The sequence below is a fragment of the Serinus canaria genome, chromosome Z (assembly GCF_022539315.1).
Source record: "Serinus canaria isolate serCan28SL12 chromosome Z, serCan2020, whole genome shotgun sequence".
Lineage (NCBI taxonomy): Eukaryota > Metazoa > Chordata > Aves > Passeriformes > Fringillidae > Serinus > Serinus canaria.
The window spans coordinates 25,810,151-25,954,329 of record NC_066343.1 but is presented as its reverse complement, the minus strand read 5'-3'; the positions used below and the strand labels follow the sequence as shown (position 1 = coordinate 25,954,329).

Below are 144,179 nucleotides of genomic sequence, written 5' to 3'. Positions count from 1 at the left end.
TGGAAAAGGGCAACATAATTTCCCCCTCTCTGGGTTTTAGTTAGTTCATTGGATGGGTGGTTGGGGTTTATGATGATTTATTTTTTCTGTAAGAAAGCCAGTCACCACTGGCTTTCATTAATGATCCCCACCCCTTTTTCTACACCTTCTTGTTCCCTTTGTTAGTGTACAGTGCCCCTCCTCAGAGTTCTGGCCTGGGCATCCTAAAGTACCTGTATCCATTCAGGGAAGTTCCCCACTTGCACAAGCTATCCCACAATACCTCCATGGGCCCAATGGGTTCATAGGGCTGCAGCTGTGTGCAGTGTTCTAATTCCTCCTGCCTTTTTCCTGCGCTGCATACATTAAAAAAGGCACTTCAGACAGGGACACAAACACGCTGCTTCCTCGGAAAAAGCATACATATTTTCCACATGAGGCAACCCCTTGGGCACTTCCCTATTTATATATCTCTGCTGAAACTAACCTGAGCTCACTCCCACTGATTGCCAAGTCTTTTCCCATGACTGCGTCTCACCTTTCTCATCCTTTACTTTTTTTTTTTTTTTGTTAAAGAATCTCTGCCTTTTCCATCATTCTCAGTATAAAGACTTTTCTATGAGATTAGGGTATGGGAATTTTCTCATTCCAACTTCATAATCAGAGATTTTTCCTTCTCTTCCACTATAACTAGAAAGCTGGACTAGTCAAATTACAGGAACCTGGGGGAGACGCACTCAATGTCTTCCTCATTTTCTCTGATACTCTGCAAGCTGTGGATCTCCTTCCACAGTTCTTTCACTTGGTGCAGCTCCTCAGCAGCTGCACACCCCTGCAGGCCAGAGGATCATGTGTCCTAGCCTTAGCAGGAGGTTTGACCCTCACGCTGCAAGTATTCTTTGCCGCAGGCAGCTGGCATGTCTCATGGGAAAACTTTAGCTCTGTTCTTACCTGAGCCTTATCTCTGCCTTTTTCTGGCTGCAGTTGGAGCCCTCCAGCTCCTCAGAGGGATCCCAAGAATGCTCAAATCATCCTAAAAAAATTGCCAAGAAGCTGAAGATCTGAAGAGGGTCTCAAAGAAGAAGAGTATTGAAGCTGCAGTGCAAACTGCTGTAACTGTCTGGGCCATTTGGTCTGTAGCCAAGAGTTGTGATCACTGGAGTAGGTGAAAACACCTCACAACCAAGAAATACTCTCCTTAGATCTAGCTGATAGGCTTGGTTAGGATGCCTGAAACCATGTCTCTATGTGCCTGGCTCACTCATTCATTTCCTTTATGTGTGAAGCACTCTCTTTAAACACCTTAAAAAATACATTTTCTACATTCAAAGCAAGGTAAGCAATGCATTTACAATAATAAGGATACAAGGGTAAAGCTGACATGGAAAAGAGGGGTGAGGATACAGCCTGGATATAGACAATGTATTGACCACAGCTTGAAAGATATGCATCATATCAATGTGAAAACTAGCAGCATTGCCAGGTGTCACCTCTCTGCTCCTTAAATACAAGGCTCTCTGACATTCAGAAGTAGAATATGTTCCTAATACATTCTACTTCTGAATGTCAGAAGAAAAGGGGCTATTTTGATTTTGGCATATGAAAAAATGGAAGTTAATGTACACTCACAACCTTGTGTGTAGATTTATAAGGATTACTTGGAACTAGACAATTACTTGGAAATAGACAATTCTGTAATTTACCCTGGTTACCCTTCAGTAGGCAATGACAAATAGCAGTTTATACAAAGACCAAAATAACCTCAAACGTAAAACCCAAAGCAAACAAACAACAAACAAAAAAATCATTAACTTTATTCTGATTCTATTTCTCTCTTCCTTCTTTGATACATGTAGCCTTAATTTCACTCTTTTTGTAGATTACAAGGACTGGTGTTACACTCTTTGAACAGAAGACTCAGCCCTACAACAACACAAAGCAGAAGTTCACTGTCTTTGTAATCCCAGCCAAGCCAACTCACTGGGATGGACCATGGTCATAAACACTGCTACACCTTGCTTGCATAGATCCAATTACAAGACCTAACCCTGAGTGTTTGCATGGTAAGAATGATATCCTTTATTTTCACCAACTGCTCTATTTTCCATGCTACATCTAGTAAGAAAAGGTTCATGGCAAGGCTGTGGCTCTGTCTTCTACATTGTCACTATGAATTCAGCAGGAATCACGGATCCCAAGCACAGAATGGTAGACAGGGTACCCACGTGGAGACAGCACATTAGGTTTTGATCATCTTTTTATTCACTTCCAATACTTGCCAAGTTTAATTTATTTACATTCATATATTTGTGGGAATAGATACTTTTTGAAAAAAGCTTCCAGTTTTTCCATGGCTTCACAAGCAGATGCAGTATGTAAGTGTTTCATGGAGTTGTATTTTTTTAGTTGTGCTTTTTTTGTCTCAGTTTCATGGTGCCACTCCTGAACTGGCTGAGATCAGCCAGAGGTCCTGCACCTCCACCTCTCAAATCATTCAACTCTATCACACAAAATGGACAACAGATTTCAAAAGATTTTCTTTAGCTGCTGTGACTTCAGTGGCTTAGAAGTACAGCAGTTAAAAACCTCAGAAAAAGGCAGACTGCAAGTTTTTGAGTGCAAGATCAAAGTGTATGCAGAAAGATTACGTGTCCTATTGCAAAAACCTGGAGTTTCTTATAAAGCATTTCTGTAATTTGCATCTACTGTTTGAAATACTAATGGGAAACTGAATGGAAAACTTTGGAGCGCAGCTCACTAGACACAAAGAAACACGGAATTATGTTCTATTGGGTTTGGACATGATCTATATCCAATGAATAGTCTGAAGCTGTTGAAAATTTCTAACCATGCAATGTGGCCAAAAATTACTCCTAAAAATCTGAATTAAGGCAGGTTCTGAACAAATAAGATATATGAACAACCATATTCTGTACAAGAGCTATGCACCAGTAAAGGTATTGCTACACTAAACATTAAATTAAATAAAGCTATCTGTCAAATACAATGGACTACTACAAGCAAGAGCTTATTCCTCAACTAGACAAGAAGAAACATTTAAAATTTAATTGTTACTTATTAGAAATACACATTTACTTTATTATGGGAATATTTATTTGTTTTTATAACTGAGATTAAAGTAATCATCACTATTAGTTTGATGAAATCCATCAGGTCTTCTGAAATGTGTCCAGAATGACTTCATAGATTTGGGATGGATGAATAGAATTGATTATAAATTTTTCATTGTGAAGTGAGAAGTTAATTCATGACAGAAGTGTTCAATCTCCGTTGGAAGATCCTTGGACATTTTTCATGTCTACATTGGAATCCCAGTAGTTCTGGTCTAGACCTTTGATTTTCTACAAACATGGACTCCTGCAAACCTTCATACTTCTACCTTAACTTCCCTCTGAAATCTGTGAAGAATGATAATGGTCTCTTCTATGCACATAATTTTAGTGAGAAAAGGAATTAAAGGTGTTATTACTTATGTAATGCCACTGACAACATACACTGTGCCAAGAAAATATACTCCCATGACTTTCTTGATTTATTTCTCAGGAAGACATTGGGAAAGCAAACATGAGGTTAAAGACACTTTATACTGAAAATAGCACAGCTTCCCTTTTGCAGTCTATTTTAGCCTATTCTTTTCTCTTTTTTAATAGTAAGTTCATTTCTATATTAAGATTGATGTTTAGAATTAGAAGATTGGGAGATTTTTACTCTATCAGAAAAATTAAGTGGTTGACTATCTCAACATTTTCATTTTACAAATGCAAAATGTAGATTTCACAGTTAAGCACTAAAAGCACTGTTGAATCTAAGTAACATTTTTTTCCACATTTTTAAAAGAGGAAGGAAAATTAACAGCAGGTTTGTGTGGCATACAAGTGAGCACAAATAAGGAATATGCATTGTTGTCTCCTGAATAGATATGTCACATTACTATCTAGAGCTTTTATCTAGTGACAGTGGAATATCAAAAAGATACTGAATAAAATACCAAAAATTTATTGTGCCATGAGATCTAATCTTTGCATGTAATTCCCTTATTAAAAGATTTGCAAGCTTATTCCTTTTGCAATATTGAAATAAGCCAAAAAAAATTTTTTTAAGAAACTCTAATCCTTGTGATATGACAATGGTGTGTATCTTAAACTGGAAATTAAACCCACAGCCCTCTGGTACTGTAGCAATCGTAAAGATGCATTGAGTGCTGTCACTGAGGCTGTGAACGGCACTTTGGAGGAGACTTCTTCCCCCTCCACCCCACCTGCTCAGTGAGTCTCAAGGGCAGTGCCACAGGAGTTGTGTATACAAAGATGGGAATCCTATTTATTCTGTAATATTATCTGGTACCTCATATTCTGTCTGCTGCTTTGTACCTGTCTGCAACAACCTCCAGAGCATGAATAGGACAGGATGCCCCAGATCCCCCAACTTCTCTGATCCCTGGCTCCCAGCAATGTCACAAGCCAGCAGCAGGAGAGAAGTAATTGCACCCTTCTAGTGCCAACACCCATCACAAATTGTCAGCTTTCATAAACAGTATGGCTGGATGAAACATTTCTTTCTGCCGTTCAAATAATTTCCTTTTATTTATTGTGATGGTTTAATTTTTGATTATACGGAAGGCATGGGACTACTACCCTTAGCAACCAAAATGATTACTTTTTTATCTGCAGATAAGGCAGCAAAGCTTCCCTACACAGACCTGTGTTAATTCAACTCATGCTTGGCCTCAGTACACCATTCCTTTTAGCCCAGAGAATAAAAGCCAGTTTTGTTGCTCTCTCTGTCCTGCGTGCTATTTCAGAAACATCAGTTGTTTTACAGCTTTGGTTTCTGCTTTCACCTTCAGAACTTAAAAGCATTGTTTTGGCAGCAGTCACATGAAAATTTTGGTATTATGGAATATAGCCTAAGAACAATTTACTTCTTGATTATTACATTTTCCCTTCAAGCTAATCAAGACAAACTAAACAAATACTTGTGAATACTGCATCCAGTGCTTTAACAGTACAGTGAAAATCTATTTCCAGAATCACAAATATGACTCAAGCACAATGAAATCTGAAAATCAGGCATAAATATATGAGGTTGTTAATTTAAACTTTTTGCCATCCCACACAAACTAAAATGATACAGGTATTTTTTATTCCAATTATTTTTCCCTTTATTTGTCATATAACCAAATTCAAATTGAGCCAAATGCCTAATTCACACAATGAGAATAAGATAAATATGAGAGATTAAATGCAGATGCAATGACATATTATTGCATATAGATGGCATATGAAGATTGAAGTGCCTTAATATATAGCTGATAATCTTATGGTAAATTGGAGACTTACAATGTACTTTTAATTAGCATCATCAAGACAAAGCTCAATAACTCTTAGAAGTTATTTACAAGTAATGTAATCTACGCTTACAAAGGTGCCTTTTTCTGGCAAGAAATTGAATAAACTGTAAAGAAAAGTTCATAAATATATTTTATTTATTTGTATTTTATGCAATTATGTGCTAGCCATAGAATACCAAGATGCATAAAAGTTTACAAACAGTAATCAGCTGCCATGTAAGGTACACAGAGAACCAGTCCTTTAAAGCAAAATTTTCATGTCCATGGCAATTTCTTAAGTCAAGTTATGGGTATAAAGTAAAAAATATTTGTGGAAAAGTGAGTCTTTTTGCTCCAAAGCTGTCTGGACATGATTTTTCTATGTTGTTTTGAAATAACTAATACTGGTTGTTGTGAGAAAAGTGTGAATACTCTGCCTCTCAGCCCAGGTCTTTGATATTGAAGAATAAGAAACTTCTTCATTAAGAGTTATTTTCTATGTAAAACTGGTATGAATTTTACAAAACTAAAAGAATAAAACAAAATTTCTCTCTTGCATTCTATTCATACTCATTCCCACCACACGCTTCTCTGACAGAAGTATCAGGTTCTGCATCAGAATCATCATCACTCAGGTGTTTTTAAACAGAAAGAAGAAAACTCTAGTTACAAAAAAATTTAGAAATTATCAATTTTGCCTTGCAGCAGTTTGGTATTATAGTGTTGTTATCTCTGTTCAATGAAAGACTGGGCTCTAGTGTATACAATGAAGTGCAGAGTAAGTGAAACCTGCAGAATCTGTCTTTCTGTCTCCAAAAATCCATCAGTCACAGTGATAAAAATCAATTACAAATCATTTTTCCCCAGATTATTTACACATATGCAGAAACAAAAATATTTGTTGTGATCATAACAAAAGAATTACCAAAATTCTATTGAAAAATCACAGTGATCTCATACTGCAACATACTTCCTGTGAGACTGGGAGAACCAGAGAGTCTCAAAAAATGAAAAGTTCCCAGGTGATTAGACTGATTGTTTTCAGGGTGTCCCCAAGACAGGAACAGATATTGGGATTTCAAAATCTTGGATTTTTCTTCCAAATGGAATACAAACCTCTTTCTCTCTCTCTCTTTTTTGAGTGCACAGCCAAAAATCAAAGTCCCAAAACTGTCAGTGGAACAGTGCCAGTGAACAGCAAAATTGCCAAGAACTTTGTCTGAGAAAAGTAGCCACAACATACAAGCAGTCTGGGCAATAAACCCCAGATTTTGCAGTGCAGTGTGGTAAAGCAATAAGGAGAAAAACAAACAAACCCGGAACTCCAGAGTGCAGATGTCCTGAATTCTTATAATGATTCTGCTCTGCTTTATTGTGACTAAGGACAAATATTCATGGCACTGTCATGGTAATTTTCAAGTTTCATCAAAGGATTGCCCAAAATTTAAGCTGAGAGTCTTAGCTGCTAGACCAAGAAAATTTAATACCAGGAAGCAAATGATTGAATGAAATAGTTGAAAAATTCTAACTATGTAATGTGGCAAAACACTAGCCCTAAAAATCTGAATTAAATCATGTTCTGAATAAACAGTAAATGTCAACAACAGTATTCTGCACAAGAGCTGTGAAACAAAAAAATGAATTGCTACACTAAATCTTTTAAATGTTATTTTATTCATTTAATTTCATTTCATCATATTAATTTAGCAGCTACTTCTTCAACAATTACAATTATTACCAAGGCAGATATGATATGCTTGGGGATAAATAATTGACATTTAAATATTTGATCCTCTCATCAAAATCCTGCTGACATTGATTTCCATTAAAAAATAGTAATAAAAAGCATTGGCCTTTAGCTCTAAAATTTAACATTTTAGAGACTACTTCCCCCATTTATAAAATTATGTTGCTAAATACTCCTTATGTACTTTTGAAAGATTATCCTATTTTTCCTACACCATGTTTACACAGCCTTTTTTTTTCTCCATGGAAGAATTAGATTGGAACAAGACTGAAGTCCTTTTGTTTACATTCATTTAATCCAACGCACAGAAATACATAACTGTAGAAAAGCAAATGAACAGACTGCCTTAACAACTAACATGACCAGGAAAGCAGTTTTAAGATTCGCTATGCCAAAATCCTGAACAGCAACCACCATAGAAAGGGAGTTCTTTTTGAAGTGGTAAATAACTACTTTTATGCTGAAAAGGTGATTTCTGAGGGCTTGGGGATTTGACCCTCAGCTGGCATAAACCAGATAACCAAGACAGGGAAAAGCCAAGTTCTGATGCAGAGGGAAGGGCTGGAGGTAAGAAGAGGTGAAAGTGATGGAGTACAGCAGCTGTTACCGTGCAAGGCAGCCACTGGTAACTGGGAACATTTGAGACAGCTTCTACATTGCCATTTGTTGGTGGCTTTTGAAAAGGAACTTTGGCATGAGTGCCCCTAGATTTTCCTGGTCACAGAGCTGTGATTTCTGCAGTCTCAACCTACTGATGTGAGCAGGTGGGTGCCCATGTGCAAAGATGAAATATTAAAATATGAAAAAATACATGATTCTTCTATATTTTTCCCTTTGTATGGGAAAGCATGCACAATGGCAATTGCTTGAAGTAATATACTTGGATAAAAGTATTTTTGAAAAGTAAAAATGCTTATTTGGTTCTTATTTGTAAAAAAATCTTATTTGTATCAGAAAATTAGGAACAGTGGATCATATTGCAGCACTGGGGAAAGCAATGGCAATTCAATCCCTGGAATTTTACATCCATCACCTTGTTATCCTGTCAGTTCCAAATTTTATTATCTTCCACATATCGTTTTCATGTGACCCCATCTTACAGTTTGATGAAACATAGTTTGACTTTCAAAGGACTAGAAGCTTTTCAGAGCAGGCATAATGTGTTCTTCTGTGCATAATGTATCTAGCTGACCAGTGCTCCAGCTTCAATTACAAATGTGAACACAATGTAAGAGGCAGAGCAGATCATGTGTTTAAGATGAGTACACCTGGCAGACTTGTGCCCCTATTCTCATTGTACCACTTGCTTTAGCAATTTCAAATGATGTTCACTAGTACTACAATGGCAGAAACAAACTTTGGTTACTGAAGATTCAGCTTTGAAATCCCTCTTTTAATGACTCTAGGTCATATAGACCTAGAGAGTTTGCAGGTATTCACTGCTTTCAAAAGAAAAGGACCTATAAGCTTCAAGTCAGAAATAACCATAGGAAAGAGGACGAACACTAAGTGACAGATCAAAAGTGTGGGCATACTAGGTATTTCACAGCTTTAAAGCTAACAAAATACTAGGTCTTTCTGGTACACAGCAATGCTTGATTTCCACAAAAGGGAAAATTAGGACCCTCTGAGAAATAAGTAGAACTAATAAATAACGTTGGAGAGATTTCCATAAAATTAAATTTTGGTGTTTCATAATACGATGATACGTAAAGGATATTTTCAAAGTCAGCAAAGGTTTTTGGCATCTATTCAGCTGTGTAAAGGGAAATTGTGGGTTTGTTTTATTATTCACACTTACATTGTTGATCTGTTATTCTAAGGTGTAATGTCTGTCTTGTTATATGAGTTTGAAGCAAGCACATATTACCAGAAGTATTTTATTAGTATAATACATGTTTAGTTTTAATACTTGCTTTTTTTCTAGGCCAATGATTTTTATGTTAAATATAATTGAAATGATATTTATTCATTTATTTGTCAAACTATATTTATTCATTTATTATAACCTATTGGTATACTTCATGTTTTACCTGCTTATGAAGCTGTAACTAAGACAAGAGTTACGCATCATATGTAGAAAATAGTATAGAAATTCTTCTCTCTCTAATGAGTGCACTTCTAAAATACAAGCATGGCGATTTGAATTGACAGACAGGTTGCTCACCACCTCTAAATATGGCACAATTAACAATTTAACATGCTTTAAAAAGCATGTTAAATAAACATGCTTTTTAGTGTCTGTTTTGACTTACCACAACCAGTTTGGATGTCAGCAACAATGTATGAGCCAAAATAAAAACAGTGGGTAGAACAAAACTGGTGCAAACAGATTGGCATCTACCAGCCTGCAGATGCTGTAGTTTGCTATCTGATTATTTTGGTAGAATATGGTATGTATCCAATGCAAACTTCTTTTTTTAAACAAACAAACAAACAAAACGCAGAGCATAAGGAGATACAAGTTCATATGCCTGTTACTGTTCAGAACTCGGTTTCTTTTATAGAAATATCAAGACATTTACATTCTAGAGATATTAAAAACTCTTCATTTTTATGTGCACTTTAGGTTGCTCTGCAAAAGACCAGATGCTTTAAAGATACTGCTGATTAGATCATTACAATTAGCATTACAACAATACTAAGAGTGGAGAAACAGGAATTTCCAAAGGCAGAATGCTTTTTGATTATTTGTAAACTGAGCTATAGCCTTTAATTAAGCCATTTTGATTTGTTTAGATCTGTCCATTACAGAGGATCTGAATGTTTTTGGTAGATTAAGCTACTTCATATAGGAGCAGTCATAAATCTACAAAAGTACACAATCAACACAGCAAATAAAGTGGGTCCACACTGCTCTTTAGTCCTTCTATCCTTAACCTCACAATCTCTGGTGAATTATGACCAAACCCCCACTGAGGAATTTTCCTAGGAATTACTATACTCAAGCAAGCCAGAAAAAGCAGCAGCTGATTCATTCCTATCATTGTGCACACCACCCATTCTGGAGCATTGAATGACAGAAGTTAAAGTGAACCACTGAACTGAAATTGCATGTCTGCATTCGCAAGGTTGACATATCCACAGGGATAAATCTAAATTTACACTGGACACTCTGTATAAAGCTGAATTAAGTTTCATTGCCCCAGGGAAAAAAGTACCACTATAGAAATTGGAACAACAGTTGCCCAGTGTACTTGCTCGAATCTTAAGAAAAATAAGATTTCAACTGACTAGTATTATTTCATCTTCAAAATACATAAAGTATTGTATTCCTGCACAACTTTATTGAAAAGTAGATGGACTAGGATTATTGTGCTGCTTCAACCTCTATTTCAATAAAGGAGAAAGCATAAAACATATCAGCTGAAGCAATGGAACGCTAAAGACAACAGAAGAAAAATAAACATTTCATGCTGCATCAACAAACAAATGAACAAAATGTTTTCTTCTTTCTCTTGATCAGGATGCTCTGACATTTGATCATCACTTATAAAACACATGCATATAAGGAAACTGAGTAGGATGCTGGAAGTCATCTTTAGTGTAATTATCTAGAACCCTTCACAGTGACAAAGATAAATCTTGAACAACACATTCAAAACCATTGCCTGAAACTCTGTGAGGATAGGTGTTCTCTGCTGTATCCTTTGAACAAGAATTGGGGCTCTATTGAGGAACAGAGAAGGAAACTCTGAGGAAGTGACCCCTTGCACAACTTGTCCTGTACCTGAGTATTCCACACCAAACAGAAACAGCAATTCTGCAATGTGCTCCTTACTCATACAGAGCTCAGGCATTTGGTCCTTTTTTGTTTCATAAATCTCCTAAAAGGTGTGTAAGTTGTGAAAGTGGGGACACCCACCACAGAGAAACCAGGAATGAATGACCACTAGGACATCACTGGATCTACCAGTGGGGATATTTTCTTCTTGATCTCTCCCTCCTGTCCCCTTCCCCTCCTTCTCGTCTCCCACAGCCTCCCCCATTTCTTTCTGCCTCTGTCTCTTACATTCCTTGTTAAACAAAATCTGTATTAGTGACTTTGGCACATGGTTTCAGTCACACCTTATTTTGCACAGAGGCGTCCCTCACTAGTCAGATCTTAAAAAGGGGGACAGCCTGCTTCACCCTGGCCTTCATCACAGACTGCAGGATAATCTCTGCTCCACTGCCTGAAATTCCTCCTCCCCCTTATTCGTTACTTTGCCTTAGGGTCTGCTCTCCTCTGGCTGCAATGTTTTTCTTCAGAGTAACGTTTTTTTCCTTCTTAACTATGTTATCCCAAAGGTCACACCACTGTCACAGATGGGCTGAGCCTTGGGTACACATTGGAGCCTACTGGCTTTGGCTGCACTGGACATAGGAGAAGCTTCTAGCAGTTTCTCACAGAAGCCACCCCTACAACCCTCCCTCTGAAAACATTACCACAATGTTTTCCATACTGAAAAATTCAAGAATGCATCATTTACCTGTTAAAATTATATAACCTTCCCAGGTGAAATTAACTATTGTTTGATAGTTACTGTTTTTACTTTTTACCTCTTCTTTCCTTTTACTTATCATTAGTCCCAGAACAACATTCAATATTTAAACCCTGGTATAATGATCATTTTTTTCTATTTCAGCATTGGTTCAGTTGTCACTGCCCTGTTTGGTGGGGCATTTTGAATAACCAGAAGGTTTTCAACACACCCTTCATCCTACATATTTGTATAGTGCTACCCACGCACAAGGCAACCTTATGTACTACTACTAATAATAATTGCAATTAAATGGGGAGAGAGGGGTATGAAAACCAGGAAACACAAGGAATGAACACAGCTGCTGACCTGATGACCAATGCCCAGCTCACTCCTGAGTAGAGATAAGCTGTTCCTGGTCAACTCCCCCATCTGAGACCAGGACAGATACATTGGACACCTCTGAGGAAATGCTGCTTTCAGTTAAACACCTGTGGACTTTACAAGGACAGGAGCAGCTTGGGGAATGTGGTTATAATAAACCAGTAGTAGCTTAAAAAAAGGTAGTAGAAAAATCCAAGGAGAATAGTAGTGAAAACTACATTTCAATGCCTTTTACAAAGTTTGGGGCTTATAATAAAATCTCACTAAAATGGTTTTTTAATGGAAATCTAATTGTGTTTTGAACTTGTGTGTTACCAGTTCCATTGCAATTCCTCAACCTAAATCATTCAGAGCATTCATTAATTATTAATAAAAGGTCTGTTAGTTGTAAGAAGGAAGAGATTCTAGATGGAGAAAATGTCCTTACTTTAGGAATTTGCAACTACACAGCTAGACTGCTGAAGTATCTTTAGGCTGTTGATCTGAATCAAAAAAGAAAAATTTGGTCTTAAGGGAACACTTGAGTGTTTTTGTGAACACAAAACCACAACAAGTCAGGGAATGGGACTTTTCACGTATGTGTGCCAAGCTCATTGTCCTCTAAATTAAGCTACTTTTCCAACACACTGTGAAGAGTGCTTTCTGAGTTTTGTTAAGCTTAGGAAAAGAAATCTTGTGGTCTACAGAGAAAAAAAATTGATTTTCCCTCCTTTCTGCTTTACCTGTGAATATGATTTCTGAATTAAATATTATCACAGATGTGGGGTCTGAGGTGAGGATGGAAATTAATAGCTCTTCTTATTGATCCTTCACACTTTGTAACCACTCACTAAATTACTCACAACATCATCACGTGTCTATGAAGTCCTGCTGCAGCCAGACTCTCACACTAAACCCAGCACTGCCTGCAGCATGCTGCTTTTCAGCTGCAATTCACTTTCACTCACAAACCAATTTTATGGTGGCCTGAAACGCAAAGGGAAATTTGTCCTTGTGACAGTCAGCCAGCATTATCCCAACAGATTGTTAGGCTATGGGTTCCTGCCACCAGCTCTCTTATATCAAGATGCAGCGAAACTAAAGCTGAAGGGACAATGAACCAGATTTTCATGTGGCATATGACCAATGCATATTTCATGCACTTTTCAACTCCTTCTGGATGGCTACTCTAACATCAAAACATCCTGCAAAGAAATTAACCTTGTGTGCTCATACAATCTGTTTACACACTTCTTAGTTTCCCCCTCCTCAATCAGTTCAGAGTATGGTCAAAAGCCTGACTCCAGCAAAGTGCCTCAGATTTGTCAGAACAAATGACCAAATTAAGTCACATCACTAGTTAGTCACAGGACTTTAAAAAACATTTAATTTAAAAGTAGTGGGTTTTTTTCTGAAGAACATTAGGTGCTTCTAATTCTAGTGGTAATCTTTTGTGATGCTACATCAAAGACTCTGACACAGAGTAGAACTTTATTACTAATATACACAGAAAAAAACACATTTGAGATAGAAAGATTTGCATACATACACTTTTGCAAATAGAGGCTGGAACTCACCTTTAGTAGGAACTTCTGTCATTCAATTAATTAGCTAAATTGAGAAATACATCAATAGTAAGCTTTGTGTGTAATGCGGGGTGTTTTTTTTTTTTTCTTTTTCTTTATTTTCTCTGCATATTCCTGAAGCCTTTAAGTATGTCCAACACCTATTTAAATAAGTGATGGGAACTGGCATGGAGGTAAGAAAGAATTAATTTTTAAATGAAGAACAGCTTCAAAGACCTGCGTTGTTTTTTTTTCTTTTTCACATATTTCAAGTATATAGTAAGATCACCTGGAGGTCTTTTTCAGATTTTCATGTTTTGATCAGAATTCTAGTGATGATGGAAATAGATTTTCTCATTGATTTTGCCTTTGTTTACCCATTTACAAAATGCGTGATAAAAATACACTCATCTCACAAGACCAAGACTTAAATTAATTCTAAGATTAAGTTCGAGGGAAAGGCACTTTGAAAGTAAAAGATAGTTTTACATTAGAAACAAATCACTTGAACTGTGTAACCAAAATAAAATAAATATATCAGTCTATTTATCTGTCCTGAAATCTTTCCTTGTCAAAAGGCAAGGACTTTTGTTCCAAAAATTTATCTTTCATCAAAATGTTTTTAAGTTTTCTAAAGGAAATAATGTAAGTCCATATTACCTCTAAGATTACAGGTTAATGTGAAAAACAGGGTTAATTTCCTTCAGCACCAGAGTCTCATGGTGAAGACTGTATATGTACTAATGCACATTTCTAGCTCTAGTTCTTCTAATGACCCTGCTTCCTCTTCTGTTCAGCAAACAGCCTCCAGAGCGGCTTAAGCAATTCCTGAAAGCGAAAAGGCTCTTTGCCATGCAAGCAGATAGAAAGGAGTGAACCACATACAGATATCTCTCACTATGATGAAAAGCATTCCCATAAGGTCTTTTTTTTCTAATGGATGGGGTATGGCAGGAGAGGAAAAATAAAGGCAAAATTATTGCTCAAATGTACTGGTATGATTCACATGCTTCTTGATAATTGTTGCAATGAATAAATAATGCAATCCTTCAAATTGTTGACAATTTCGTTGTCTGATTTTATCAGCCACCAGCTACATGTTCTCACATCACAACTCTCATCTATTTACTTTCTGAGTGAAAATTCTTTTCTAGTCTTCTGACTTTTAAACTACATTTTGTGTTTTCACAATTAGTGAGGTTCTTTTGTTAACTAAAGACTGATGGTTATAGAGGACTGACATGGGACAGCAGCTGGAAAAAGTTAGCAAACTGAGTTAGCACACTTCTTACTCAGGTGTTCCCAAGTGAATATAGGTACAACCTGCTCTAAGGGAGTCGCTGGCATTTTCTCCCCCCCACTACATTTCTTTGAATACCCTCTTTGCAGGAGTGGATGTTCACAACAGTAGCAGTTGTAACATCTCAGAACACAGAGAAATCAAATATCTTTGCTAGGGGGAGGGAGCAGAAAAATGGCATCTCCCTGACTTCCGTAAGGGGGCAAAGTGGGGTGACTATCTCACTGCATTTTAACAACTGGACATGGTGTAAAAGGAGCAGAAACTAAATTATATGGCATGGGTATCATTAAGCTGAGTAAGGGTATTACAGAATCATCAGGTCATACTGTTATACCATTAGATATTGTCAAAAAAGATACCACAATGCAATGGTGTTTTAGCTCTCTGGACTACTGTTTGATGACATGCTGTATTTCTTAATGCTAAAGGTTGAGTATCTCTGTATTTACAATAGAAATTTGCTAATATTAAAAAAAACTCCATATTTTACTCTGACTCCATTTTCCAGATCGTACCTAAGGATGTCATGGCCTCAAGGCAGAAGAGAAAATTTGAAACTGCCTACATAGATCCCAAAATAAAAGACAGAAAGAAACACAACCCCTGCTATTTTAGTTAGGAAAACAGACATCCTTTTCTGCCACAGGTGTGTCAATTGCTCGAGCGAGCAATTCAGCTACACTGGGGATGGTAAATCAACATCACATGAATTACTGAGAGATATACAAAGCAAAAAGCCTAAGTCATCTCATCTTGGCAGAAAGCCAAGAGCAAAAATTTATAAATTACTACTATTCACTTTCCAGACTTCAGAATGAAGACATATTTCTACCCAAATCCAGACTGAACAATAATGCTTATATAGATATTTATTTGTTTTAATTGTATTAATAAAATAAAACATTTGCATATCTATGGAAACAATAGATTCTCAGCAAGTTAGATCTAAAAATAAGTTAATATACAGGAACTGAAATAAAAACATTAGCCTTTTTCTTAGAGGATATAATAAGAAAAACATAGCAAATGGATTATATTCAGATGATATTTGCATTGGCTGATTAAAATCTGAAGGCATGACATTTGCCTAGCAGCTAATGAGAAACTAATTGTTCTTTGTTTGTCTTATGTTACATAAATAACATCGACCCAAAACCACAGACTGTGAGAGAACAAAATCTGTTGAAACCATGAAGACAGATATGCAAATAAGAGGTACATCTTTTAGAAGAATTTTGGTTTTGAAATATCTCATAGTCAGACGTTGTAATCACTCAAGAGATGAAACCTTATATCCATACTTTTCTCAGGTTCAGCTACATGTGAACTGGTATAAAGACCAGAAAAGGAGATGGACAAGAGAAAGCTCCAATAAGAAGAAAAAAAGCTCTGTCAGAAATTTAGCTAATCCACAGTAATAAACATGCTGCTATATTATTATTATTTTTATTCTGAAACAAATTTATCAATATATCAGTAGGACAAGTAAAGAGAAATATTTACCATCTACTATAATGTTCTACATTAACTATTTTTTTTTCACCCTCTACATTTTTGTGGGACAGAAATCTTATCAGTGTGAAGGTTTCCTTTTTTAAAAGATGCGGTCATCCTGGTCTCCTCAAATTCCAGCCATTATTGAGGAAATTCACTAGATTTCCAACTTTTCCTGCTGTCTTCAATACTTAAAACTGAGCGAACATAGAAGTAGGATAGGAAGGCACACAGGAATCTAAGAACAAACTAAAGAAAAGTAACTTTCAATTCAACCCCCACTACAGGGTACACTGAAGTCTCCCTGGATTTCACCAGCTAACAGCACATAACATTAATGAAGAAAAGCTCTTGTAAAAGCTGAAGAGAGATCAGGGACAATATGAAATAGGCAGAGAAGGGCATGGCTTTCAAAATTTTCAGAAAGTATTTGCCCTTGCTAGTACTACAGGACCTTTGCTTAGATGGTCTTTTGGAGCAAATACCCAAAAGGGTATACCCAGTATACACTGTCTACGTAAAAAAATAAAAAGTATAGTATTGCTCAAAAATAATTTCATTTTTTAATGTTTTTATAATTTCTCTATCATGAACTGTTCTCTTCTTTCCAATGTCCCTCTACAAACACTGAACACAACTTTGTGATCCCCAAAAGTCTTAGGGACTTTGTTGAGGCCTTTTTTCCTCCTGACATTTAATGGCAAGCTGTCATTCCCTGTTATTTTGCCTTCAAAAATTAGCCTTTGTGCAAGAGCAGACCATCATTTCCATGTGCTATGGGTGGAATGAGCCTTCCTCCAAACATTAACATCCACCTCTCTGTCCATAGAGACCAGCACAATGACTTTCTTGCAAAACAATAGACCTAACTTTCATCTCTCAGGTTCTCCAGAAAAACTGGGGTAAAAAACCTGAGTTCTCCGTCATGGTTTTCATACAGCTTGTGCATTGTATATATCTTTATGCATGAGAATAATTCTATTTTTTAAGTATTCATTGCGTGCATAAAATTTTTAGAAATAAAATGTTTAGGGTATTTTTTTATGCTTCTCTTCAGCTCAGACATAAAGAAATGCAAATAATAAAGGCAAACTGTAATTTCTCATTTTTCCATAGATTCAAGGATCTTAGCAAGGTCAATAACAGTGTATTCGTGGTGCCTATCATAGGTGGGAAAACAACAGACAGAAGACAAGCTAGGATAAATAAAGGACTTCCAAGAATTTAAACTCCTTTTGATTTATCTAAAGTCACACCACAAACCAAAGGAGTGAAATGTGCCCTTGTGCCAGGACAGGGATTTATGACCACAGAGGAGCTCAGCTCTTCAGCTGGACAGCCCAGGAGACTGAGGTGATGCTGTTGGGCAAAGGAAGAGGAGGCAGTATCATGAGTTCGTGATGTGCAGGGAAGACAGAGGAGGAGGAAAAATTTTCCGGCCAAAGATGCCTACAGCCATGGGCTTCATGGTTCAATGTCATCTGAGCTAATATACTGAATCAGAGTGAAATCAGAGTGAAATCAGATTCAGTCAGGCTGAATCAGTGATGGCAGTCTCTGGAAAGGAAAAAACACCCTCTCACCTAGGGGAATGGGGGAGGCAGAGAAGGGTGTTCTGCAGATACAACAGCTCACGGTAAGGATGTGCACTTGACTGTCAAAACTCACAGTGAGAAACCTCTCTTGCCAAACATGCGCAAGCAGCATCCTCCCGGAGAGACATCTCTGACTCCATTGACTCCCCGCCTCCCCAGCTACACGGACTGGCGCAGGGGAGCAGTTTCGGGCAAAGGGCCGGGAAGGTGCCAGGAGGATGGCACGGGTTGCCAAGGTCAGGGGACGCGGTGCGGGACGGCGGCTGGCTGCACTCTGGGCGGGGGGGACGCTGCGTGCCGACGGCGGTGCTGCGGGCTCCGACAGCATCATCTGCAGGGCTGCACCCCCGCCCCTTACCCAGCACGCCGGCCAGCTTTTTTTTTTTTTTTTTTTTTTTTTTTTTTTTTTTTTTTTTTTTTTTTTTTAAGGCGGGTGTTTCCCGCAGGCGGACGGGAGCGTGGGTTACTCCCCTCTATCCACGCTTCTCCACCCACCTCTCCTGCTGTTCCTGCGTGGTCTGGAGGGGCGGTGGGGTGGGGCGGGAGCGTTTGGTCCCGGCTGCATGGCTCGCCCTCCTTTTGTGCGCTGATTTCTAGGTGTACTCCGCAGCGCAGGCAGTTCTCCCCACCTCCTAGGTGACCCTGGCAAAAATGTTTAGAAAACGCATTAATACGTGCGTGTGTTTGTGTGTCTGTATCTGTCTGTGGGGTTTTTCTTAAGCCCATGACAAAGCACTATGAGGTCTGAATGGTAAGTGTTTTGGGGTTTTGTGGTTTTTGGGGTTTTTTTTAATTATTGCAATTTCTTATGGAATCGGGGTTTTAAAAAAAAAAAAAAAAAAAAAAAAGGAGGCAGCAGGCATTATTGGTGGGGGCGGGCGGAGGAGAAAATTCTCGCACGTAACATAAGCGCCATGTCTAGCGGAGGTGAAGGCGGGGGAGGCGCGGGAGGGCGGCGGGCGCGGTCCCCGGCGGCGGGCAGGGCAGGGCGGGGCAGAGAACCCCGCCTCCCTCCTGGGTAGCATTCCGAAAAGGAGCCGGGCATTGCAGTGAGAGGGCTCGTTTTCGTATTTATTTATTTAATCTATCAAATTGATCTAATTTTCTTAAGGGATGGATGCCTAGAGCTGCTTGAGCCATCTAAAGAAATAGCAAGTGTCCTCGTTTCATGATTACCTAAGGTAATCATGCTCATTGCGACGTTTAGCAATAGGTGAGAATTTACGTCCCCTGGTAGACAGTAATAGTTACCTTGCACCGACCTCATTCTGTGGATATCAGAATAATAGAATGTGGGAAGTAGCAGTAAGTATTACTTAACTTCAGCATTACTTAGAGCAATACAGATAATTTTCAGCAGTTTTAAATCTAGTCACTATTCTGATGACACTTTCAGGCTATGTTGCTGAAAGGACCAGAATTTACCTGTAGACTAAAGTGATGCACTCTAAAGTGAGTCTAACAGAGTAAATGAAAGAGGGAAAAAATGAAGTCTGCCCTGGCTGAGAAGACTTCAAACTACAGACTTCATAGCTGCAGCTAAAGTCAGGGTTGTTTTTTTCCTGTAATCATTAATACTTATTAAACAAGGTTTTGGTTTATTTTATATTTTAATGTTGTCTATCCAAAGGCAGTAATGTTCAGATGGATATTTTCCACAAAAACATTGATGTATTGCAGAACTAGTTTGCAGTGTCTTCTGTTCAAAAATACTTTTCTTCCTCTGAAAAAGTCAATAATCCATAAAATATATGAGTACATTCGGTTTAATATTCTTTAAGGTTAGTAACTTCTGCACAGTTTTATCCTGGACTGGCTGCAGTTAACTGAACCATTCTAAGAAACTGCAGGTGGTAAACCACACATGTATTTCTGTAGCCAGAAACTTGGGTTTCTTTTCTTCCTATCATAATTGCTGTTTTTCCTCTCACATGTAGTAATATTCTCCTTTTATAGCAATGACACAGAATTAAATGCTGTAAATATTTATAACTTTTATGCACTAATGGCTGACCTTTTTTTTTTTGTCATTTTAAGCAGGAGAAAAGTGATGAGCATTGGCAGGAAAGGATGCTGCATTTGTCAGGGAACTCAAATAACTAGAAGGGGACTCACTTTTCTGGCATATATTCTCCAGAAATATGGCTAGGGAGTAGATAGGTTTACCTGTGCCCGTGGTTAGTTTGTTTTTGCATCACCTCTCCCACAGATGCTCTCAGACACGGCGGCAGCAGTCGCCCTTGGTGCTCTCTGCCCAGAGCTCACCCATTCCCTCGTAGTGTAGAGGCATAAGCAGTACCTTCATTTCCCCTCATCTGCATCTGGTGTGCAGGTTATGCATTAGTGACCCTTGGTGTAAAAAATAAAAACCAAATCTCCAAACCACCACCAAACAAACAAACAATACAAAACAAACAAAAAAAAAATCATCCAAGAAATCTAAGAATGCTGTAGATCAAATTTAATCAAAACTTTTGAAAAAGATTGGCAATCAATAAAACTGGAAAACTCATAGATGTAATATTTGATAGATTTATGTTGCTTGACAGTGGCTAAGAATGTGTTTCTCTGAGTAGATGATTGTAGAAGAAAGGCTTTATTTTCCTCGATAATTAGAAATTCCTAGGGAAAAAAAGTCTGCTTGCTTGTGCAAACACATTGTGTATGCTACCTTCCTGAAGAATGTGTGGACGGATGTTCTGATGAAAGTATAACTGAAAATTAGAGCAGTGACTGTGAGCAAAATATACACAGAGACTTCCTGTGTGAAATTACTAAGGGTGGGGTGGGAAGCCCATGTACACACCTTAGAGCAGACAAGTAGGAAATGAGTTTAAATTCTTCTGATATCACACTTCCTAACTTCAAAGTCCAGCCTTAGTGTGAAAAATGAGAGTTAAAATTGAAGGGCAACAGCAAAAGTACCAGAACTACATCAAATAGGAAAGAATTTCTTGAAAATTTATGGTAAAGTTGATTTTCTGGAGCTTCCTGGTTATCCTCTTCTGCTTCCTCAGGACTTTCTAAATAATTCTTTGGGATTATTTCCGTCCCAAACCACCTATAATTTCTGAAAGCCTCTGGTAGTTGCTAGATGCCAAGTACCAAAAGTGCACAGAAGGCATTGATACTTATCCTGTTAGAATAATTAATTACAGCAATAGTTTTATGTTGGAAACTTAACAAAACAAGGTAGCAAGAACCTCTTGGTTTAGTACCTTAATATAATTAAAAAATAAAAACAAGATCAGTTCAAATTCTTTCCTTTCTGCTGAAGTATTTGTATAACTTCATGAAGTCTTGATCTGTAATACTTTGAAAGTTTTGCAGATTATACATAATCAAAGCATGAGTTCATATTGAACTACTTGCTAGTTCAAGCACTAATTTTCAGTAATGATTTTCCTCAGAAGAGAATTTGAAATTTTGGGAGTCAAAGTTCTGAATGGCATTGCTTTGTCTATTTTTACAGAAGGGATTGAAAGTAATAGAAAAATAAGATTGCAGTTGTTTGGGGGGTTTCCATCTTCAAATAGTGCAGATGTCTTTAGTTAGAGATGTGAGAATCATTTAAAATTTATCTTAGCTTCAGTGATGAAGTCACTGCAGCACCTTACATATTTTAAGCTTAGTTAATGGCATTCTCAAGTCTACCACATTCTAAGACTTCATGTGCAGGAAAATAAAAAAAAGTTTAAAAGAAATCACATTGCTTTGTTTAGGAGGTATCTGGGTCTTCTTACACAAATAGTATTAGAGCCTAATTTTCTTAACCTAAATGTTTGGTCAATCATATAAGGAAAGCTGTTGACCCAAATCCTGAAAACAATTTTGCATGCCTGTAAAGTAAGAAGAAAAAAAGAAAAAACCCACCCAACATAAGACATGGTCTTAGAGAAATGCATATATCTTTGATTCTCTTAAAAGTACTAGAGGTGCATCATGAATGTGCTCCCATTCTCTGTTTATATCAGGGTATTGGGGAATACTCTTGCAGAGATATTTACTACAGAGAACTAAACATTTTAATTTTGCCTAGTCCTTGAAATTAAGATCTTTAAGCATCATGGGAGTGCAAAACACATCATAATATACACTTCAGGGCTTCAAGCCACCAAGCCTTTTAAAACCTCAATGCTTGAAACTTTTCGTTTTTGATGTTTTGGTGACGTGATCATTACTTCAAATGTCAGGCATTCAGAAACCTCTGGCAATAAAAGACAATGTACTTAAGTATCTGTGAAGGAGAATCTGAATTGAAATTAAACCATTTAGGTGGTGGAGAGTGGGATTCATGAAAGCTGTGTTTTTCTTGAAGTTCACTTCACAATTTTTATTACTGGCACTGGGTGTTGTTGAGTGCCATGGTGACAAAAATGTCAGCCTAGTCTAGCTCAGCAGAAATAGAGCTGTATGGATTGGGAATTGGAGATATAAAAATCAGGGTGAGCGTCACCAGGGTTATACTCTAGTCACCAAGTCACTGACTAGAGTAAGCAGTTATTGTGGCTTGACAAGTTTCTGTGAAATGCAGAAGGTATTGACCAGTCTGTTGGGAGTGTTGTGATGCTGTGCTTGTCTTGGAATCCCTTCCCTGTTCACTTAATGCTTACGTTTAGTCAGACAGTTAAGACTGACTTCTGTTCTAGAAATTAAATCCTCATGCTCAGCTGTATCTGTGGCCACAGAAGTGCAAAATTGGCACATTTCTGAGAACTGCGTTTTTTTAAAGTATGAGATCTAAATACTTTATTTCATTATCAGTACCAAGAGGTAATGGCCACATATGCCCTCAGCATAAGAACAAATCTACAAATATTACCATTTCAAGCACTTTTATTTTTCCCCAAGAGCAAAACTTAATGTGTATGAAGTGCTTGCTGCTTCAGTGACTACTTTTTCTACAATGTGTCGTAGCTGCTGGGGTCAGCACGGTCTAAAGTAAAGCTGGTTATTCCCTCTAGGCATGACTTTACACTTTCTTGTTCCTGTAGCCCTACTGACCAATCGTACAATCTGCAGAAGTGATAAACAAAGTGGCAGGAGTGGGCATTGAGACATGTGGAGTACAGGCTGTTATTTCTATGTCAGTGAATCAAGGTTTTGGTTCTGAGTGATAAGATTTTAATGCTTGTTAAGTTCACTGTCTTTCTAGTTCTGAAGTGTTCATTAAATCAGGTTGGGATATTTAATCCAGACGATGTAATTTTTTTAATATAGGTATTGAAATATAACAATAAAATATCTTAACATATTAATAAATATATTAAAAATTTAAATATAGAAAAAATTAGAAGGCAAATTTGGGAGGGGAAAGGGGGACACAGAAACAAAATAAACTCCCTGATTAGTGCCCCACTGTCAGTTATGACTTCTTTAAAAGTGAATGACCACTGGATTTCACATTAAACTGAATATGCTGTGATGAGTTTTTACATCCCATGGCACACTATGTTGTTTAAAACATGCAGCATATGAAACAGATGGCTTGGGAAGACTATCAAAAAAAACCTGCTGGGCCTTCTCTGGTATTACCTTAAAGCAAAAGAGAGGATGAGTAAGTGCGCTGTAATTTTTGGCCTTAACACAGCGTTCAGTGTCTGAAGGCATGCTTACTCAATCACAGTAACACATATAAAAACAGATACCTATTTGAGGGTAATAGAACAATAAAAATATTTTAAATTGTGAAAGGAAGAATGGAAAATTGCTGTGGGAAACGGGGCAGACTTTTTTCAAGATGATTATCACAGGACTAAGAAATGCAGAAAAAATAAACTTAATCAGGACTTTCACATGACATCTTTAAATATTTTTGTGTACAATATAGTAGAAGTTAAGTCCTGCAACCTCTAATTTAATTTTTTTTAATTATGATTTCAGAGACCTCCTTGTGAAATTAGCAGTTGTGTCTCCAATACCTGCTTGGTTATGGTTTCAAAATTTCTAAGCAAATAGAATATTCTAATCTTCTTCAAGGGCAAGCAATGTATTTTGTACTAGAGGCATGAATGAATATGAGTCTGCAAGACAGTATCTTTTTAGAAGATATTTCATGTACTGGTAGTATTATAAGTAGGAAGCCATCCAAATTCCTCATATTCATGTTCACAATAAATTTTTAGAAGTAGCTATTCTGTTTTGTTTCTTTTCTTTTTTTTTAATCCCATTTCTTCAGCTGCATACTGTCTTATTTAACCTTGACTGAGAATAACTAGGTCTGGTATTTCAAGTCAAAATTACTAAATCTATTAAATATTCAGTAGTATTAAAAAAGCAATTCCATCTTTGAGTTCACAGTTTACTGAAAGGAAGATTTATTTCCAGAAGCTAATATTACTAGGTAACTGTTCAAAATGTGAACATTGCAGCATAAGGAAAATAATTTTCTTACTCATTGCTGAATTTCTGGTAACTATAAAAATGACCATACAAAAAGATCACTGAAAGCTTCACAGACAGTGTAAATTTTTGCTACTTCTTTATCTCATTTGTTGTTAGTTGCTTTTAAGTATTATCATTGGTCAGTTTTCAGATAAAGCTGAGATGTTTAACTGGCTCTCTCAGCTATATTTTTATTTTTCAGCTCTCTGCACATGACTTTGAAATACAGTTATATCAGAACTTTGGGAGACAAATACCGCTGAAATTAAGTTATAATGCTTAAGTTTATCTATTATTTTAAAAATGCACCTTTAGCCTGTTTTTACTTGCTCTCTTTCTTGGCAATGGGTTTTCACTTCATGTTTTAGGAATTTCCTATAAGTGTTGTTATGTTACTACTTCAAAATGGGAAAGAAAGGAAGAAACATGTGAAATACTCTTGTACTCATTTAGTTTGTGATTTTGAATAGCTTTCAAATTAGAATGATTTTCCCAGATTTTTATAGGCTTGCCCAAACCAGCTGTATATTTTATATGCTAATTTAAGTTCTATTTTTGCTCCCCTTGGGATTTTGAGTGATTATAATTGTTGCTCTTCAAAAGCCAAACAGATGATGATTGCTGCTTCAGGAATGTACCAAAAGAAACCAGCTTTCATTAAACCTGCTCATCCACTTCATAATTATCTCCATTTTTTCTCACTAAGAAGCAGAAAAAGGCAACTGCGGTTTGTTGAAGCCAGTTCAGTTATTTAAACATCACTTTACTGAGATAACAGGAGGTGTTAAAGGAGAAGGCTTTTCAAACACTAAGATGTAGCCAGTACTGCAATAGGGGTGCCAACTGGAAGACCAGACCCTTCATGTCAGCTTGAAATGGAGTGCTAGAGGCCAGAGACAGCAGAAGTTGCTGCGAGCTCTGCTGGGCCTGGGACAATTTCTGGAGGACAAAACATAGATTGACAGTGATTTTGTAAGGTATTTTCTTGTCTGTCTGCTCTGCAAGAAGTGAGAAGTAAGAGAAAGCAGGAACATGGGAGAGGAAGAACGGAAGTTGGAGCAGGCACTTGCACAGACAGTAATGAAGTTAATAAATAGGCAAGCGGTACAAGCTTTGATCATAGGTTCACTCTTTGTATCTGTCACCCCTAGTGACAGGTACAAAGGTTTGGAATGAGCTAGGCTAGACCAGAAGGCTTCTCTAGAATTTGTTTCAGCAATGAATTTTAGTTTTAGTTCCAGTTTAAGAACATTCATGGAGAAGTTGTGCAGTGAAGATCAATGCTGGAGAGAAATGAATCCCCGTGAATTGCAACAGGATGCTGCAATACCTGTCAGTTCATGAGCACTGGCATAAACAGGGATAAAAAGACTCAGAGGCTTCTCAAGATCCAGAAATATGTAGACAGTTTCTTAGTTCACATAATTGGTTGAAAACCTTGCATATTTATATTTTTGCAGGTATTTTGTGATGTTTTCTTATCTTACAAATGTAAGTAGTATTGTTGGGGTTTTTTTCCCTACCTGCTCTCTAAAGTTTGATTCCTGCAGGAAGAAGTCTGGCCATATGTGTTGCCATTTGTCCTCTCTGCTTTGTTTATGCAGGCAATCAGTGACAATGTCTCTGTATAAATCACAGTTTACCACTCAAAGGGGGGGGTGATACAAAAACAGTTCCATCATCAGTTTCTTCTTTGAAGACAGACTGCAGCAGCTGTCTTAAAACACGGATCTTTCATCAAAGAAAGCAAGAATCTTTCACAATTCTGATCTCCTGCAGGTGACATTTATGCAAAGGAGATGACCAGGAAAAAAAAAAGTAGAAACTCACAAAAGGATTAATTTGAGTTTTTATTTCTTAAGTTTAAAAACCTATTTGAGAACAGAGGTTAAACTCAGCCAGTCATCAGAAAGTCCTTTTTATCAGTTATGGAAGCAAAACTTCTGTCAACCCATGCCTTTCTAGATTATCCAGAATGTTACAGAGTTTTGGCTATAAGCTGAGATAAATTGCATGGCCTGGAGACTGGAGGGAAAAAAAAAATCCCTTTCAAATAGAACAGAGCTGAATCATCCACTGATTGCATTTTTGTTGGTACAGCATGGGGAGTCATGAAGTCTTGTAAACTCAAAATTCTTGTTAGCATCAGCAGTGTAATTCACATCTCCTTGAGACCAAAAGGCAGAGGTTACAATCCAAGAGCCCAGGCAGCAGACTGCCAGAAACAGAGCTTTTCCTTTTGATCCCAAGTATCTGTATTCAGTATGGCCAGCAGTGCTGGGGCATTTTCATTCCAGCTTAAGTGTCTTAGAACCAGATCAAGCTTCCCATCTAATCCAGGAGCCACAACAGTGAGGTCTGCTCTGGAAGGATCATTGTGCCCCTGTCACATGCAGACCCAGACTGGGTTTCATAAAACTACATATTCAAACACTGGCTGAGTGATAGCAGAGGTGTATTTCCTTCTGAAAACTGCTTTCAAATGAAAACATTATTTACTTTCCCCAAGGTTTGATACTGCATCTACATTTGTCTGCATTTCTGTTGTCTAAGGACAAGTTTTGTTTGACCTGAGCTCTTTTCCTCCCTTCCTCACGCTCTGGCAGGAGGATTCCAGACGCTGCAGCAGTGTACTTCCCTGTGCAGGAAAATGAAAAAGGTTGCTGAAAGAGAAACAGTGACACTGAGATCAGTCCTATCCATAAGGCAAATAAAGAATAGGCAACTGAAAAGCAGTAAGAGTTTATCAGAGATACCACCTACCTCTCATTCATTTTCAAGAAATGTTTCTTCATGTCACCACTGCCTAAAAATCAGAGCTCAGCCCAGAATAACACAGGTCAGGAAATCCTGAGCTGTGAATCCTGTCTTCATGTTTTAACTGTTTTGCTTTGCTCTTTATACTCTCTTGCTTAATATGCATTTATATTAAATAAAACTAAAAGTGTATTTAGGACTTAGTTTTCCAGTTGCTGGTAATTCAAATTTGTATTTGCAAAATGTCATGCACTTAATGAGGAAAGGAGCAGGAGGTTGCAGGTTGTAGATTGTAGAGAATATTGCATTAATTATTTTTATAAACGGTTTATTAAACAAAGTACTACATCTAGGTCCTAAATTTATAACCTTTCCTAAGGTAGCTTAATTGTATGTCTACTTCCTAAACTAATCAAGATGTGTTTCTGCAGTAGTGATTTTGCAGTGTAACAATGTGCATTCTGCCATATCACTCTGATCAAACACCAAGCTCATTGCAGACAGTGCATTTTCACAATGGCAAATGGTACTTCAGAGTCCTCCTTGCAAGCTGGCCACACTACATACTTCTAGTAGCAAAGTGCTCTTATACTTTGCAGCTGAAGAAGTATTTAGGCATCTTCTTTTAATACTTTCTTATGTTTCCTTCTTGTTATGTTATCATTCAGGCTAAGCATTTTTAGCCAAATTAACATGGAAGGTATTGAAAGTATATGCAAATTAAGCATGAAATGAAACTCTTCAAAAGCAGAATATTTCATAATTAACTGAAAACTACAATTTTGCATGTTAGAATTACCTCAATAGGATGGAAAATAACTGTAATTTGTATTTGGCTTTTTTTTAATAGTTTTTCAGGGTTTTGTTTTGTCAGTGGTAGATATTTGATTTTTATCCCCACACACTTCTGGTGTGATTTCCTTGTTTAATTTAGAACCAAAATTTGCAGAACTGCAGAACATTCTTACAGAAGCAGTAAACATTAATAAATTATCTGTGAAGTTATAAGAAATTGCGAAAATGATCCCTCAGTACTTAAAGGCTATGAATATAAATTGACTAGGTATGTTAAGAAGGAAGGTTTATTATAAAAATATGGTATCTTTATTCCCAGGAATTTTTCGCACAGTTCTGTGAATTGAAAAAAAAACCCAACAAAACAGAGAAAATGAAAGTCTACTCTAAATAATAACATGAAACCAAAGAAGGAAAGATGAAAAGGCTTCACTGAAAATTCCTGGCATAATAGGAGTTAAACAATGTAATACTAGAAGAATTCTTCTTTCCTCTGTAACCTAAAGGCAGCATAGTAAGAATAAAAGAGATGTTCCATGGTACATAATGTCAGAATAATTAATGAAAATAATTGTTGCTACTCTAACAATTCAAAACCAGCTTTATTACATTTTACATTAGGGCAATTGACTTATGATTACTAAAGCACTTCCTAAAGCAACAACAATATTTATTTCTCATAGGAAGCTGCAGAATTAAGAAGGTGGTACATTTGATGTATATTGCCAATCCATTTGAGAACAGTTCTTGCATACAGTACAAAAATTAACTCAGGCACAATGATACATGTATAAAAGGTACATGTGTTAAGCAATAGAAGTTCTTCGCAGTTAAATAGATGATAATTGTTCTACACGTTTGACTCCACCTGCCATTAAAATTTCCATTTATCTCAGTAAGATTACCATAACAAGGAGAGCAAACTATATGTTGAAGTTTCCACAGTGTTACAGCTCTACATCACTACTCCTACATCTTACCCAAATGGAAATTTAAAAAGCCATTTTGCACAACAGCAGCAAAACTAAAGGCAAGGAAGAACACATTCTGTCCACCCATTTAGTCTATACAAACATCTTCTGCAAATGTAACTTGGTTTTTAAAGAAAAAGTTTAAAAGCATAAAAATTCTGTAGTTAAGAATTTAAATTTTCTTTCTGTCCAAAAGCATTTGACTACTCAAGACAGTACTGGGCTATGGCTGAATCAGCACTTTACAATCAGAGCTGAGAGAAGCAACAATTATATAAAGACTAGACCCAGCTCTGTAATTTTTAATAACCTTGTTTCTCCTTGTGTCAATCTTACCAGGAATGAGGAAAGATATAACCTTGCGGACTGAACAGAGATGTAGAGGTGATGTCTCCAAACAGCAGCTGTTCAATTATTCTTAATGTGCTGTGGAGATGCAAGAAGAGCATCCCTGTGGAAGCATTAAGTTCTAGGAGAAAATACTGGTTTTGGAGAGTGAAAAGGATATGTTTTGAATTAATTTGTTGTTTCCCCACCTCCTCTCCCAAGCTTAAATGGGGTAATGATTTTTTTTTTTTAATTTGCTATGTGTGTCCTTATATGTCCAGAGTCTCTGTTTCTTTCTTTCTTGTATATTAAAAAGGCAGCTTTCCCAATTTGAATAACTATAGCCTAAAATACTTTGTTGACTCCTTTTCTTATTTTTTAATACCTCCATTTTCTCTGACTTACTGTTGCTTGTTTTCTGCCCACACCTTCCAGGCACTGGGTGGTACAGCATTGCCACAATTTAGCACCAATTTATGGCAAACTAGGTGGTGGTGCTGTAGAACAGGCTCTAATGAGAAACTTTTTAATGCTTATGACTTTACTAGCCCTTTTATCCCGTGTTGTGGAAATGGGCAGTACTTCAGTAAACCATCTTCATCAAAGTATGCGATTAAATATTGATTTTCTTAAGATACACTATATATCTTACCACATACTATATAGAAACCATGGTGATTCTATAGGCACAAGCAGTAAATAGTTGATCCCTCTGTCTCAGCTGTCTGTCTTCCATGGAAAATGCAGTTATTCCAAGCAGAAAAGGCTGCAGAATAAGTGACTATCTGAACATCATATTACACAGTCTATCTGCGTAATATACTCTTTTGCATAGTTACTGCATAGTAGGCTTTTAGGACCTCAAGCACCCAGTCAAAATAGAAAACACCAAAAAATATATTAGCATGTTTGAGCATGCTAAAGAAACATGGGGGTTCTGAATACATAAAACAAAGACTGGGAGAACTAATAAGATCCTGTTTGAAGGCACAGAAATGCCACATATCTGACTGTTAGAAAGTGAGAAGATGGCTATTTCATGATTCAGTTATTTTACTCTGGCTCTGAATGCTCACTGACTGTTAGAGGGATGGTTTAAAAGGATTAAGGAGGAACTATAGCAAAAAATATTAAAATAATTGGAGTGCAACTTTATATTTGCCTTTTGTCTTAGTGCAGCAGCTAGGAGCACTGATTATATGGTAGGTAGAATAAATACATCTGGTATAAATCCAAGATTTTTCCATGCAGGGGAAAGGAGGAAAAAGAAGGTGGATGGAACAGCTAAGTAAGCCTTTTTACAGCATTTTTAATAATTGTGGCTTAATTGCATTTGTTGCTTACATCCTCTTTCATGCAGATTGGAAATGTTGATCTCATATCTTTGTGAAGAGCAGTAGGTTTCCATAATCAAAAAGCAATATGCAGTCATCCTCTTAGTACAGGATTTCTCCCTGTCCCCACATAAAAAAAACCAAAAAAACAACAACAACAAAAACCACAAAAAAAAAAAAAGAAAAAAGAAAAACAAAACCAGAAGAAAAGTTAAGTTCCACTTAAAAGTGGTTAAAGGTGAGTTGATGGACGCAGGAAAATCTTAAGTCTGCAAAGCAAATTTGAGTAGCAAAAAGAGACTTTACATCTTCTTGACCCACTACATGATTATTACCAGTTTTGTGTAAATATCCCATTATTTAAATCAGCTTTAAGTCTCACAGTGTAGCTTCCATTTCCTGTAAGGGATGAAGTAAATAACATAGACATGATAGGGGAAAGATTACGGAAATCATGCTATCATGAAAATACTGTTTCAAACACATCATTAGGAACCATTACAAGACCATGAAAATTTAATCCTGGTCCTTAATCACATATGTTTCAGTATTTTGCTATTTGAACATAAAAAGCAGATTCTTCACTGTAGTTTCATATTCTGCAGTTTACAGGTGAATCTTTAGGTTCATTGATTACGTCTGATAATGATGCCTAAAGTGTAGAATTCTTTTCCTTCTTGTCCAGGACGAATTTGGTAGGTGTGTATTTATGTGACTGATGCAGGTTTTTTGTCGCCCAAAGTCATCATCAGTAAGTTAATATTTCACCATTTTAAGTGGCCAAATGAGAATTATGAAAGGATGCATGATTTTTCAGAATGCAGGTTGTATCTAGGTAAATTCTGGATTACCATGTCTCATGTGGACCAAATAAAAGCAAATTGAAAATCAATAGCCATATGCTGAAAGGCACTTTGAAGTTAGAGGTCTGGAAGATCAAAACCAAAACAAAACCAACGAGTTCTTGAATTCATCTGAAAAAAATGCTAGAATGCAAATAGCTTTGCTCATCAGACTTGTATTTCCTTGTTTCTGTGCTTACTGACAACAGGAGAAAAATGTGTAGACAACTTGTCTAGTACTTTACAGATGTTTTTAGCCTATGAGATCAATTTCTGTCTTGGCATGGTTTTTTGGTGGCGTTCTTTGGGGTGTTTTTTCTGTGATTTTGATGTTTTGGGTGTTTTATGTGATTTTGGGTTTTTTTCTTAGACATTCAACTGATTTTAAATGACAAAAAGGGAAAAAAACTGTTTAGGACTAGTAATTTTGATGGTGGGAAATGATATAAAAATCTTATTTTTTGAGAGAAAATAAACTTTATATCTAACATTGAATCTCAGCAACTTCCTTAAGCAATATCATCAAGTACTTCACTATTCTTAAAATACTACGTAAAAGTAGTATTCTTTACTACTGCACTTAAAAATGCCTTAATTTTGGGGGCTTCTTTTGAACTAAGAAACATTATTCTCTCTTTTTCCCGAATGTATGTTAAAATAACAACAAAAAGAAATATAGGACCTTCATGTCTGTTCCGCAGGGCATATATCTATTACTTAGTGACCAAACACAGAGAAGAACTTTCAGGAGAGAGTATGTCCATGACAATATCAGAATAATTTGCTGTAGTTTTGTGACATTTTTTGTTCCACAAGTTGTACGATACTGCAGTATGCTACTATTAGTTTGAACAACCTTTTAGATATTTAAAGCTACACAATCATTTATGATTTGGATTTGCTGATGACTCATCTCCAGCAGAATCAAAGTAGTACAGAGCTATGCATAGTACTTCTGAAGAAAAAACTGAGTTGTATAACAGAGGAAATAAAACCTCCAGCACTTAAAGACAAGAAAACTAGGCCAGCACGAGTGAAAGACCATTGTGTCATCCACAGTTGAGTAATTCTGATATAAAAAAGAATAAAAAGTAGTTATTTAAATACTTATAAGCTTGATAGTTCAAAGAAAGATCTTGATGATATAAGTAACATAAGGGAAGTCCTTTTTGAAAGTGTGATTTGGTCTTTGTATCTAGTAATTGCAAGAAATAATTGGCAAATTCTAATTGCACATCTTTTGAATATTAAGCCACTTCTTTATTAAAAAATTGTAACATGTAACATATAAATGTAATGGAGAAGAATGAAGAACTGTGTAAAGTTATGTGGCAAGCATGGAGTACACATAAAAAATAGATAACTGCCTTTAACATATTGCTATGAAAAAAGCATTTTTAATATTCCTTTCTCAAGAGCGTGCTGACAGTTGTTCACTCCCCACATTTGAGCAATCATAGCAGGTGTGTGTTATAAAAAGATGAACTTTATTTGGAGAAGGAGGGAGATAAACTAGTTTCACACACTATCTAAAATCATGCCCTTATATGTTAGCACAGAACACAATGTGTACCTTTACTGAATCATTATCACTGGCTGGAGTCATATTCTCTTAATTGAATAAAACAAAAAATTGAAGTTGATACTTAAAATTACATGGAATATATTTAAGTACTTGCTTTACAAGGTTGAAAAAATTCTATCTATTATGTGATCTGATTATCTGAAAGTGATCTAATCACATATTATAGAAACACTTCGGAATTTACAAGGACTTTTTCAGTAAAATAATGGCAGCAACTTCCACTATATTGCTTCACTGTGCTGTCAGCAGGAAATATGCTGGCATACTAAAAAAGCTGTCTTTGAGTAATACATGCCTTCCACCTCAACAAATGAAAACATACACAGGCTCTTGAAAAAAAGTAAAATTCATCTTTAAAGTCAGTATTCCTGTAGCTTTAATACCATGAGAGGATATGCTCATTACAATTTCTTTATAACCATATATCTGTCCTAGGTTGACTATATGATGCTTTTATCCCCAATCGTCTTGTTCCATTTATGCTGAATAGTAAGTTTTGCACCTTTAAGACTTGCTCCAAGGATTGAGGGGGAGAGAGGAGGCGCACAGTTTGTGCTCAGACACTGAACTCACTCCTACACATTCCTGCGCCTGGACTGCGTTGTCTGCGGATGGACAGACGGCGGGACAGGGCTCTCTTTTTTTGCTTTTAGTTAGTTTAGCTAGCTGAGGCAAAGAAGTTCCCTGGACTGTGTTTTTTTTTCCCTTCTTTCCCCTTTCTTTGGACCTGTTCACATCTGCTCTGGACTGAGCAACCATAAGAGCACCAGCAGCTCGCATCGGTGGCCACCGGGCCGGGCTTGGGTCACGGCATTTCCAGCGTCGGAGGGACTGATAAGGGACTGAGTGAGCTGAACTGGAATCTGGGGTGGGGACCTTCTGGGTTTGTCATCTCTTTTGGAGCAGCAAGGGGTTTTATTGTTTAATATTGTTTAGGTTTTCTTGTTTAATAAACAGTTTTTTTCCACTTTTATCCACTGAGGTATTTTCTCTTGGACTGGTTGGGGGGAGGGGTGGTAGAATCCGATTTCCTAGAGGAGCCCTTTGGGGGTTCTCTCCCAAATTTGCCCTGAACCAGGACAGTATCTTTTTCTTGGAGAAACTTATTGTTATGGTGGAACTCTAATCTAACTGAATTGACAGTATTTGGGATGATTCACTGGAGAACTTAAAAAGAACTTGTTATTTTGGGATAAGAAGCAGCATTAAAAATATTGATTGTGTTCTTGCTTTTCATTGTCTCTTTGACACAAGGTTATTTCTCCTCACATTTACACAGTGTTTTGCTGGCAAGGGTATCAATCACTTCAGGCTCTGTTTATGTATTCCCCACAAATTAGAAGGCACAAGGGCAAATTGTTATAGTTAAGTTCTCCGGCTTGTGAATTTTATCAAAACAACCTGCCTTCTTGTGAACTCTGAAGTGCATCTCGAAAACCAAGTGTTTTTCTGATTCAGGGATAGCCACTTGCCAGTAATTTGCGTGTGCTAAAGCTGCATGGTGGACCTAAGTTGCTGAACAGGTTTGACCTTATCCACATGTGCCTTATGCTTTCTCACATCCCATTTGCTCTCTGCCACATCATTAGAAAAGCCACCAGATCTCAGGGACCAGCATAACGGTGTACCCAACAAAGTGCATGTGCCAAAGATTAATCCCTTCTCTCCTGATTCTGCCTTTCCTCTTGGCTCTGTCTTAATATATGAAATGACTCATTTTCTGGGTCCTTGTAACTGATAGCTCCTGCTAGCAGATGAGTTTAAGTGACAGGCTAAGGCCAAATACATGTGGTTAGATTATCAGAGGATAGAAGTAGTCTCGCTTCTGTGCCCTCCATTTAACAAGACTGAGCAGTAAATCTTTAGGTTTCCCTTTAGGTTTAGGTTTCTCTTGGCCTAAGTACCTTGTATTTCATTAAGAAATAGTTAATCTTGTCTTAATTTATTATTTAAAGAAGATGGAAAGGTAGCCTTAGTGGCTAAAATTGGGTAACTTAATGGTTTACAAGTCTATACAGTTACTCTGGCTCTTCAAGAACCAATCACAAGGAATTAAGTGCATGCAGCAAACCCTTCTTTAGAAAATAATGCTCTGAGACCTTAGGTTATACGCTCCTTTTAATTGCATTTTCTACAAAGCTTTTTTTTCAAAAAAACACAGATCAAAGGTAAGCTGAACTCAGTATTTCTGCTGGAAAAAGGTGGACCTATAACATTTTAATCTGATAATAATTTAATCAAACTAAAAATACAGTTTAAAACAGGATTTTTTTTTCCTATAGAATATATTAGTGTGTGTACTATGGCTCATATTTTTTCAAGTGAATAATTGCAAAGGTCATTACAGATTCTTTTCACAGCAGCAATTAATTTTTGTTTAGCTGTGCTCACAAACACATGCTTGTATTGTCTGCTAGAGAATTGAGCTTGTGTGCTTTCATGTGAGCTTGACTGTTGTGTATTAAAAATCACAATGCAGTTCCTTCTCCCGCAGAGGAAATGGGAATTGAAAATAAGCTGCTGCAGTTTCAAAGTGAAGGTGTTTTGTCCTTTGTAAAGAATTTGACAGAGAAATGGATGGTTTGTTCTGGGACTCAAAGATATGTCACAACAGTGGAACAGACAAGGAGCCCCCATCCCAGTTCAGATACTGCTGGGACAGCGATTTGAGATAGGGATTTTTTAAGGTATTTTTATTAAATCAGCATCAAGTAAGAGAAACCTATTTCTCTTTGCTGAAAAGATCCTAATGACAGTTTACTTCACTGGATTATCAGCAACATGCTGGCCGTTCTGCCACCTGAATTTCAATTTCTTAATTTACAGCACAGATAAAATAAAATAGAGCTCGATCTCTGCTGCTCTTTACACTGGGCTTGTCTTATCAAGCATGAAGTTTGGCGCATTGCAAAGCTATTCAAGTCATTATCTGTTGAGGACCTCTTGAGCCATCTCTATCTCTGCAGTGTGCTGATAAGACAGCTGTTTCTGTAGCTACAGAGTCTCTCTGGGCCTCGGTCTTCTTTCCGTGCAAACTACAGCTTTGTCACTGTGCCCTGATGCTGTCACTTTCTCTGCTGTGCAGTAATTCGATCCAAGCACAAAAGAGGTTGATGGCAGCAACTGACTGGCAGGTGACACAGTCTTATTTTACAATTAGATGTACATTTCACACTGCTGGAAATACAAATCCTCAATAAAAGAAACTACCTCAGTTGTGGTGCAGCAGCAATCTGCCTTTTCCTGGTCACAGTAGAAAACAAGTAAATATATAATAGTTTAGATAAATAGACAGCTTCTTTCAGGTATTAATTTTTTTTTTCCAGACAAAGGTTTCACAGTTGTCAGTAAAAAATCTGAGTTGTGGTTACCTTTTGTGGAGATATCTTTTTAGTCTCAATTGGAAAAAAATAAAAAGTGAAACATCCCCCTTTCCTTTCCCCACCTAAATGCTAACCTCTTTTTGACAACAACAGTTTCTATTAAAATTCAGAATTTGTTGTGTACTAGAATAGAAAATGATATAGTAGCCTCAGCTGCAGTGTTCATGCTTCTGTAGTTTTGCACAATGCCTGTATCTTATGACAAAAGAGACTCAGAGAAGAAGGTAGGACAATCCCACACCCATACTGAAGGCCATGCAGGTATGTTTTGTCCTGGGAAGTGTGTGTATCAAGACCTTGTCTGATACTCTCAAGCGTGTCACCGTTTGTATGTGAAAGTAATGGGAACAAACATAAGTTAGCCCTAGGAAAAGAACCCGCAGAGTCCCTGGGGTTCAGCAACACACAGGCACAACACACGCACTCATTCATATGACGGCATCCGAACACCAGGAGTCAAGAACCATTTGTCCGAAGTGCTCGAGTGGGAGTGCCAAGCCCACACTGATATCACGCACAGTATCGAGGGGCTTTCCGGAGGCAGGGAGGGGACATTGATTGCCCTTCCCCGGGAGCGGCCCTTCCGCAGACGCGGCGGGGCCGCGCCGCTGTCCGTGGTGCTGAGGCGGTGGCCGCACGGTTCGCTGCCGTGCCAGCCACCCCGTGGGCAGCAGCCGCTTCTTCGCTTCCTGTATTTCTTACTTTTTCACTTTCATTTAAAAAAAAAAAACAAAACAAAACAAAACAAAATTTAAAAATCCCCCTCTGTGCTAGCGGTAAACATTTTCCTTCCAGCGCAATTTGCTTGCCATTCCCACACCACTCGGTTCCAGCCAGAGGATTCAACAGGGTTCAGCACGCCTGAACAGCCAGCGCTCTTCTCTCCTCCTACTTCTCTCCTTCCATGTCCAACGCCTATTTAATAACCCATACACGTTTTAGCTAAAGGCTATGTCCAGACAGCCAGCTACTGCTAATCATAAAGACTTCTTCTCAGATGTATTTCTTAAGCAAAGGGGAATTTCACAGGAAAGTGTTTTTCCAGGGAGAACAGAAAATTTAGCTTTCCTTCTGACATTGCCAGAATCAAGGGCCTCAGAATACAGATCAGAGATGAGAAAGGCCAATGACAAGGCAATTTGCTAAAACAGCTATTTTCGGCCTAATTTCCCTTTAGCACTGTGTATTGACAAACATGACAGATGTGAGTACATTATTGGTAGAGATACTAAGCCTCGAAAGAAAATACATAAAGTTTGGATTTTGTCTCTAAAGACTGTCATTAATTATAGCTGGAAAATTGTTCCTTTTGGGTGGGAAGATGGAATCAGGAGTACTGAATATCAAACCTGACAGGGAAGCTGCTGAGAGAAGAGTCCTTTAATTTGCTAAAAGTTGAAGAAGACACTCTTTTTGTTTTTAAAAGCATCCACTTTAAACAGAGTTTCTTTAGTTCTAAAACCAGATGTGTATTTACACCATTTTAAAATTAGGGAGGTGGGGGAGGGAAGGGCCTGACATGTTTGGGGGTATTTACTGAATGCATCAGACTGCTTAAGAAATCATCTAAATAATTTTTTTTCTTTTCTTCCTTTCTCTCTTTTTGTACATTAATGATGTTCTCCTAAGGAACACTTTTTTTGCTTAAATACATGAAGCAAGAAAGTAATAAACAACTAAATCTAGTAATCCTGAAGACAGAAACAGTTTTTATAGATGTTTCCTACTTGGTAGAACAAGCAACACTTTCAGTACTTTATTTCAGAGATATACATAAAAATACATATAAGATTTGTTGATAAATGCTCCTATAGAATAAAGAACTTGAGTGGCTTAATTTTGGTATTATTAGGAGACTTTCAAAAGCAGTTCTGCGGTATCAAAGGGTAAAATTTGCCATAATTAAACAAGTCTGAGCCTCAGACATAACCTGAGAAAGTGTAGACTTTTCTGAATACTTACACTACTAAGAGCACAATTTATACATACATCCACAAACTGTGTGTTAATAGACATCACTTCATGTAGGACCTTTGTATAAACAGCTCTGAGAAAGTAGGCGCCCCCACCCCACTCTTTTTTCAGTCCCTGGAGCCAGTAGTTTGCTACTTGTTCCACCAGGCAGTTCATGACCTTTTTGGAATTCTGCTGATTTAAAAAAATTGGTGATACATTGTTAATGATCAGATTGTGTGTTCTAGAAAAACATCGAATGCATTAAGCATTGAACAAATTATGTAAAATGTAAAATCAATCCCTGTACAACTCTCAGTTGTTGTCACAGTAGTAGGATAGGGAAACAGGATATAAGTAGGATATAAGAAACAGATGATACACAATTCATTGTATATAATTTATAAACACACTGGGACACTCTCATTGAAATGCTATGTCTCCATTTGAAATCACATGCCTCTATTTTTGTACCTTGCTACACACAAATGCCAGAATGGTCTAAATAAGCACTTGCTTTCTGCAGGATGTAAGTGCTTTGCTATTGGAAATACATGACACACACTTGTGTTACAGAAGAAAAGCCACATTTAGGAAGCACTTCTGATTCTGAGAAGAAATGATCAAGTGCAGTGAAGGTCAAACAGTATGGAGAGTAAAAGGCATGCTACAGAATACCATGCAGGACTGTTTCTTCTGAACAACACCTCTTTCTTTGCAAACATGTTTGCTCTGCAAGACAGGAATTGACTAGGTCATGAATAAAAGCTTCCTTCCTTCATTCCTTCCTTCCTTTCTTTCCTTCCTTCCGTCACTTCCTTCCTTCTGCCACTTCCTTCCTTCCTGTTTGTTAGAAGTATTATTAATATATTATTATTTAACTCTCATAAATATATCCACTCCCAGAAGAGTTAGAAGAGGCCCTGGCCGGTAATAACAAACTTGGCACACGTGCGGACAGAACCGGGCGGAGTGGGGGCATAAAAAAAAAAAAGAACAAAACCAAAAAAGCCAAACAAAAACAAGCGGACAAACAACAAAAAACCAAACAACAACAACAAGAACAAAAAGAGGCTGCCTTCTCGGCGGCACTTTTTGCGAAGGAATGCTGGCACAGCGCCGGCCACACCGGCGTACCGTGACGCACCGCCGCGCGCCCACGTGGCTGAGGGAGCGGGCAGCAGGGGTTGCGCCCCCGGAGCAGCCCCGGAGAAGCCCCGCAGCAGCGCCCGGCCCAGCGCGGGCCGTGCCGGGAGCGGCCGCAGCGCCGGGGCCGCGCCGGGCCCGCCCGCGCTCGCGGAGGCGGCCCCGCGCGACGCGGCGTACACTGAAGAGCGGCGCCATGCGCCCTGCCGGAGTGGCGGCCCGCGCGGCCAATGGGCGGCCGCTGCCTCGCCGGGGGCGGGGCGAGTAGGCGGCGGCCGGGCCAATGTGGGCGCGCGGCGCCGCCGGCAGCCTGCGTTGCGCCGGGGTGCGGGGACGCTTCCGCGCGTGGCGCCGGGGTAGGCGTGGGGCGGCTGCCTTGCGGGGGGGCGGGCGCGGACGGACGGACGCGGGACGGGACGCGGCCGCCTCTGGACGGACACACGCCCTTCGCTGCGTCCCCACGGCCGCGCCGCCGGGGGCGGCGCGCAGACGCACGCACCGCGGCGCGGCGGCGGGCAGGAGCCGGGCGGCGGAGCTGCTATAAATGTGCGGAGCGGTCCGCCTCCCTGCGAGGCACGGCGCGGCACCGCACGGCGTCGTTCCCCCCCTCCCCCCACCCCCCTCGCACTCAGCGATGCTGCAGTTGGCTCGGGTGGCGAGCCGCTAGGGAGCCGCTAGGAAGTGACCAGCAGGGAGGAAGGGAGAGAGAGAGAGAGAGAGAGAGCGTCTTTAAAATCGCCCTTCCATCCTTCTTTTCTTTGTTCCTTCATTTCTCCCTCCCCTCGTTTTGTTCCATTGGGTTGCGAAAGGAGGGTCGCCCTGTCACTCTCCCCCTTTTGAGTTCTCCCGTTTTCATTTTTTAATTTTCTAAATTTTTTTAATTTGATTTTTCCTCCCTAGAGTTGGACTGTTGGGGGTGGGGGAGGGAAAGGAATTTTTTTTGTTTTGGTTTGGTTTTTATTTGCTTCCTTTTACAACTGTCAGCAATTTAGCTCCTGTCTCTTGTCTTGAGAACTATCCATCTGCCTCTTACTCCTGATCGGGAGAACTGCACCGTTACTTTTTTTTTTTTTTTTTTTTTTTTTAATCCGAGGACTGGAAGGTAAGTTATGGCTTGATTCTTTCCGTTATTGTACGTGTCCGATGGGTCCACGCGACCCATTCCAGGGTTGAATGCTTTGTAGAATTATGCTGATCACCTGCTGTGTTTGCTCCGTATTGACACGGTTAGTGTCGGCGGCGCTGAGTGAGGCTCTTCATGGCTATGGCAGCATGCCCACGGAGCTGAATTGCTGAAAGTGTTTGCAGCGTGGGGAGGGCAGCCGCTGAAAGTGGGGGACCGCATCGCGCTCACGCAGGATGGCATGCGCATCCCTACCTGGGCTGGCCCAGCCGCAAAGTTCCCAGTGTGACCGCGCCCGTCCAGCTTCGGATACGTCTCCTTGCGGGGAGTATCCGACGGGACGCCGCTCCGCGCTGGTGAAGGGAGACGGTATCACTTTGAGGAGATAAACTCTCGTTTTCAGATTAGCCGGATAAAGCTCTCCGCGCCTAACTGCATTAGCCGCACGGCGGGTTTTTTTGGCTTCCTGCGGGGCTGGGAGGCGACTGCGTGCCACGGCGCACAAAGACGTGGTCGGCAGTATTGTCAGCGGGTCCGGAGGGCGGGCGGTGGGCTGAGGAGGGCCGCTGAGCTTTCCCGGAGAGAAGTCTATTGCCGTTGGGTGGGGCGGGCCCGTGTCTTTTCGTGGGGATGAATAACCCGCCGCGGGAGGGCACGCGTCCCTTTGTTCCGGGCGTCGGGGTACTGCGCGGCGGTGCATGGGCAGCGTGGGCGGGGCGGCCCCGATCTCTGTCCGTGGTCCTAGCGGGGTGGCGGAGGACGCGGACAGCGGTCGCCGGTGTGCGCGAGGAAAGTTTGCGTCCGGCAGCAGCGGCAGGGATGCCGGCGAGGCTCCTGGCAAAGGGACGGACGGGGCGTCCCGTCCTCGGGCGCGTCCCCCGCCCCCGTCCTCTCGCCCTTCGTCCCCGCGGCGGTGGGAGAGTCTGGACAGGAGGAGAAGGCGGCGGTGGCGCTGGCGCTGCAGCTTGTGCTACCGGCAAAGACCGGCCCCGAGCACTGCCTTTGTTGTTTAATTTATGCTGCTGGCAGTACGCTACACCGTACCCATCTATTTCACATGCGAAAATAACTAATGTGATATCTATATGAGCGAGGCAAACCTCAAGTCGTTTTCCAGAACCGGCTGTGAGCCTGTGTGTTTTGACTAGTCTTGGGAGCGCTGGGAGGGCGGGGGACATGCACTCCTGCGGGGACGGGACCTTCCCTCGCCGGCAATGACAGCCGTTTGGGCTCTCGCTGGAGCGCTCCCCCTGCGGAGCGAGCCGCCCGCAGGCGCGCAGCTGCGGTGCTCGGCAGCCCAACCTTGCGGGGGCTGAAGAGGGGTCCCCTCGCTGCTAGGCGGTCCAGGAAACGGGACGGCGCTGTCAGAGTGGCTAATGCGCGTCGCAGGTCACGGAGCGCTTGCTGCTGCTGCGCCCCTTCAGGCGGGCGGCTTGGGGGCTCGTTCGCCCCACCGAGCCGTTTCAGGAGGGGAGGCAGCGTGGACCCTCCGGGGCTCGACACTGTACAGGGAAAGACGGTCATTCGGGGAGCCGTAAGGAGATGGGCAAGCGCTGTGGGTATCCCTGTCTCTGACCCTACTGGGGACGGGGAAGGCAAACTTTCGCCCCATCCTGATCAGCAGACTCCGCTACTAGGTCTCCCCGCCTCCCCAAGGCGCTCGGCAGCAGTGGCGGAGCAGGACCCGCCTGGCCTTGGCGCCGGGAAGCGCCCGCATTGCCCGGGGGCGCGGCCCCGTGGGCGCGGGCTTCTTGAGTGGCCGCCGGCAGCGTCACTCAGGCGGTGGCCGGGGGCGGGCTGTGGGGGCCTTTATCTGCCCGTCACGGGGCTGCTCCTCCCTGTTGGCAGCCGGGCGAGTGCGGGACAGTGGGCTGGCGGGAGCACCAGAGCCATCAGGTGAGGCGGGGCGCTGCGCCGCTCCCTCGGGTTGCAGACACCTTTTCCCCACTCTGCTCCCAGCCTCGGACGGCAGCAGCGGTAACCAGGCTCCGCAAAACTCGCCGTTCCTGCAAGACAGCGAGCAGAGGACTGTCGGTCCCGGGCTGCTGAAAGAAGGGCGGGTCGAGGGGCTGGGAACGGAGACAGGGTTTACGGGGAGCCATGCGGTCTTGGCAGAGTCGCGCCGGGCCGCCGGATTCGCCCCGGAGGAGGAGTGGAGGAGAGCTGGAGCCAGAGCGGGACTGTAGCCCGCGCTGGGAGCCTGGCGGGAAGGCAGGGCGGCCTGGGCTACGGGCCGTCGGCGCATGGCCAGGGTACCCCCCAGCAAAGGGTAAAGGTAAATCAAGGCGTGTGCGGAGACCTTCACCGTCCCCTACTACTGTAAGTGACTGGTGGCTTTCCACCAGTACCGGCTTGTTGCGGTATGGGTTCCAAACTCCAAGATACTGGTGGTGTTAGATTAAGAGGGGCTTCTTGACAGTTGCGGACAGTGTTGTTTTTTTTTTCTGCAAACGGTTACTTCATCCCCTTCCCCCTGACCTGTACTAGATGAGTTTAATCGCTTTTTGCTTTAACCTTCGGGCTTTTCTGACTGCTTCCTTTGTCCCACCCCCCTCCCCCCCCCCTTTTTTAGTGTGGTAATAATTGAGTGCTTAGACACTTGTCCCCCTGACAAAACATTGTTCAATAAACCCTTTGTTTACTCAGCAGCATCTCTCTGAATGACTTTCACCCCATCTCTTTCTCTAATGTGGCCCTGCCACTCTAGCGTCTCTCCCATTCTCCCCGCAAACTGCACCTTCCTTTCCGCCTTGTTCGCGTCTGACTTTGCTCTAACCGGAGCGTTTATGTCCACCCTAGTTCTTCTGCCGCCTTCTGAGCGTGCCCCCCGGCTCGGCGGAGCCGTGGGGCAGCAGAGGGCCGCGGCTGCAGGCGCGGGGCTGTGTCTGGCTGCCGAGGGGCCGCAGGGCTGCCCGCCGCACCTGCGGGGCGCGGAGGGAGCTGAGCCGTGCCCGCGGGCGGGGCTGCGTGGCCTGCGGCAGCGTTCCCTCCGATGGAGAAGGCGCGGCGGCCCCGGCGGACCACCCGCTCCTGCCTAGTGCCGGCCGTCTGCCGCCCTCGCCCCGGGGGAGGCGGTGCGGAGGGTCCCGCCCTGCGAGCGGGCCCTGCTGGGCTGGGGAGTTCCCGCGCTGGAGAGGGGAGCCGGGGGTGGGGGGATGGGACGAGAGGGTGCCCGGCTAAAATGCCTTTTTTACATCGGGGTTACGTCGAGCTGAGGAGTCAAGTGTCGCACCGGCGTGGCGCGTCCGAGCTTGGTCAGGCTGAGGGGTCGTCACCCCGTCGTTTCTGCTTTTCCACTCAGCATTACCAGGTTCGGTGTATTGGCTGCCTTTTCAGGTTGCTCTGCCCCGGAAAAAAAAAAAAAAAACAAAAACTTCCCATTCTTGCCTTGAGTGCGTGGAGAGTGAGTTGATTTTGCTTCAACTGCATAACGCTGATCGTGAGAACTCTTGGAGCAGCCAGGCAGCTCGGTACTCCTTTAAGCTCCTTACCCGTAACCTCGGTAGCATCCGTTTAAATTCAGGTGTTGCTTGTTAGAACTGGAAAGCTGATAGTTACTGGAAAAAAAAATCCAGAAACCATGCAAAACGCACAAGAAAATGTGTGTTTATAAGATAGTCTTTGATGATAGTTTATTAAGTTGAAGTCTCTGAGACTAAAAGTCGTTGCCGTATTATTTAAGTTTTGAAGACAGCCTTGGTTTATCGAGTTTAGTAGCTACTTAGAACGTCAGTGTCTTGTGTTCTTACAAATGATACTGGCTAAAGCACCTAATGAATTGAGTATTTCAGGATGTGTGTATTTTCCTGAAAAGTAAGAGGTTCCCGATTTTTTTTATGCTGAAAAACTCCTTGCCATTTGACTTTGTCTTTACTTTGATAGCAAATTTTATATTAAACTGGGGGGGTGGTGGGGGTGGTGGCCTAGAAGGTGTTCCACTATTTGAGGGCATTTAGTTAAGGAAGCACAATGGTATTAGTTTTAGCTCAGTTTTCCTTTTTCAGTTCCATGAATTCTGAATCCTGAAGTTACATTCAGGTTTTTTCATCTCTTTTCTCTGACATTTCAGAAATGTTATATTAGGGGTGATGGTGATGTTCAAAGTCCACTGCTAGAACTATCTTTTCTAGCGATTATGCATAAATAGTTATGTTTTCAAATATAAAATTGGCAATTCTATGTACATGATGTACAATGGAATATTACTTAATTGGAGAGAAATGTAGATATTTGAAGTTTTTACCATGATATATTATTGAGCATTTGTAACTTTGAACACATACTAATCACCTTGAAACTACTAAGGAATTTTATCGGATATAATCAAATCTGATGAAGCACGTCTTTAGTGCCCCTTTCAAATGTCTTCTGGTTGTACCCACACTGATATTTCTGCTTCAGCAATAGATATCTTTATTTTATGTGTTTTTATTCTGGTGGAGTGGTTGGTCTTTTCCATGTTCAGTGGAGATTTTTAATTGATTTAGTCTTTGCAGTAGATATGTCTTAAATATACTCATATTCCCAAAAATGACTTTCTTTTATTAGGGTAATCATGCTAGTGTATTATTCCTGCAAGTAAATTTATTGTGATTTTACCATAATAATGTGACATTGATTTTATTCTTTTTCATGGATTCCTTTTAATTACTGTTTTTTAAATGGGAGGGCAAGATTTACCTACTGCGTTTCCAAAAATTGTGAGCTGGGTGATCTAGGTTAAAAAAAAAAAAAAAAGACAGAAGAATCTTGCAGAGTATGTTCCAGGTATGTTTCTAGATGACAGTATTCAACCTGCAGTGAAGGCTCAAGCTGAATTCTCTGAAAGTCCTTGTAATACTAAGATAGAATTTTTGAGAGACAGAGCTAAGCATCCCCTAGTTGGGGACTAGGCAGGAAATAGATGACATATGATCTCATGTTCTAAAAGCCCAAGGAATAGTTCCACTTTCTTGTGTTTCATAAAAAAAGTCAATGCTCCTGCAGATTTAGACTTTGCAGTTAAAAATAGTACAAGGATGCAAGCACAAGCTCCTATCTTGTAACATCAATGCAGAAATGCTGCTTTTATAGGTAAAACTCTTCATCTTACAACATAATGGCTTTTGATTGTATTTGTGGCCAATTATATTCTTCATAGCAATAAAGCCGATTGTGAGCTAATGGATAAGGTCAATTTGTGATGAATATACATTTCAGTATTGCTTTAATACCATCTTCACTTTTGCTGAAATGCTTCTCTAATAGATGCTAGTGTCTGCAGAGGACAGTGAGTGTTACCAGCTGTTGCTAACGTTTGAAAAGTGTGAGAATGTTGCTTTAGTGCACAGATTTCTTTTTCTGACATCCCCAAATCGATTGAAAAATCATGACACTGTCCAGCAGGATTAGCTGGTGGTGTTTTGGGTTTTGACATCTTTAGTTCCATTTCTGAAGGAAGCTACTGTATGTTTTTTTTTTTTTTTTTTAATTTTGTCTGTGTAAAATCTACCTAATTTGATTCACTCAGAAGGATTAGTTCTGGAGAAGCTGGCATAAGACAATTTTTAAGTTTTATCTAGTACAGCTGGTGGGCCAGATCAAGATGTTTTGTTGCCTAATCCATATTGACATTCTGAAAGTCATACTGCGAGTCTCTGGTGGCTAAATAACATAAGTAGGCTTCTTGAATGATTCCCACTGAAGCTCAGACAAACTACCAATTCTGAACAAGCTGCTTTTGCTCAGTAAGAGTTGTTTTTTATTTGTAGGTCTCCTTGCATCTAATGCTTACAGAACAACTAAATGCAATGCTAAATCTTAACAAAATCTGTGATAAGAGCCCTAATTGCTGGTTGTTCTTCGGTGTATTTGGAAGAAGAGCATGTGTTTCACACAGACTTTCTGACCTACAGCTCTGCAATTAGTAGATCTTGGAAAGATGACCTCAGTGAAACACTTGGCTTTAGAAGTCTGTGTTTTTATATGGAGTGCAAGTTTTCAGCTTTAAAATGAAGCAAAAGAGAAACAGCTCAAGGCAGAAATCTGAAGTATGCTTTCTCAAAAACTTACTTAAAAATTCTAATGCCATGTTAAGTTTGTGAAGTAGCTCACAGTCTAAATTCGACTTGGCTGGCAAAATATGTGGAGTTTTAAGAGCAGTAATTACATAATGTGGAAAGTTGTAATGGGAAAAATCTTACTTTCATATGTTTGAAAATTGTGAATTGGGAACAAATTTTAAAGTTTTCTATATGGAGATTAAACTAGTGTCCCACTGGTTTTTATTCTGTCTGAGCTCTGTGGTACTCCTGTACTTCAGCAACAGGGGTTCTTATTTGTTTTGGTAGTCATAGTAAGCCCCCATGTAATGAACATTTGAAAAAAGCTGTGGTTTCTTGATGAAAAGGGGGATGAGAGTTAGATGTTTAAATGTGTGAGTGTGCCAGCCAAGGATCAGAATGAGAATAATTTTAGGCACGTAAGTTCACATGAAACATTGGTGATACTGATTATTCATTCCCTCACACAGTCGTGATACTGCTGATGGCTCAAATAGCGCAGCTGCTGATCAGAAAATGCAGAGATTCTTAATCTAGATGAAGCTGTAAGATGTTTTAAGAATGAGAAGCTTGATTTGCTGCAGTTAGCAAAGAAACGGGTGTATTCATGTAAAGCCACTGTGGCTGCCCAAATGATGCAGAAGCTAGAAAATACTGAGGTAGTGAAACAGATTTTTTTTAAAGGATGTTAGACTCTACTTCTACAAGTGAGTGTGGAGTAGAGTAGAAGGAAAGCATTATGCAATGGAAGGTAACTGAATTGCTGTAACATACTGAAAAACGTGCATATGCAGTCTTGTGAGTACTTAGTACCTAAGTAATGGCAAAAGAGGGAACGCTCTAACATTCAAATACATTGTGAGAGTCTACACAGAGGTAGGAAGGAGTAATCAGGGTTGGAATATTCACTGTGATGGGTTGAGCAGCCTTTCTGTAGGTCTGTGCTGGCTACATTTGCTTACAGGCTGTTCTGGATGAGTTTATTTAGCTAAGTCCTTATCCGATTTAGCTGAATAAGCTTTATGTATTTTTATGGAATGAAACTGCTATTGAATGATCACTAGAGTACTGATGTTCTTCTGTGCCTTAAATCTTGATGCCAGAAAAGGAGTTAGTAGGATTTGTTTTACAGAATGGATGAACAGAATTTTTCTTGGAAATTCAAATAAGTATTTAGAGGCAAATGCCTTTGTCACTTCCTTTTATAAGCGCTGAGAGAAGGAGATTCAGCCATGGAAAGGGAAAGGTAATGTAAATTGAACTTCTCTACCAGTAGTGTTCCTGCTGATTGTGTTTTGCAATACTGTTCTTATGTATTTTTTCAGAAGTAGAATTGCATACTAGAAGGGTTGGTTTAAGCCATCTTTTCTGTATTTTTTTTTAATTGCCTGTTGTTTATTATTTATAATGATGAAAATTTATGCAATATTACCTGGAAGGAGTAATATTAACCTGATTCTTTCAATATTACCTGGAAGGAGGTAGAGGAAGAGTCAGGTTGGAAGATAGTTTGGATATTCTATGCCATTTCCCCCTAGCTGCATTGCCATGATGAGGTAGCAATTTCAGTGGGTTTTGCAATTATTCAGACTGTACCTGCATGTCATGGGGAATAAACATTTGAAATGGGCTTCTAAGGCTGGCTTTGTCTCTAATTCCTAAATGAGTAGATACATTCCAAACATTCACATTCATGGTACCTGAGTTTTTTTAGGGAACAATCTGCTTCTGAGAGTCTTGAGCTTAGACTTGTCTCACCATATAGTGGGATTTGAACACTCAGCTTTGGTGTCCAAGAGACTGTTTCTCGGTAATGTTATGGAAATCTTGCTGTTAAAATACCTTAATGTAAATAAAATTGGCTAAGGATGTATGTCATGGTAGTGTCTGATGTTAATAATATAACTATAAAGTGCCTTCAAGAAATGGTTCCCTGGGTTAGACTTGGTGTGGTAGATACCAAAATTTATGAATTAAATATCTAATGAACAGAAAAAGGATGAGGGTTTGTCTGCCTACTCTTCAAACTTTGCCTTATAAGCTTTCTGCTTCTAGTTTTATGTTTGTGGCATGTGATTTTTAGTTTCAGTACCAAAGTGGAGAACTTCTCCAAATCTTACTTGTGATTAACTTACTTTCTGAATGCATTCTTGAAGTTATGGTCTTATCCCTTACATGCTGCAGGAACAGCTATGCCTGGACTTGAGCAGCATCTTTGGAGAAAGGTGTGATGAATGGTGAGATTGTTTTTGATAGCTCATGGAACCAGTGAGGTGAAAATGTGCTTGTATACCTACAGAAGTAGTTAAGGCTCCTTGCACCACTGCTCCAGGTGGCCTTGTGAGAAATATGTGCAAGGTGGTGAGGAGGAGAAGAGGAAGGTGGTCCCTTATATCTTTGGTCTAGTAAAGAGTATGTCTCTTAAATAGAGGAAGGAGAATGGCTGCAGGAGAGACTCGATATTGTGGCCATCTGTTTTGGCAAAGGAGGAGATTGTTAATGGGTATTTCGATTTCTGAAGCTGCTTTGAAGGTACGTGTACCTAGCCATTGCACTGAAGTGGGTAATATATTGCAGGAATGGTAGCATTCGAACTTTGTTTCTATTTTATTTTTGTAATGAAGTCGTTGTTTTAGTGCCATCCATTTTGTTTGTCTTCTTGAAATGCTGGAAAATTAATACTTTGACCTCTGTTTTTATTATCCATTAGCACTAAATTTCTTATGCATCAACCCAGCCTGGATTAAAGGTGGAGCAAGATCTTGGGATTTATTTAAATTTTCTGTGTCTGCTGTTCATCTCCAGTCTTGATCCAGCAATCATAACTAGAGGTGAACACTTACTGGTTTCATATCACAGTTGATTTAAGAAAGGCTTTTAAATCTTTTTAATTTAAATCTTAAAATCCTAGTACGTGCTATAATTGTAAGTAAGAGTATTATTTTTACCTCTACTAACACGTGTAGAAATCTCATCAGACATCCTGGTGTGGTTCATTTCCACCCAAATAAGCGTTAGAAGCTGCTTTCTGTTTCCAAAAGAGGGACAACTAAAGTCATAACTCTAAAACACCATATGCTGCTTGTAACAGACTATGCGTGTACTGCATGCATGCAGTAGAGAAGAAATTAGTGTATTAATGAGTTTGACTTTTTAATTTTTATGTGCTTGTACCTTGAGCCACAAGCCCAAATTGAGGTCCTGACCTAAAACTGCTATTGCTAATCTGGCCAGAGCATCCATTCTGAAGGGAACTGGAAAAGTGCTGACAAAGTGAACTGCATAAAGTGAAGAAGACTGTAGAAGCTGCTTTTGCATTCAGATAGCTAAACTGTGAAACTTGGCATAGCTCTAGCACTTGCCTTGGACTGTATTCCATGGTTGAGCTGTTGGTAGGCAAGATGAGAATTACAGCCTCATTAACCAACTGAGTAGCTGAATTTTTTCTGCAACAGTTAAGCAAACAAAGAAAATTAAATGGAGTCATGCTTGTCTTTTGCTAAAGGCTATTTTTATTAGAAAATTGGTTCTTGTAGTGAAATTCCCCTGAACCAGTGCAGCTGAATGGTGTAAAACTAGCCATCGGCTGAAATTATAACTGGGCTGTAGGTTTTCTTTTTATGTGTGGAAGGTTTCATGTGCAGCTCAGATGTTTGTCATGATGACTGTTTCTACGTTGAATGATATAACACAGATGACACATTCAGAGCTTTGAGCGACCTAATCTAGTGGAAGATACTGCTGCTGATGGCACAGGTGTTGGAATTAGATGATTGGAAGATTGCTTCCAACCCAGACCACTCTGTGAATCTACAGCAATTTTCTATGCAAGTTTGGTAGTGTTAGAAGTGTAGAACTAGCTGTTAGAAAAGGAGTAGATACTGCAGACTTTTGCTGTGGCAAAAATAAAACCTGTTTTTCTTTTGTGGATACAGTTTTCTTGATCTTTACAAATACTGTGTCTTGTGAAACCCAGTGGAATTACCAAGGATTACTTGTTTTGAACATATTTAGGTGTTCTGAAATGAGGAATGTCAATGTTCTTGAAGAAGTGCTAAGACAAATTGCCTGTCTTTGGAGTTAATTGCATAGAATAATTGCATGCATCAGGTTTTTTGCTTGAAGCAATGCATGAGAACAGAAAATGAGTTGTTACAGTTTTTGTGGGAGAAATTTGTTTTGTTTTTTTAACTTAAGTGTGCAGTATCAGATTTAGCTTATGTTTCTGCATATCAATCTTGAGTAATCTTTGTGTGTTCTGAAAGAGTGTCCAAGATCAGAGACCTAATTTTTGTGGCTGCTGCTACTACTTGCTCAATTATTAAAATACTGAAAATTAATGACCATCTAATTGTAGCTGTCCTCCTGTTTTATAAATGGGGTTGACTTGCCCTTTTAAAATTTGATTTATGTATCTTTTTGTAATTTGCTTGACCTAAGATGGCTGTGTTGTTTTTGTGCGCACATATCTCAAAAACTCTGCTAGTCAGGGTATTAGGAAGAGCTGTAGACATGTGGTTATTCATATGTTCAGTCCAAATTAGGATAACTGTGAGTAAGCTGCTATCAAATGCAGTACATGCAGGCAGGATTTCATGTTTACCTATACAAAAGGATGTGAAATGGTACACTCAGGAGCAGCGTGATACTGGCTGGGCAGCTTCTAACATTTGATTGTGAGTGGTACATGCTTGCCATGTTTGATGTGTGTGGACTGAAGAGTTAGTTAATGCTCCTTAGGAAAATATGGAAATTGTACAGCACAATTAATAAATGGGAATAAGAGCCTCGGTTTCCTGAAACATGAAAAGTTGTGGATGTAGCAAAGAGATGGAGATACCTTTCATATCTGAATGTAGTATGAGTAGTTTGTGTGGTTATAGCAGTTGTAACACTGCTTTGACACTCTTCAAGTCCTTCAGTCTAGGTATTTGGGATAGTAATTTGACAGATAATATTGCTAGCTACTATATGTTGCCCTTATAAGTCTACTTTACACTTAGAGCATATAATCAGTCAGCACTTTTTCAACAAACTTTTTTATCAATGGTTGTAGACCTAAATGTTTACTAATTCTTAGGGGTTTTATGAAGCTGTTCTTCTGAGAGAAAATAGTTTAGTTGTCTTTTTCTCTGTGCAAGTTGGCTTATTAAAAGCATAAACAGTGATGTGTCCGAACTTGTTTTCCTGGTGGGGATCAGTTAGAGGCACACATGTTTTGATTTTAAAGTAGTCTCAAGAGTCCTCTGGGAGTTAAAAGTACATACCTTTGCATGAAACACTTGAGAGAAGTGGGTGTCAGAAGGCTTTTCTGAAAATCCTTAAGGGCAGTTCTGGGCCAAATGACAGTCATTTGACAACTGGAATGATTAGTATGATTATGTAAGTGATGGCCTCTCTGTATAAGAGTGAGACATAGCAAGCAAGCTACTGGCCAGCAGTGGCCCAATCTGTGTCAAATAGAAGATATTCAAAGTTGTTGCTTAGATAACAGTTTACATGTGAGGTTTACTGCCTTTTGTTTGATTGTTTTGGTTTTGGGGTTTGTTTGTTTGTGAGGTTTTTTGTTGTTGGGGGGGGTTTGTTTGTTTCTGTTGGTTTGGGGTTTTTTTAATGTGAATATTGGTTCAGATGTCAAAGGGCATTTTGGGCACACCTCTAAGAGAGCATGTCTGAGTTTTGGCCTTGTTTAGACTTTTCAGAGACAGGCTGTATGATGCCCTGTGGGTCAGGGTATCTCGGTGTGGGTAATACCTTTCTTTGCTTGTTAGGACACCTTTTGGTAGAGTAGGACAGAAAATGTGGCTTAAAAGGAGATGAAAAATTGGAAGATGTGGTTTATGAGTCAGGAGATAGAGAATGGCTCTAAAGATTGAAGTAAGCCTGTCCATGGAGCAGTATCAGTCTGATATATTTTATGGTGTGTTGGACTTTAATATCCCTGTTTATCCACATAACTTCTGCATTTCTAGCTTCCTGGTTTCTGGAAGTGACTGTGGCATTCGATAGTTAAATGCTAACTTAAAGAGGGAAGGCAAAGGACTAGGTACATATATGTGATTTTACTCAAAAGGGACTTCTGTATGGCAACTAAAAACTATAATGCCTTTGTCTAAAACTACTTTTGGCAATAATGCTTCTTTCACACACTTCTGCATGCAGTTATGAGCTGTTAACGTGTGAAAGGCATGCATTTTTGCCAATTAGCAATATGCAACCAATTGATCACAACTTGTTTTTGTCAACAGTACCTTATTTGCTGTCCATTGTTCTGTGTTATATTATACTGGGTGATCTCAGGAGGATTAGGAGGGAACTCCTGGCCATGAAAGGAAGTGATAGCAGAAAGGGTGAGGATTGTAAATAGCGAAGGTATTGCTTCTGGCTCATGTATTTTAATATTAGCTAACTGCCCTTTTTCTGTGTGTACTCCACTTTGCTTCAAAATTATTTTATTTGAAATATGATATGGATAATTCTCTTAGACCTTGGACAGAGGAAGGAATGGAATGTGTGTTTAAGCAGCTTATGCCTTCTGTGGGATTAATAGTAGTGGTCATGAAAACCAGGTAACTATCTGAAGGGTTATGGAGGATAGGAAAACATGACTGAACATGAAGTTGTTCTTCAACTTCACCTTTGTACTTACCTGTTCTTCTCTGCCTGCTGTCCTTGGAGTGAAGTAATGTGAATGGCTTCTAAAGGCACTGAAAAATAAGTATCATAGAATGGTTTGGGTTTGAAGGGACCTTTAATGGTCATGTAGTCCAACTCCCCTGCAAAGACGAGGGGCAACTTCAGTTTGCCCTGAGTCCCATCTAATCTGACCTTGAATATTTCCAGGAATGGGGTATTTCTCATCTTTGCAGGCGTCCTGTTGCGGTGTTCTGTCCACCCCTACGTGTCAGCCACACCATACAGCTTGGTGTTGACAATCCTGACTTGCGCTTCTAGGGTATTCTGACTCATGACAATTTTTGAACACATAGAAGTTTGGACTGTCTGCAGATCAAACCCATAATGGTTGCTGTCTAATGTAGTCAGGGTACATTCTTAAAATGTATGTTAAGATGAACAAGAAATTTTTCTCCTCAAATTGGAGTAGTTAGGTCGATCTAAAATTGCCAGTGTGGGACTGCTAGTAATTAGCCATTGTAGTGTTATCCTAGAGGATTGTAACCAGTGGCACAGGCTCTGTTTGGAGGCCTGTCCCTAGTTGTGTCTCCCAAGGTCCAGTAGTGGGCCCAGTCTTGTTTAATTTATCCATCAATGACTTGCTGAGGAGGCCTCTGCCCCTTCATCCACTTTCACTGACACACAAAGCTGGGAGGAGCGGCCAATAGCCCAGAGGGCTGTGCAGCCCTTCAGAAGGACCTCAGCAGCCTGGAGAGATGGGCACTGAGGAACCTCCTGAAATTCAGCAAAGGCAAGTGCAGGGTCCTGCACCTGGGCAGGAACAAGCCCAGGCACCAGCACAGCCTGGGAGTGACCTGCTGGGAAGCAGCTCTGTGGAGAAGGAGCTGCGGGTCCTGCTGGACAACAAGCTCTCCATGAGCCAGCAGTGCCCTGGTGGCCAGGGCCAGTGACATCCTGGGCTGCAATATGAACACAGTGCCAGCAGGCTGAGGCAGGTGACCCTGCCCCTCTGCTCAGCCCTGGAGAGGCCTCACCTGGAATGCTGTGTCCAGTTCTGGGCTCCTCAGTACAAGAGAGACATGGAACTCCTGGAGAAGGTCCAGCAGAGGGTGACAAAGATGATTTAGGGACTGGAGCATCTTTCTTATGGGGACATGCTGATGGAGCTGGGCCTCTTCAGCCTAAAGAAGAGACAGCTGAGGGGGGACTCCATCATTGTCTATGAGTACCTGAAGGGAGGGTGTCAAGAGATCAGAGCCAGGATGTGGTGCAAAGCCATAGGACGAGAGGCAGTGTGCAGAAATGAATGCACAGCCAGTTCCACCTGAGTAAGAACTTCTTCACTGAGCACTGGAACAGGCTGTCCAGAGAAGTTACAGTCTCTCTCACAGATATTCTCAAGAACTGTCTGTATGCAATCCCGTGCAGCAGTGCTCTAGGATGAAGTTACCAGAGCAGGGGGGTAGGGCAAGGTGACCCACTGTGGTCCAGCCTTGTGTCTTTGATGACTAACTTCAGTTAATGGTTTGGGCATAACAGAATTAGCAGCAAAGTCCTGCTTTCTCTCCCTTTCTGGTTCCCACTTTTCTCAGGAGAAGCTTATTGCTCAGGATTTAATCCTATGAGTCATTTTGATGCATTGGAGTCACCAGACAGCTAGTGGTGGGGCTAGCAAGCATCCAACTATGCAAATAAAATGTGTGAGTGATGTAATGAAGACTGCTCTGTCTGTGCAAGCTGCTGAATCCATTATTCGTAAACAAGTACAAAAGAAACTTGAGAAGCCTGAATAGAGACTGATATTGTAGGAAGAATAAAACCTCCAGTTGTTGGTAGTCAGATGAAACTCTAGCATGTCCTTAGTTAATGCTTCTTCTGTGACTAAATGCTGAGACTGTTCTGCCACAGAGACTCCTCACTAATACCTAGGAGAGGTCTCCAATCTCATCCTTTCCAAGTAACATCAAGAAGGAATTGTAAAAAACAAGTACTTGACCACCCTCTTCTAAACAATCTGGCATGAATTTTTAAACACCTTTTCAGTCCAGTGAGTTGTAGTAACTCAAGGTCCATTTCTTTAGTGAACCAGGATAGTGGCATCATGCATTAAGGAGTGTGTCTTGGCATGCTTTTGATGGCAAGCAGCTGGCAGTCTCTGTAGCTCTTTCTCTAAAAGCACACTTCATGACAGTTACCTGCAGTATATTTTCCTGGAACTGCCTTGCTGTTTTATGATTAGGAAGTGCTTATGATCTACTGTACTGTATAGGTATAGCCAAAGCACAGCCTTTTGCTGTCTATTCAGTATTTTCCTGCCTTTTAAAAAAATCTTATTCTGGAATTTGCTTAAGCTAAGTGCATTCACCCTTGAAACCTGAAGTACTACTGCTGTGTAACAGTAGCATCATTGGAAATGATGTAAAAACACAGACCTGTGTTCCCTTCTTTCTCCACATCACACATACTTGGGCACAAAATGGATTGTCTTACCATGGGTTGTAGGTGACCCTGGGATTTTGCATGTTTCCCACTCTCATTTGTGAGAAGCGGGTAGCAGGTGTTTTTTTGAAGTTGTCAAACTTATATGTCACACTGTCCAGTTTGGAGACAAAAATTGCACATATGAGGACTTCAGGTAGCTGTGTTTGCTCTGGGGCCTTCTACCAATGAGAGAAAATTACTGATCCTGCAGTTGTATACTCCTCACTTCAGTAGCAATAAGCTACTGTCGTTCATAGTTGTCTTCATTTTTTCCTGTATATCTTCTGCTGAATTAATGCAAGATGACTGAAGAACATGCAGTGGTGATGGTGTTCTCTCATGTGCCTGACCCACTCTGTGGAGCTCCCAGAAGCAGAGGTGGCCTCTTGGGAGTAGTAGTGGATGGTTCTTTCTAGTATTGTTTCTGTGTTGTTTCTTATCCTCCAACTAAGCCAACAAGACTGGTAAGACTGTAAAAGCCAGAGCCACTGGTTATGTTGCATGACTGTTTCTGTTTTGTTCTTCCTGTCTCCTTGTGACATTGCAAAACCATATTCTACGTGAGAAATAAGAGGGCGTTGAATTACCACAGAATTAGGTGCTGTGATTGATTTGTTCAATTTTAATTATTTGCTTCTTGTTATTATTTGCTTCTTATCTGTGTTTTGGGATAGGTATTTGGTGAAAGTCAGGTTGTAGATCTTAAGCTAGAAGTCATTAGGAGATGTCTGACTTGAGTGGTATTACTGGAATGTTATCCAGTCTTTTCCTTCTTTATCATTTTGTAGCAGTGTTTTAAAATTTCTCATTGTGGCATCCATCAGGATGGAGGGTGGTGGATGGAAGCAAAGCTACACTCAGCAGGCAAATAAAGTCAGAAGTGCTTGGTAGCTCCAGCACTGAGGAGGTGGCTGTAATGGAAAAGCACAAGTGTGCTCATCTAACAGGTGCTCCAAGCCAGAAAGGATTAAGCAGATGGGCATGGTGACCATGGAATTATTTCAGTATAAAGGAGCTGTAAAACAGTGCTTTCAGGAGATGTCTGTGGAGACTCTGATTAATAATTACATAAGCAAGATCTGATGTGTGTGGGGGAAAAAGTCTTAGAAAGCCAGAACGGTGATGATGAACCTGCACAATGGATCATGCAACAGTTTCTGTTTGAGGCAGTTTGCTTCTGCTTCAATATTCATTCCCGTTTGTGTGTTTGCACTTCTTTTTATAGCTTGCATACAGCTGTTCCTTAGCATTGAAGAATTCAGTTCTGAAGCCCCTGTAAAGGCATGTCGCATCTTGTCTGTCTGTGGTTGATAAAGAAGCTGTCACAAACAGCCTTGAGGAGGTGGACTGCAGTAGAAATGTCAGAGAAGAACTGGGGAGGTATACCGACTTGATATTCAAGGAGTTGAATCTTTATCAAAATTTTTGAAGCGTAAAGCTTGATTTTCCAAACTTTTTCCTAAGTCTGGTAATCCATTATTTGCATTGATTTCCATAGAAAATGAAGGTGGTGTTGTCACTCTACTGTCAGCTCCTTGGACAGAAATGTTATCTTGACACAGGTCTTGCATTTGCTTACCTTTTTATGCTGGTAACAGTGGCAGATCTTTTAGCTTGAGGGGAAAGTGGGATTCTTAGGAAAAAATAGGGTATTCTGCTGAGCATAAGTGGAATGCTTTATGTACTCTTGAGAACATTGTTTTGATCTGTGTTCTAAAATGTACTTCATCTGATAAACTGAAAAATGGAATTGCATGTTAAGTGGAAAAGTGTTCAAATAGTTGTGATATAATGAGTTCATAAGCAGCAGTATTGAGCTGATTTTAGAAGTTGAATGCTGGTTTGCCAGGTAGCTTTTCTGGAGCCTTGTGTATAATTATTTTTCCATTTTTGTTGGTTAATAGTGTAACATAAGTAATCCATTTTTTTTACATTTGGTGCTTTCTCTAAGGATTATTCTAAAGATACCAGTCCATCCACAGGATGCATGGATGATAAATTATCTTTTTATCCCAACATTCATGTGGATTATATCACAATGTTAGTTGGAAACTTGGCTAAAAATAAAAAACAGTAAAAAAAATTACTAAAAGCACCCTGGTCTGAGAAATAAGGTCTTGGATATTCCTTAAGGCTCTCCTGCTTTTTTTCATTGCCTTGTCTTGCCTGTTAGCTAGTGTTGCTGTTGACAGAATTGTGGAAGGTAAAAGTTGATGTGTAAGTATACTATAATATATTCCAGCACCTGCAAATGCTTTTGAATGTTAATGAAATGTAGTATAAATGAGCACTGTTTGTAATTACAGGTGAAATAATAGAATGACAGGGGAACCTCTGAAAAGCTCTTTCTCTAGTTGCAGGAAAACAGACGCAGATGTGATGTACTCATCTTGTGTTCAGTGTTGTTCTCATTGGCTGGAGTTGATGCTGATTGCTAACAGCCCTCTACTGCATACTTTAGCTTTTTTAATATATTAAAAGCTATCAAAGGTGCTTAATTTATATTAATCACTGAAATTATTTAGATTGGCAGGCACTTCAGGAGATACTCTAGTTCAGTCCTTAGTTTAAAGCAGGTTCAGCCTAGAGCAGGCTGCTCCAGTCAGTGCCCACTGGGGTTTTGGATGTCTCCTGCTCTGCCCAGAGGGTCCGTGTTCTCTGTGGACGTTGTTCTGCACTTGTCATTGTTACTAGCTGTGGGAATAAGTTCCCATGTGTTTAAACATATGTTGTCCTGACACTGGATATCTCTAAAAAGAGTGTCTTAACCTTCTTTACTCCCCTCCATCTGGTATTTATATTGGTCTTACCAGCAAAGATCAAGGCTAAAAGTAGACAAACTCAGCTTTTTCCATGTCTATTGTCACCAGATTCTCTGCCCCATTCAGCAGAACGCCCACATTTTGTGTAGTCTTTCTTCTGCCTTGCTTTTTCCAGACAGCTTTCTAAAGTTGACATGTCTCTAGCAATGCTGGTAAGTTGTATTAACTTCAGCAGTTTTAAAGTTCATATTGTGTAATCAATCAGCTTGCTAGCAGTTTAAAAAAATGCACAGGATTATTTTTCATCCCTCTGTATTAAGGTATAGGTGCTTGATTTTTAAGAGTTTGTGTGACTGGCTGGTTTTAGTTCTGCATTTCACACTCTTAACAGAGATACAAAATAAATTTCTGTGATATACTGAAAAGTTAACATGCCTTTCATCTTATATAAGAGTAGTTAATATCCTTGTGTTTAGAGGTGCAACTTGGGTATGCGAATAGGGTTGCACCATAAGTATTTACTCCTTTTTGTTTCTCCTGTAGGATGTTAGGCTATAGTTGGAAACTTAATGTATAGAGTGCATGGTTGCGTACTCTTTTTTTAAATGAGTATGAAACCATTACATTTATTTGTAATTTGCTTTCCATATTGTGAGTTGTGTGACAGGGACACAATACTTACTAGCAATCTGGTTTTGAAAAAGGTTTGGATGTGCAGTACCAGCTAAGTTTTTGTTTTGAGAGCTTGCCTAAAAAATGTGTCTGCTTGGTCTACGTGGAGGCCTTGTCAGAAAGCAAATAACCATCAAATACGTCTAGAGTTTGATTTTGATCTCAAATCTTTAGTGGAAAACCTTGTACTACCCAAACAGTTGTATAGATAGAGGGGAAAAAACCCAAAAGTTCTGTGGTTCAGAGGAGTAAAGTGTGTTGTCATCAGCAACATCTTCTACCAAAATGGTGAAGACTGGAGACAATTGATAGCTGAGTAAATTTGTAGTAGTCTTGTTGTCTGATACAATAGAAGCTTGCCTAAGTTTGGAAAGGCAAGTGTCTGCTAAGGAAGGCAGGAGCCTCCCCTGAAATGGAAAAATGTAAACCCCCTCCCTCCGAATTGTCATAAATATGAAATTAAGGGGCTCTCAGGCAAAATATGGGAGCAGGAATAACATTTCTTTATTAGGGAAGAAAATAAAAAGATAAAATAAACAATGCAGTAGACAAAACAACACTGACAGAATCAGGATACAGCCTGCAACGCTGTTGGTCAGGGGCTTGGTAGCAGTCCAATTAAAAATGTGGCTGCAGTCCTCCTAGAGTGTCAGGTGTGGTTCTGTTGGAGCAGGGATCCTGTAGAAAAGGGTGTAGTCTTCCTCTTAAGATCCAGTGGAAGAGGCAGTTGCTCTTCCTCTGGGAAATCCAGTTCCAGAATCTCAAGATTATATCTGGATAGGAAGACTTGGCCCTCCCTCTTTGTGGAGCATCTCCCAGTGGGATGTTACAGTTTTTACCAGTCATGCAGTGAATTCAATAGCCTGTTATCAGCAGATGTCCTCTCAGAGGAAGGATTGGGTGTGGAAGAGATAGGGAAACTGCCCACTTAACAAAAGACAGCTGCCATACAGATGGCTATAGAATACAATTTGCTTGGCAATCCAGGACAAAGCTGTCTCCTCATCATTTTTGCAGCCTTTGACTGAAGATCTTTTAAGGGTAAGAGATCTCCTGTCTGCATAAGCTTGTTAGAGAAGCTCATTTCCACTGTGTTCAGCCTTTACAGCTAACATAATCCTTGGAGTTTCAATCTGTGTGCAAGACTGCTCAAATTGTAGTGGAGCCTGAAATTATACTAGGTGGTTCTTTTATAGAGAGGTGGCTGTTTCTTTTCATAAGTTTGTGTTTTAGTTAAGAGCTTGATGGAAGAAATCCTGATTTTTAATATTGCTTGAAAATTTTGTCTGCATGCTGGCATTTACCTTTTCTAGTTGTGTTTGACACTGAGGATGTTATTTTATGCTTTCTGTCTGTGAACAGATGTGCCTTTAGTATTATCTGTAATTTTTACCAGTACACGTAATTTTCTTCTTACAGAAATAGCTAGGTATCTTCTGAGCCAGTGCTCTAGTATCACTCCTCTATTTTTGACAAACTCAAGCATTTTATCATCCTAAATTAAATGAATTCTAAATAAAGGACAAAAATACTACTGATGAGACTAGAAATAAACTTCCACAAGTCTTTGAGCTCAGAAAGAAGGTTTTGTAGTACTTGTCAAAGTCACCCCTGTAAAAATCATAAAATGGTTTGAGTTGGACCAAACTTTTAAAGATCATGCTGATATAGGCTTCCTGCCATTTGCAAGGACACGTACCACTATACCAAGCTGCTCAGAGCTTCATCTAGCCTGGCCTTGAGTATTTCCAGGCATGGGGCATTCACAACTCCGGGCAACTTGTTCCAGTGCTTCACCACCCTCACTGTAATGGTTTTCTTCCTGATATCTAATCTAAACCTACTCTTTCAGTTTGAAGCCATTTACCCTTGTCTTACTTGCTCTTGCAAGAAGTCCCTCTCCATCTTTCTAGTAGGCATCTTCTAAGTACTGGAAAGCTGCAGTTAGATCATCTCTAAGCCTTCTCTTCTCCAGGCTGAGCAATCCCAGTTCTCCTAGTCTTTGTAGGAGAGGTATTCTCTTCATTCCTCTGACAAATTGTGTGGCCTTTGTCTGAAGTTATTCTGGCAGGTCCATGTCCTTCCTATCCTGGGACCCCAAAGCTGGTTGCAGGGTTCCAGGTGGGCTCTCACGAGAGCAGAGTCGAGGGAGGCAGAGCAGCCTCCCTCCCCTGCTGCCCGCGCTGCTCTGGATGCAGCCCAGGACATGTTTGTCTGTCTGGGCTGTGAGTGCTCATGGCTGGGTCATGTCCAGCCTCTCACCCACCAGCACTCCCAAATTCTTTACACAGGGCTGCTCTTGATTTGTTCATCCCCCCCATCATGGACTTGCTGTGATCCATATGTAGCACCTTGTACTTGTTCTTGTACCTTAGTATCGTTAAATCTCATGAAATACCCGCTTTATGACCTTGCCCAGGTCTCTCTAGTGGATGCCATCCCACTATATTTTGACAAGTTTAGCCATTGAGAGGTGAGTGGAAGAAAATGGCACAGGACACCAAAGGCATGATGATTGCAAGTATCTTTATATCTCTCGGTAGGCTTTGTAGAAAATACCATCAATTCTGGACTATTACTGTGTGTGACTCTGTGCTGGTTTTGTCTGGGGTAGAGTTAGTTAATTTTCTTCACAGTGTCTAATATGGAGCCATACTTTTGTACTCAGTACCTTTGTACTTGCACTGACCACAAGTACTGCCACGCTGGTGAGGAAGTTGGGGTTGCATGGGAGCTTGGGGGTGGAGGTACCAGCAGGACAGTTGACCCAAAACCACCAAAGGGATATTCCAGACATTATGATATCCTACTTAGTATATCAAGCTGTGTGAAGGGGAGGATGTTTGTAGTTACAGCTTTTGTCTTCCCAAGTAACCTTTACACATGATGGTGCTCTGCTGTCCTGGAGATAGCCGGCTTAGCTTTTGGAACTAGGTAGGAACTCCTGTACTTTAACAGGTTTTGATTGAAATAGGTTTTTTTGAGTACAAGAAACAGCAAATGTCTGGTATCTATTTCCATGGTAGAAGTTGGTGATAAAAAGCAGAAGATGGGTTGAACCTGTGTTAGGGTAGTCTTTCAGAGTAAGTCTACTAGACTTAGAGCTTCAGGAAAACAGGTCCAGTGAGCACATCCAAGCTTCTCTGACTCTTTCTCTAAAGTCTTAAGCTCAGAGAAGAACTGGCCATCTGTTTTAGGTTGTTTATAACTGTCAGTGTTTAAATAACTTTATTGTGTTTCAAAATTTTGAGTCCTGTGTACCAGTTGAGCTGAGCAGATGCAAAAAATGGAAAACAGAATCCAAAGCCACTTTGGCAATCTGTACAGAAATGAAGTGTTATGAGCTAAAGAAAAGTTACTATTTTGTGCCTTATGCCCATTAACACTTCCAGTAAGTTTGAATCATTCATTATGTGAGATTTCCTCGTTGTGAGACAGTGTTACCCCTGTGTGACAGATTGTGCCGAGGGGGAAGGTGAGTGTTTAACTCAGTGAGGCAATGGATTGAAAGAAATTCAAGATAAACACACTTGAATGCCAGTGGACTATTTGATACATGAAACAGACTCTAGAAACTGACTTAATAAAGGGATTGGATAGGGTGGTGATTTGGAAAAAGAGAAGTTGGTATAGCATGTTTGACATATCCTTTTTTGTTTTTTTGGTAGGTTGCATAGCAGGCTGGATATCTGTTGGGTCTGGACTGGATTTTCTTTTTGTTTTTGAACTCCAGTTCTTTCTGTATGAAAACAACTGCTCTTAAATAGAGATTTTTTTTTTCTACAGCCAATAAAGAGGAGCTTTTAGAAGTCTCCTATGTGACAGTTTATCTGCTTAGAACTGAATGAATGAGATTGTTGGTACTTGTGTATGAAAGACTAAAGGAAGCCTACTTGAAGAAACAGCTTATCTGTTGCGACATTTTTTCTGCCAGAGGTTTATTGGAGCAGTGTCAGGAAACAAATGGTTTGCCATAGATTTGAGACATAAAACTGAGGATACTGGTAATTATGAGTAACTTATGATGCCTCTTGATGGCTGCTGGTTAACTCTGTCATTTTGAAGGTTTTCATACTTGAGCAAACACAATACAGAGTTGGACTTCCGAAACTTTAGGTAGAATGAATTGCTTTTTTGTTTTGTTTACAGTTGCAGGTGAGATGTCAGGGATTATTGGTAAGGAAAGACAAAAGAGAACTGCAACACTGCTGGATATTTCACCTGAGAGTGCCTCATAACAATAACAGGGAGGGTCATTGTCAAGCTGTGACACTTAGCACAGTGCTCTAGGCACAATGGAGACCTTGTGTGGCAGCAGTGGAATAAGGGCTTTTACAGCACTCAGACTGAGGAGAAATGAGATTGTTGGATGAATGTGTTAGCAAAGTCAAACATAACATCTTGGTTATCTTGGATTTTGCATTGCTAACGCCTGAAATCAGATATGTCTATATTCTGCCCATCTTTCAGGGAGAGGTCCCTTGCAAGTAGGTCATGGGAACTGCTGTTCTGGACTTTGGTAAACCTAAAAAGTGTGTAATAGTCTAGTTGTCATGACAGGGAGGTGATTCAAATGATTTTCAGCCATAATGGAGAGTTAGAAAATTACCTCTCACTTAAACCTGGCAACAGTCTCCTTGAGTTACTAGCTCTTCAAAAGTTGAACAAAGTACTCTGATGGTGAAGTAGTTGGGGAGTGATAGTGGAGGGTTGAGTATGTTGCATTGCGTTCTTAAAATTATGTAAATTTTAGTAAAGTGCTAAGGTAGCAATTAATGGTATCTTATGGAGGCTCAGAAGAGCTAGTGTTGGAAGGATCTCTGGATACCATCCAGTCCCAACCCCTTGCCAAGGCAGGGTCACCTAGAGCAGGTGACACAAGAATGTGTCCAGGTGGGTTTGGAATGTCTTCATGCTTCCCTGAGCAGCCTGTTCCAGTGTTCTTCCACCCTCAGTGTAAAGAAGTTTTTCCTCATGTTGAGGTTGAACTTTTTGTGGTTTAGTTTATGCTGTTGCTCCTCATTCTGTCTCTGGGCACCACTGAAAAGAGTCTGGCACCATCCTCTTGGCACCTGTCTTTGAGATATTTATATGCATTAATGAGATCCCCTCTCAGTCTTCTCTGCTCCAGACTAAACAGGCCTGGTTCCTGTAGTCTCTCCTTATGAGGGAGATGTTCCAGGCCCCAGATCACCTTTCTGGCCTCTGCTGGACCCTTTCTGGTAGTTCCTTTGTGTCTTCTACTGAGGAAACCAGAGCTCAAACCCCCTCCACGTGAAGCCCCAGCTTCAAGTAAGGCTGAGTACATGGGAAGGATCACCTCTCACTTTATATGGATAGGATTTCACATCCATTTACATACTTCCAGATCTTCTTGCTCTTTTCCAAGCTCTTGAGGTAGATTTCTTTGCTGACATTTTTGCATGAAGCAAGAGGTGGTGGAGTATCCTGTGTCAGAGATGCTCAGAAGCTCTCTGGACATGGTCCAGGGCAGCTGGCTCTAGTTAGCCCTGTTTGGGAAGGGCAGTTTCTCCCAGTGGTCTCCAGAGGTGATTTCCAACCCTGAGTGATCATTGTGTGAGTCTGTGGTTTAGGTGGTCAGGTGTTCTAAGAATAGTGTATGTAATGCCTTGCTGAACTGCATGTCAGCTTTGGAAAACTTGTAGAAAACAGCACATGTAATTGCTGGAGCAGCTATGGAATTTGCAACATGGCAGGGTCTGCAAAATCTGTCTTGCTAGTGAAAAGTCTCTTGTCTGTGTTCTGTGTGTAGATTCTTTAATCTTCTATAATAACTCACATTCAGCTATCAACAGCAACCAAAAATCCAACAAGAACCCAGCCATCCAACAAACACCCCACAAATTTGCTGAATTCCACTTTTTTGCAGGTGAACTTGATTAAAAAGGGGGTTAAGCTTTAGAGTTGTTCCTTAGTAGGACATTAGTCTTTTTCTCATGTAGTGAGAATACAAAGTTGATGTGATGAGTTTAGAAAGCTCTCCAAAAGGAAGGAAGAAAATTAAGGCATGTAGTTGGGGTTTCCGAACAAGATAAAGAATCCAGTCTAGGTGATTTGACTGGCTGCTCAATGGCACTAACCATGTTGGGATGTTTACTGTATGTATAGAAGCCATTTCCTCAAAGCTGTTCAGATGTTCCCAGTTAGAGCAGGTTGCAAGAGTTGATAGCTTATAGCTTTTTTGGAAAACATAAATTAAGCTTTCAAATAGGAAAGTTTTGAAGTCAATGTTTTGGGTGGTAGAGGGTTCCCAGCAACCTTGAGCTCACCTGATGAAGCTTTTGTTTTTTCTTCCTGTTATTACTTGTGTTGTATTGATGTGCTTTATCATTTTATGTCAGTTTTTATTTTGAGATATCCTCTTCTCCTCAATGCATCCCGTAAATATTTGTAATAAAATGCTAAGTTGTTGAGACTTCACTGCCTTTATTTTTAAGCTTTCAGGAGCACCTGTGTTTTGCTAGAAGAACTTGACTCATATTCTTTCTGGTTTGTAGTCTTGTTGCAGCATGAGTGTTTGAGGGACACAACTTCATGGGGTGAAGGAGTTTGTTCCATGGAGGTGGCAATAAGAGTGTTTACCTGTTTACCTCCCTAATGAACTCCCAAGATCCCATGGCTATGTGCTGTTCAATCATTGAATCACAAACACTTGGCTAAAAACCAGAAGGAACAAGCAGTCCCAGAAGCAGATTGCTCCCTGAGGTGAACAGAATCTGCTAGGTCAGTTTACACTGGCACAGTTTATTCTGGATCAGGTAATCCAATTGTGATAGGCTTGCAAAACAATTAATGCCGCTTTTCTCCACTTGCTTTTCAAGTGCGCTCTCTCTACCTGCTGACTTACCTCTACCGCTCACTGCTTTCTTAGTTCTCTGTAAAGATTTCTGCTGCTTCTTTTCTGTGCCTTGTCTTAATAAATGCAGAAATTCAGCTTAAAAATTATACCTCTTCTTAGTGCCTCAGGGAAGAGCCTTGCTAGTGATGTTACTCTGTATAGCTAATCCACTTACTGTAGTGCATTCTGTAGAGAAATATAACAATCTGTATTTTGCATAAGGAAAATAAAATGTAAGAGACTGGTGTGACACTTGAAAAAAAATGCACAACTTAGTGTTTTTTAAACTACTGGGAATAAGAATTGTTTTTGTGGATTTTTTCCCCTCCTCTGCCATTTTATATTCGTTTTTGAGTTACTATTGAGAGACTCTTTCTCACTTGACGCTTTTGTTGGTTTTGGGACCCTGTGGGAGTGGTAGGGGGGAGAAATAGTTGGCACCTGTGTTGTAAATCAGCTGTGTGGAGGACATCACTGAACCTTAGTGTCTTTTCTGAAATCTTCAATGAATTAAGTGGTTTTGGTAGTGTGTGGAAAAAAATTAAAGGGGGAGAGAAATACAAGAAAAATTCTGGGGGAAACATTCTTTCTAATTTTAGTCTGTAGTGCTTGGGCATACTAATATATTTCCAAAATCCCTGTTAGTGTTTCTTCCCTTAAAAGGCTGTTTAAAGGCAGTGCTGCTGCATGTTAGAACTTGATGTGTGGTTAATTTACATCTTTTCCTTGAGGTTTACCTGCCTTCTAAAGCATTTACTTAAGAATGTTGACTTAATTGTACATTTTCTTTGATAAATGAAGTAGAAAGCCCAACACTCTCTGTGCTGTTGCACAAACAAAAAAAAAGTCATTAACTGCCTGGAACAAAATTATTTTTCTCTCAGTCATTGTTTCTCCTGTGTATTTGGGAATCTTTATACGTGTTCCACGCACTTCTTTGAAACAGGAACATAGCTGTTGAGTAAATTGCTGAAGTTTCTTGTTTTCAGTGTGTCATTTTTCTGTTACCAGAGTTAGAACGGAGGCCTTTAATCTTACTGATGGGTTTTTTTTTTTTTTTTTAGTGCTTTTTGAAGCACCTGGTATGAATCTTAGTCAAAGCTGAAAACATTGAGTGGCTTTTGAGGCTTCTGCATCACACCCCTCATTTCCCTCTCTCCTTTCTGACAAAAGAATGTAAAGCAAATGAATTTAACTTAATATTTAATACTTCAGTTTACTCATTATGCTTTTTGATTTATTTATTTTGCAAACTGTTCTTTTTGAGATTAAAAAACTTGCTCATGGAAAACTACGCATGAAATTTTGGAGAAAGATATGGATGAAATTCCTTATGGAACTGTGGTCTTAAAATATGAGCTGAAACATACTAGTATTTTCAAAGGCCAAATTCCATTTCAGAGAAGGGAATTTTAGAGAACTAAACTTGGGTTTAGTAAAATGTCACTGAGACTTCCTGTGCACTGTACACATTTGCTCATTTTAAATAAAACTGATGTAGTTCTTTGTGGGAATCCCTAAATTATTTTTGTGTGAGTATGTAGAGGTAATGCATGGGTCTCTTTTTAACTGATATTTAACCACGTTACATTAAGACCTGAGATTTTTAGATCACCCATTGTCACTAGTTGTAAAGACGAGACTGAAGATCTTTCAGGCAGCTCAGGGTGTTCTCCTGTCTCCCATGTGGCAAATTGCATACTCCTATGTCAAAGTCTATGTATGAGTTATCATCACAAGAACTCTGTAACTCCTATTCAGTGTTTAAAGCAGGTGAGTACTTCAGGGATCAATGAATGCAGACAATGTCTACTAGCAGCTGTTTGAATGTATCTGGTAGCATACCCTACCTGATACCCTCTTGATAAAACATCCTAGAAATTACAAAGGCAGGGGAGGTGTTGGTTTTGTATGCTTTGCTACACTACACAGGTCATTCAGTAGCCAATGCTGAGCACAGCCAACTGAAGAATGCTGGAAACTTGGAGAGTGTTCAGCCACTGAGCTCTGTCACTTACTGCAGTAATAAGCTTTTCTTTGTGGTTCATTAGATGCAGCTGCAGTGAATTAGAGCCAGGTTTAGTAAACTCAGCTGATCTGCTTTGAATGTTGTAGGTATTTTTGTCAAAAGTTACAGGCTTGCTTTCTTTTCAGGCCCTTACTGGAAAGAATAGGTAATTATGGAAGCTAAACAAACTCAGAAGGGGTCACAGTTTTCGAATTTGAACTATGTTAATTCTAAAAATTATCCCAAATTGCTTTTTCTTTATGTGAGAGATAAAAATCTGCTGAGGAACTGGTAGTTTGGAGACAACCATGTGATTTCTCTAACCTCTGATACTTAACAGTCTAAAAATAGTTGCCATATGGGATGTCTTTATTGTGAGGACAGCCTCTGCTAGTTGAAAACCTTTCTGTGTTTAAGCACTTTCTGTGCCTAAACATTTTTAGCTGTTATCTAAGTGAAGTTGTCATATGGCTTTAAATGAGAGCTGCTGTCATTGTCCAAAGACGTTGAAGAAAAGGGAGTTATTTTCTCTGAATTTAATAGGGATGGTTACAGCAGTATTCTGTGTTCTCTCTATGGAATGCATTTTAGATCTCTGTTAAACTGAATAAATAAATTGATGTTACACCAGTGAAAAATGCAGCAAATTAAGACTAACACTTGGCTATCTTTGTTTTAAGCCTTTCTGTTACAGCTGTTTAACCTTCTGGCAACCTACAGAGATTTTGTAGGTTCGTTGGAGGTTATTCGGAGATGTGTGCCAAACCCTGCTTCATTAGTTCTTCCTTGTTCTGCAGGGAGTTTAGACATGGCTGAGACAAATAACAGAATATTTGATAATTGCTTACATTGAGTCCGTTTTTCAGTAAGCTGTTGTATACAAATAGAACAATTCTTACAGAGCAGTTGTATGACCTTTCAAGATGTGTCGTAAAGAAAGCAAAGTCAAAACTTGTACATGCTTCTCTGGCAGAGGGTATAATAAGTATATGTAGTCTCTGGTATTTTTCTTCTTTGAATTTGCATTAAGTTTGAGAGATAATTTACCAATAGTCTATTTTTTGCAAATGGGGAAGAATTACTATTTTAAAAGCCCTTTTCATAATCAGTCAAGTCATGCTTGATGGCAGGTTCTCAGTGTCAGATTGCTGCTCTTTTTTACTTATGTGCTATCCCAGTCTTACCCTCCCTTTGTCCTTGACTCTTACAGTGACATTAGACTTTGTGACTTTAACTTTTTCAATCTTTCCATGCACTGACTTCTAAGAAATCTTTTTAACATCAGACTCCAGAACTTTGGTATAGTTAAATGAACTTTAGCAGCCCCAAGATTAAAAAAGTGTTCTTTAAATATTTCTTTTCTACAAATTCTTAGAATTGTTAAGGTTGGAAAAGACCTCCAAGGTTATTGAGTTCAGCCTTTGACCAGACATGACCACATCAACTGAACTGTAGCACTGAGTGCCCTATCCAGTCATTTTTTGAGCACTTGCAGCAATTGTGAACTCCACCACCTTCCTGGGCATCTTATTCCAATGTATAACAATCCTTTCAGTGAAGCATTTCCTCCTGATGTCCAACCTGAACCTTCTTCTGGCCCAACCTGAGGCCGTTTTCTCTTGGTCTTTTGTTGTTTGCCTGGAAGAAGATGCTGACCCCCACTTGGCTGAAGTCACTTTACAGGTAGTTACGGTGAGTGGTAAGGTCTCCCCTGAGCTTTTCTCCAGAATAAACCAGAACTCCTTCCTCCTCTCCTCATAAAACTTGCTCTCCAGACCCTTCACCAGCTCCTTTGCCCTGGGCCGGGCTATCCAGACAGTTCTTAATCTAGTGAAGAGTACACCTGTTCAAGTGATAGGCTGTGGCTTCTTCAGGAGAAATTGAAATAATTTACTGCTTAGGCAGCTAGGCCTGATGTACTCTGTCTTCACAGAGTAAGAGAGCTGTAATTCACCAAACTCTGGGCACTTGGACATCTGATATCTGAGAAACGGTTTTGCAGAACTGACTTGCCAGTCATGTGTGACTTTGCATTTTGTACAGTGTTTATGCAGTAAGGAGAGCTTAAATTCCTTTTTTCTTTATTGATGCTTCTAGGAACTTACTCTGCTAGTATTTTACCCAAGATCAAAGCTAAGAATAAACTTCTGAAGGTTAAAAGTTGAACATTGAATAAAAGCTACATTTAATGTAGAATAGTATAAAATGTCTGCAGAGTGAATTAAGTAGATAAAAATGTTATTTGACATGTTGGTTTAAAAATAGCCTAGCAATCATGTCTTCTTTAATATTGTATCTGTATAATTAAACAGAATTTTGATCTTTGAGTCAGACATGTGTGAGTTGTTAATACCAGGGTTGCTGGACTTAGAGGTGCTGGTCTTTGTTTAGGAAATTGGTGGAAAGTAGTTACTTGCAGTCTGAAGAAGGAAAAGTCCTAGCTTTATGACTGTGAGACAATATAGTGCTTCATATGAACTAACTCCTTTCAAATTTTGCTTATCCTGACTACAGCTTCATTTCCAGAAGTGGGTGATTCCTATGCCTATGTTTTTATGTTACGCTGTTCTTTTAAATACTTACGCCTGAATTGTGGGCAGAAAAGCTTAAATTAGATCTGTCCTACTGAATAGTGTGAGTTAAACACTTTTCCTCCTGATGCTTTGTTTTATAGGTAGAATGTGCTGACATCCAATGGCACAGATTTCTTCAAACTCATCTGCTGCTTTTATAAAGTGAGGACTCTGTTCCAGGGTAATCCGGATGGCAATTTTTTTGACAGTAGCATGTAAGGAAGTTCAACTCCTACAATCAAAACCAAACTACATAAATAGTGTATCTTTATCTTTTTAACTGTTTTGGACTCCTGTGTATATTTAATAGGTACATAAGAGGTAGCGCAGTGATTCCCCATGCCTGATACCATCAAGGTTTTTAATACTGACTATAACACTTTGTTTTGGTTCCTCCAAAGCACTGATGCCTATTGAGTTCTTGTCAGCATGTCATCAGGGCTTACTTTTGATATTTGGGGGTTTTTCTCTGCTGTAATAAAACACATTCTTGATTTTCCTGTGAAATATAGATGTAAGTACATTGTGGTTTAGGTGGTGCAGTATAGTTGTTGTCATTTTTTTCAAGATAAAATGCAAGGAGGGAAGATGCATACTGTTTCTGAAACAGTCTTCACTAACTTACTGATTCCTGTGCACAAGACAGCCAGTTCTCTGCCCATGCATAATGTTCAGCCCATGGAATTGAAATGTCCTTGTTTTGGAAGTCAGCTTCATTATGAAACAAAGGCTAAAATGTCCAGAATTGGGTTTTTCTCTCCATATTAGAGCATATGTTGGAGTATAAAATACATCTAGATGATTTTGAGATATTCTTCAAGACTCGAGAAGTCAGCCTTTGGGTGCCATGAAAAATAATGTGATTTGACGGGTCTCTTACAAAGGATGCTAGAGATGAACTAGGACTTGACTTTCTTATCTCAAACTTGTGTTCTGGGTGAAAGCAGAAAGCCTTCTGCAGTGCCTCAGATTTAGTGCTTTTCTGTAGTAAAATGATAGTAAAAATATGCAGGTTAGCCCATACAGAAAGCAAGCATATTCTAAGTCAGATGGCATCAGTATGATATTTTTCAGCTGTTGATATTCTCAGAGTAATTTTTTTGCTTACTTTTATGTATGTGTCCCTTTCCAAGCTCTTTCTTTGTACTCCAGTGTATACTACAGTAAGATTTTTGGGGTATAGATGACTTTGTAGAACTTGATATGCATGGATAGAGAGCAGAAAAGTTTAAGTTTATTCAGAGCTGTGTGCTGTTGGTCTGGCTTCGTTTATGCTGTCATGCTGTCTTACAAGACTTCTTACCATCTCTTTCACAAACAATTCCTTTGATTTTCCTTTAATACTGAAACTTGAAGATGTACACAGGGGAATAAAATCAATTGTCAAAGATATGATTTCAAGTATTTGGGAGCTCTGTCATAATGGCATTCTTCTGTGGCTATGTTTCTCTTGCTATTGAATTAGGCATATAATTAGTTTTATGTTGAAGGGGAGTATTACCTCAGGTTTTTGTATGCAGGGATAAATATCTAAGTGAAATAATCTTTTTGAAACTAATTTGAAAGAAAATTGCCTAATCTAGATTTTGTTATTACGAAATTTAGATACCAGTAATCTGTATATATAATGTTAAAACACAGATGATAGAAATGTCAACTATATAAATAAATCAAGTAGTTTTTTTTATAGGTTTGGGTCTAAGACACAGCATAGAATAATACATGAAAGAATAAGCATGAGAGTCAAAATATGTGGGTTAGCCTGTGTAAGGAGCAAAGGTATATTAAGGCAATTTAGTGATACATAGTCTAATGGTATTTGGACTACTGGAGAAAACAGAGTGAGAGACAAACTAGATACAACTAGCTATGACAAGAAGGTTAGAAGAAAGAACTAGAGCAAGCGGAAGCCAAGTGGTCCCAGAAACTTCATATTGATGGACAGAATAATAGGAAAATCTGATTACCACTATTAATGATGATGTATTGAATTATTGACAGTTTTGGCAAGAGGTACTGATATTTTGGCTTCTCTGTTCTTGAATTCATGTTTGTGGAAGAATTCTGATCTCCAGAGGTCAGAAACCTTAAGATCTGGGCTGAAAGCAAGAGCAAGAGTATTTTAAACTAGAAAATCTTTTAAATATTCATTGCTCTGCATTTTTAGTTTGATTATAGCAATAAAGATTTCTGCACACGAGACAGCATAGCATATGGGTCTGTCATGTTATATCTGTATTGCATTATTCATTACTCCTGGTATATTAGGATTAAGAAATAAAAGTTCTGTTCATCTAGTATAGGAAGCCTTTATGCTGCTTTCATGGAACCTACTCCAGTGACTACTTACTCCAGGTGCTGCAGGATGGGACAAATCATAGCTCCAGTTAAGCTTGGTTTTGTAACTAAAAGATGTGATTGTTGATTTGAGACCACTAAAAACACTTCTTGGAAGTTGACTAGTCAGTCTTTATCCATAGTAGATTTTAAGACTAAACTGGCCTTGGCCATGTGTTTTCATATTAGTTCACTGTGGATTGTTAACCAGAATGGTTTGTTGATGTCTTCGCTCTTGCTGATTCGGAGTCTTTTTTTAAAGAAGCCATAAAATAGAAGCCTTTTAACTGTAGGTTACAAATCTCATGGATGAGGGGTTAAGTCTTTCATTAATAAATTTGCAGATGACACCAAGCTGGGGTTTGTGTGGATCTCTTGGAAGGTAGGAGGGCTCTGAAGAGAGACCTGGAACAGCTGGATAGATGGGCAGAGTCTAACAAGATGAAGTCAATTAAATCCAAGTGTCAAGTCCTGCATTTTGGCCACAATAACCCCCTGCAGCACTACAGGCTGGGGACGGTGTGGTTGGAGAGTGCCCAGGCAGAAAGGGACCTGGGAGCACTGGTCGACAGCTGGCTGAACAGGAGCCAGCAGTGAGCCCTGGTGGCCAAGAAGGCCAAGAGCATCCTGGCCTGTGTCAGGAATAGTGTGGCCAGCAGGAGCAGGGAGGTCATCCTTCCTCTACAGTCAGCCCTGGTGAGGCTGCACCTTGAGTGCTGTGTCCAGTTCTGGCCCCTCAGTTTGGGAAGAATGTCGAGATGCTTGAGCACATCCAGACGAGGCAACAAGGCTGGTGAGGGGCTTGGAACACAAGCCCTGAGAGGAATGACTGAGGGAGCTGGGGTGGTTTAGCCTGGAGAAAAGGATGATGACCCTATCAGTCTCTACAACTTCTGAAAGGTGGCTGTAGTCAGGCAGGGCGTTGGTCTCTTCCTCCAGGCAGCAGCTGACAGAACCAGAGAACACAGTCTGAAGCTGCATCAAGGGAAATACAGGTTGGATATTAGGAAAAAGTTTTTCATGCAAAGGGTGATAAAGTACTGGAATGGCCTGCCTGGGGAGATGGTGGAGTCACCATCCCTAGATGTGTTTAAAGAAAAGACTGGATTTGGCACTCAGTGATGTGGTTTAGTTGAGGTGTTAGGGAACAGTTTGCACTTGATCTTATAGGTCTCTTCCAGCCTTGTGATTCTGTGATCTCATCTTATCTTGACTGAAGGGGCAGAGTATGCTGACTGGAAGTGTTTCTATTTGAACAGTGTTTCCTTCTGTTCTTCCAACCCCTCAAGCCCAGCTGTGTGTGGCGGGCGGGGGGGGGGGGGGGGGGGGGGGGGGCGGGGAAGGGAAGGGAAGGCAGGTCAAGTCAGTTGTTGCCACAAGTCCCTCTTCTTTGCCTTCCATCCTACTTTGAGGCTCTTCACCAAAGAATGAAAGCAAGTATTTATTAGTTTAATAATAGTTAACCTCTAAGATGTCATCCTTGGCCATTTAAGCAGTTTTGGGCATCATGTCCAAGGCTGTTCAGGTAGCTTGTTTGCTGTTGTATGTCCTGGAAGGAAGATACTGGCAAATCCCAGTACATCTTACCTTGTGTTGCTAGTTGAGCTGTTGACCTTATGAGGGTCTCTTCTTCTCCAGAAGGTTTTCTCAGTGGAAGAATTACTATTTCCTCTGTAAAAATGACTTGATTCTATGTGTACATGATGGTACATAATTTTTGTGTTGCACATAAGCTTTGCTTGTCGTGACTTTTGGAATTGAAAGAGGGATGCTGTGGCACATCAGTCTGTGAGGACGCTGATGATCTGGGCTTATGGAGACATCTGAGTGTGTAGGCATTGTTTTGCTGTCTAGACTGATAGCACTTGGATAGTACTTGTAAAGATGGGTATAGAGGGAGAGGCATGGCGATTACTGGTTTCTGACTTTGAGATGCTTGCATTTTCCCCCTCTTTGTATAGTGTTGAGGATGTCATCTTTTCAGCTAATTAGCAGTATACATGAGGGTTAAGGGTTAGTCATGCAACTTTTCTCTTGTCTAAATCTGCATTTGAGCTAAAAGTTCCCAGTGAGAGAGCAAAAACTCTCCTGAAGGGAGATCCAGCAGTTTGAAGGGTAGGGCTGTGATGGTGATAACAGGTTCATGCCCTGTGGATCTGCTGAGATGTACCCTCTGATGGAATGTCTGTGATGGGGGGAGCATTTTGGACCTAACCATCTCTACAGTTTACCACTGAGCTTTGAGCAAGGAGTACTGCCATGAAAAGCCAGCACAAGAGAACTGTTCCTCTAACCTTTTCACCCTTCTTCTGAAAGATGAATCCTGTCATCCATCGTTGGGCTCTCTGTTGTGGTTAAGAAAGCTGAGTGCATGAGGGAGAAAACCATGTTGTCCTTCAGGAAGGTGCACCAAAGAGTAAATGGAGTAGTGTGTGGCCCTGAAGGTGACACATGCTTTCTTGATTAGAAGAGCATCTTTTTCTTACCTGAGTTTTTTTGATTTGTATACCTTTTCAGTCAGACTAACTTGGTTTGCTTCCTGTTCCTCTCTGTTGGTAAACATCAGCTTTTGAAATGAGCAGTGGGGAAGAAAGGTGTAACTGCAGTATGAAAGGGGGGAAAGTTTTACATGGCCCAGCTGGAATACTGAGGTAAATGCTGAAAAATTGAAGTAGGCATCCTAGCCAGTTCAAGTGGATGTTGACTTTGAAACCCTTCAACCTATCAAGTTGCTATATTTGAAGAGTCATCAAGTTGTCTCCTTTCACCCCACTGAATCTTCTGTTTTCTTGTGTTAGTAGGCTTGAGAGGACTGCAGATGTCTCAGGCTGAAGGGAAATGTCTACAATAAGATGGAGTTACCTCTCAAAGAATACATACGTGTTTTGACAGAGTCGTATTGCCTTGGAGAGCATTTCGCTAGAGGGCTGGGAGAGCTAACACAGGATACTGGGACAGCAAATAAGAGCAATAAACATAGTTGGCAAGTTTTGTGGCTGAAAAATCATTCCTGTTGAAAAATCATTCCTGTTAAAAGTCAGTCTTATTTAAAGTATTATTTAAGTATTGGAATTGTTCACAGCTTATTTATTTGAGATCAGAATAGCTGTTTGTGATTTTGCGTTCATCATTTTGGTGAAACTCATTCTGAACAACAGTATTAGCTGTGTTCAAAGAGGCCCAACTTGACATTTAGTTAAAATTTCAAATGTAACCAAAGTCATAATTTTCCCTTAGCTATCTTTGAACTTTTTTATATGAAAGAAGGCAATACAAGGAAAAAGTATAATTTTGTGCTGAGTTTTGGAATTTTTTCCTTGTGTGTTAGCTAATTAGTAATGCATGTTGATGCTGCCTTGCTCAGGGAATTAGTTTTGTTGGTAGAAGTGGTTGTGTGGCTAAATTGACTTCAGTAATTAGGAACGCAAAAATGATTATAGTTTATTGGGGTCTCACTTGAACTGGTCCCTTAATGGAATGGAGGTGCTTGTTTTCTTTACAGCTGTTAGAGTTGATCTTTCTAATATGGGTTCTTGGATAACTTAAGTTACCCTGAATGCTTCCCTCCCTTAACTCCAGCTGATAGGAAAATCAGTAATTTCATTCAGGAAAGATTGTTTGTTTATTTTCTGTAGATTAGTCCATTGCCAAGCAATGTTCTTGCCTTGTTGTATGTGGTATGTGCATTATTTTTTCAGAACCCCTTGCAAGTGTATGTTGGCTTCATTTCTTATGCATAGTAGCTTTAGTAGGGGATTGTTTAGAGTATCCTAATACTCTTAAGTATTTTGCAGAAATGTTAAAAGTTTCCAAAAGCATTTATAACTGAGCGAAGACGTTTTCTTTTTATCTATGTGTACATTTTTAGTGTTCCTACAAATATTTACATTCCATAGATAATTTGCACTTTCTTGCTTCTGTCCTTTTTAGTGTGGTCACCAGCACTATTAAGCTCTTTCATACCTCTGCAAATAGCTGTTTGTTGTTCAACCGTCTGCAGTTTTTCAGTTATCTTCTCACTGCTTACCTGGAATAGGCAAGTCTGCTTTGGGTGCCTCTTCTTTACTGCTGAAAGAAGAGTTAATCTGCTGAAAGCTTCTGCAGATTAACTTCTGCAGCAGCAATCACAGGGGTGAAATAGAATCCTTTTCCTTAATATTCATATGGATTTTTTTTTAATAACCATCTTCATTTTCTTATTTCAACTCATCATGACTTTGAGGCCAAGATGTAGAAATGTTAAGTGGTTTTACTTCTTTAGTGATTCATTGAAGAGTCTCTGAAAAGGTACCACTTCTAAACTGCCACTTTTGAGAGGCTAGAAATTGCTTTTTATTGTTGCAAAGGGCGCATGCTTTCTGGTCTTAATTGCCTGTGTTTACATTAGTAACTTTTTAAGTTACTTGAAGATTTGAGACCACCTCATTATCAGAAAAATTCTAAGTTTTCTGTGAAGTTTTCTGTCTTTCATCTATTTTATCAAAGTTCTTCCATATAACTTAGCATAAATAAATAGGTGCTCTTCTGATTTCTTCTCCTGAGCTGCATGAGTTCTCATCAAGCAGTACCCTGATCTAGTTTGTGCTGCAGATTCTTCAGTAGTGTAATGGAGGGAGCAGCAAATGACTGCACATGCAGGTGGGTAGGGCTGCTAATAGACAAATGGTGGCTTATACTATTAAAAAGTAAAAACAGAGACAAAGAAATAAGAGTTGTTTAGCCTGTTAGTGCAGACTCACCAAGCAGAGGATGTCCTGTTAATATGTGGATCTCAGAGCAATAATTAAGCTCTCCTTGACAGCTATCCTTCCTATAGGGAGACTGAGTGAGTAGTGTTTTGTTCTGGCAGGCAAGGTCCTTAGCTGAAGACATGCCTCTGGCCTTGCTTTTACCCATAAAGGACTTCAGGATGTTCAGGCAAGCTATGTAATAGTTTTTGCATAATTTAGATTGAACAGTCTCTGTTATCTCTTTTTGAACAGCTATTTTGAGTGTGCAGAAATTAGTAGTGTACTTTTGTATATGCTTCTAAGGTACCTGACCATTTGAAAAAAAGGAGTCTTTCAAATTAACACTCCAGTAAAGATAAAAATGACTAAAGAGGAAGCATGAAGAATTGCATCTATTCCAAGTATCCATAACTCTGCACTTAAAATTTTAATATCTAAAAAAAAAAAATTGTTTTTCTGAGTTGTGCCTTTTAAAGCAAAATTCAGCCTTTTAATTCAGAATTCATTTGTATTGTGCCAGGTCTTACCTTTCAGTGAGCCCTCTTATAATGATGGGATTTTTTTTAATTTAATGTGTTTTTTAACAGTCTCCACAGACAAGAAACCGTTTATCCTTGTTGAAATGCATTAATTACTGTTTCGAGTCAAAGTGGATGGAATAAATCCTGTGGAAAGAAAACAACTTTGTTACAAGCAGTGAACAAAGTTCTGGTTTAGATCTTTCTGTCTGGAAGAGATTAAGAACGATGTATGCAGCCAGAGGTGGTTCTTGTTCTGCAGTTTGGTATTATGAAAACAAAATCTCTAGAATTTGCTTGTCCAAATGGTAATGTGTTGTGTCTAATATTGCATGCTTTCCTTGCGCTGGAAAACAGGATGGAAGGGCAAACACAAAATACTAAGGCATGTTCTGAAGGTTTGAGGAGAATCTTCAGGAGCACATTTACATCTCGTAGGACTTGACCAAGGACATTGTGTCAGCGGTGACCTTTGAGGCTGAAGGCATCTCATGGTCCAGCTTGGCTTGCCTCTGAACATTGATAACATATTGAAGTAAGCAGATGAGTTTAGTATTTGCCATCTTAAATTCAGAGTGTAATCACCTTTATGTAGTAATACTGTTTAGAAGTACATAAGTAAGTGTGACAGGCATCTGTGCAGTGATTTTTTTTAGTGCAGTGTCTAAAATATAATTATGTGTATGAAACCTATGTGGAATGATTTCCCACCCACCAATGAATGACCAGGATACAGAAGTATGAATTGAAACAGGTGGTAGAAAGACTTTAGTCAGAATTTTGATGCACTGAATGTTTCTCCCTAGCATCTGTATTCGTGTGAGGTGGTAATAGTGGTTGAAGGCTTACCTGTTTTGTCACCTCCTTGTCTCTGTCTCAGCACTGCTGGGATCCAGCCTCAGCTTGCATTTTCAGCTGAGCATGAATAGTTGAGTATATTGCACACCAAAATATCTATGTTGAAAGGAAAGTTAGTAGGCCACTGTGGATATTGTTTAGCCAGTCTTCATCTTGTTAGCTCCACTATATTTTCTAAAGCTCTCATATAAAAATCTGCTGTTATAATTGGAACTGTTCTATGGCAACCAGAACTAATTGCATAAACCATATGGCTTTTGAACTTCTGATGTCTTTTCTCTTGAAAAACATAAGAACCTACTTGCTTCTTTGCTAGGCAAACCTTACTCATGACTTGCTTGAACTGCAGCTAATTAGAAACTGGCATTCAGTTAATGCTGTAAACAGTGTTTAAGAGTGTTTTGGTGTAAAATCATATCTGTGCTTTATGAGGAAAAAGTAACTTTATCGAAAGATAGATGGCTGACATGCACTGCATGTGAGAGAGAACCACTTAGTTTGCTGAACTGAACAACTGTGTCTTTAGTTCTGCTTCCTTTCAGCATTATAAAGAGAGCACATTTACTCAGTCAACTTGCCTTTGTTGTTCTCCTTAGTCTGAATGTATTTTAAGACAAACTTTTCCTTAGTAGTTATAGAACCCGGTTTCCTGAACATAATGGTTTCATAGGTTTTAAATGCAGTAACTTCCAAGCTATTTTAATAACCTGAAGTGTAATACTGTCTCTGAGGCTAATAGTCAAAAACTGAATCAGCTTTTTTTAATGGTACTGGGGATTCTTCAGTATTTTAAAAATATTTGGGGGGAGGGTGGGAGAAAACTCACAGCTCAAATTCTGTGTCAATCTGCTGGTTTAGTATGGTGTTAAGGCTGAAAACTCATTTCAGAAAACTTTTTTTTTTTCCTAGAATGTAATTAGCCATATTTAATACTTTTTTTAGGTCAGGTAGAAGTGTAAATAAAATGCTAATAATGCCGGTTTTCCAGACTAGCTGTAAGAGAGGAGTCTTTACAGCCTTGGAAGCAATAAAAATAGTAGCAGAACTGGTAGACCAAAAAAACGTTTTTAAGACCTAATGGTTTTTTTCAGTCAGAGAACTGACTTGCACACTGATTGCTAGTACTGTATAGAGCGCTTCAATGAAGATAAATGTGTTATGCAAGCTGGAAGTACTTCAAATGACAGGTGCTCTTGGCTTTTTTTTTTTTTTTGAGAAATGCTGCAGTGCTTAAGAGATCAGTGAAGTCTCCAGTTAGTACACGGAAGTCCTTACAAGCAAGTAAGCAGTTCTCTTGAAGTTTTCTATCTACAGCCTGTGGTTCACAGGAAACAAATACTCTGTGGGGTCACACTGCTTTGCTGAGAGCCATAGAGATCCAAGTACATCATCTTGTTCGTGTCACTACAGTCTTTCTAGGACAAGAATGTTGGAGACTGCTATTTTAAAGCAGTCTTCTTAATAAGGGTTGTCTGTTCTTAAAAGAAGTCAGTTGAGACCTCCAGATTTTATTCATGTAGTAAGCTGTTCAAACATATTTGCCTATGAACAGTGGAGAGCTTGTGAAGTTGTTAGTTTTAGTTTTGGGTTGAGACCAAAAAGAATGGCATGCAAACTTGCACTTGATGCCAGAGCCTCAGTATTTTGCATAAAAAGGTGATTGAAGGTCATAATTAACCTAAGTTAGAAATAAAGACCAGACATTAAGTCATCTAAGCATATGGGTCTTGGTAGCAAACTGACATGAAGAGTAACTTGCACCATTTTAAAATGGAAAAAGTTTTGAAGTACATCTTTATAAACCCTAGATGCAGCAGCCTTCTGAAACCTAAGTATTTTTTTAATCAAGTTTAGACTTACTTCATCTGCTAACTGTGGACAGGATCTCTACTAACAGCAGTCTCAAGCTGTGGCAGTGGCCAGGAGCCTTTCTTTTTGTTCCTGTTGTGTTTGTATTTCACATCTGGACTACCTGTGATCATCTGCAAATGGCCTATTAGTTTTTGTTGGATCCTCCTTGCACTGTTCAGCGTAATTCTAACTGGATTTTCAGTGATGTTTTAGTTAAAACAAAGAACAATATTCTTGGTTACCAAAATGCTCTCATGAAAAACACTTGCATGCTTTGTTCTAGTGATTCCACTTGATAAATCCTTGACTCTACTGCCACTTTTATGTGCAGTGGTACTTTTAAACAGCCTGTTGCAAGGAAGCTTAGTGAATACCATCTGCACAAGATTTTAATTTACCTAATTTTTAAAACCTAGGATTTCAAGAATGGAATTAATTCTGACATAGTACTTTGTCATCTTTGTGTATTTTTTTTTCCTGTGGGCTGGGAAAGATGTGTAAAGGGAGCTGTGGTGCATGATCATCTTATGTGATGAGGGAAAATAAACTCACTGTATTTCCTTACTTTCTTCTTCAGTCTTGAACATTTAAAAATTTGTTTTGTGATGTAGTTTCTTTTAGGCATGGTGTGGTACTGAAGGTAGTTTCCAGGGTAGATGCAGGGGTAACTAGACTGCATTTTCTTTTAAGTCTTCTTAAAAATAATCACCTTGTTTCACATAAGAAAAATAATTTTACGACTGAATTTGTTAAGATTAGATTGGAATTGCCTCAAATCCAATTAAGCCACACTGCATGGACGTGCTGGGAATATAAATGCAATTACTGTAAATTTGTACAAACTGATTTGTTGCATTATCTTGCTAATCTAACATACAGTACTTTTTGTGTCCATATTGCAGACGGCAACTCCAAACTAACATGGCAGTCAGACTGTGTGATGTGGCTTCTCTGCTTAGAAGTGGTTCGTGGGCAGCAGAGCCTTGGACTGGGGTCTGTGGGACTTTTCTTAAATTCTGTAGGCTACTTTTTTACATGTTAATAGTGCTGAGGCCATACCAAAGTCTTTTAACCTTCCATTTGGAATGCTAACTCATATATAGGCTGTAGGGTGTGTTCCTATTCTCTGAGAGCCTAGAGCACACTGGCATAACAAGACAACTTTTTCTGTAAAACTGTGATCTCCTGTAGAAATTACACTGCAGTGGCTTGCCTTTCTTCTATTGTCAATTAGATTTTAGTACTAATTGAAAATACACGGTGGATAATTGAAGAGGAGTATTGTACTAAAATGGTTTTGGTATGGTCTGAATACTAATTTGCAGTAACTTTGAAAAAATGTATAGTTGTGTTTTTATGATTACTATTTAAAAATTATATTTGCCAGTCTATTCTAAGATTCTCTTAAACTGTAAATTATCTCAAACTATTTTTCTGAGTGAAAAATATTTAGTGCTTTGTCTTTTATGAGCAGTTCTCTTTAGCCTATTAGTGGGGTATGCATTATTTGTAAAACATATTAGTATCACTTCATTCAGAGCAGATGGTTCTATAGCTGAGAGATGCTGTAATTTTCAGCACACACAGGCTACTGCAGCTGTTCACTTGAACGTTGGCTTAGGATCCCATACTTGCCCACCTGAACGTGAAAATAAATGTGCAATTAAGAGAGAATTGTTTGTTGTCCTTGCTAAATCCTACTAATTTTGATCAATGAACAGTTCAAATTTGAGAGTAAAACACGAAAAAGGGAATCCTACAGAGCCTCAAAGCACAGTATTTGACTACTACCTTTAACAGGTATGCTAGTGTTTTGAAAAGTAATTTATCCTGATTGGGATAGTCTACTTTATCATCTTTTCAGTGGACTTTTTTCATCAGTGTCAGAAGCAGGTTACCCCTTGGAGTTTGTCACAAGGGAAGAAAATGGTGTTCTAGTTGCAGCTCTTCAGGAAAACGAGATCATGCTTTTCTAATGAGTGCTCCTAATAGATGTATCCCCTTTTTTGTGTTGTGCTAAAGTAACCTCTTGGAAAATACTTCTGTATGCAAAACACAGAACATTGACATTCCTGGGAACACATGTCTAAGTTGGACTTCTAGTAAGAAACTCATCCCCTCTCGTAGTATTAGGAAATTCAGTTATTCAACAGTCCCTGAACACAGCTGGCCTCATCAGCTGTTTGGATATGCACTGATTGCCTATGGTGCTTTAAACAGGGCTATTAGGACAGACCCATCTGAGGTCCTGATGCTGCTCTTGTGATTTTACAAGAGGCTTTTTTGTGAAAGTTCTTCTTAACAGTTTAATTATGAGGCTAAATTTTGGTGGATTGATGGATTTCTTTAGTGAACTTCTTGTGCTGAAATATCTATTACTGGAGAATTAACGTACATAATTTTCTCTTGCATGTTGTCCTAAACAGTTGGTCTCAAACAGGGTAGGCTGCCCAAATCTTAGTTATTAAGATGCCATTAAAAATCCATTGTATTTACCAGCTGTTGCCATTCAGTCATTGACTGAGGGGGCAGAGTGCCTTTTGTAGATGTGGCAGCTTGTGCACAAGTGCTTGTGTACAAGCAGACTCCTCCTAATTATGCCTGTTGCATTTTGCAGTCATACAGTCAGTGACTTTGGGGTGAGACACAGTAGAATCAGACTGGTTTGAGTTGAAAGTACCTTAGAGATTGCCTGTCTCTAATACAATTGCCATGAACTGGGTCAGCTTCCTCTAGATTAGGTTGCTCTAAGCTTCATCCCACCTGACCCTGAACATTTTAAGGGATGGGGCATACACAGCCTCTCTGGGCAAGTGCCTTACCACTCTCACAGTAAAAATTTCTTCTTAGTATGTATGCAACCCACTCACTTTCAATTTGAAGACATTCCCCTTCATCCTGTTACTACATGCTCCACAAAAGAAGTCTCTTACCCTTTTTCTTGTAAAATCCCTTTAGGTACTACAAGGCCGCAATTAGGCTACCCCAAAGTCATCTATTTTCTAGGCTGAACAAGCCTGATTCTCCCAGCATTTTGTCAAAGGAGATGTGCTCCATCCCTCTAATCCAGACCCTCCTTTGAACTCACTCCAACAGCTCCATGTCCTTCCTGTGCTGGGACCCCAGAGCTGGATTCAGGGTTCCAGGTGGAGCAGAATCCCCTCCCTCCCCTGCTGCCCACGCTGCTTTGGATGCAGACCAGGACACGTTTGGCTTTCTGGGCTGTGAATGCTCATGGCTGGGTCATGTCCAGCCTCTCATCCCCCTGCAGACCCCAGTCCTGCTCACAGGCTGCTCTTGATCCATTCATTCCTCAGTCTGGGCTAATACTTGGGGTGTCCTGACCCATATGCAGCACCTTGCACAGGGTCTTTTTTAACCTAGTGATATTTCCATGGTCCCACTTTTCAAGCCTGTCCAAGTCCCCCTAGATGACATCCTGAACTTCAGGAGTGTCAGCAGCACCACTTATCTTGGGGTCATTGGCAAACTTGCAGAGGGTGCTCTTGATCCATTTGTCTGTGTTATTAGTTGTAATTGTTTGAGCTTGGCACAATGCCAGTGCCCCCACGAGATCACTTCTTTCTCTGGCACCCACTGTGAGATGTGATCAGAGACAGAGCAAAGCAGGCTCTAACTTAAGGTTAAAAGGAAAAAAACATTTATTAACCTACAACTACAAAGGAAGACACACAAAACACAATAGAACACAAGATGAAAACTTTCCAAATTCTTCCTCCTCCCCCCACCAAATTTCCAATTCTATTGCCACCCTTTAGGTAATCGATTCTCAGTTCTTCAAGAAGAGAGGAGTCCCTCTTGCGCCACATTCTTTCTATGTCTAGTGCTCTCACCACTGCACATGGATCAGAGCTGTTTCTAGGGTTTTTCATTTTAAGGATACTTTGTTCAGTTCTAAAGAGAGCACAGTCCTTCTCCTTTTGGGACACTTGTCCCCCCCAGATTTCACCCCCTGGGGCCGAGGGGTCTCTTGAACAGAGATCATCTTCTTCTTCTCTCTTCTTCGAAGCGGAGGGCACCACCACCACCCTCCTCACCCGTCGTCTCTGTTCACACATCTCTACATCACTGCACTCTCTTGGCTCTGAGCCATCGCCTCCCCCAAGAATGCAGTCTCTGTGTCACAGAAACACCCGTGGTTCTGCTGTGGCTATACAAGAAAAGTCCAGCCCAAAGCCACTCTATCATCTCCTCTCACCTAGAATTCTTCTCAACCTCTTCTCGATCTTAACATCTTCTCAATCTCATCAACTTCAAGAAGAATCAACATTAGCAAAGTTCCCATCTTCCTCAGAGGGGTTAAAAAGTCTCAGGCTCTCTGTTGGTTTACTTCATCAACTCCCACGCCTGGCTGCCCTGCCGGGCACCCCCCCCTTCTCTTTCACGCCGGCCCACTATCACAAGCACCGACTCTGTTTCTTTCTCCCTCTCTCCAAGGGGGAGAGAGAATAGAAAATAGCTGCCCGAAGCCCTTGCAATGTTCTCCTCCACCCTTAAACCCCAGCCTGACCTACCTCTCTCGGACCACATAGCTCCCCTTCCCCCCCTGCCCAGCTCAGCCGGGCAGGGGGGTTTGCTCAGTCTCAAGCCAAAATTCAAAAAAAAAGTTCCCTTAAAAGATCACAACTTTTAACCCCCTGTGTTCTCAAAAGCGTATCCATGCCCTCAATAGACAAACCAAGTGCCAATATTAAATCTAAACACCAATTAGCTTACCCACACTATCACAAAAAACTTCACTAATGTCGTGGTTTAAGAAGAAATGAAGACATTGAATAGCACTGGTCCCAGCACGGACCCCTGAGGGACCCCACTTGTCACTGATGTCTGTCGAGACTGAGCTATAGACCACCACCTCTGGATGCAGCTGTCCAGTCCCTTTCTTATCCATCTATTAATCCACCCATAGATACTCTCCATTTTAGAGATAAAGGTGTCGTAGGGGATTGTGTCAAAGGCTTTGCATAAGTCTAGACAGAAAACATCTGTAGCCCTTCCCTTGTCCACTGATTGAGTCACTTCATCACTGAAAGGCCACGTAGTTGGTCAGACAGGGCTTGCCCTTGGTGAAGCCATGTTGGCTGTCTCAGATCACTTGCTGTTCTCCATCTGCCTTAGCACAGGTTCCAGGATTCTGTTCTGTGGTCTCCCAGGTGGAGAATAGTTCTGGAGTGGTCCAAAAGTACATAAAGATCAAGATTCAAATTTAACTGTTCTCAGAGTTCAGGCAAGGGAATAAATAATAAGGAATTGTCAATTTCGTCAAATAAAAGCCTGTAGAAGCCTAATACTAATCTGTGGTAAAAAGAGTTTGACATGGATGTTGTCAAAGAGTATATTTTCCATCCCAGCACATACATATATCTTCTAAATATCTCTTTAAAATACTAATCTTGATCTCTGCTATTTCTTATGAGAAGTGTTCTTTAGATAGTTAATGCCCACCTCTTTTTAAAAATATTTAAATGCCAGTTCATTAAAAACTGCGTTTCATGTTATTTCAGTAACCAGTTGAAAGTTAACAGAAATTATTACTCTTGCAACAGGCCAGTTTTGTTTGGTAACTATTATAATAGAAAGGTTGTGATTCCCCTATATTGGAGGGATGGGAGAGAATGGAAGCTTAAGCTTTGAGTGCTGGTTTCATTTAGTGAACTTGTAGAAGATACAGTTTATTTGTTACAAGGTTTTAAAGTATTGTCTTGACTAACAGTTTAATGCCCTTCTGTACTGATGTTTGGGTTTTTTCTTGCATGTAGAGGGAGTATATGGCCTTGGCAATACCATTTCTGCATAGTGACAGGTCTTTTAGGTTCTTGTTTGAACTCTCCTACTAGATACTGAAATATGAATTTTGATGGTTCTTGGTTTCTGTCCTTTTCAGCAGGTAATTGCTGCCATGGAAACACAACTGTCTAATGGACCAACTTGTAATAACACAGCCCATGGTTCAGCCACCATAAACAATTGCTCATCACCAGTTGATTCTGGGAACACAGAAGACAGCAAGACCAATTTAATAGTCAACTACCTTCCACAAAACATGACGCAAGAGGAACTGAAGAGTCTTTTTGGCAGCATTGGGGAGATAGAATCTTGCAAGCTCGTCAGGGACAAAATAACAGGTATGTTGGTTTTGGAGTTTTCTGTATCTTTTCATTTTTCCAAGCAGTGAACTCTCAAGTGGTATTCTGCAATTCTCTTAAGTAATATAATAAAGGCAGAATGAACCAGTGCTGGTCAGAAGGAACTTATATTAATATTTTTTTCAATTATATACCCCAAAATTAAGCATATTTATTTGCATTTAATTTAGGTTACTTTGAGTGCTATAAATGCTAACAGAACGTTTAAACCTGGACTTCAGAGTACTAGGAAAGAAGATTCACATGTGGAAAAGTAGATATTTGTACAAAGTTTCCTTGAATTGTAATTCAACCTCATTGAAGTTAGACTTTAGAGCTTGTTGATGCAAAGCTGCTTCTTTTCAGGGATGCAGGTAATGAAACTTGTACCTTGGAAAAAGGGCAGATTATCTTACTCCACGGGTTAAGTTGCTTTTGAATTGCAGCACTTCAACAGTTTCTTTAGGACACACACTTGAATCAATTCATGCTCTTTGGCTTCCTTCTTACTGAGCAGTCTCTGGCTGAGTGTGGCTAGTCTCCCTTATGGCTTTGAATAACCAGCAGATCTTCCCACAGTAGGTAACTTGTTCTTAAGACATTAGGTAGTGGGATGGGTAAATCTTTGAAGCACCCTACTTCTGCATGGTAGTCCGGGATACATAAATCACTGCTTTTAGTTGATCTGGCGTGACCAAACCTTCAAGCAATCTTTGCTGTTCAGTGTGAAGATTACCTAATGTTCTTGGGGATGCCAAAGAAATCAGATGGGGCTGATGCCACAGCTTGCTGTCTTCAGGTGAAATCTGGTTGATGGGAGAAAACAAGTCTGTTGTCTTTGTAGATAATGACTTCAATGCTTTGAAACAAAACGGTCTGTTTCTTAGGTGTTTCCTAACCTCTTGTTCTGGGAGTGGAAAGATGTAACTGGTATTTCATCAGTTGGTGGGATGGCTATTAAAAGACAGGTTGTCTGTCTTGTATATCCCACATGTTTAGCCTGTTTAACCTGCTTATCAAAGTTGCTTAGGAATAACCTCAAAGGCTGCTACTTCAGGCCCACAGAAATGACCCTCAAGGTCTGTGTGATCAATGTTGAAATTGTCCACTTCCTTACATGATGGGTCTGATGTTCTGTATGCCAGAAGCACACAGTTGCTGCTACATAGTTTGAAGAGACTTTGTACCTGGGAATGGGGCTGGACTTAATTGTAGACCTCTTGTTTCAGGATGTGGTATTTTCTATATAGCATGAAGTGAGGCCTGAGAAGGATCCTGAATTTAAATTACATTCTCAGTAGCAGAGAACTCCAGAGTCGAAATTATTGGAGATAGAGATAGTTTTTGTACTTTATGAGAGAGCAGATCCTCAGCTTTGAGATACACTTTCAACTGCCAGCAAAAATGCTGCATCAGTCTTGTTCCAAAAGGTTTTAGGATTATAAGTGCGATTGAGAAGTACAGTATCTGACCTTGCAACTGCATTGGGAGCAATACTTCTGATTTAAGTAGCCTGGAGCAAGATAACCTTGTGTTTGTAGATGCTTAGGAGAATGCTCTTGACTTTCAGTCCTGTTCTAACTTAACAGAAAAGAAAACATTTTCAGGTTTTCTTCAGAGAGTTTTGAAAAGCAAATTTTCTTTTCCTTTTGAATTCAGAACGGTGATTGTTACCAGGTTCTGTAAAATTCATATGGCATGAATTTCAGATTTTTATTGATTTAATTCCTCTGTTAAAATTTAATAATTTTTTTTGTCCTTCTTAAATGAACTGTCATGAGTGCTAGTTGCTTAGTGAGTATCTTTAAATAAGGTTAGGGTAGCATAGAAGTTGAAAAATACTTCTATACTTATGATATCACCAAGGTCTGTAATGGCTTTTGTCTCCACCACTTTGTGCCTGCTAGTTTGCAAACAGAGTGTAGTTTGCTGGGAACACATGTGGGCCAATCCAGTTCTGTCCTTGGCTCTGAGTGATACCATCCTGCCAGCTCGATGTCAAAGACTGCATTTCACTTCATGGCCCCTGTCACTGGTGGGCATGACCAGCAACAGGGAGGAAGTAACCACAGACCACTGGGACAGAGATCAACTTGTTTGCCTCAGAGGGACTCCAGTGAAGTGTGATCTCTGCAGGTGTGCCCAGTTAGAAACCACAGTCCTGTCCTGAGAGTCAGAGTTACTCCTGCCAGGATCACTGGGTTGCCAGTGCCATGTGTTAAAGTACAGAGAGATCATGGCCAGCCACTGTCATCTTGACCCAAATACTCATTAGCATCCTGAGAATTTAAACCAAGTTACCTCCCACCCTATTATTTAGTACTCACTCCGTGATCACATCTGCAACACTGAAGTGCACTTGCATTATTGTAGAACAGCAGAATGGTTTCAGTTGGATGGTACCTTAATAAGCACATCATTCCAACCTTCCTGCCATGGGCAGGCACACCTCCCAGTACAGGTGAAAGTGCCTCATTTCCTTGAAGCTGTCTGCACACCTTAGAATTGAGAAGAGTTGAACTTGAAGGCCTTCCTTGTTTTTTTTTCCTCTGGAAAACCTGTTTGAAGGGAAGGAGGCACCTTGGAGTTCATTTACTAATTTCATGTGAGCAATTTGAAGTCCAAGTCCTGATTATTTTGTTGATTTTTAGCTAGGATTTACTTGTGAATAAGGGAGAAAGCTGATACGTGAAGGTCTGTGATGGTCACCTCCAAGCATTGGGCAGAACTTTCTGTTGGGGTGACATTAGTAGCTGAAGTGAAGTCTGCTTTCTGTATTGGCAGAAAACCATTTCAAGTATTATCAGTAAAAATTCAAATAGCTTATTGCTGTTCTGTTGTTTTACTGAAGGTAAATAAATTTAATGTTGGTAGTGTTGAAGATTCTAAAGGGTGCTGAACAAGAGTCTCTCTTCATGTGAGAATCCCTCTGACAACAGCATCTGATAAGTGGGTCATGAACGTCACTTCATCTTCACTTGCTAACCAGAGAATCTGTCAGGAGTGAGTCATTGTGCATAGATATTTTAGAGTCTATGTTAACTCTTATGTGCTTTTGACTAATGCAGATGTATGTCAGTACAAATTGCAAAACTACCCTGTAAGTTAATTGTACTTGTACAATAGGTAGGAGACCCTGGTCTCAACAGAGTAACATAACAATTCCAATCAGCCACTTCAGAAAGCTGTTTAGTTTAGTTTAAGTGCTTCTACTTATTTAAAGGCTGCAGAGGCGACATTTATCATACAATGATAACCTTTTATGTAATCTAATGTTAAGTCTTTATGGTTACAAAAAATAAGCTAAAAATATTCAAAATGTTAGGGAAGAGGATAAAATGGGATGAAAGTTAATTGCTGGAGCTGCCCCTGGTAAAGCACTTTAAAGAACCCATGCTTTCTGCTTGCCCAAGATAGATGGATTTAGCAGCTTTTGAAAAAATGCAAGAAACAGTAATAGCTAGCACTTAAAAACTAAGAGATACCCTAGTGTGGTAAACATTTTCTAGACCTGCTTTTATAAAACTTGAATATAGGTAACAAAGTGACTATAGTCTCCTCAAAAAAAAAAAACAAAAAAAAACCCAAACAACTACTTTCTTTTAATTCCCACTGTCTTCAGTACAATTTTAATTGTATATGTGGAAGAATAATGCTTAATTTTCACATTATGGAATAATCTCCCAGTTTTCATTGTGCTTGTGGCATTGTTAGCCAAACTGAAACTCATGGAATATAGACTCCCTAATTTCAGAAGGTAGCAAACTCAGATGTCTTAAATTTGGGAAAGTATTTGTTTTCTTGGCTTCAAAGCTCCCATACTGTTCTCTTATTAAAATAATCATATGCTCATGAAATTCACAAGTTTTTTCTTTAAAATAGAACCTGCTCATGAATAGGGCTGATTTCTGGTATCTTTAACTGTGTTTCAACTACCAATAATGCTTATATATGGATTTCATTTCCAGTTTAGCAAATGCTTGTTCTGTCTAGAAAGTGAGGCAGGGTGTGTTTAGAGACCTAGCCTGGGACTAGCCTGTATTTCACATTCATAGACTTGTGCATGAGCTGTGAAACTCTGGTAATACTTTTGCTTTCAGTACAAGGAGGCAAGCACCCTCCACTTGAAGACTTCATCAATTCATTCTGTCTTCTGTCATCTCTGCTTGAAGATAAATAGTAAGTCTACTTTAGGACATCCTGCTGATCACAGTTACATGGCATTTTTCTACACTTGATCCAGCTGCCACAGTGGAGCTTATGTGTTAGTTGAAAGTCTGATCCTCTTACATGCCTTTTTCAAAAAAACCTGGGGTCCTGTTTGTTTTGTGGCTGGCAACAATCCATGGTGGTGTATCTTTATGGTCAACATTATAGGCTCAGGGAGTAAAATTCTTCAAGTTCTGTCTATGTGACCTCTTTAAAAATGTCATAAGCTAGGCTTTTGCAGTCTAGAATACAATCTAGAGTACTGCAGTCTCATCTGCAGTACTGTGATGGATACTCATGTAGAGGAAGGATCACATTTGTATCTCTTACACCTGTTTCCATAGGACTAAAGCTAACAGGATATCTTGCTTAATTTTGTAGATTTCATCTTGTCCTCTTGAAGGTAGTAGTTTCTCAGATACTTGGAATTATTCTTTCATTTCTGTGTTGCACAAAGTGAAGACGTAAAAAGCAGCACATGATTGAAATGTCTAGAACTGTAGTTCTACAAAAACTGCCTGAAGGTTGAACGCTTCCATAAAATTGTTGAAGCAGCTGTGTCAGTATGTTTGCAATTAAAGTTTGTACAGGGAGTTTTAGTTCTCATGTGTGTTTTTGGTCTTCATTGAAATACCATGGTAATAAATGCAAAGGATTCTGTGTTGGTCATAGAAATAAAGACATATATAGAGCCAGACATGATGTTGTCAGACACAGCTTGTGTTCACAGTGGTAACAGTGGTCACAATTCAGTGTGGGCCTGAATTGTGTCCTTCCCAACACTGTACACTGTATATGTATATGCATATAGTCAGTACAGTGCTGGGAAGGACTGTGCTCTGCCAGATCTTTGGTTATGGAGCACTCGGTTTCCTCTAGTGCAGGATCAGAGGAAACGCTTGTCACAATACTGAATTACAGTCAGCCAAAACAGTTGAGGCCATGACTTGGAAAAGGATTTTTTTTTTTCCTGAGGGACAAGTGGCCTATTTCAGCAGAGCATGGTTGAAACATTGATCTCTTAGAGATGGCTGTTACACTTGCTGTGACTTGTACAGGAGTCTTTTGGTAATCAAGGGAAACCTATTTGTGTCTTCAGTGGAAGCAATACAAAGTGTGTTAACTGACTGACTGCTTGAATCTAGAACATGTGAAACTTGTTAAGCTCTGTAGTGTTCACTTCTTTTATCATAACATTGTAAATGTAATTGTCTGGCAAGGGCAGAGCTGTGGGAAACCTTATGTATTGTCAGTGCTACTGCATATCTAAAACTCCTGACTTTGAAAGTGATCTCAGTTGAACCTGGGCTGCCAGTTTCTTTCAAGTCTTTTGTCACTTTTGCTCTGAGCAGTCTTAGCTTTCTCTCCAGCTCTAAATCTTTCACTTCCCTTAACGGAAGTCTAATTTTAGGGCGTCTAAACTAACCTTACAAGAAGGTGGGGAAAAAAGTGATTGTGCTTTAATCTGAGGCTCTGAATTTGAGGCTTACTACTGCCTTGAAGATGAGGTACGATGCAAAGTAGGCAGGTCCTACCTACAAAGTAGGATTTTTTTATTTTTATCTCCCTGAGGAAGCAGGAGGAGATGGTGTGGAAAATCTGTGGAGGGGCTTAGTGTTCAGAGTTACTTTATTTAGAGTGTAGAAAGTTTTAAGCACTCCCATGACAAAAAAAAAAAAAAAAAAAAAAATCGAGCCGAAATAGCTGGAATTTCAGGTACTTGCTTATATAGTACAAGTGCCTAATACAGAGAGGACCGCATGAATGAACAGAGCATAAAAACTTTGTCATGTTTCAAGAGAGGCTTGCCATCTTTGTTAAACTCCTCAGCTCTTTTTCCTTGTTAGCCTTTACTCCCATTGTGTTTGGTGCTTGCAATCCTATATCACTCTAATGCATCAGATGTTTTTGCAGGGTTTTCGGCACTTGGCTGGAGACTAGAGTAATTTGGTAGCTAAAGGAAGAACTAGTTGAAGCTGCCTGCTCTTTTGTGGTGTTCTGAGGCCGTGATACACACGGGTACTTGCTTGCTGCTGCTAGGTGGTGTGCTGAGATGAGTTTTTGTCAGTCTGACAATTTCTGATTAAGGCAGGGTTGTGAACAAAAGTTGCTGCCTTGAAAACTGTCTTGCCAGTAGAATGTGTTGTGCAAAACTTGACTTAAATGTGAAATTAAGAGCAGAAGCCAAATGGGATTGGAGGCAAATTTCTCTTTGTATTAATAAATGTGTATTTGTCTGTCATGACTAAGTGCTCTCTGAAGCATCTTGCTCAAGACCTTGAAGCATAGATCTTCTGGGCGGAGGGAGGGTTGATTTTAAAATCAGCTTTTTAATTTTCAAGTTTTTTTTGAGCTCTGCTGGTGGTAAAATGCAGTTTCTGATGTAGCCTAGGGCCTTGGTGAGTTATAGCAAAAAGTTAATGAATGATTTTGAACTTTGTGTGCTTGTTGGAGAAAAGTGCAGCAGCAGAGTATTACCTTAGTTAGCTAGCTTAGGTGCTTGAAGTACCATCCTGCAGGGATAATCCTGGAAGAGTTAAGATTCAAACAAGCCTTATGTCTTGATCCAGAGCACAGCTAGCGTCTGAAATCTCCTGAGGGGTTGTAACTAGATGGTCTTTAAGGTTTCTTCCAACCCAGGCAATTCTGAGGTGGTTTATACTTCTGATTGCTTTTTAATATTACTAAGAAGTATTTATCTGCATTTACTGTACCTTTTCACAGTAATTGGCATAATTTATCGCATTTCACGTGTCTCCTGGAAATGAGTCACGTAAAGGGGTGAGGATGAAGGAAATTGTTTCACCTTGTGTTACTCAATATCGACTTAATGTCTTTATACTTTCATGTGACTTTCACTGTTATGCAGGCACAATACTGTGCCTGCATGACATCTTTCAGAAATCCATAGGCTTTGTTTTTACAAGTAAAAGAGGTAGAAAAGACCTGTTTGACTAAACCCGCCAGGGATTCCCTCATAGCACCAACTTCGTGGAAACAAGCTGTTTTTAAAATGATTATTCATCATATATTAACATGAATTAATGTGTTGATCTCGATATATAGCATAAGTAAGAACTTGATGTTTAATAAATTTAATTCTTTTTATATGACTAAATATGATTAGGGACCTTTGATCACTAAATCACTCTGCTTTTCAGCAAACACTGTTGCTTTTTGATGAAGATAATTGCAATATACATTATCTTGCACTTTTCAGCAAACGGATTACCATTCACTTTTGTCAGTTGTTGCCATAACTTACAAGAAAGCACTGAGGTTTGCAAACTGGCATTGGTCCTGTAGTGATGTGGACTATCTTGTGTGCTTTTAGCTAAGTCAGGGCTCTTTGCTTCCACACTGGGAGTCCCAGGCTGCCAGTCTGATGTATCTTACACTGTTTACTCTTTCATACCTGTGTGTAGGTATATGTTGCTGTTGCATCTTAGTGATCCTGGGCCAGGTGTTTGAATAAATGTTGATTCTAGTGGAAGCTAGTGTGTGAGAGAGACCTCTCGTAACCTGAAGTTCTTACAGTGCAATTGCTTTTCAGTGACTGTGCTGTGAGAGTAGAGCAGAGTATTTATAATAATGAAGGTATGTTTCAGTGATGTCTGCCTCAGTTTGGGTAGTGATGTAAGTGACCTGCACACCCTGAAGCTCTTTCACTCCAAGGATATCATGTGGCTTATAGGGGCCTGGATATCCCTACAGAAAGCAGATACTTCCTCTCAGCCTCCACAAGCTGAGTGGTAAGTAATAAGACTTCAAGCTGCAGATGGTTCCAACAGGTTCATGGCTGGTCCATTATGTATTGGAGCAGCTAGTATATTGTGTTACAGAATCAAGACCTTAAAATACGTGCAAGAAACTTTCTAACTGCATGTGTTTATTTTCTATAAAATATATGTATATCTGCATTTGATTTTCTTTTATCATGGTACTTCAGCTGGCAGCTCTTGCTGTGAAAATTTGCCAGACTGCTGTTGTGGTTTTCTGTGTACAACTGCAGAAGAGGGCTTATTATACTATTCTCTATGGAATTTTTCTTACTGCAGTATGTCAAGTCAGAGTGGAAACAGAAAGCTGTAGAATGCCACAGAAGAAAACTACGCAAGCCTGTGGTATAAGTGACCTAATACTAAAGAAAACTATTACTATTTTTTTACTATTACTAAAGAAACCTAGTACTATTTTTTCTTTCCACTGTAAAGAAAAAATAACTGAGAGGGCTCAGATATTTTATTCATTTTAGGATTTCTTTAACATTTTTCTGTAAATCTACTAATTTCCACAGTTCACAGCCATCAAGGACACAGCCATATTATCTTCAAAATTTCTGTGCCATTGACCAGTTGCTGCAATTACTTTGTTTTTACCTTTGCTTATTTCAGGCATTTAGCAGAATTTATTAAAACAAAAGGAAGGGGATTTGCAATGTGAATTTTTCCTGTCCTCTGAATTTCTAGATCTATTGTAGATGAGGTTTTTTTCACAGTCTTTGTGGTAGCTGTGGCTTTGTGCATATTAAACCAAAGCCCTCTTTGAAATGGACTTGGAACCACACAATGGTTATAAAGTCTTGCATCTGTAGTAAGATGCATTGATTATTTTGGTTCCCCACTCTTCCCCACCACCTTCTAAACTAAAAAAATTAGGCTTACTTATGGAAGAAATTCTCTGTGTTCATGTAGGAATTAATTGCTTTGGAGACATATTTCAGTTTCAAATAATGAAATCAGCTTTTTTCAGCGTATTTTTTCCTATGTTCATTTGGCAACTGCCAAAATAAATGGCTTTTTCCAACTACTTCGTATTGCAGATTAACAGTTGTTCTTGTTTGTTAATTACAGCTGTTAAAGCTGAAAAAAATATATTCCCATTGGACATAGTTTCAAGCACATATTTTTTGAGTTAAGACCTACACTAGGGAAAGAAATTGCTTTGGGGACAAATTATCATTTTTCTACACTTTTTCTTTCATCAGTAAAGACCAGAAAACAAAACAAAAACCAAGCATGTGATTGAAAGTAACGTTGGAAGTTAACCTATGGAAAAAGTTGCCTAGAACAGGGAAATATTTTTCAAACTTAGGATCGTGGCACTTTTCAGGATGCCTTTCAAAACTCTGAGATTAAATAGCAGGTAAAAATCTGGACAAAAAACCAAAACAACTGTTCCAAAGTAATATGTGTTTTTGTGAAGTTTTTGTGAAGAATTAAAGTTCAGGTATGTCCTCGTTTGGCTGGGAGAAAGTTCCTTTATTCTCAGCAGTAGCTAGAGAGCTGTGCTTTGAAATCAGTGTGAAAATAATGTTGATGACACACTGCTGGTTTGGTTGTTGCTGAACAGTGTTTACCCTGAATTAAGGACTGTTCAGCATTTAGTGCTCTGCCAGCAAGCAGGTGTGGAAGCATTGACATTTCAGGGACCTGAACTGGCCAGGATTCCACTCCATGGGACCTCATGCCCAAATTATAACCTGGGGTGTTACCTGAAATGTAGGGGCCACTCACAGTTCAAGGATAGGATTTAGTATAAGCCAGTGGATGGTGATGAGCAATTTTTTTTTTCTATAATTTGTTCTCCTTGGGGTTTTTCTCCCTTCTTATTTCCTTTTTATTAGTAGTATTGCATGTTACTTTGTTTCAATTACTGAACTGGTCTTCACTGGGGAGCTTTTTTTTTTTAAATTCTTCTCCCCTTTTTGACCAGGATGTGAGGGGGAGTGGTCCTGGTTATGGCTGTGTGTTCTTAGTTGGCAGCAGGGTTTAAACCACAATAAAGTGTCATGCCATATTTTTACTTGGGTCAGCACGTTACCACAGTTTTGAAACACCCTAGGAGTAGAACAAAGTGCTTTACATCCACTTGCTTATTTAAGTTGACTAAGTGGATACAGTAAGACAGGATATTTAGTGCTGCTGGCTGTATTCCTGACAAGGAATAAATTGACGCAGAAGACAAAACTGATATGCCTGGAACATGTTACTACTAACAGTGGTAAAAATTAAAGGGTATAGCTAGCTTTCAGAAAAGAATTTGGTTTGGCAAATTCCATGGTATTCTTTCACCTTGGAGTGGTAAGCATCTTCTCCTTGTAATATGACAGGCTGGTTTGTAAGAAGGTCTGGGTGTCTTCAGTCTTCATTATTTTAAGTAGGTTTTGGCTGTCATTTGTTATGTTTGAACCCAAGGCAGTAATGGGCCTGATGCTCAGTGTTCCTCCTCCTGCAGTGTCCGTGAGGACTTCTTTTGCCTGTGCAACAGCATGCATCCTGCAGTTCCTGCTTTCAACCACACTTTCTGATGTTGAGATTTTCTATTTGGACGTGGTGGGTCTCTGTTAATAACCTTCAGCTGATATCTCTTCTGGCTTACTGAACATCTTTTATCGGATTCATGTAATGCTTAGCATCCGTGGTGCCACCCCCCCACCATGAACTTTCTCCTCATGCTGCAGGGAAGAGCCATCACTTCTGCACCAGAGCTGCACCATCATTTATATATCCAGCATCAACAGGCTTATGTTGATGAAGCACCAGATGATGATGTTCTGCACATGTGAAGAGCCATAAGCTGTAATGCAGAGGGGTGCACCAAATTAATAAAGAGTTGAACTTGGTTGAGATCAGGCACAATCTACTTACTGTGTGTCAGATACTTTGATCAGTGTTTATCCTTTTCATTCATTCTTCAACTTTAATTATTCCAGATTTAGAGTGATAGCTGAGAAATTGTTTGGGAGAAAGGCATTGAGATATCAAATACTGAAATCTAGTAGTGATCATAGTTTGCAGGTGTTTTCTTACAAGCTTCCCAGCCTCACCTGCTCAGTGATGTATGAGTTGTGTGTTCAGTAAATGGAATCCATCAGCTGGAACTATAAGCAAACTGCATTTAAATTAGCAATTGTTCAATGACTTATGCAGGTTCCCTTATTTTGCTAAACTGCTTTTAAAATTCAGTTCAGGCCTTAATGTAAAGTAAAACGCAGTTTGAAAATTGAACAGTAACTTAGATTGAGTAAATAGAAAGGTTGATGGTATCTTCTACTTAGGCATTTAGCCCTTCTTTTTAGAACACAGTTGTGAAGGGAGTTTCAAATACAGGGCTACACTTAATTGAGTTGTGTGCCTGAGTGTGTTCTTCTAGCCTTATTCAGTGTCAAGATAATACTGTGGTAGTCTCCGTGGCATTAATCACAGGTGACAGTAGTGCCTTACAAAGATGAGGCAACTTTTTTGTGAAAGAGCTGGTACCAACTGAATGATACCTTGTCTTGGCTCACAGGTCCTCTGTGGGGGTGTCACTCTGCAGTATCCCTGTAGCACATTGTAGAGCATTATTAAATTGCAAATCCACACAGATAAAAGGGTTGAGTGCTTTATACTCCTGTCTATCTAAAACTCTGTTAAACTTCTCATGCTTCTGAAGTTGGACTGGAGTCTAGTAGTATTATCTTTTCTGTGGCCATGCTGGCTTGCTTTCAGGACAGCATACTTGCAGCTTTTAGGTTGATCTTTACATAATCCTGTGGATTTTCTGTAGTGCCACTTTTGTGTACTGGTCATGGATATGGTCATATCTTCACTGTGAAATTTTAGGAGACTTGCAAAAATTATCTTAGTCCATGAGGTGAATTCTAATGACAGCTTCATATATGGTCTTCATATGTTGTCATGGATGTTTCTTTTAACAGAAGAAACAACATTTTAACAACATTCTAATACCAATACATACAACCTTCAGAGTGATGAAAGGCAGAATAAAACCTAATGCCAAGTTTCTGTGAGCTTGATTCGGTACTGATTACAAATATACAAAGCTGGCTTTTTCTAGCATTAGTTTAGTGGATCTTTGCCAGTTAACTTTATACACTGAGACAGAAGTTTATGGCTTTAAACACGGTGTATTTTATTGAATACAGTGCTTGTAAAATGACCGCTTACAGGCTGGAAGCAGAAAATACACAGCTGTTCACTGGAAAATGGACTATACTCTTTCAGTCAAGGTCTGGATAACAGTTTTTGGAGGCATTAGGTGGTGTATGTAGCTGAAGTTAAATTATAAAAAGAAATAAGATGCTCAATCTTCTGGAATTCCTATGGTTTCTGTTTCTGTAGACAATGAATTTTAGTTCCTAGACTTTATTAACCTCAGAGTTGTGTTCTTCACTGTGATATTGCTGCTAATAGTATGTCCCATTTGGGTTTTTTTAAAGACAGGTGTTTTACCTGTGATTTCTTCTGTGATATTGAAGTTCTTACTGGTTATATTCCTATAACTTAGTCTTTTGCAATAAGATCTTTTTTGCAGAAGTTAAAATAGCCTGATATGTCTGAAATGATGGTATGATGACTATTGCAGAAAAATCCAATTTTTAAATGTATACTTATCAATTATTTTTGGTTGTCCTGTGGAAATGTATGAATGTGTTATTTGCTATTCAGACTTCTAATTTTCCAGAGTATGATTAATCTGTGTTTAGTTTTTGTATTAGAACTTTAAATTTGTTTTATACCTCATAAAGGTATAAAAGGTGTTGTGTATCAATTTTAAAATGTATTATTGATGAGGTTGTAACCATTTTGGTGTTTTTTGGTTTTTGGTTTTTTCCTTTTGTTTGATAGGCCTATTGGGATAGTCATTTATGACAGTTTTGGGTTTTCTCTTCCAAAATTTAGCATTAATAGAATTCAGTTAGTGAATTCAATTAGGGGCTGCTTTTCTTACATTACTTTTATCTGACGATGAGAACTTAGGGAGCAAGAAGAGCTCTTGTTTCTAAAATGAGCCAGTACATTTCATAGAACTCATTTAGTCTTATTTGATCAGCACATTTTGAAAAGGTTTTGAGAGCTTGACTGATTGTAGAATTTGTCATGACTCTGGTTTTTGTGGAAAAAATTATTACCTGATACTGTAATTACTTGGGGTTTTTTTTAACCTTCAGACATTACAGGAATGTTTAAGAATTCCAGTCAAGATGCAGGATTATCTGGGTACTCTGGTAAATGAAAAATTGCTTCCAAATGTTAGCTTGCCCAGCACTTTCACTGGGTGTTCCATAGCTCTGATGGGAAACAGCAGCCAAGGACTCCCTCATGTGGTGGGGGTCCCTGACTTTGAGGAGAATTGTGCTGCATTGTCAAAAGGCTGTTGTGGTTCATGTGAGTAGAAAATGTGTGTTGAAATTATGCAAGTGATTGACTGTGGGAAGAAATGCAGCAGTGGAAGCTCTTCTAGTGCTGAAATAGCTCTCCTTTCAGTGACCTGGTAATAAAACCATAAAATTGTATACTAGTGGAGCAGTGTTGTGGGGAGAAAAGGTCCCAGCTGCATGCTCAAGCAAAGAAGTTCAACAGCACTGGGTCTAGATTCTGTCAGGGGAGACAAGCTTCTCAGATATGCATGCAGGAAAATTATCTTTTAGCAGCAGCTATTTAGAGATGGAAATCATGAGAAGACAGCTTTAGTAGGTATCTAGACAGCAGGAAACATCAGAACCAGGCTTTATATAGTCCACAAATGTCTAGGGTCAAACCTATTGAAATTTGTGCCCCCAAGAACTTCAAAGACCTAGTAGAATACCAAGATGCTTTAATCATTCATGAAATAAAACTACTGTATTAATCAGCTGCTGTCTAATCATGGTGTTAGGCAGAAAGCAATATCCATTTTTCTCAGGAGCTATAAAATGTTGCAGGACCACTGAAAAGGCAGCATTTAAGCTCACTGTGCATTTGTGAGGGACTCCTCCTCTTTTGAAAGGGCTTATTTAACTACTGTTAGGTTAAAAGTTGTATTCATATATCTTAGAAATCTTACCTTTAGTGTATGTCATGTAGTTATTGAACGCTTTCATGCAAAGTTAACTGTTCAGATAACTGAACACTTAAACATAAAATAGTTTGTTTTGGAAGAGAATGTGAAAGATTATTTAACAGGGATGATCTTTGACAGGGACACTTTACCCTAGAATAAGTTATTCAAAGCCCCATCCAGACTGTCCTTGATCTTCTCTCAGGATGGGGCATTCACAGTTCTTCTGGGCAACCTGTTCCAGTGTCTCACCATACTCAGAGTAAAGAATTTCTTTCTTACACCTGATCTAAATCTTCCCTCTTCCAGTTTAAAGCCATTCCCCCTTGTCCTATCATTACATGTAAAATGTCACTTTCCAGCTCTCTTTTAGGCTCCTTTTAGGTACTGGAAGGTGCTATAAGGTTTCTCCAGAGCCTTCTCTTCTCCAGGCAGAACAAACACAATTTTTTTAGCTTGTCCTCAGAGAAGGGGTGCTGCAGAATCCCCTCCCTGCCCTGCTGCCCATGCTGCTTTGGATGCAGCCCTGGACATGTGTGGCTTTCTGGGCTGTGAGTGCCCATGGCTGGGTCATGTCCAGCCTCTCATCCTCCAGAGCCCCCATGTCCTCTTGGGCAGGGCTGTACTTACTCCATTCTCTGCACACCCTGTGTTTGTCCTTGGGATTGCCCCAGCCCACCTGCCGGACCTTGCACTTGACCTTGGTGAACTTCATGAGGTCGTCGCAGGTGCACAGCGCGCATCTTTGAAGCTGTCCGGATCCCCCGAATGGCACCCCTTCCCTCACGTGTATCAGTGGTGCCATGCAGCTCAGTGTTGTCAGCAAACTTGCTGAGGGTGCCCTTGATGTTGGTGACAGGGCCAGTCTCAATAGTGACCCCACACGAACAGTACTTGCTGCTTGTCCTTGGGGTCCACTTGGGCATTGAGACATTGACTGCAACACTTTGAGTTTGAATATCCAGCCACTTCTTCAGCCACCACGGAATCCTTGTTTCTCCAGCTTAGAGACAGGAATGTTATATGGGACAGTGTCAAATGCTTTGCCTAACTGCGGGTAGATGACTTCAGTAACTCTCTCCTCATCCACCAACACTTCGACCCTATTGTAGAAGGTCACCAAGTTTGTCTGGCACAGCTTGCCCTTAGTGAAACTATGCTGGCTGTTGTCACCTCTCTGTTTTCCTTGTGTCTTACCATAATTGGAGGATCTGCTTCATGATCTCATACCCAGAGATGAAACTGATGAGCCTGTAGTTCCCCTACTGTATTTTCCTTTTTGAAAGTGGAGGTTATGTTTCCACTTTTCCAGTTTGGGGGAGCTTCATCAGATTCCACAGCTTCTCAAGTATGATGGACAGTGGTTTAGCCATTTCCTTTGCCAGTTCCCTTAGGAACCTGTGGATGTATCTGATCAGGTCTTAGAGACTTGTGCACCTTCAGGTTCCTTATATGGTTTTGAACCTGATGCATTTGTACAGTAGGTGGTTCTTCATTGTCCCAATCCCTTTACCTTCTACAACTTGGCCGATGTGGCTGCATACTTGCTGGTGAAGACTGAGGAAAGAAAAGTAGTTCAGTATCCCTCAGACTTTTCTATATCCCTGATAAACAGGTCATCTTCCTGTTCCAGAAAGGGCCCACATTTTTCCTAACTTTTTCTTTCACCAACTTTCTATGTAGATGCTTTTCTTGTTTGCTTTGACATCCCTGGCCAGATTTAATTCTTTAGCTTTCAGAGGGGATTCTATCCTGCTTTAAGGAATGTTGCTGCTACCTTTAAAAGCAAAACATAAAAAATGAGTAAGTGTCACCTCTATCACATATACTTTACTACTTTACATGATCTCTTTTCTCTCTGGGTAGTGTCTATTTGTTCTGAATATTGGGCAGCGGAGGATTTTCTTTGAGCTTTTAGAGCTGTGTGCATTATTTCTAGTTTACAGGAAATATTTATGGAACAACTTGGGTAGATACAACTAGTTTATTTGTTGTTCTTCTCTGATACGTATTGTGAATTAGCCTGTGTATTTTTGAAGCTAAAAAAGTCATCTTTCAAGGCATGATAGTAAATGCAGGAGCACTGTGACCATAGCTATGAATTCCTATTTAGTTATTTCAACTTGAAACTTTTTTTGTCTTTTAGTGATAGGTGCTTGTGAAGTCTGCCTGCTTTCCTTTCCTAAATAATGAATTAGTGTGTTCATTACTTGTTTTTTAATGGTAATAATTACTTCACTTAGCTTTTCTGGTGTACACTTAGATGTCCAATCAGTCTTGAGCAGTCTGATTACACTGATTAGAATTTAATTGTTTGAAATAACTTTTTGCCCTTCCCCTCTCAAAATCCATTCCATCTATTGACTGTAGTGCTAAAAAGCAACTTGGCATTATTTAATAAATTACTGTTTAATTTGAAACATCATGCATGTTGATCAAGTCATATTTATGAAGCGCAAAAACATGCAACAAAAATGGAATTAATAGTTTTGCCTATTAAACTGAATAGCATAGTGCTTTCTGCACTTTTTCTTGTAGGCCACAGAGATTGAGCATTTGTCGATCACTGATGGATATAGTATGTCTAGGTTCAAAGAGAGGCCTAACTGAAAATATTTTTGGCCACTTGTGCTTGAATTTGACTTTTTCAGCAGTGTCTGTTACATAAAATATAAAGTATAAGTAATAATTGTGAGTTTCCAATGTGAACTTTCAAATCATAGCTTTTATTCTAATTTCTTTGCTGTCTTACAGGCTTGTGAGATGCACTATTTCTACTATGTGGCTTTTGGTTTTTCAGATTTTTTTGAAGAAAATTCAAGTCAGACTGCTATTCCCCATTTATTTCCTCATTCATTTCAGATCATTTAATCGTTTTTACTTTTCCTAATCCAGGTGACTTTCACCAATCATTTAACTAACTGTTGGGATTTTTCTGCACTGTCTTGTCTAATATTCAGTTTGAAAGCATAAAATCTAGTAGGAAGTTTACAGAAACATCTTTAAACAGGTTTGCAAAGTAGCCACAAGAACTATCCAGGAGATTAAGGTCAGCTGATAGTTAAATAAGAAACTCTTGACACTCCTTTATTTAATAATTTAAATTTAATAAATTTTTATTAAATACTTGTAAAATGTAATAATACTTGTAGATCTGAGTTATGAGATAAAGAGCTAATGACACAGGCAGTCTCTTGTCTGTTAAAGCTGAATAGGCCTTAATTTCAAATATCCTCAAAAAAGCAAAACTGGCTATGCAAAATACCTAAACACATAGTATCAGACAGAGCACCAAGACATCTGACTTAGAGAGGTGTAAGTGTTTTTTCAGACAGTGTATTGGATCACAAATTGGAAACACAAAGACAAGGCAAGAGCCTAGGGGAGCTGACCCTGTTTTATCAGGAGACTAAACAGCTTTTTGATACACATTTAAGTCTGGGGATTGTTTAACTTGTGGATAGCTATAGATTTACCTTCTTTGTTCTGTCACCTTTTTGCAGACTCAGATACATGATCTATTTTTAAGCGTGTTACTAGACTTAGATAGAAATGTGTGTTCTGCAGAACATTGCTGTCTTGGCAAATGGAGTTTGGTGTGCAAGAAGCACAGAGGGAAGAGTCCGGTTCTGTCATTGTTCAGTCCAGTCTTTATCTTCAGGCAATACAACTAGTTATTATATTCATTAAATAATGAAGTTCCTCTTAAACATCCTAAGTGGTGGCTGATTTGGTTTAAATTTAGCCTCTTCTTGTTTTATCTTGAAAGCAAATGTTTAGAGATTGAGGAATGAGGGAAAATTGCACAGTAGGAGAGCTGGTTTGAGTTACCCTGGCCAGTCGCCTCTAATTTTATTTGAGTAAAATTTGTGCATGGTGGATGGGGTGGTCTCTCTGTCTGAAACCCACAATAAGATGAGACTTCTCTTTAGCATTTACAACCATAGCGGTGCTTGAATAAGCTTGGACTGAAGTTCTTGTCGCTTACAACTTAGAAACGCAGTTCTTCCTTATAACCCACTTTGTATTTTCCCACCACCTGTCGGACATAGCTTGGAATGAGATATCTGATGGGGTGTTTGGAATAGCTGCTTCCACTGCATTTTATTAATGCTTGTCTGAATTTTCTGGAACTCAGCCATCTGTCTGTGAACAGACAAACCACTTAACAAGAGGTTAATATAAGCAGGAAGATGTAATTTGGTTCCTTAAACACTGATTCCAGAAATCAGGTTTGATTTACAAATATTTGCATTGCTTGTTTAAAGTCAACATTTATCTTTCTTATGGGCTGTGAAGAAGGTGATTTTTGGCTCTCAATTATCTCTCTAATTTCTATTTTAAATCACTAATCTTCAGGCATAATTTTAATGTTTAATAAGTTTTGCATTTTCTTAACCTTTCTAAATAAATAAGAACTTTATAGAACACTTTTGAATTTTAGGTGATAACCTAAGTAAAACAAAACTGAAGTAAATAGAATCCCATTTGCAGATTCACTGGGGGTGGAAAGAACTTCTGGAGATGGTCTAGTAATTTCCTGTTTCTCAAGCAGATTTTCCTTCAGCAAGTTGCTCAGGACCATGTCCATTCAGGCTCTTGAATATCTCCAGGAATGGAGACCTTACAACTCCTCTGGTTGTCTGTTTCAGTGTACTACCACTCTCATGGTGAAAGCTTTTCTTTAATTGTAAAAGTATAGAATAAAATTGCATAAAGTATTTCGGACTTGTTCTGAATAATTTACTGTATTATTTGGTGCACTTTCCTGGGCTAGTGTCCTAATATTTATTATCAAGTTCAACTAATAGAGTGTCTCCAGAAGAATGGTCATGAATTAAATCCTTTGTAACACCTTGGTCAGCTCTTTGTCTGTAGCAGTTTGGGTGGCGTTTTATATGAAAAGCTGAGCACATTAAGAGAGGGGGATAGGAAAAATCACTTTTTCCCACCTTTTCTGTTAGATCTGGAATAAGTGTTGTATTGGAAACATCCTGTATGAAATAGCTTTCACTTTGAGATTTTAGCATCTTTTAAGGTTGTTGTTTAAAAGGGCTCCTCAGGAGATTAATAACAAAGTACCTGAAATCAACGTATCTGTATTAGTAGATAACACTGAAATCACATAAAATAAATGCACAAAAAGAGAGATTCCTCTTTTTTGAAGATGCTGTTGGGAAGAATTTCTGCAGACCATGCAGACAGTGGGAGTGATGGAAGTAACAGGTATAGAGATTGCTGTACGGTAATTAAACTAATAAGTAAAAGGCTTCTCGGATTAGAAATGTAGCAATATCTAGGCAGAGCTGTAAATAAATACAAAAATGCTTTTGGGTATTTTCATGTGGTTTGTTACATAAACGTGACAAACTGCTGAGGCTAAAGGCATGAAGATCATGGAGTCTAACCTCCTGCTCAGAGCACGGTTCTCTAGAGCCTGTCTTCTGTCTTGTTGGGGTTTGGATTCTCTGTTAATGTGTGTATTAACCTGTTCATGGATCCATCTAGACAGTTTACGTTTGCCTGAGGTGCTTTGAGGAGGAGATACGAGAGAATGGCAGTAGTTTTGGGGTGTGGGGTGGTGGTGTCCTCTGTCCTCTGATGCCATGGTAGGCATAATAGGTGCCAAATTGTAAATGCCAGTGATGATGAGCTAGTTTGTAAACCCTCTTATGGTATTTAATTAAATGCGAAATTTCCTGCTTTTTTTTTTTTTTTTTTTTTTGCAGTACATACTTTTAAATGCATACTGTATAGATACCCTACAAGAATTTGATAAAGCATAAATTCCATTATATCTTTTTTTGATAATGAATGGATATACCATTTGTGCTTTATGTAATGTTGTTTATCGTTTTACATTGTTGTGTACACAAGCTAATAATTCTAAATTCTAGCATTTTGTGAATTAGATATGTCGGATGCTTCTCTATGGCTTGTTGACAATTTTATTTTACCTTGTTTTGGTGTCTTAAACCCAAAAAAAATCTCAAACCAACAAAAAAAACCACCTCAGAGTATAGGAGTGCTCCTGGAAAGATCTGTGGTAATAAAGGATTGTATTCTTGCTAAGTATATATTTTTACTATGTTAAAGTTTTCCACGTATTTGCATTCTTATGTACTAAAATACTTCTGAAGTAGGATGCTAGTTAGGGATAGTGTACTGTAGGTTTTGAAGTTGTCAAAAGATGGCTACTGCTAAACTCAAATGTTTAATATATGCTTAGGCAAAATTAATTATTAGAAAGGGGCTGTTGTTTAGAGATAAAAAATTATTTATGTCCATCTATCATCTGAATTTCCAACACTAAAAACCCCTGAAAATAATACTGCATCTTTGGCTGATCTGTTTAGTTCTTGATCAGATACTTGTACCTGTTGTTTTGAATATTGGAACAAAATGAGCCTTTAAACTCCTTGTCACTGAAAGGCTCCATGTAATATATGAATAACATCTGTTAAATTTTTTGACTTCTAATTTGGCTCAAATTAGAAAACAAAAAATTCTGACACTGAGTGACTTTCAAATGTGCTTCATTTTCAAGCAGTAGTCCAGACTTTTGCTGCTATACTTCTTATGTTCAATAAAAAAGTGTAAGAGTGAGTAGTGGATTCCTGATGTCACTTCAAACTTGATGCTTCTGCACGTCCTCTAGTGTCAAACAGAACATAATGCACTTCTGAACCTACTCTTAGTAGGTTCAGTAGGCAAATCAGTTTTTAAGTCTTGCTTTAAACTGAATGTAGTAATTTCTGTGTTGCTCACAAGAACAGAGGAAGGCACTTGAAATCTGCCAATGTTAGTGGAAAAATTAGATGTTTTGATCCTTTGAAGTGGGAGCTGTTCTTCAGTGTAAGCAATATTTGCTCAGTGTGTCTGTAGGTTATAAATAATTGGCTATTCATTGTGTGGCACTGCAGTACTAATGACGACTTTTTTCTTTTTAATCAGGACAGAGCTTGGGTTATGGTTTTGTGAACTACGTTGACCCCAAGGATGCTGAGAAAGCTATCAATACTCTGAATGGATTGAGACTTCAAACTAAGACTATAAAGGTATGTAGGGTTAAAATAATTTAAAGAAACTGAACTGTTTTGACTTCCTGCTTTGTTTTACAGCTGTAGCAAGCATTCATCTTATGTCAGTAGAATAAACTAGGGTTTCATGTAGTAAATGGTCCTTTGTAGTGCTTAAATTTATAGTTAGATTAAATATAGAAAATTAGATTTTCTTTACCAACTTAACTTTAGATGAACAGTTGAATTGCTTTAATTGAGGAATTGTTATGTACCTTAGTTGAAGAAATACAGTATGGCATATTTTTTGAATACTGTGTGCTCTTCCTCATTTTCTCTGTGATGGTATAGCTTCCTTAATAATACTTCAAGTTTAATGTTGCTACTTGACTTGTTCATTTTACAAATCCTTAGACTGAAATACTGAAATAACTGTAGGGTATGTTTAGTTACTTTGTTTCTAGGGCTCTGATCTTTATATCTCTAATGTTTGGTATTCCTGTCTTTTTCTGTTATGTTACAACTCCTCACACACGTGTTTACTAAATTCAGTTTCTTAGATTTCGAGAAACAAATCTTGGGAGTTACTTTTCTCATCTCCTCTTTTAATCCAATAACAGAAGACTGAGGATACTCAGTTGAGCAACTGAGCTCTGAAATTCTGAGAGAGAGCAGATTAAATAAAATTGTCAGGAAATGCAGACTTTTGAACATGTTTCACAGGTGTTGGTGCCTGAAGGTAGTTTATGTTCCACCTAGCTTATTCTTCCCTATTAAACAGCAGGGTTTGCTCTCTGATTACTTGGATAGTGGCTCCCTTCTAACTAGGAGCCTGTTTCAGACATGAAATAAAGTTCCCCTCTAAAAACATTTGTGCTTAAAAAGCATTGCAGGGCCACTAAAAGACAGCTGAAACAAAAATAAAATACCAGTAGTTTTGGCAAACATGTCTTACCTGTTCTCTATTAATAAGATTTAATAAAGTGGATTACACTATTTGAAACTTAAATACTGCTTTGTAAAAAATGTTGGCTCATGGCACTCAAGTAGAGTGGATGAAAGACGTGGACAGATGCTCATCTGCTGAAAGCTTCCTGTGTGTTTCTGGCAGATGTCTTGTCTGCAGTCCTCTTTCATTTTCTACTTTAGGGAAAAATTGAGCAAATTAATTTTGTGCTCCAGGACTTTTGAAGCTGTATTTGTGTGGTGGTGAGAAAGGGAATCTGTTTGTATTCCCTTTCTCAGTAGTATTGTTTGGTGTGTAATGCCTTGGGTTGAGCCAACATTGCTTGTATGTCCAGGATGGCAAAGTGGAAGTTCTGTTGACTCTTCAGGCAAAAAAAAAGAGGTGGTTAGAGAAGATCAAGCCAGGTCTACCAAATCAAAATGTTCCCTTCAGGGGAGTTGTGGTAACTTACTTCGTGCTGGCCATATTTGAATTTTTAATCCTCCTTCACCTTGCTAAGTGATTAATTTAATCAATTTTCACCTTTAAAAAAGAGATTAAAATTGAGTAGACATATATGAGTGATGACAGTGATGCTTTTTATTTCCTGCCCTCCCAGGACTAAAAAGTGGAATTGTAGGTTAGATACTAAAGACCTTCACAGTGAGACTAAACTCAGTTGTTTGTACATTAGATGTCTTTAGCTGAAGCAAAGCTGAAACTCTGGAGTTGTCACAAGCCAAAATGATAGCCTCTTCGCTAAAATAAAGAAAATCTCTGTTTAATTAGAGAAAAGTATCTTCAAATGCTGATTGTTAATGTTACTAGTAAATTCTGACTCTTGCTGAAGTTCAACAGACCAGTCAGGTCTGTTGAACTTCAGCAACACCTTTCAGTGTTAGTGGGCATGACTTGAGTGCAAAAACTGCTTTACTGTCTTCTCCTTTATTTACTCCTCTTCCTTCTTATACATGGGGTTTTAGACCAAGTTTTTTGTAACTGGATTTTCCAAGATCCCAGAATCATAGGATATTAAGGGGTTAGAGTGGACCTTAAAGATCACCTAGTCCCAACCTCACCGCATTTATCTGTGAAGCAATAGAAGTGCCCAGCCTACTGTGAGGCATTTTCTGTCTCTGGAGGCAGCATCTTGGCTGGAGGAAGTCTCTTGCAAGGTCTCAATCCCAGGGCCTTTGCAGAGGTTACTTCCTTTTGATAGACCACAGTGTTCCTGTTTGTACAGAGTTCGTAAGTCAATGACAAAAACAAAAACCAACCAAACAAAAAAACCCCTCCCTGTCCCCAAAAAAACCCCAAACCAAACAAAAAGACCCCAAAACAAAAACCCAGCCTGTTTGATAAACTTAGAGTCTAACCCATAACTTTGAGCTTTGAAAACTGCATTTAACTGAGATGTTTATGTATACCTTCATTTGAAAAATTATTGAATAGGAGTGCTAGTATATATTTAGACTTCAAAAGAAAAAAAATTAGGGGTTTGTGCTCTCTGTGCATTTCTGGTACTTCTGCAGGAATGCTTAGTAATTTACTAGATTGATGGTTCAAGTTTGTTCCCCATTAATATGTAAAACTGGAAGGAACTTTGCTGGTTCAGTCACAGTGTGGTGTATTTTCACATTGTGACTGAACTCGGTGTAATCCTACTCAGAGGAAACTGACTGTCCTGACGCTGATGTGTGATGCTCTGGATAGGGGCTGTGAAAGATACCTCTGATCCACAGCTTCTATATTAGCCTGCAAGTCATTATATTTTTTTTTCTCATCCCTACGGGCATGCTACTTAGTGTTTTCTTGAAATAAAATACATTGAAAAATGTGGATTTGCAAAATGGTGGATTATGGGTTGTGTTTTTTAATATTGATGGCAACACAAAATCCTTTTACCTCTTCTCCTTTTTAAAAAAAGATCCTGTGGAATGCTTTATGGAATACTTTACTAAAATTTTTGCAAAATATCTCAACCAATTTTCAGGGGTATATCTCCAAAGCAAGGATTAGCAGTCATAGTCTTGTCTAATCTGTGGCTGTTGTATTGCCTTGTGATTTAATGGAATAGTAAGGGTGGGTGTATACTCTGCTGGTGAACCCACTTGGGGGGGGTGTGAACCCTGTTCAGCTGGACAGTATGCATCCATTATTATGTAGTGCCATTTATTGCATAATTTATGGTTTATTTCCAATGTAAACAGGCTTGTGTACTGCACATAGCTTGTGAAGTTTGAGCTTCACTAAGTTAGGCAACTTTAGCGTGGAAACAAGTTGCATCTTATAAAAGGTAAAATATTTTCTGTGGCTTCTTTTTTGGAAGATGATGCTGCTGGCAAGTTTTATCTCTGTTCTATTTAAAAGACAGTAAAAACATGGATTTTTGTGCCTGGAGTGGTTTTTTTTTCTTACCTCCTTGCTTATCCATGACTTTTTTTTTTTTTTCATTTAGGCAGTCCTGGAAAGATCACTTCTTCCCAAATGTGGAAAACTGAGAGAAACAAGTTATGGGAGTCACTGATTTACACATAGGGTTGAGAAAATTGAGAGCATGTTTTCTTGGCTTTTGCTTGGGAGAGGAGAAGTCCTCCATGGTTTCCCCTCCCATTCGTTAGGGGGTTTTTATGAGAAAACCTCTAAAAAGAAAAAAGATCCAAGTAAATTTATTGTGAGATTATCTGAACAGGAATATCTTCCAATGTGAAGTAAAAGAGTTATGCGTTAACAAGAGAGTGTTTCAAGATTCACTGTCTAAAAAGGAATGGGCAAACAAATGGCCTCTCTGGACTGGCTGAGAGCTGTGCAGGGTGCTGAGTAGGAGACAGCTTTTTACGTGGACAGGAAGACACAGGACTATATTTTTGACTTTTTGTGATATTAGGCTGCCATAATGATGGACACAGTCTTCTGTGGATTGTAGCTGCCAAGGGCATGCTGAAGATGACAGTAATGCTGTGCTCGTTCCTCCCTTTTGAGGGCTTGAAGTGGCAAAGCCCCTGCCTGCAGGACCTAGCATTTCTCTTAATAGAGAATGCTGGTGAGACAAGTGTAGACATGTATGCATGTGTTGGAAAGGGGGTAAAAATAGTTTGTCCAGGCTAGAGGCCTTGGAGTTGTCTTTTTCTATAAGAGAACATTTCTAAGATGTGTGTATTTTCCTTAGCATAGTGCTGCTTAAAAGTCAAATTTAATAAGGTTTTCGTTCTCTGAAGTTCTGTGGATTATTGGGATGTTTACGTGGGTAATTATTACCTGTTAGGGGAATAGAAATTTAGGTAATATTTTATCTAAAGTATTAAATCTGTAGGTTTTCTTCCCACTCCTTTATAAGTTTGCATGTAATACAAACAAAAACAGGCTTAATGTGTAACATTCTTCCAGCTTCCTGTTGGAATGAATTTGACAAATTCTTTAGCTGCAAACATAAGATGTCCTATTTTGCCATCATCACATAGGTTGACTGCTCAACTGTTGTGTTATGACAACAGCTAGTTAAGATTGCAGTAGAAGAGTGAATACTAAACATTCAGCTTTACAAATGCTCAAAAGGGTGCTATATATAGCAAGGCAGGACTGAAAATGAGGACTATGCTGCAAGTTCATTAGTGTTCTTTGAGTCATTGTCATTAAAACTTGGCATGTGATTTCACTTGGTGTCTTGAGCTACTACTTAGATTTACAAGAAGATTCATTGTAAAGGAATTATCGTCTAAGTTAACTGTTCAGTAGCTGCACCCTTAAGAAATTTTAACGATAGTACTCTTGAAAACACTTCAAACACTTAATAAAATGAAATTAAAATAGCGAAATACTGAAGAAAAGACAGATGATGGTTTGATTTCTGAGTTCAGTGTAAGAGATAAAAACTGTGGAGATTGTTCCTGTCTTCACCACAGGTACTCGTAGAGAAAAATTTTGGAAGTTTCCCTTTTTTGTAGTAATTCTGTGATTAACTAATATCCTTGGGTAGCAATGAAGTATGCATGAGTTGTGTAAAAACTCTATTAAAATACCAGAGGCCAGTGAGCTGTGAAGGTGAGAGAAACCCTCCTTACCTTCTTGATTTGATTTTTTTGTAAAAAACGGGTTTTTTTGTAAAAAACATTTTTTTTTTTTGTAAAGAACATTGATCTAATGTTCTAAGGATTCTAAGGAATCTTCTAAGGAATTAATCTAAGGAGCAAAAGGGAATCCTATGTGGAAGTTTATTTAAAGCTAGTGAGTTTAACTGATGTTTTCAGTCAGCAAAGGCTGAGAGAGGGGCTATGATGCCAGAACATTTAGTGGTCTTGACAGAGTAATTAAATACCTCAGGACTCTATTCTTAAGGTCAAATTGCATTGTTTTAGCAGACCTGAAACAGAACAATTTTTTTGGGGAAGAAATGTAAAGTTGTTTTTGGTTTTTTTTTTCCCTTAAATTTCTGCAGGAGTTAGATAAATTATAATTATGCAATCTTTTAGCTGTGTTAAAAGTTAAAGCTTTGACAGCATTTTGATTTTAATACTACATACACACACACATCTTTTCACTCCTATGTAAAATCTGTTCTTCACTGAAATTCAAATCTACTCAGACTTTGGATGTTAACTTACCCAGCTTAAGCTGGTTTCTTGTTTTTCATGTAGCTGAATAATATTGGGAGGAGGATTCAGTTCTTAGTGCATGTTACTGTCACTTGCTGTAAGCCGCATTATAGGCAGGTGGTTGGTTGTCTTTTCACACAGAGTGCCAGACCATTCTATAAGATGTGCTGTCCTCACGTTTTGCAATCACAGTTTTCTGTTAGAACCCCAAGTGCCATGTTGCTGCTGATTTAGTGTCTTCCAAGAGCCCATCCCTGTGTCTCTGAGGGAGAGAATCCTTGGGCCAGTGCAGATCACCCTAAGGCTATTGAGCAGCTCTGCAGGCAGAACACTTGAGCAGCTCAGTAAGCTCCTTCCTGAGTTGCATAGGGGATTCCTGACACAGAAATTGAGATGTTAGAAGGGGCCAACAGTACTGTGTAAAGTTGATGGAAGTCTGCAAGCATTGCTCAAAAGCGAAGTCTTATGCAGGTAAAAACAAGCAAACAAAAAAGAATACTAGAAAACCAACAAAAAACTGCTTGTTACTACTAAGACTGATGCTGCATCTTTGTGCCCTACCCTCCCCATGCTATGCAAAGTCCTTTAAGACGGTTGTGGCTTTTCTGCATGGATTCAAAATACTGTAAAAGCCAGGCATGGAGATCTGTTACAGTCTGTTGTTTTGAGGGGTTTCTTTCCTTTGATTGAGGTGTTTTAATTATTGTTAATTTATTTTGTTTTAAATCTAGTACCTGTTTTCTTTGTAAGAGGGTTTTTATTAATGTAAAACATGGTTATGCTTACTTTTGAAATTATGGTGGTCTTGAGACAGATAGACCTCTGTTAATCTAGCAGCTTTCAAACTTTTTTGTCATATTAAGTGTTGACCCTCTTGTCTTTCATCCATGCAGTAAGAGTTTTTCCAGAGGGTTGTAAGATATTCCAGTGAACTGTAAGTTGCAATGGATGTGTTTTATGCATTTCCAGATGTGTCTGTGGAGTAGTGCAAGAGATGCCCAAGTGTTGTGTTTGCCAGGGTCTCTGTCAGTAGTAGAAGCTTCTTGGGTATAACCTGAGGTTTACTCATTTCCTTCAGGAGAATAATTGAGGTCATGTGTTTAAGACTCTATTCCTGTTTATATTATTCATGTGGAGGGCTTAATACTATACTCTGTACTCCTGTCCTCCTTGAAAGATAAGTGTTTTTTTTATTCCTAGTGCATCTGAAATTCCTGTGCTCTCATTGTTTGGGCTTGAGTGGGGATCAGAATTATGAATGTGAAGTATGAGGAAAGGTCTTTTGAGACTCTAAGGACGTGAAAAGTAGGAAACAGAAAATGTTCAGAGACTTGATCTCTTTTCATTTCAGATATTTTATTTATACTTAAATTCTAAGTTGAGTATTTCTTATTTTTAGCAAGATAGTGATAGTTGCAGACTGCAAGTTTTAAAGTGCTCTTCTGTACTAGTCCTTCCAAGAGCAAAACAGAATTGCTATTCTCTGATTGTAGTGCATAATTCCCATCTCATGTTTTATGTCAGTGGTTTTTCTTTTATCAGACATTTATGACCCCGATTTAAAACTGTTATAGTATCTTGAGACTTCTGGGAAAACCTCTGCTTCTGTTTCCATCAGTGGCAAGATTTCCAGCTGGTTTCTGTTCCTAGCACATACATTTGCTTCGGTTCACCAAGTGGAATTTTGGGTGTCAGTTGCTTTAGACCAAGTCTTCTGAAAGCCCATTTCTGTGCTTCCTCTGTGCTTCTTACAGCAGCATTTTATGAGGTCTTCCTCTTTGAGCAGCGTCCTGCCCTTAATTGGTCATATCCTGAGGAAGACTTCTGGTCCTTGTTCTCTCAGATGTATGAAGACTGGTCTTAAGTCTAAATTTTTCAGGTTTGTCCATTCATGCCCTCAGCTGAGTGGCAACAGATGTGGATCCCATGACCCACCTCAGGCCTGTGACTCTGGCATGGGTTGTAGCTGTCTGAGCTGGAACACTTTGAGGGGTAAATTAAAATAGTGAAACTCTTCTGATCATAAATGCTGAAAGGCTCTTGCTTCAGTGTCTGTTTTTTCAATGCATTCCCTATTGTACAACAGGCTGTAAAATCGGGACCTTTACAGGATATGGTTGTGTTTATCAGCTTCATCTAAACTTGTAAGTGAGCTGTGTTGAGGTGTTTCAGTTCCACACGGCTGGATCTAAGTTGCCTTTACAAAGGGGAGTCTGGATTTGCAGTTTGCTCTGTCCACAGAAGTGTGCTAGTGCAGGCTTCCACCATGAACTCAGCACAGCATGCCTATGTTCATTAAGTTCTTGTCTGTTGGGAAAAGTGGCCTTGAAGCTTTGTTTGGAATAGAACAATCCTTATTTGAGGGGAGACAGGAAGTGAACTTGATGATTATACAGCAATGTACTCTCCTGTTTTGGGCAACAGCCTGTCGCTGGCTAGTGACAGCTGAGACCTCATCTCTGTGGTGTGCTGCAGCATCCTCTTACTAGAAATCAAATTAAGTGTTCTTGAATCATGGTATCTCATAGAAACTTAGGTGCAAGTTGAGAACCCTTGCCTGGCACAATGGCCTCTGAGAACATTGCTGTGAGAAAAAGCAGTATGTCCTTGTTTTTGCTGTGCTTGCTGAGGAGGCATACTTGTTCCCAGTGTATTGCGTTTCTCAATATAAATTTGTCTGCTTTGGAGATAGGTTTAACGCATTTTCATCTGGACATCCTGGATGGTAGTTTTTTGTTGGAGTTTTTTTCCCCACAGAAACATGTATTTTAAAAGAACTGGACGCTACTCCTAAGGGCAAGTTGTGTTTTAAGCAGAAAGATTGCACTTGAGCTAGGGAATGTGAATACTTACTGAAACACTGATTTAGCCTTTAAAGATTTCAGATTTAAGGACTTTGAAGATACATTAAGTAGAGGTGTTTAGGAGGAAATTATATTAAATTCTCGAGTTTTTTGAGAGAATACAAATAGTTTGTATTTGTACTGATAATACTACTACTCTACTAATAAGATAAAAGAGCTCGAAGCATGGTACTGAGGTGTCTGTAGGTAGTAGCTGATAATAAAAAAGGGAAACATTCACTTGTAGGGACTGTGTCTCTTTATAATTTTTGGTAGCTTCATTGTTTAACCTGCTTTCACAGTTTTCACTTGAAAATTGTGAATCAGTTTGTCCTGATGTTAGGAAATTAAGTATTAAAGCAGTGAAAACACTTAGATTTAGTGGTGTAATGTTTGCACTTCTAGAAACAAGTGTCTTTCCTACTAACTGCCGTGGAAAATTTCAGTAAAACTGCTTTTAAATTGCCGTCTCCAGAGCAGTGCTGTTCAGTGTTGTACAGTGTGTCATCATTCAATATTTAAAACTGCAGGCTTTCAGTCTGTTTCTCGACTTGCCTTGTGTTCAGTGGTTTTGACATCATGTAACTGAAATGTTCACCTGTTGAATTAGATGTGGAATGAAAATCTTGGCACAGTTGTTGATTCAGTCTGTATAAAAGTTTTTTAAAGAGACTAAATATAGAACTGTCAGCAAGTAATTACTGAATGACAAACTGACAGATAGGGAGATTAGTCTGGAGAGTCTGTGCTTTAAGTGTGTATCACAAGTGAAATGACTGGACTTTGACATCAAAAATGAAGAGAGATATGTATATCACGTACTCTAGGCAAGGTTCCTTTAATAGGAATTTTACACCAGTAATATTTTGTGGTGTCCTTGTTTTTCACTAGTGGTGCTGACTTAAACTACATCATATTTCTGAAGTTACTTGTTTCTTCCAGATTTTTTGTCTGACCAGTAGTTCTGGTGCTTAGCAAGATGGGTAAATATAGTGTACAGATACTGGTGATGAACCAATGATTTTGGTTTATTATCTGTTATTACTGTGACTGATGTGCCAAAATTCAGTGTGTTGGAGTAGTAACTTGAAGGTAATAACAGTGAAACTGGATATGTAAGATAGGGTATACTAGTTAGAGTACTGCTTCCATTTGCCTGTGCTCTTGAAATTTTATTAAGTGTAGGCCTTGACTGCTGTGTTAAACAATTTGAACTGTTTTTAACCAGAGAGGGCATGGGCAGTATTGGGCCAGCTGTCATAATGCAAGAACTCATGCTGACTTACCAGAGCAAAATGAGAGAGTTCTGCAAAAGCTGCTTTGGATCTTTATGGGCGGCAGTTCTGTAGCATAAGGTAAACTTGCAGTAAATTAGCAAATATTTTGTGCAGGCTTCTTCTCTTCTGATAGACTCTTTGTGAATTTATATTTTTATGTGTGGCAGCATGTGTCCAACAGTGTATATTCCCCCCGAAAGACAGTGTCTGCAAGGGTTTGGTAATTCATGGTTTTACTAGGACTAGTCCTGTTCCCCAGGCAGTCTGTCTCCATTCCTTGGCCTTGGGTCTTCTTAAAGTCCTGCCAAGCGAGGCATGGAAGTTTATTTCTTAAAGAAGCTCAGGGCTAAATGGGCAAGTTGAACAAATTTATTCATTCCAAAAGGGTAGCTGTCGCTGTCTTTGTTGCTTCTTTGGCTGAATGCAGGCACGCTTTACTTGGTTTTCTTGTAACTTTGATCACAGGGCTTTAGCTTTTGTGTGGCTCTCCTGTGGAAAGGACAAGGCAGTGTGGCTTACAAGGTTCTGTGCTGGATAGCTACAAGTTTCCGAGGTCAGTCGTCCTCAGCCAGCACAAAGGTACCTTGCACAAAGCCTCTGGGTAGAACTTGAAGGATCACAGCAGTGTTCAGGGTACTGCCTGTTTCATGTCCGTCATGCTGTTTTGCTTCCATAGCAGTCTTAAAAGTCTGCTGGTCTGCACAGAAATGAGACAGAAGGGATTTGAAAATAAATATCAAAGAATTGGGCAAAAAGACAGAATGACAGAATCAAGTTCCAGTTGCCCAGTATTGGCTAAGAGTAAATGATGGGGGAGGGAAGGAAAGGAGATAAATCTGATTATTTCTTGAGGATCCTTTTTACTTTTATGTTTTACCTAGGTGAAAAGCCTAGATGAAGTATTTTTTCCTGTTGGAGAAGCACAGGTGTTCTGTCCTAATCATTTTTGTAGTAGCACCACTTGTACAAACTTCAGTATGAAGTAGTGAACGTGCTGTTTTGTAGCATATGTATAAAGGTCAAAGGATCTACTTAATCACCTTAAAATATTTTGACTGACATGTCAAGGCAGCAGGTAAAAAGCTTCCAAAAGGATCCAAGAATCTCATTCATAAATGGCATTTTTTTTTAAGACCTCTGTTGCAGAAATTGACAAGCTGCTGAACAGGCGAATACAGGTTAGAGTCCTACTTCTGCCATTCATCCTTAGGCCTGTAAAAGTGATCTAGCAGAGTTTATCTTGATCTCATGGATGATTGTGATGATGAGTCATTTGGTAGCAAGCTGACATGTAGCATGTCATTTGGTAGCAAGCAAACACACAGCACTTGAAAAACACTTGCAAACCTCTAAGTGCTTCAGACTGTCTTTCTGTGCCTTTGGCCTACATATCACACTGAAATCTTAATTCCTGGGATGCTTTAGTGCTTTTTAATGAGAATCCATGGAACATGGGACTTTCATGGAACTTTTTAAATTTGTTGCTTTAATCATACACTTTGCCCACCAAAGCTTGCTGGAATATGTACCTAGCTTTTTCTCATTTATTTGGAAGTAGTTTTTATGTATGAATTCATGTGATCACCTGCTCCTGTGTAGTCTGAGTTGCATTCCTTCCATGTTTTAGAAGCCAGCTCCCCCCAAAAAACCCCAAAACCAAAAAAAAAAAAAAATCCAATTAACTGGCTTTGCAAAGTAACTCTTCTGTCTGGTGTTGGAGATGTTTTTATGTCTCAAAACAGATAACATTGTCCTGTTTCAGCTGGTTTTAAAGTGTTTGTTTTCTAGGATTCTTTATGTTTTTTTTTCCTAAGGTTTCTTATGCACGACCGAGTTCAGCTTCTATCAGAGATGCAAATTTGTATGTTAGTGGACTTCCAAAAACAATGACCCAGAAAGAACTGGAACAGCTCTTTTCCCAATATGGACGCATTATTACTTCTCGTATTCTGGTTGATCAAGTCACTGGTAAGTAGGCAGTTTTCATGGCCTTTCATGGACTCACAGTTTGAGATATTTCACCTTTCAGTACAATAGTCTTGTCTCTATAATGTATAAAAGGGGTATGTAGGCCAGAAAATGTTTATTTTCTCCTGGACTTGTTCATAAACATGCATGGACAAAAATAGACTGTGTAGGGTACTGAGCCAGCTTGAGTCATTTCCACCCTGAAGGCGCAGGTTTGATGACTTGTAATAAATTTGCAGCTGCCATAATCTTACTTTCCAAGCTGCTGTATGAAAGTAGTTTTCCAGTGCCTTAAAAAAATGCTTTTAAACTTTTTTTCCCTAAAAAGAAAATTTTGTGCAGAAATGCACAGCTGGTGCTCTGAGGATTACAGAAGCCCCAGACTGGCAGTTGCTATTAAGACTGGTTTCAAGGCTAATTCATTAAATTTGGGCACACACATGAGCTTTGAGTTCCTCAGGAGAAGGTAAGTTCTGTGATTACCCATGCCATGAAGTACTAAGATGTAGCAAGTTATTTGCATTATTACAGTGTGTGTCAGTGAGGTAATGGTTGTCAGTGGCCCTTTGTGGTTACTCTTCAGACTCAGGACAGTAATGTCTGTGGTTTTTTGCTGTCTCAGATGGCTGATCTTGAGCATCTCTATAGTCTTCTGAATCATCTGCTGTGAGGTTTCTGCCAGAAATAAGCAATTAAATGAAAAGCCCAAGTACATGACAGGAGCATTGAGTGTACAAAGCAACATACAAAGAAGCAGGTTTGGAGAACTCTCCAAGTTCTCCCCCTTCCAGAGCACTAAAGGATGGGACAGATGAAGTCATTTACTCACATAATTATTCCCTAAATAAGCTGTATTTGATTTTTTAATTTTTTGTAATAGTTGTACTTTTTCAAAGCTGCATATTCTCTTGGATGGCAAACAGCTTTCAGCTGTAGAAGGTCATAAGGTGTTTTTAATTGTCTTACTTTGAAAAGTTTGCACATGCCAGCATTTGAGTCTTGGCTGACCTTTATAGGAACTTGTGTGTGCTCCTTTGACTTCCACTAAGTTAAAAGAAATCTCAATGTTGACACATAATACTTATAGAGTGTTTTAATAGGTTGAGTTGTTGAGAGTGTAGAGAGGCCTGGAAAAGAAAGCTAAAGGCCAAATACTGTCTTGTAGATGTAGCAGATTTGCAGGACAGATTCCTAGTCTTTGTGCAATAAATAGCTATTCACAGTAGGTTCCTGTATATTCATTCATAGAAATAGATGGCATTTAACAAATGGAACAGTAAGTAAATATAATTTAACTTCTAATATGTGCTATAATTCTATTAATAGTCATAAATCCTGCTATTTGCAGTGTACTTTCTGGCATATAGGTTGTTGTTAAGGCTTAAGCTTTCTTGCCTCCTTCTTTTTAATAATTTGGAAGAGGTAGGCTCAGAATGGTATGAATAATAAGGTTGTGACACAAACTGACAGATAAAAAATGCAAAGTTGAAGCTGTGACATTTGCCTCTTTCAAGTTTTCTTATGCCTGTTCACTGTCACTTTTGATGGCTTAAATCATTGTTCATGAAGAGAATACATTTCTTGTCATTATTGTCTCTCTCAGTTGAGGACAAGTGTCTAACTCATCTGTTTATTCATGAACCAGAATGTAAAGGGGCTCTAAATGGCACTTGAAATACTACAACAAAACATTGATCTCATTAATGTTGGCTGTTAGTAGCTTTAATGTTAATTGGTTCAAGTATCCAATGTAGCTCAATGTATTTATGTCTAAGACACTTGGAATTTTTGAAGCATGATGTTCATAAGATCTTCCATAAATACTTTTGGATTCCTTTGCGTGTTGCCTTTGACTTTTCTATATCAAGAAAAAAGTTACTCTAAAGTAACACCTAGTGATGTATGGTGATTTACTGAAACCAAGTCTTTTACTCAGCGGTAACCCCTGACTGTTAAAACATGGCCATAATTCCCATTATTGCAATATAATATGTACACATCATCATCCTGTGAGCATATTTGCTCCAAAGAGAGCTTTGAGGGATACTGCAGGAGAGCAAAAGCCATTTTTTTTGCTGCTAGAGAGCAGAGAACTAAGCTATATGCAGAATTTTTGTCACTTTAGCTACTGCAGAGAAGCATGAGGTGACCAGAGGTGGAGCTGGTTTGGGTTCATCTCCATCCAACAAAATTGCTTTGTTTCCAAATTCTTCTTTGGCTCACTACATTTGTTTCCACTGTTTTCCCTCAGACTCACAAGCTCTTTACACAAAAATGTCTTACATCAGTTAATTTAAAAATTAAAATCAAAATTCTTACTTTATGCAAGAGATCAGTTCTGTTAAGCTCAAAGTTATCATGTGTTCACAGCATTTAGCCATCCACATAGCACTTGGCCACACAAATAAAAGTTAGTATCCAATATTCTGGACTCTGTGAATTCATGACTGTATGCTTTTTTCACCTTGTGCAGGGGTGTCACGGGGCGTGGGGTTTATCCGGTTTGACAAGAGAATTGAAGCAGAAGAAGCTATCAAGGGCTTGAATGGCCAGAAACCTCCAGGTGCCACAGAGCCCATCACTGTAAAGTTTGCTAACAATCCAAGCCAAAAAACCAATCAGGCCATTCTTTCCCAGCTGTACCATTCTCCAAACAGAAGGTATCCCGCCCCTCTAGCTCAGCAGGCTCAACGTTTTAGGTAAGTCAAATAATGTGCACAGGTGTGCTGAAACTTGCATGTTCCCACAGGCCTTTTTGATTGCCTCCACTCTTGTGCATTCCTGGTTGTCTGACTTCTGTGTGGGAAGGAAACACTTGAATGCTGAACTTCAGCTATGCCACCACACTACAGCTAAAACCAAAATGCATGCCATCCTGTTGATAGCATTTCAGTGTCTAATAAGCATACTTGGTTAAACCAAGGTGGCATCTCTCGAGTACTCAGTCACTTAAATTTTTTTTTCAAAAATTACATTTCATTTCCTAGGTTATTCTTGATTAATGTGCAAGTTGATTCAGTTAATACTGACCTTGGAGATACAGTGGATTTTTCTTAGCCAAATGGCATGCCACAGCCAGCTTCCTCTTTATCTACCCCCACATTTTTCCTCTGCATTCTGGCTTTCAGTTTTTTTTCCTGTTTAGTTGTCTATGTTGTTCATGCCATACTTAGTCTTTCTTGTTACAACCTTTCGTAATGAAGATTGCTCACATATTTTTTGCATGTGCTGTTTGGGGACTTAAGTTCTCATCATGTTGGAACTATTGCTGTATAGGTCCTTGTGCTCTTTAATGTATTAAAAAGAACAAATGGTGAGAACAAAGTGAAACAAACACTGTACTATCTACGTCCATGAGTACCTTGGAGTTTTTTCAGTGATCTTGGTTATTTCTTCCCTCCCTCTGCCCCAAACAGTGTGACTGGGCTGTGTTAAATAGTAATACACTCAAAGAGTATCTCTATTTTGTTTTTCAAGAAACAAAACCAGTTGACAGCTTGCTTCAAAGTGAATATACCAAATTTCAAATGCTCTACACTGGCTATTCTTGCTTATACCAAATATTCAAGAGTTCATGGCCTGCACTTCTGTCAGAATTTTTTAGTTTTTTTCTTTTATTCAGCTTTTTGGCGTTACCTGCTGTATCTCACAGGTATGAGAAGTAGATGTTCTGCTGTAGAAGAGGGGATAGCAAATTTTATTTACTTTTTTGAGGCTCTTCTTACTATTTCCTAGGTAGTAAAAGGGCTACCTTACAACACTGTTTTGAGTATTGCATAAAAGTAGACTTGCCATAATTCTATGGACAAAGTCTGGGGGCAGAAATTGCAGGATGGACTCGAGTGCATTGTATGAAATAAGATCATGGGGTTTGTGTCACAAGCTTATTTAACATACTCTGGCAATGACCTGATACAGTTGCCCCATCTCTGTTAATAATTGGCAGAGGCCTGAAAACAGCTTAAACTAATAATAAAAGCTACAGGATCAATACAATGCTTTTTTTTTTCTTATTAAGTGAAAATTTGGGCTGGACTTTGAAAAGCAGTTTCTATATAATTCTTCCACAGTTTCTGTAAGATGTATAACTTAAAGCATCTTTAAAAATTTTCCAGTGTAAGTCTCTGAGAATATTTCCAGAGTATTTTCAAGTTTTCAAGGTAACTGGTGAAAAATCATGCAAGTGATACCATTACTATATTAAGTCTTCATCTGACAGCCCTTGTAACAAGGAGCTATAAGTGGTGGTGTTTCTAGAACTCTTCACCTTGCTCTCCACCGCTCATGTCAGTGACAGCAGACCTCAGTCCCCCACACTGTCTACTGATAGTAGTCAAGTGTTTTTTAATTTCCTTTTTCTGCTCTTTTAGGGGTTCAGTAGTTGCTTGTCAATGTATTCTGCAAACCCAGCTCACTGCAGAATCAGTGCTCTCTGGAAAACTAAATCAAGTGTATGTTTTCTACCTAAGCTTGTATTTTATTGAGTCTTGATTTATAGTAAGACTCCTTCATGTATCTGGGATTTGTCAGAAAGAAACAAGAGCTTCTAAAGGGTGAACATATTTTGAAAGAAGCACTTTAAGGGACTCCAGGAATAAGAGCAGTAGGAGCAATAGGCACTGCATATTTCAGATATTGGCTAGATTATTTCTAGGGGTTTAGAGTTGTGGTGGCATTCTGTAATTGGGGGAAGGTGAGGCAAGAACCATGTGGAGAAATCTTGAAAATAATATATATATATGTGTGTGTGTGTGTGTGTATTATAGAAACACTTCATCCTGGAAAATCATAGCACAACTTCAGGTCATTCCCTCATGTTCTGTCACTGTCACCAGGGAGAAGAGATCAGTGCCTGCCCTCTTCTTCCCCTCATGAGGAAATGTAGAGTGTGAGGAGGCCAGCCACTGCTCAGGCTCCCCAGGATGAACAAACCAGGTGGCCTCAGCTGCTCCTTGTACAGTTTCCCCTTCAGACCCTTCACCATTTTCTTGGCCCTCCTTTGAACACTCTAATGGCTTTATATCTTTCATATGTTGTGGCACCCAGAACTGCCCCCAGCCCTTGAGGTGAGACTGCCCAAGAGCAGAGCAGGACAATCCCCTCTCTTTCCCAGCTGTGATGTTGTGCCCGATGCCCCCCAGGACACAGGGGCCCTCCTGGGTACCAGGGCACTGCTGGCTCATGTTCAGCTTTCTGTTGACCTGGAGCCCCAGGTCCTTTGCCATGGTTTTCAGTGTCTCACTCTCCAGTCTGTCTGTACATCCTGGTTTGCCCCATCTCAGGTGCAGAATCTGACACTTGGCCTTTTTAAATGTCATGTAGCTGGTGATTTTCCAACCCTCTAATTTGTCAAGGTCTCTCTGCAGAGTCCCTCTGCCTTAAGGACCTCAACAGGTCCTCCCAATTTAGTGTCATTGGCAAACTTACTTAGTATATGTTCTTTAAGTCCTGCATCCGGGTCATTCATGAAAATGCTAAAGAGCACTGAGCCTAAAATGAAGCCCTGAGAAATCCCAGGATTACCTCTTACCAGTCTGGTGTCACCCCATTCGCAGTCACCCTTTGTGCCTGAGCCAGTTGCTCGCCCGTCGATGATAGATTTATCCAGCTGTGAGCGGCACATTTTGTCCAGAAGGATCCTGGGAGAGGCCGTATCAAAAGCTTTTCTGAAATCCAGAAATACTGCATCAGCTGACTTCCCTTGATCAGCTGAATGGGTTGTCCTGTCATAAAAGGAAATTTAAGTTTGACAAGCAGGACTTTGCCCTCTTGAGGCCGTACTGGCTGTGATTGTGTTTTTGAATATTTCCCAGAAAAATCTTCATAATTTTACCAGGCACTGAAAAGGAGACTGATGGGCCTGTAGTTTCCAGGGTCATCCTTCTTGCCCTTACTGAAAATTGAGGTAGTGTTAGCCAGTTTCCAGTCAACTCTGTATTCCCAAGATCATTAAAAAAGTCCTTGGAAAGAGACCTCACAAAGACATCGGCCAGTTCTTTGAGTGTTCTTGGATGAATCCCATCCATTCTTATAAATTTGTAGGGACTTAGTTGGAGCAGGAGATCCCACACAAGTTCAGAGTTGGTCACTATTCTCACAGCCCAGAGCACTGGGACCCTCTTAGCCTGTCATCGACATTAAAGGCAAAGAAAGAATTAATTTTCTGACTCGTTTGTGTCCCTGTTTGTGGGGTGACCATTTTCATTCTGTAACAGGCTGATGCTATTTTTGGACTGCTCTTTGAGATTGACATATTTAAAAACTTGTTGTCCCCCACATTGTTGGCAAGCTTTGGCCACACAAATTTTCTCCCCCCAGTGGCAAGCAATATCTCTGTATTTTTCCATATCCACCTGATTTTGCCTCCACTGTCCTTATACTTAGTTTTTTGCCTTAGCCTTGCTCAGCCAAACCAGCCTTCTGCCTTCCAACATTCTGGAATTGCCAGAAGGAGTAGGAACATGAAAAATCTTTCTTGGAGTTTGTTACAATAGTTGCTAGTGATCCAAAATACTGCATCTGTTCTGATAGTCATGTCAGGAAACATGTCAGAAGCCTTAATAAAAGTTTACTTTTCAGCCAGGTTAGTAGTGTGGAAAACTTGACTGATGTGGTCACTGACTGTAACTTTATGGTAACAGTATGTGACTTTTAGGCTAAGTTTGTGGCCGTGGTGAACTTTATAAAATGAACTTCTGTGATTGTGGTTACTACACAAGAATTGCAGCAGCGTGGGGTTTAGATGGTGGATGCTGCTACCTATTTCCCAAGAAGCATCTCCATGAAAAATGTTTTGTCTTCACTATCAGGTGTGATAAGGTGCCATGGCTCTTTCAGTGGTGATACTTTGAACATTGCATGAGGTTTGGTAGAGTGTAGTGGATGTGACAGTAATATGCTAAGTTTCCTTAATCTTAAAGGGTGGAAAAGTCTGAAGACTGAACATGTTGCTAAATGTTTTGCAGGCTGGACAATCTGCTCAACATAGCTTATGGAGTAAAGAGGTAATAAAGGATTAGTTGGTTCATAACAACCAAATTATTTTGAAGTATTTTGCAAACTCTTACTTTTCAGTAAGACTTATGTTGGATTTTTGCATGTTGAGACTTCGGCTGAGATTGTTCATTTTGATGCATTTTGCATGAAATAGACAAGCCTTTTGTAGCAGTTCCATGGAATTCCTGTTTCAAATGACTTGCTAATCCTCACTGGTTTTATAGCATGCTTTCTTTTTGATTTTCTGTTACATCATTTCAGACATACCTAGCACTGTTCTCCCTACTTGTGGTTTTTTTTACATAGTATTTGCGCAGTTAGGGGGCAAAAAATATTTTTGATCTTATCGTTTTAGTCTGAGCAACATGTTCATTCTGTGAAAAGCTCTGTATCATTCCCTTCTTTTATTTTGACACTTCTTTGCTGGAGTTTTGTGTGAACAGCTTTGTGGTGATTCTGTTTTGCTTTCCCTCATTCTTTAGTAGGTTTCCTCCAATGACCATTGATGGAATGACCAGTTTGGCCGGAATTAATATCCCTGGACATGCAGGAACTGGGTGGTGCATTTTTGTCTACAACTTGGCCCCTGATGCTGATGAGAGTATCCTCTGGCAAATGTTTGGACCCTTCGGAGCAGTGACCAATGTGAAGGTCATCCGTGACTTTAACACCAACAAGTGCAAAGGTTTTGGATTTGTGACTATGACAAACTACGACGAGGCAGCTATGGCAATAGCCAGCCTGAACGGATACCGCCTTGGTGACAGAGTATTGCAGGTCTCCTTCAAAACAAACAAAACGCACAAAGCCTAACAAGTTATTCTCAGTGCATTAATACATGAAAACTATACAACAAAGGCAATTTACAAGAAGCTTTATGCATTAGTAAATGCCTTTGTTGTATGCCAGTGTGGAAATGGGGATAAAATGACTACTTAGCATCCTAAGAATATGTGAGATTTTTTTATTGCTAATATTTGAATTAGAACTTCTTAACTATCTTTTGTGTTTGAGTATTGACAAGAGGTACAGGGTTTTTACCTGTCACAATGCGTATTCTATTGCCTTCTTTGAAGAAGGTGGACCTTTTAAAATGTTTCAGCTAAGGGAAGAAGTTTTTTTTTCTTTCTACATGACTGCCTTTAATCTATGAGTAAATATCGAGGCTTTGTGTAATACTTTTTTTTTTTGGTCATTTTTTGATTTGCTTTGTGTTTAATTTACATTGTAATGCATTATTGTTGTTCAAGAGAATTATCTGAAGTTTACATTTTATTTATAAAGTGATAAGCAGTATTTATTTCATCATCTTCATTTGGGTTGGGGAATGGGAACACATTATAAAAGCTTATTGTAAGAATACTGGAGAACTTTTCATAAAGCAGTACCTTGCCAAAGAGATAAGAGCCTCTTTGATGTGGGTTTAAAAAAAGCATCTATTTTTATAAAAAAAATAAAAAATTTGGAGAAACTTTTTACTGGTCCTGGAACAAATATTTTGACTTGAATACTTTGAGAAATCTCTTCATATGACACCTAGTGAGCTTTTAAAACTTACCAGGAAATTTGCAGCTGTTGGGAAAAAAATTAGAAAGATTTATGATGTAGAACTACGTTTGAGACCTTTGTATTAAGAAGTAAAGTCAATGGAATGCACTGTTGGTTTCATTTTTTGTAATCATCAGTGGAGTCATTGATCATCCTGGTTATTAAGTGATAGGTGGCTCACTTTAATTTGTGATTTTGAAGCAAATGAAAATTTAAAAAAAAGAATATAAGAGCAAGCAGAAAACTTAAAACACTGAGATATGGGGGAAAAAAAAAATCTGTTCTTCCTAAAGAATTCCCTTCAGATAGAGCTCAAGGTGTTTAGTGATGTACTTGCTATTGTTTGAAGAATTGTTTTGTCTTAAGAAAAGACATCAAGCATGATTTGTGCAGTGGCAAATCAGCCGAAGTGGCCTGAGTTGGATATATTAGGAGGTATTTTGAAAGTTATGTTCAAGGCTAACACCTGAGCTTTGTGTAATGTAAATAAGAACTTAAGTTATGAACCTTTCAGCTAATTTTGATTATGGTTTTTTTAAAAGTTACATGCCAAGTGATGTTCAATTTTGAATGTTTTTGTATAAGTTTTTTCTTTGTAAATGGCATTAACATTGTTACTTGAGGTCTGCTTCTTCTTTTCTTTTTTTTCTTTTTTTTTTTTTGTCCTGAGGACTTGAATTTACAGTGCATCAGATCTGTTGCTATTTTTGTCTGTAGATAGTCTAGCTTCAGCTGTTTATGGTGATGCAACATTTTTGTTTATAAATATGTTTGTGGTAAAAAAAAAACAAGTATAAACATATGTTTTGAGCAAATTTCCTTACATTTTTCATAAGAAAACCATAAATACCTGTATGCTATTGAAGTTTAACTTTGTATGATGCTTAAATCACTATTTGGGGAAATAGAAAAAGTCTTTACCATGTATTGAAGAAATTTAAGAAAAACAAATACAGAATATTTTCTGATTAGCATCTAGCTTATAATTAAATTTTTAAAAAAAAGCTGAGGGTTTGATGCCTTCACCAGGATGCACTGACAACTATGTAGTTACGTCCTGCTTTTTGTATAAACTGAGATGCTCATATGCTTCCCCTTAGAAAAAGCAATGTTCTATGCATAACATAGTTGTACACTATCTTTGCAGTTGTTTTTGGTTCTTATTCTTTTAAATTGTAGTTATAAAATTTTCAGTATAGTACAGTACATATACTGTGAAGCGCGTGCTAAAGTGAATAAGCAAGTTTTCATGCTGACCCACTCAATGCTATTCAAAAATCAATTGGCTTCCTGAGTACTTCTTCATTCTTAGGTGCATTTAGATTGTTAAAGCTAATCCTCTGCATTAAAAGTTGTATATAGTATAGAAATCACAAACTTTCCGATGTGGGAGAAATAGTAGCTACATGCTTCTTTCCTATACTACTGTAGCAACTAAAGGCATTGATGAGAAGGCATGTAAATTGGGCTTCACTTTACAGTGTTTATCAGAGCACTTAGTAAAATATAAGGCTGGTATTTATTTGAAGTTGTATAGTATGACTTAATTCACATTTGTTGGAATAGAGAATATATTCTGTTGGGTATTTAAGAGGTTGTACATGTTTTCTTTTGTGTTTGGATTCTTTGTACTTTTTCATGTTCAGTACATCAATAAACAAAGTTGAAGGGAAAACAGTCGCATAAGCTGGTCTTTGCAATATTTTCCACTGCTTTAATGAGTAAGCAATCTCAGTGAAAGGTTTCTGCAAAACTCTTGAGCTACTTATAGTTTAGGTTAGGACCCTAGTTACCAACAAGGAGGTGAGACAGTGAGGCTGTGTACCAGTTCCGTTACCTTAGAATTAAGTGTAGAATCTTTTTGTTTTAGTTTTGCATTAACCACTCAGTACTTAGGCAGAAATAATAAATGAGTGTCATTAAATGCATTCAGTAAAAATTAATTTGGTCTCTGTCTAGCAGCTGATATGTAGTGTAACTAAGGGAATGCCCTAGTGTGTTTTCCAAGAGATGAGAAAGAAAGATTAAGAAGTATCAGGAACTCCAAGGTGGAGATGCAGCAGTTGAACTGTGCTCTGGCCTTCCTGAAACAAGGGCAGAGACGGAAAAGAAATCCATATCAAGAGCATTGTGTAACCTCCCCCCAGGCTGAAGGCAGTAGATCAGAAGGAAGGTGTGAAAGGAGGCAAGTCCTTGCTTGGCACAACAGGCAAAAGCCCTCTTGTCCACCTCACCCTCCCAGGTGCCTCTGTGCAGTAGGTGTAAGGCTCTGGATGTGGCAGGAAAATCAGTGGATAATTAGGACAAAGGTCCTTCTCCAGCAGAAAAGTCTGCCTCCCTGGGATGTGAGTTAGAGATGTCACCAGGAAACTTCCCAGCCTGGTTCAGCCATCAGACTCATACTCTTGGTGGTCCTCCATGTGCATGGTGACAAAGCCACAATGCATAGTCCAGAGGCTCTCAAAAGAGCCTTCACCTTCAAGGTCCTGGGGTGGTTGGAGAGGTAATCAGGGGCCCAGGTTATTTTTTTCTCTACTTTTGTTAGGTGCAGGTAGTGACATTGAAAAAAAACAGATGGACCCGTCTTAATACCTGTCTCTGGGTCTGGTGGCATGCTGCCACAATTTTGGTTTCTTTTGTGTAATGGGTTGGCCTCCGTGGTCCTAGACATGATGAATTCAGATGGGATTCACCTTTCTAAAAGGGAAAGGAATGCCTTTGTCAAGGACTCATGGAGCTTATTGATAGGGCATTAAACTTGATATCCCCTTGGGGGAAGGGGGGAAACAATCAGATTTAATGGTGAGAAGGTGTGGGGTGACATGCTTTTCCAGTCCGCAAGAGGTGCCTAGTGCCTGGAGAGGGTCAGCAGGAGAGCACTTGAATTACAACATCAGGGAATTCCAGGTACTCCAGCCAGAAAGCTTCGCAGGGGCCCAACTCAAATGCTTCTATGGTAACACACACAGCCGGGGAAGTAAAGAGGAGGAATTAAACATATGTGCAGGCCTGCAGGACTACAGTCACTGGAAATGCAGGTTGGCTCCTGTGACTCAGTTGGAAAGGTGTGGGCTCCAGAGTCAATGACCAGCTGGAGATCATGGAGCCTCACTTGAGGATGGATGAGGAGAATTAATGGGTCCGGATTAAAGGCAAAAAAGGGGCAGGTGTCTTTATAGTGAGGGTCTGCTACAGATTGTCTGACCAGGAAGACCAAGCAGCTGAGGCACTTTCTGGAAAGACAGGAGTGGCCTTGCCTTCACAAACCCTGATTTTCGTGGGGAACTTCAAACACTCAAGTGTCTGTTGAAGGGACAGCGCAGAGAGCTGTCCTCTTACACTAGGAGCTTCCTGAATTCTTTGGTGATAACTTCCTCTACAGATTGGATAGATGAGCCAAGGAGAAGAGGTGCTATGGTGGATTTTGTTCTGTCAAGGAGGGGCTGATGAGGAATGTGAAGCTTGGGGATGTTCTGGGCTACAGTGTCTGTGAAATGGTGGAGTTTGCGATCCTTAGGGCAGCAAGGAGGTTGCCCAGCAACCTCACTACCCTGGAGTTCAGGAGAGCAGACTTCAGCCTCTTCTTGGTAGAGTACCAGGGGATAGAGCCCTGCAGGGAAGGGGGCCCCAAGAGAGCTGGATGGTGTTCAAGGCTTGTCTCCTTGCAAGGGAAATCAGACAAGGATGCAGGCAGCCTGCACATATGAGCAGAACTTAAGACACACAGAGGGTGAAAGCAAGGAAAGGTAGCCTGGAAGGAGTAGAGAGTTGTGTTTAAATTAGTTGCTACTCTATCTCTGTTGGCTCAGCCAAATGCAGTATCCTCAGCTCTAGAAATTGGCTTTGGTCACCTTGATCCCCTGCTCTGTCTCAGGACGTCTCTGCACTAGGGCTGTTTTTCCTGGCAAGTGACAGTTCACTATCCTCAGGTTCCAACCCTACTCTTTCTATGATTTTGTGAAGGACAGGAAGAGAAGAGGATTTAAGGATTTACTCTTTATCATTATGTCCATTTGTTGTTTCATTACTGCAATATTTCCTAGGCTTCATTAACTGGATGTAGTTTGCTGGGGTTCCTTCCCTTCCCAGTACTTCAAGTAAATCTTTAAAAGCTAGTGAACTTTCTTCTGCTCTTTTGAGGTACATGCACATCTTAATTCATTTGCTTCACTCACTTGAATGAGAGTGACCTACCATCAGTGAGAACACAATTCCAAAAGTGGCTTGTGCAGTGTGGCTTCCATTTTTAAGTGTTTTCTTTCACCTTTTTCATCTCTACTGTGATTTTTATACAAAACTGTAGCATGTGTTGTTGAGAATCACAGTACAGTGTTGTGGAATTGAGATTACATGGGTGGTAGGGTCTGTGAACAACACACAGATAATAGCACCTCAAGATGTCAGTCATAGTTAATAAAATGACTAATTGGGGAAATAGTTGGGTGCTGGTAGCTTTTTATATAGCTATGCTTCAGTGGCTGGAGAGGATGCAAGACACTCTACTTGGCAGGAAATGAGGAGCTATATGTGGAGTTTGTACTCCAGCAGGGACATTTGTATGTTCACCTTTCACAGGTGGATAGCTTTTAGTTCTCAACTTGGACTTGGACACTTGGACAGTGTAACTAACCATTGTTGAAGTATTTTGCTATATAAAAATGAGGACAAAATATGTTTATGTAAATGTCTTCAGTTTAAAATCAAAACTACTTTATCTGCAGAGAAGGCAGCAGTCGAGGAACACTAAAAATTAGCAGTTATAAGGACAGAGGAGCTGTCAGTGCTGAAAAATATAAATTTGATTATATGTAGGTGACCTTATACATCGGTAGTTACTTTTCTTACTATAGTAAAGTTTTATAAAGGTAAAGAAAAAATTGTGAAGCTGCCTTATGCCCTTTGTGAAGGACTAGTTCCTCTTGTATTTAAATAATAGGAGTTCCAGGAACATCTGTAAATCCCTGTGAGGGAACTGGAGTGTTAGCTGGGGCACTTGTGGAAGGTCTTAGTTACTGCAAAACATGCTCAAGGTTTGTGTGGCCTCTTCTGCAAAAGATACATGCAACAAGATCAGTCGTGACAGGTGACCTTCCCACCTACAGCTAAGAAAGCCTTCCTCTGGCAAAAGAGTGTTTTCTCAGCATGAAAGCAAAATATGGATTTTTAAAGTGTCTGGCTGTCCACTGGGGTTGCATGTAGTGTGCATTCTTTGTTTTCTCCAGCACCCAGAGGTCATCAAGTGCTGAGAAGTCTGGGGTGCTCTTATCAGTACTGCTGAGAAGGCCTGACTCATGTTAAACACCCTTTGTATCGTTACTACATGAAGGTGACTAAATGTATAAAAGTGGGGACTTAGTAAAGCATTAAAAAGCAGCAACTAACTAGGACTTATATCAATAGAATTGTAGATGTATTTTATGACTAGAGATAGTATCTCTGGTTTTCTATCTATAGTATTTTGAGAAATGAATACAATTTGAGGTATGCTTCATCTTGGATAACATAATAGCCTGGGGCACCACAATTTCAACCATATCAACACTGTTGATCCAGCTGTGCCTGCACACGTGTTTTAACGTTGGGCTTTGTTTGTTTGCCCAGTTGTGGCATTTGGACCTCAGCATTTCAGTGTATACATTTCATAATGAAGTGCAGCTTTTTTCACACTGACACTTTCCTAATTAAACTTCACTGTAGAGGCACCTTCTGGTAAACTACTGCTGTGATGGCTGGTGGTTTGGGCCAGCAGATGTGCTAGCACATCAGTGGTCATCTGTGCCAAACAGCTTAAAAGCTGGGGGAGAGATTGGTCTTTTGGTGGAATGAGGTAGCACACTGTCATAGTCTTGGAAAGGCTGCTCTTGGGGTGAAGAGCGTTTCCAGTCTGAAAAGCTGGAATTGTTGCCCACGGTTTCAGTAACTACTCCAAAAATTAAGGAAGCAATGCAAACTTTCAGGTATTTTCAAAACAATATGGGCAACTTCAGTAGATTAAGAGGTTTTCTAACTTCATGTAATGAAGTTAGATGGATTACTGTCTCATCTAGTAATTACTCTTTTTTCAACCAACTTTCTGTCAGACATAATGGGGAAGAAGAAAAACAATATCCTTTGCAGTATTTATAAGGTCACTTTAAAAAACAGAGTTAGTAAAGCTTGATTTCCTATTTTATGTATTTTATAATATGATTCTTGTACATAAGTGAGTTTAGATCAATATGACATTTTTAGTGACCTTGTAATACAGTAAGTGAAGTCATTACAAGTTCTGGAAGAGTATTGATTATAAACACTGCATACTTTACAAAAACTTAAAGAGCTGAACTTTCTTTTGAGGCAATTCTTACTAAATTATTCTCTTACATGCAGTAGGGCACTTCATTAGTACAGCACTGGTATTTCTCCTGCTTTGAGTGCAAGGATGTTCTTAGTTTCAAGTGTTTACTTGAATGTTAACAGCTTCTACAGCTGTTAAAAACTTCTGCTATTAAAAGCCCTGTACTCTGAAACAACCTGTAATACCAAGAGGAAGGTGAAGATAGGTCAAAGTGAAACACTTCTTTCCTACTGCTGATCAGTGCTTTGTGCCATCATTCAAAATACAAGCAAAAGAGTGGCAAATTTATTTTCTCTGTTCTTCATTAGTATTGGCACTCTATATGATGGATCCCAAATGGTTCATTTGTAACCTTCACTTCAAGGTGTTTTCCTTCCCTGCTCAACAGTTTGCTTTTTCTGAGTTAAGACTCCAGAGACATTCTGGTTGAATTACTCTTTTCTTGAAGTGTTGTGTTGCATATTCATTGTACACAGATACATTATCCAGTTGTATTAACCCTAACTCAGAGAAGTTATAAATCTGAACTGTGAATGTAAATGCAATGCTTGCTGTAAAAGATGGCTGTTGATGATGGTTGGTTTTGGGGTTTTTTTGGTTGTTTTTTTTTTTTTTTTTTAAGTAGGAATTTAAGCTTCCTCAGATTCCTGTTTATTATGCTTACACTCCACAGTCACACTTGACTGTCCTCCATCCCACTGCTCTGGTCTGTTAATAACCAACCCTGGTGCATCACACATCTAAGCCATGAAAATAGATTTGTGCAGGCAATGTGGGCATCTCTAAAAATGTGTTTTACAGACTGCAGGGGAGACCAGAAAGATAAAATTAGTCTTCAGTTAGTTCCACTAGATTGTCTGTCCATGTGTTAACAAAACTGATCCACACCTGATTTGCAACTTACTTTCAAGTGTGCTCATTCCAGAACAACACTGCTTGCTTTCTGTATTCAAAACATTCTTCTACAATCAAAATAGCTTAATAAGACTTGTCATAAACATGAGGTTAATACCTTAGGATCTTATGTGCCATCCCTCAGAGCAACTGGGGAAAGAGAGGAGGAAATCCCAGAAGTGTCAAATCTGGACCAAAAGAGCTGTCAAAGTTACTGAAAATGCATTCTTTGTCTGAAGTTTATGAAGACTTCTTGTTTCAGAGACTACCCTCTTTGGTCCTTGGGCTTGTTATGACTTACTCAAGGAAAACAGGTATTTAATTTCCTGCTACCGAGATAGCTTATCCAGAAAAGCAGAAACAGAGTTAAAATTATATGAAGCTACTACAAACAAAAGCATCAGAAGACTGAGAAAGATCTTTCAAGTTGTGATACCAAATTTGAGCAGATCTGTTAGCTGATAATGTGCTTCTTTGAAACTTGCACAAACATGGAAGGCAAAAAAAAAAATAAAGGTAAAAAATTAGAAGTGAACTTCAAATAAAATTTTAATTAGGTGAATTAACAGAGAAGTCCAATTGGCTGAATTATCACTGTGAATATAGTGAAGTTTGTAAATTTTTGGAGAACTTCTTAGTAAATTTTTATGAATACTTTGAAAATCTCTGCTCTAAGCTTCTATTCAAAATAAAATTCGGTAGATATCATCTAAAAAGAAAACTTGCAAGAAATTAATGATCAAATGTCTTCCCTCATGATGGAATGTGAATTATTAAATGTTTCAAAATACCTTACTTTATTCTCAGTTACGCCCAGATATTTTGCCTTAGCAGTGGCTCTAGATGAGGACTTCTATAGTATCATGAAGGAAGTTGTCCATGCCAGGCTCTCAAAGGGAAACTCTGTTTTCATGGAAAGTGAAAAAAAAACCTTTGAAAATTCCTGAAGATGCTGCCACAAGGTCTTTCTTTCACCTCTTCTCTCAAAACTAGCAGATACTCTCTTCCATTGATGGAGATCAATTTCATTAAATATGCCAGCTGGGAATGTTTGTGCTTTAACGTCAGTGTGCTAAAGTTGTGACCATCTTATAGCATGCTCTTGTCCTTAATCTTTTGCTTTTATAAACCTAGAACTATAACTTACAAAGTCTAATTAGGGGCATATGTGGTGTATGATTTCAGGGAATCTTCTCAAGGCATTACGAGACCAAATTAGCTGTTACTGACATCATTTTCTCTGAAGATGGTTCCTAAACATGAAAGTTCTTTCAGTAATACGGCAGCATTGTGACAGATGTCACAAATATTCCTTCTCAAATTTTGATTTTTAGCTTCTTTCAAATACCCTGTTTAGAAAACAACACCTCTAATCTGGTGATTCTACCTTCTGTAAAGTATTCCTTCAGCAGAAGGGACTTTGAAGAGTTAAAGGGTAAACTTGCAAAATCAAAGTTATTTGTCAGAATCCAGAAATAGTCACAGAAACAAGCAGGTTTTTGGATTGGAATCTTACTTGCAGTGGTTTGCGCAAAGCAGTCTTTTCCAATAACACACTGGGAGAAAGAAGTGTCAGGCTCTAGAAGAGAGATGTTCCTAACGTTTTCTTCACTTGGCTTCACTTGGTCACTAAGACACGTGTGAAAGAGCTGATACTTTAGGTTCAGAACATGGCTTTGAACTTCTCTAGTGTTTATCCAAGAACTTGTACACAATGCAGTAGAAGTCAGCAAAATCACAGTAAAAAATGAAATTAAGTGAATATGGAAATTGAATATGGGAGCCTATTTAACCAGAAGAGATGCACTTCAGCTTCCTAAACAACTCAGTCTGTTGGAGGTATTTCATGTGAATCTTCCATCAGACATGTTGATATCCTCTTCTTGACCTGAATGGATCTACTTTTTCCACATTTTTTTGAATACCAGAGCTTTGGGAACATTTTTATTCATGTTGGTACTGGTCGTTGGATATTCTCAAACCTTACAGATTCTGAACTGTTCTTTGTAAATCCAGACAGCTGATCACCAGCTGGGCTGAGGGCTCTATCAGCCCTCTTAAGAATCAGCGTTTCCTAGGAAATCAAGCCAAGTGAATTTGGGGGAGGATTTTTTGTTTCATCTTTCAGCTCCCCTTTCAACTCTGGCCTGATATTTTGTGCGTAATGGTTTATGAAAAGAGCACGTGTCATGTAATATTTGTGTATCAGTTTGGCCAGTGTAATGTTTTTAGACTCTGAAGAAGAGGGTAGCAGAAGGATATGAGAGTATCATTTCACTTTGAACACTGGTATGTTTTTCTCTCCTTTTGACTACTAGCATAAACTTCAAGCTAAGTGTTTTTTCCCAGGCCTGTGCTCTTTTTTACTGTGTGGCTTGAAATGCAGCATTCAGCTCAAACATATGTGTGTTAATTTCTTTCTGCCTAAAATTACAGTAGTGCCCTCTTGTATCTATTACTGATGCAATCAGAAAACCATAAGCTCTAGTTATATAAGAAATTACGTGCTCTGGTACTCCTGAAGCTTCTGTAGCAAAATAAAAACAATTTCCCAAACAACAGGGAAAAATTACTTGGGGGTAGGATTTTGGCTGGAATGAGATTTACCTTGATGTGGAAATACTGGGGCTATTTTCCCTTTAATTTGGACTGCATATGCTTTTGCTGTTGCTGTAAGATGTGTGGATGCAGTTGACAAGATGCATCTCTTCGAGGTGCCGGTAGGGGCAAGACCCAAAGACAATCCAACCACCTCATTGACTGAGGAGGGTGGAAAGACTCTTAAACAATTGAAAGCTCATCTGGATTCCCTTCCAGAGAGGCCTTCACCATTAAAAAAAGATTGCACTGTTCACAACTTCAATGTAATGTCTTTCATTCTTTGCATTTAAGCACAATATTTTCATTACTGCAGTGTCTTGGTTTGAAAAGATAGGTGTCATTTCAAGACTAAGGAAGGTGTCCTGTCTTCTAAGGAAGGCAGGAGGCCCTCTTGAAATGGAAAATGTAAACCTCCTCCGTCCGAATTATTATTATTTTGAAATTAAAGGGCTCTCAGACAAAGATATGGGAGTAGGAATAACAGTTTTTTATTAGGGAAAAAAAAAAGGCAGTAATACAACACAGCACTGGCAGAGTCAGAATATGACTGTGGGTCATGGTGTTAGTCTGATGAAATTGTGGCTGCAGTCCTCTGGGAGTGATAGATGTGGTTCTGTAGAAGAGTGTAGTTTTCCTCTGAAGGTCCAGTGGGGGTGTAGATGGGCCTTGTCTTCCTCTGGAAATCCAGTGCAGACGAAAGCTGTTCCTCTGGGACTCCAGTGGAAAAAAATCTAGTGTTCCAAATCTCAGATTGTATCCAGGTAGGAATGCTTGGCTCCTCCCTCTGGGCATGATGTAATTTTATCAGCCATGCAGTGAGACTCAATGGCCCATTAGCAGAAGGAATCTTCCCAGAGGGAGGATTGGTTGTGGAAGATGTTGTATTGCACTAAATAGCTTACTTGGTTGATGCACTGGTGGTGGGTTTTCCCCCCTCCCTCATCACATGGTTTCCCCCTCACACACCCCCCCTGTTACACACACCTGGTCTGTCCCTCATGTGCTTTGCCCCTCCCCAGTGGTATCCCATTGGCTCCGGTTCTCTCCCCCGCCCCTCACCCCCTAGGGTATAAAACCTCCTGTGTGAGAGTTCCAATCCCTCTTTTGTACTTGGGTGACCCATCGCCTGTGTCCTGCCCCAAGCCAATAAACAGGATACTTGCACCCACGTGGAGAAGAGCGCCTCTCGTCTTTTACCTTTGTCTATGCGGATCCGTGTGGGCTAGAGTCTTAAGCTAGCCGGATTGGACTCACATAAGGCCCAGGAAAAACACGGATTACCACAGGAAGAGATAAGGAAAACTGCTCCACCTTGTTTTTACAGGTGGTCCAATTAACAAAAGATAACTGCCCTGCCTCTGACAGATAGCAGTAGAATATACACCCCAGCCACATCTTGCTTTTGCAACCTAGGACACAGAGTTAAAAGAAGGATTTGGAAGGAATGTGGCACTGAAAACCCAAGTGGTTTTAAATTTGAAACATAAAGTCATAGGATCATTAAGACTGGAAAAGACCAAGGTCATCAAGTCTAAGCTTAGACCAAACACCATGTTAAACTAGACTAAACTTAAACTGAGTGCCAGGTCCAGCTGTTTCTTGAACAAGTCCAGAGATGGTGATTCCACTACCTCCCTGGGAAAACCATTTCAGTGCTTGACAACCCTTTCAGTGTGGAAGTTCTTGCTAATATCCAACCTGAATCTCGCCTGATGCCTCCTGAGGCTGTTTCTCCTTCCCCTGTCACTGACTGCCTGCAGAACAGACTGACTCCTATCTGGCAACAACCTCTGAGCCTCCTTTACTCCAGGCTGAAAAATACAGTTCCCTCAGCCACGTCACATAAAACTTGTGCTCCAGACCCTTCCTCACTTCTTTGCCCTGCTCTGGAGCTGCTCCAGCACCTCAATGTCCTTTTCCAAGTGGGGCCCAGAACTGGATGTAGCACTTGACCTGTGGCCTCAGCAGTGCCAGTCCAGGGGTACAGTCACTGCCCTCCTCCTCTGGCCACATTGTTGCTGATGCAGGCCAGGATGCTGTGGATCTTCTTGGCCACCTGGGCACACAGATGCCTCATGCTTAGCCACTGCTGAGCAGCACCCCCAGGTCCTTTTCTGCTGGAAGCTTATGGGGTGGCTGTGGATTAAGTGCAGGACCTGACACTTCATCTTATTGAACCTCAAACTCTCCACTGTTATTGTTGGCCCAGATCCCTCTGCAGTGCCTTCCTACCATCCAGCAGATGAAAATCCCTGTCCAAGTTACTTCAAACTGATTGCAGATACACTCAATTCCTATGTCCAGATCATCTAAAAAGATGATAAACAGGACTGGCCCCAGCACTGAATCCTGGGGAACATCTCCAGTGACCAGCCAGTCCTTTACTGGCACTCTTCAGCCCGGGAAGAGGGCTCCTGTCCAAGCCATGGAGAATCCATATCAAACATTTGACTGAAGTCCAGGTGGACTTCACAGGTAGACACCATCCACAGCCTTTCCCTCATCCACCAACCACGTCACCTGGCCTCTCCACTGAGGGTCATCTTGGCCAAGCTGGATCTGCCTTTCCTGAGCCCCTGGGACTGTCTGGTCCTGCTCCCTTGGTTCTTCTGCTTGTGACAAATGATGATTCTCAAGAGGATTTTTGCCACAATCTTTCCCTTCACAGAGGTTAGGCTGGCAAGCCTGTATCCACCTTTCAGCCCTTCTTGGGGATGGGCATTGCACTGGCCAGCCTCCAGCCCTGGTAACAGTTAGCCAAACCTGAGGATAAATGAAGGGGAATGGCTTTGGGAGCTCTTCCACCAACTCCCTCAGTATCCTCAGGTAAATGCCATCCAGTCCCACAGACTTGTGTGTCTAAGTCAGGTCACTAACTACTTCCTCCTGGATTTGGGGGATCTACTCTGCTGCCCATCCCTGTCTGCCAACTCTAGGTCTAGTTGCCCTGAGGATAAGTGTAGTGTTAAAGATGAAGGCATTAAGTACCTCATTATCCTCATCCTTGATGACAATATTCCTCCATATGTCCAAAAAAGGATGGACATTTTTGCTCCTTCTTTAGTTGTTAATATATTTATAAAAACACATTTTATTATCTTTCATAACAGTGTCCAGATAGAGTTCTAGCTGAGCTTTTGCCTTTCTAATTTTCTCTCTACATGACCTAATAATATCTTTGTACTCTTTCTGAACTGCCTGTCCCTTCTTCCAAAGTTCATCAAGTCTCTTTTTCCCCTGAAATTCTGGTGAAGGCTCCTTGTTCAGGCAGACTATTCTTATTAAACTCTGGCTTTTCTTTTGGCACATAGGGATGGCCCACTTCTGCACCTTCAAAATATCCTTCTTCGAGTATGCCCATCCTTCCTGCACCCCTTCAATTAGGGATTTTAAGTTCCCAAGGAACTGTCTGAACCAGTCTCCTGAGCAGGTTAAAGTCCACCTCTGGAAGTCTAAGGCAGAGGTTTTGTTGACCCTCCCCTTTCTTCCTTCACAAAGAAAGATATATAGTTCCAAGATGTCCCCTGACTGCCACAGCTCCCACCAGCCCTTCTCTGTTTGTAAAGAGCAAGTCTGGTGCGTGGGTCACTGGTGGGTCACTGTCCCTGGCAGGCTCACCTCCAGCTGTGTCAGGAGGTTTTGTTCCACACACTCCAGGAACCTCCTGGACTGCCTCCTCTCCCCTGTGTTGAGTGTCCAGCAGACATCCCACAAGTCAAAGTCTCCCACAAGAGCAAGGGCTGGCGATCATGAACCACCTTTTTATGGCATACTTCATCTGCCCCCCTCTGGGTGTCTGTAACACACTCCCCCTGGGATGTCTGCTTTGTTGTTCTTTCCCCTGATCCCTACCCACAGGGAAGGATAGGGATGTAGTAAGGATGTAGCTGGGATGTGCCCAGTAACTGACTTGCTCTGGGCAGCCCCCAGACAGACCTTCATCTCCACTATCATTTGCCTGACCCTGGAGTTGCAGAGCCTCATTTCTATTCCACAAGGGCACCTGGGAAGGCCAGGGAGGCAGAGAGGGGATTCTTCTGCCTCCCCAAGTAGGGATCTGTTTCAATTTTCCCCATCTTTAAGGTCCCACCCTTTTGCCTGATGGCAAGAGGGCTGGGGCTGCTTTGACTCTTGCCTATGCAGCAGTCTCCTTCTGCTGCATTTCCCTCAGAGATTAAAGGGTGTGACTCCACCACTCCATTTCACACATTCCCTAATAGTCCTCAGCCTCTCCACTTCCTCTTTAATCTCTGATATTGATGCTTCAGCATGTTAGTCTTAGAGGGGCAGAGATCCCTCATGTCATGTGTGAACAGCTCTTATACCATGTAAGTAAGCATGGCATTTTTCATGCCACTCTTCAGCCATAGCGTATTTCTGGCACGTGTGCTCTTCTAAATAACAGAGTGAATTTTTAACAGGAATAGGTTCCAACATTTCAAATACTCCACAGCTGCAGCAGACCCCTAAAAGCACACACCAGGAAATCATAAACTGTTGTACAGTGCTAAAGATGCAGGAGTGGCTATGTGAGAAAGGTGAAAGAGGGCTCTTGGTCTTTGCAGGTGAGAGGTAGGATTTGTGCTGGGTCTCTCCTGTGCCAGGATTAAAAAGGAACCTTTCACCCCTTGTCCTCACCTTTCATCAAAGACAAAGTGAAGGCAAGAAAAAATGCAAGTCCAGAGAGGTCCAAACTGCTGCTGGAGGACACTGGAGGCCATGGTAGAACTTCTCTCTAGGCACAGGTGATAGCTCACTGTCTGGGGCCAGCCTTGGCAATAAGGCAAGCCCAGCCTTAAATGTCTGTGGGCAACTTCTCTTTCAGAAATCTGTCAAAGGCTTTTTGAGAAACTAGTGTTTAAAGAGATGGTAAATGTTGATATGACTTACTGGGATACTCTTTTTTTTTTTTTTTTTTTTGGTTGGTTGTCTTTCAGGAGGCTTTGCCCTGTGGAATTTCAGAAATTCACTGTAAAAAATAGAAAATGGTGTCATATTGTTGATTACAAAGGAGAAAAATGCCACTGAGGTAGTATTGCATTGTTTTTCTGGAATTGGAAAATATTTAATAATGGTCATTTTTTACTGTTTCTTAACCTTTCTTTCTGTAACTATTTTTATATTCTCCTATTCAAACTCAGCTTGTAAATATTAAAGTTTTTGAAAGTTGCTGGGTTATTACTTTTCCTGAAAGTAGGACATTTAAATGTTAAAAAGGTGCTAGAAATTGTATCTGAAATGTTAAGGTTAAATTTATGATTAATGAAGATACTAACCTCTGTGGTTATCTTATCTCTTCATGCTCAACATTTTTCTCAAAGGTTAATGAAACACAGACAACACTGTGAAACTAAAAAGCTGATTTTTGTGAAAAAAATGTGTATAGAAAGATCATTAAGGTTGAACTAATCTTTAAAGGCCTGTATTTATGAAAATGCTTTCTCCCCAAAAACTCTGAATCAAGGAGAGATCCTGAATAATTTATTGTGCAAAACTTTAGCAGTAAATTTCTTTATTACACATTGTCACTGTGGAGACGAAAGCCAGACTTCCAACTGATTTACACTGTAGCATTATAAGGTGAATCTATGTGCAATTTTGTTGGAATTACAAGATCACAGACAAAATGAGTCTTCCTCTTCTATTACGTGGAAACAGTATTTTTCTACATACCAAGAGGTGTTATGTGATGAGCTGGGTAATTACCTGACACAATCATTAGAATTTGATGCTTATTTCTGTAGTCTGGAAAGGCTGAAGCAAATATTCTGTGTACAACCAATATGGAGGAGAAGAAAATAGACAGATTAGGAAAATGAAATCTTAAGCAGGTATATGCAATTCCAAATAGATTTTTTCAAGATTCACTGAAAAATGGGCCTATTGTGCAAAATAAGCAAATTTGTAAAAGCAGCTAGAAGCCTCCAGGTTGCTAGAAGTGACTCACGAAAAGAAATTTTTCTGGGGACTCCTTGTTCTCAGAAAGCCACATGTCTCCTTTTCCTGATCAAGACCAAGGAGACCTCCTGGCTTCAAATTGTGACACCCATCTGTCATGATAGGTCAGCTAATGCCACATCACTCAGTGGCATCCCATGGATGTGTCACAAACACAAAGGCTCCAGTTCATGAAGCCCTCATGTAAGTGTAGAACAGGAATGAGCCCCTGAAGTGCTGACCCTTGTAATCACTC

General features: G+C 39.5%; 1 protein-coding gene across 2 annotated transcripts; it reads left to right on the top strand.

The window, feature by feature from the left end:
* Positions 1-39,667: 39,667 nt before the first annotated feature.
* Positions 39,668-127,655, top strand: ELAVL2 (ELAV like RNA binding protein 2). Of its 2 annotated transcripts, XM_050987168.1 has the most exons (7): positions 39,668-39,692; positions 86,691-86,931; positions 107,920-108,023; positions 119,457-119,610; positions 122,084-122,309; positions 126,576-126,614; positions 127,089-127,655. In XM_050987168.1, exons 2-7 carry the CDS (start codon positions 86,706-86,708, stop codon positions 127,417-127,419), a joined length of 1,080 nt encoding a protein of 359 aa, XP_050843125.1. In that variant the 5' UTR covers positions 39,668-39,692; positions 86,691-86,705; the 3' UTR covers positions 127,420-127,655. The 2 variants fall into 2 exon arrangements, with proteins under 2 accessions (XP_050843125.1, XP_050843126.1); XM_050987169.1 differs by lacking the exon at positions 126,576-126,614.
* The last annotated feature ends 16,524 nt before the right edge of the window (positions 127,656-144,179 follow it).

Bases quoted from the DNA above. Each gene is read 5' to 3' on its own strand.
- ELAVL2 (XM_050987168.1), top strand. From the start codon at position 86,706: ATGGAAACACAACTGTCTAATGGACCAACTTGTAATAACACAGCCCAT. The intron at 108,024-119,456 runs GTATGTAGGGTT...TTTTTTCCTAAG, and splicing joins TTCAAACTAAGACTATAAAG to GTTTCTTATGCACGACCGAG. The intron at 122,310-126,575 runs GTAAGTCAAATA...AATGTTTTGCAG, and splicing joins CAGCAGGCTCAACGTTTTAG to GCTGGACAATCTGCTCAACA.